The 112,096-nt window shown below is 37.9% G+C and overlaps 2 protein-coding genes across 2 annotated transcripts; one reads left to right on the forward strand and one right to left on the reverse strand.

The window, feature by feature from the left end:
• Positions 1–51,579: 51,579 nt before the first annotated feature.
• On the reverse strand, positions 51,580–59,166 carry steep1 (STING1 ER exit protein 1). The gene is made up of 7 exons (XM_079417271.1): positions 58,946–59,166; positions 55,281–55,398; positions 55,162–55,203; positions 54,098–54,242; positions 53,904–53,993; positions 53,709–53,801; positions 51,580–51,849 (listed from the first exon to the last, which is right to left on the reverse strand). Exons 1-7 carry the CDS (start codon positions 59,067–59,069, stop codon positions 51,787–51,789), a joined length of 675 nt encoding a protein of 224 aa, XP_079273397.1. The 5' UTR covers positions 59,070–59,166; the 3' UTR covers positions 51,580–51,786.
• A 1,780-nt stretch (positions 59,167–60,946) lies between these two features.
• Positions 60,947–107,644, forward strand: LOC306869284 (relaxin receptor 1-like; the record flags this gene model as incomplete). Its single annotated transcript, XM_079415975.1, has 18 exons — positions 60,947–61,001; positions 65,456–65,575; positions 66,612–66,683; positions 89,931–90,036; positions 90,258–90,329; positions 92,037–92,108; positions 92,744–92,815; positions 93,176–93,247; positions 93,404–93,478; positions 94,317–94,388; positions 95,972–96,043; positions 97,639–97,710; positions 97,995–98,066; positions 99,570–99,641; positions 101,108–101,337; positions 104,120–104,530; positions 106,275–106,487; positions 107,505–107,644. 18 exons carry the CDS (start codon positions 60,947–60,949, stop codon positions 107,642–107,644), a joined length of 2,070 nt encoding a protein of 689 aa, XP_079272101.1.
• Positions 107,645–112,096: the final 4,452 nt, after the last annotated feature.

Consider the following 112,096-nt stretch of genomic DNA (forward strand, 5'->3'; position numbering starts at 1 on the left):
ATTAAAAATCTAATTGTACTGTATTTGCTTAAGCAAGCAATTTACTCCAGGTTTGGCCTTCCATGCATGTGAATGTGACACTGAAGACTGGAGTAATAGCTGCTGAAAATTCAGATTTGCCATCACAGGAAAAAAATTACATTTTACAATAGATATCAATATAGTTATTTTAGTTTAGCTACTTATAATAATAATAATAATAATAATAGGACTTCATTCACAAACATTTTAAAAACTCGTAGCGACACTTTTGGATGGTTGTGTAGGTTAATGTTAATTATAAATATACCATTGTTCACTGAATTATGATTATTCTTAATACATTAATGTTCTACAGAATTATACAACTTGAAAGTGCCAAATTTAATTTGCGTATTTATAAATTACCATTACTGTAGATTAATACAGTAAATACTGTAAAAATATTGTTCATTGTTGATTAATAAAATACATTAACCAATGTTAAAGAATAAAAAAATCACATACTTCGAAACCTAAGAAACACAATTAATGTATGAATAGACTAAAAAACGAATTATGAATTCTGAACAAAGACATGTCCTCGGTGTCTCTTTCATTGAGAAACAAGGTCTCTGTCTGCGCAAGTGTTTTTGGAGGGACTGCAGCCTGTTGAAACCAGCTGGTGGTTAGGCTACCCTTGGCCCGTAGCCCATAGCCCGAAGCGCTTTGAATAACACATATACATACATTCACACACACATACACACTCTGCATTCCATCACTGATCATCTCTGCACATGCAAAATATCCTCCAGACACACTCACCAGAGCCTTAACCCAGCACCTGGCCTACTATGTGTGTGTGTCAGGTCTTGGCCATTTGCAGAGACCTTAAATGTGAACACTGCACATGTCTTCTATATTATAACAGTCTGTGCCTATGTCATGGTTTTGGTCTCTGTCGAGAAGTTCGAGTTAAAACAGAAAAGATCTGGTCTGGTCCAGGTACTCGAACACAAACCTACTGCATATTCATCTGCACATATTTTCGAATTGACCTTTGAGCAATCTGATGTATAGTAAATGATGCTTAAAAACGCTCAGCAGAAGTGTGCACGGTGGCTCTTGGTCCTCCTCCGTTCCCAGCTCCTCCAGCCCATCAGGATCACTCAATCAGCAAGCCACTTACAGCTCATTTTCCATCCATCCAAGCGTATTTTCCTTCTCCTCCCTCCATTTATGTCTTTCATCCCTCAAACCATCTCTCCCTCACTTGCTTACTATTATGCTCCTATCTTTTTCTGATAGTGCTCTATTCTTCCACTTTTTCCTTCGCTTTCTGTCTTTTACTCTCATTACATTGCCAGTAGCTGAAGATGATGTTTGCAGGCTTGTGATCTTGACCCTAATATGCTAAATGTCTGTGCCTGCGGGGTCTGTCTTGTATCTCCCTTTTGTTCGTGGAGAGAAGGCATAATCCAGATCTCAGCTAAAGCACATATCCAGATTACAAACACATAATGTTCCATTTAAGACAGAGAGGTTAGCACGTCAGAGAATCCTTGGAGATAAAAGATGTGGACTGAAACATTTCTGTAGACACAGAGCCATATTTGGTCACTTTATGCATGACTTCCGTTTTTTTGTTTGTTTTTTTTTTTAAACATGAGATTGCTTTTAAGAATAGGCTACAGCCTGAAATGACTATGCAAAAGCTCCTAACAGATGCCAGCATAAGTATAACATTGACTTCTGGAGGCTTTTCATGGGCATGGGTAAGTGTGACATTCATTTTAATTATTTTGCGTGATGTTCATGATGAATAAAAGTAGCAGTTTCTATAAAAATAAAAATAATACTGGCCCCAAACATTAAAATGGTAATGTGCATATACAATAAATTATTATTAAAATTAAATGGCAATTGATTAATATGTAAAAAAGTTAAGAATTATATGAACTGTAATTACAGGTGTTAATGCCAGGGCATTGAAAATGGGTCGTGGATTGGTATTCCAGCATGACAATGACCCAAAACACACGGCCAAGGCAACAAAGGAGTAGCTCAAGAAGAAGCACATTAAGGTCCTGGAGTGGCCTAGCCAGTCTCCAGACCTTAATCCCACAGAAAATCTGTGGAGGGAGCTGAAGGTTCGAGTTGCCAAATGTCAAACCTTAATGACTTGGAGAGGATCTGCAAAGAGGAGTGGGACAAAATCCCTCCTGAGATGTGTGTAAACCTGGTGGCCAACCACAAGAAACGTCTGACCTCTGTGATTGCCAACAAGGGTTTTGCCACCAAGTACGAAGTCATGTTTTGCGAAGGGGTCAAATACTTATTTCACTCATTAAAATGCAAATAAATGTATAACTTTTTTGAAATGCGTTATTTTTTTTTTGTTATTCTGTCTCTCACTGTTAAAATAAACCTACAATTAAAATTATAGACTGATCCATTTCTTTGTCAGTGGGCAAACGTACAAAATCAGCAGAGGATCAAATAATTTTTTTCCCCACTGTGTGTATACACACACACACACACACACACACACAAAATGGTGGTCAAAATGATTAGAATGCTGGTATTTCACTAGCTAAAAATGGTTTTAAGTCAATAATTTATATCAGGTAGGTGTCTAGAAGCATCTTGGAGACGTAGCCACAGTTCTTCTGGATTTAGTCTGTCTCAGTTTGTTCCATTTCTTCATGTCATTCCAGACAGACTGGATGATGATGAGATCAGATCTCTGTGTGGAGTACTGGCTGTTTGTGCAAACAAAAATCTCACTGGATTATTATAATAAATGGCAAAATGAATGTTTGGAAATGTACACTGATATTTCCTACTGACACACTACAGCAAAAGATAGAAATAACTGACTTAAAACAATTTCATTTTCTAGCTGTTTAAAATACTAGTGTTCCAATAATTTTGGCCACCATACAGAATATTAGTAATCTTGTGTTTAACAAAATTCTTTCCAGATGGCTCACATGAAATATAGTTCCTCAAAAATGCATACACATATAATAATGACTAAATATAATAAATAATCCTAAATAAATATAAACCACCTATAAGCATGAATTTAACTATATAAATAAAGCGCACACACACATACAATTACTTACATATTGCACATATTATTTAGCAATATACAATATTAATCTACAATATTTTTATCCTCAAATCACAAAACATTTTTTCTGTTTAATAGAGGTATCAGTATCTGCTTTATTGGACAGCACTTGTTGTCAGATTCAAAAGAAATCAGTATGGTCCATTTTTTGTAATCCAATTCATGTTTGTGCATCAAGAAAACAGACTCCAATAATCAGTTTGGTAACAAACACTAATTGAGCATTTCAAACGTTTTTGGCAGTTTGACTTGAAAACACCGTGATGAGCAGAAATACACAAGAGACTTGTAAATTCAGAGCTTTCCTACAGCATTACTTTAGAGAACTATATATGCTTTGAAACATTGACAACATGTCATTGTTAAGTTCTCTTTTTGATCAGAGCAAAACACTCCGAAATGCACTGATTTACAACGCTTCAGCTCTTAGATCCCCCCCATCGAATTCTACTCCAGAACCCCAGCGTGTTCTCACATTCTACCACACACCCCCACATCCCTAAAACCGTGAGCTTGTAAAAATCAATAACATGGAAAACACTGTCAAAAGAATCCAGACAACTCATAAAAGAATACATCTTACAAAATGAAAAACAAACACAAGCAGCTGTTCAGCTAGCATGTGCTCGTAAACATCACACGCCAGCCCCGGAAAAAAAGGGGGGTGACATCCACTTTTAGCCTTCCTTCGCCAAAAAAAAAGTGCTTGTTAAATACAAATCAGACATTCAATATCCCCGTATTTTCATTGCACTCTCTTTCTTTTATTTTGTCTCTACAACACTAAAACACACACACAAAGTTGGCTACGGTCCAGACACACTCTTACGGGAAATGCGAAGAGGAAACGGAGATCAATAGGCTAATCAATAAGACAGTGTGACAGAAAAAGGAGATGTGTGTGGGTGAGTGAAACACAAGAAGGGAGATTTAGAGGTGAATCCAACAAGCTCGTTAATGTTGTGTAGCTTTTAAAGGAACAAGCTGTTTTAGCCTAATAACAATCAAAATGAAGATAAACAGAGCACTTAATTAAACAGCCATATCTCCCTAGCGTCAATGAGAAAGAGATAGAATTAGCACTAGTTTGCTTGTTTATAAATTGATCTTCAGAAGACCAGAAATCTGAAGGGATACTGCTTAATTATCATCTTATTATAAAACTGCATACAAACCTAAAAATATGAACGTGAAGCTCTACTGCATAATGATCAGTGCACTGGAAAATTCACAGTACTGAAAGCATATTAATGAAGAGACCGCTTGTTTGGTTGTTAGCGGTGTATGAGATTTTAAATTGATACAATAAAATCAGATGTCTCAATAAACTGGTTATTAATGTGCAAATCCATCTAAATGATGGAGTAGACCGAGTAAGGGTGTATCAATCAGGTGTTCCCAGGTAACTACCGGGTTCTACTGTAGCTAGGAGAGACAATAACGCACAGGCTAAACATAGAACTCAGGTGTGCACACTGTCTGCCCTACCTGTCAGTGGTTACCATGGAAACACCTAGAGATAAATCACCTAACTTCCTGAGTTGAATGAGGTCACTGTTTAGCCACTTTTGAAAGGACGTTAATGGGACAACCTCTGGTCCCTCTGGTGTTGTATGTTCCCCAGTCAACCTCATACCTGATGACGCAGCATTTCTCGTTCAATATGGGCAAAGTGCGCCTTTCTACAGGAAATATAAGACACTGAGAAGTCAAAAATTCAAATCAGTGGTGTGTATGTGTATGTAACACACTGGATCTTCACTGAAGTCTCTCCCTTGTAGTAAACAGAAAAGAAGCAGCATCTATATTATATTATTTATATACATTAGTTTTAATTTTTATGTTTTTATATATATATATATATATATATACACCTGTGTGTATACACACACACACACACACATTTTCAAAAATGTATATTTTAATTATTTAAAGTTTAAAGTAACCATTCATTCATTTATTATTATTATTTATTAATTAAATAAATTGTGAACAAACAGGAAGAATCATTAAATGAATCACTAAACAAATCCGTGAACAAATCATAAGATCTTTTTGAGAAAGAACTGAACCAGGGTGTAATGGTACACGTATTCATGCTGAAAATGTTCGATACAGGTCTTTCGGTTTGATACGCATGTGTACCGAAAATAAATACACCATTGTTTTAACCACTGCATGAGTGGAACTTCATTGGAAACTTATAGTTTTATATATTGTTACTTTTGATAAGAAACAAAGTCTCATCTTTCAAATTATGTCCATTTTTTCAGGAAATTCAAACAATAAATGCCGTTTTGGCGCTCTTTGATGTGGCGCAACGCTGTATAAACGTTTTCAGTTCAAACGGCAGCGCAGAGCACGATCATCCCTTCTTTATTACTAGTTTTAACGTGAAATGAATGAATATCCTTCAAAACAGCTTGTATAAACAAAATGTCACGTAGCATTATATTTACCTCAGGCAAGTCATCAGTGTCCACAGTTCATTAGTTCGCAAGAGAAATGAAGTCAAGAGAAGAGCATTTCGTGAAATATTAAGACTATATACTCTTTAGATTTTACTTTACCTGTGATATCTTATTTAAATTATGTTTAAAGAAATATGATATGAAACAAGTTATGACAGCCACTGTGTAAATAAATATATTTAAAAAACAAATAGAAATTTTATAATTTAGAAATTAATTTAAAAGCTGCATTATGTGCAATTTACATGTTTGCATACAATTTCTTTTTAAAGATAAGTGTTGATTAATATACTTAAATATCAAGTAATTAAATTTAGGTTTGGGGTCTGTTGTTAATTGTAGCCCTATAAGTTTGGAGCATAAGCTGAGGTAGATTTTTATCCCTAAGAAAATTATAATTGAATTTGTTTAAAGAGAGTAATTTTTTTTAAGTAAACCACTGTTGAATAAAAAAAGAAGCAAATTTATGTTTAGTTTTTTTCCCTGATGTTCCAAAACCATACCGTAACGTTAAAACCGAGGTACGTACCGAATTGTCATGTTTGTATGTTACACCCATAAATTCTAAATATTTTGCTGACTGCAAAGTGTGTGTTTGTCTCTCCATATGTTTCTTTCAAAATGTGTCAGTCATTTCACTGGGTTTTTGTGTGCGTTCTCTAGTTTCAGCGTGTCTGTGTGCCACATGGAGACTGCTATTTGTGCTGATGTGTGTCTTAAGGGTATGTGGATCTGTTGGCACTGAAACTGCTAGCAGAGAATGAATGCCAGTGTGGACGTGTAGTCATTACCCTCTCCTGGCCTGGCAATGATGTGGTTAGTGTAGCGTAGCCTATAGCCTTGAGCTCTTACAGCACGGCTAAACCATCAGAGCACCTGCACAAGCCAGCATGTCTCGTTGCCTGTAACTCAAGCAGAACACTGAAGCTCTCATAATGCTCTTCTATCCATCAGCTGCTCTGCGCTCTCAAAGTGAATACAGCTTCGGTCATACCTTTACAAAAGAGTGTCTTGATACAAATCATAATACTGCATATTTATTATATTCATATATAATGTATGTTACATGGTATTTCAAAATAATTCAAAGAATACCCTATATTGAGTGCCATATATAACTATGGTATATGTTTAAAGAAAAATGGAAATAGCAGGATCAAAACCACACAAAAATACTCACAAATGTGCTTTACATTTTCTACCTTATGTGGCACAAATGCCATGTTAATATCAATTGAACTAGATGCTAAATATTTTTCATTGTATTGATATTCTAATAATTGTATTAAAAACTCTTATATTAATTAACACATTTTTCTTACCAAAATTATAATGTTTTGCTGGTTTACACATTATTGTAATGTAATTCGAAAACAGTCACACTTTATTTTAAGGTCCAATTCCTGATATTATCAAACCATGAACTATGACTTTTTCCTAAATAAACTCCTAATTTGATGCTTATTAATAGCTAGTAAGGTAGTTGTTAAGTTTAGGTACTGGGTAAGACTAGGATATAGAATGTGTTTATGCATATGCAAATAATTAATAGTGAGAATTAGTCTCCACGAAAACTATTTAAAAAAAGAGGGTAACACAAATTCTCAATAATAACTAATTGCTTATTAGCATGCCTATTATTAACATATTGGCTGTTTATTAGCACATATTCTGCATGACCATATTCTACATCTCTACCAAATACCTAAACTTAACAACTACCTTACTAACTTTTAATAAGCAGAATTAGAGAATTAATTTGAGGCAAAAGTCATAGTTAACGGTTTGCTAATAGCGAGAATTGGGGCTTAAATAAAGTGTGACCAAAAACAGATTAAAATTTAGATGAAAAATTGTTTTATTCAGTTAGTTGCCAAGGTAACATTTCTAATTTGTTTAATTAATATTAATATTAATTGTTTAATTAATTATTAAATTACTAAACCTGACATAAAAAAGGAATGATTAAAAATTATTTAAATGGCAAAAGCACATAAAATGACTAAAACATAAATTAGATTAAAATGCGAACTTAAAAGTTAATTAAAATATTAATAAATACTAAAATAATATATAAATAAGACTAAAACAGTAGCATGCAAACTTGTTAGCGCAAGATTTTCCCATCATAGACAATTTTACATTCTGTAAAAATTTATTTACAGAAGTAATTTTAAATTATTTAAGTTTATCGGTAACTTAATATTAATATTTGGTTCTAAACTAGCTAACCTCTCCTGAATGAAGGCTTAATTAACATTATTATGTTCTGCTACAGCAGATCCATGTTCATTAAGTATTATTATACTGCATGTATCTGTGTTGACTGAATGAACTTGAGTGGACATTTGTTGTCTGAACTCCTTACTTCTGACTATTACCTATGCCACCAAAGTCCTCAGCCTTTAATCTCAACCCTGCACCTTGCTAATACTGCCTACAGCTGTACACCTAATCACACACACACACACACATACATACATACATACAAACACACTGTCACTCTCACAAACACATGAAACAAACACTCTCTTTCTCAAGTGTCCGGCTTCATCTTCTTTCCACCTCGCTTTCCATCACACACACACACACACACACACACACACACACACACACACACACACACACACACACACACACGTCTGACCTGTAGAGATAAGCTATGTGGTAAAGGTAAAATATTCCCTCTGAATGTTAAACAGCGGAGAGTTCCCCGGGAACATCATTTCAGAGATGGCCAATCACACCGGCAGAGGAGTGGACAGAGTTATCAGAACAGACGTCAACTCAATTTTCTCTCGCATCTCCAACATAAAACACGACCCTTTTCAAGGTTAACTTGCTATGGTGTAATAAGTGTAACTGTGAACTCCATCTTACGGTAAGAATATTTAGCCTCTGTGTGAGATGGCAGACTGATTCAATAAAGTGTGTCAAATATTTGAAGCTCGCATTTGACTTGCTGATGTGTTTGACAGACTAATGTCTGGGGAACCGCTGCTGGATATAAACCTAAAGCAAAGGATTTAACAGATCCGAACTCGAATGAGTAAACCTGAAATGAAGCAAAGAAGTGCTGACTCTAGAGCAGTTCAAAAGTTTAAAGTGTTGCCTCTAAAACGGAGGTTAACCACGTTAACAGATCCTAGATCAGTGTCAGTGACTTTCTTAGACTTCCTTCAGTGTAAAACACTCGACACGATGGCAAATAATAACACTGTGGCTTCGACAGGAAATCTGAAATTGGGTTAGTTTACATGCTATCAATGCACTGCATTTGTGTCATAAACAGAGCGACCTGCCAAAAGTGCATTTTAGCTGGTGTGTTGACAGCATATACATATAATGCTTCCTCCAAACCAAATATTTACAGACAAGTCTGCTATTTGGAAGCACTGATGGACTTTGCTAGGGCATCGTGACGTCTTGAACCTCCCCAGACACGAAACACATAGAGGACAAACACGCACACGCATACTGACAGTACAACACCAGATGGTTTCAGATGCTGTTTGTCCTTCATTTGGCCTCTGCAAGAGTTTACTGACTCTAAAACTGTTCACAAATATTTAGAAAGGGTAGCTGGCTGAAAGGTCTTGGAAAGAAAAACGGCATATTTATAATTAAAAATGTTCTATTAGTTTGCATAAGATCTGACCCAGCCCTCCTCGAACCCCTCTATCAGGCGTTTGTTTAAATAAAGCATGACAAATTGTAGAACAACAGATGCGCAGCACTGATAGTATAATGGAATCAGCCTATGACACGAAGGTTAAGACGAGACGTTCTTATCTAGATGCCACATAAAGCCATTATTGATTTGATGTATGTACACGGAACTGCAGGGCTGTTGGATCAGTCGAGCAGGAGCAGGTGTAGTCTATGGAAGGGGGAAAAAAAACAAAAACACAATCAGCCAGACCAGGAGCTTTCATAATACATGAGAGTCCAGTCTGGTAGTGTAGATTTCAGATAGATTGAGAGACATAGATTTATAGATAGATCGAAATAGAGAGCCAGACAAATGGAGGCATATACCAAGCTGCTTAACAACTTCATGTCTCTGTCTGTTTCTGCGGGAATAGTGCCAGAAAAGACCCCCATTACATATATCACATTTCATATGTAGGCGCTGACCTTTAACTACTTACGGTTAGGATTGAACACATTCCACCCATTCGGCAACAAAAATCTATTTTTTTTTCTGGCCAGAATATATTAAAATATATGCTAAATATTTGTTGTAAACAGCATAGCTTATGTTTTTCAATTTGAAAATACAATTTGTTTAAACCTTCAAATGCTTAAATATATTACATTAAAATATATATTTTTTAATATATTTTAAACAATATAGTTATACATTTAGTGGGGAAAAATATAATATGGGCAAAAAATGTAAGTAAAACATATTTACAGTATGCAAACATTTTAGAATATGCATAAGCAATACATATTTTTTGTTTATTTTGAAATATATTTAGGTAACAGTTTATTTTAAGGTGTCCTTGTTCAGTGTTGCCAAATCCGCGGTTTTACTGTGAAAACCAGGATACTTTAACACTGTTGCCGCGGGTTGTTTTTCATGTCCGCGGGTCGAAGCAACCCAAATAACATGATATTTCACCCTGGGAATGCAAATTTTACCAGGGGAACCCCGACAAAACAAACATGTATTTTACCCCCCCGTAACACGATTTTTACCGGGGGGCCCCCCTCAAAACGCAATTGAGCTAGTTTTGTTGTGAAAACCTGGCAACCCTGTCCTTGTTACACGTTACATGTACTTACTATTATAATAACAATTATGCACAATTACATGCAAGTAACTCCAAGCCAAACCCTAACCCTCACCATATAGTAAGTACATGTAGTTAATTAATATTACTCAGTACTTAAATGTATAATTACACTGTAACAAGGACACCTTAAAATAAAGTGTAACCTATATTTACTTTTTTGCAGTTTGAATACATAAGCACTGCATTCTACACAATTGCATTCTCATTTGCATTCTAAATGTTTCAGACTGTAATTCGTTATGCACCGCCAAACACTGACCCATGGACATTCCTGTCCTTCACAGCACAGAGCCACACATTCATAGCCCAATGTTACCCATGACTCAGTTATTAATAATGACTTCTCAAAAATGAGTTTAACAATTCCACCTAATTCCTGTGCGTATGAATAACGTTTGAAGACTGCAGCCCACAGCGATTATTATTACGTATTTCTAGCTATTACAGCATGTCTAAGACAGATCAAACACGCGACCTGTCAAACACACACGGCATGAGAGACATAAAGTATGTGCGTGTCTGCACTGCTGCAACTTATCCTCCACAACCCTAGAACATTAGAGAACGTGCTTTGATATTGCTTTGAGCCTAATATAGTCAGCAAACTCTCTAACCACAATGAATTTATTATTTCTGAAGAGGAAAAAAAATCCTCAAATGCAGAAATATTAGCTTATATACCGAGGCCCACCGCCATGACATTAATGACTCTCAGCTGAAGTTCAGGCCAGCCCTGATCTATCGTTCCAACCCCAAATGAAGACAATGTTTTTGTCTGTCCAGGTTTCATTTCTAATAGAAAACTATTGATTTAGCAATAAAAGGCATTCTGCTGCCATACAGGTGGTCTATGTATGACAGCATGATTTACGGCAGAGCATTAAAACTTTATCAATATTTTACTGCTTTGGATTTTGATTCAGGACCATCATTTGGGCATTAATGTCTAAGAAGCTAAAACAGACAGAAAATAGCAGTCACAGTTTTGTTAGTTCTGTGTTCAAAGACAAAAACATTAAAGATTGAAGAAAAAAGAATCATATTTCAGATATACGCTTTGCCTTCTAAAAATCTCCTACACTCACACACAGAATAAACATGCCAGAAATGGAATACATAAATAAGCTAACATGAATATATACTTATGTACATACAGACACACACTGTTTAGCCCCAAAAAATGTCAAACTGAATCCCAGTTATTGACAAGTGTCACTTATACACACAAACATACTTTAGCCCCTGAAGGCAAGAGTGAGAATCAGGCACTGATGAGACTCTGACAGGGCTTGTGGCAACTTCTGCCGGTGGCAAATACTTAACATAGCAAACTGACATCAAGATTATTAGAGCAGATATTAAACAAACACATGCTCTTTCTTTGTCTACCTTGTGCTATATTTCACTCGAGCCAGGACAAACACAGAAGGCATTCATTTAAAGGCAAATACATTACATGCAAAGATCTACATACATACAAACAAAATATACTGACTTACATTAATACAACAATCACAAAGACGCTCTATCCCACATGCATAAATGTTTCAAAGACATTTGATACAAAAACAGATCAAGGTCATTGTGTGTGTGTGTGGTGAAGATGATGTAAGTGTTTAAATAGGCAATTTCCTTCTCAAACAGCGGCTGTCCCATTTATTCAATGAGCTGCAGTCTCTCTCTCTCTCTCTGTCCTCTCGCTCCTCTATTAGGTTACAGTGCTGTGGCTTGTTGCTCTGTGTGCCTGTAATAATTGGGCAAGTAAATGTGTGATCATGCTCTCTTTACGGTCATCGTCCATTTCTCCATCACCGGACCAATAAACAAGTAATAATATGCACACACACTGTTCCTGTGTTTAGTGGTGGCATGATCGATAGCTAGCCTTCAGCATCGTCTTCATCATGGCTTTTTGTTGAATGAAACTGACCACACATGCCCAAAACATACTCAAACAAAAGACACATTTGTTTTTCTATCATGGTGGGGAATTTCCACTGACTTCTATTGTTTTTACTGAGATAAACTTATTTGTATTTTCAGATGGTCATTATTTATCAAGTTTATCATAACAAAGACCATAAAGTAAAATAGATTTTAACGACTCCAAAATAGTTTACACTGAAATAAAAATGGCCAAAAAAGTAGTGTATAATACACCCTGTTTTTAATACGGAATGTATTATACACTATTATTCAAAGTTTGTTTGGAAATAAATTAATGCTTTATTCAGCAAGGATGCATTAAATTGATCAAACATGAATTCTGTTTCAAATAAATGTCGTCCTTTTAAACTTTTCTATTCAAATAAGCCTGAAAAAAAAAAATGAAATACAAAATTAAGCAGCATAACTGCTTTCAACATTCCTAATATGAAATTTTTCTTGAGCATCAAATTGGTATATTAAAAAAAATTAAGGATCAAGTGACACTGAAGTCTTAATTGCTGCTGAAATTCCGCTGTCAAAGGAATAAATTAGATTTTTAAATGTGAAATGTTTAATCAATGTTTAAAAATATTTCATATATTTCACAATATTACTGTTTATTTTTGAATAAATAAATGCAGCCTTGGCAAGCATTAAAAATCTTATCAACCCCAAATAGTAATGTAGAACTCGAAACCTTTATAATCAGCCACAATTTAATGCTATTACATTTTTACAAGGTACAGTTAAATGTATAAACTTTTTTTAAGTGCTAAAATACAACAACCTAAAATTAAAAAAACTTTAGTAATTTAATGATTTCAAACTATTTTATAAAACTTTTGGTCCCCACAATATTGGCAATGCCTGACCATACACACATTTGACTTGCTGAAGGTGATTGTATTTTCTGTAGCGTAACCAACTGTCAGGATTGTGGACTGTTTTTTTGTTGTGTTTTTTGTTTTATTGGCCAAGTGTGTTTACACATACAAGGAATTTGTTGTAGTGACAGAAGCTCCACAGTGCAACAGAAAGACAGCAACAGGACAGGACACAGATAATAAAAGAATAATATACAAATATCCAAATAGGCAATGTATGAAGCAAAAACACAATATATAATATAGACAACTATGTATGTGCAGGTCAAGTATGTGCAAATTAGAAATGAGAAAATAAAATAAGTGAGTGTGGTGAATGGATAATGTATTATAGTTGCGTGTTCCACGTTTATTGTTGAGTGTTCATGAGATGGATTGCCTGAGGGAAGAAACTGTTCATGTGTCTGGTTCTGGTGCTCAGAGCTCTGTAGCGTCGACCAGACAGTAACAGTTCAAAGAGGGAGTGTGCTGGATGTGAGGGGTCCAGAGTGATTTTACCAGCCCTTCTGCTCACTCTGGATAAGTACAGTTCTTGGAGAGTGGGGAGGGTTGTACTAATGATTCGCTCAGCAGTCCGGACTATTCTCCGAGGTCAGATTTGGTAGCTGAGCTGAACCAGACAGTTATTGAAGTGCAGAGGATAGATTCAATGATGGCAGAGTAGAACTGTTTCAGCAGCTCCTGTGGCAGATTGAACTTCCTCAGCTGGCAAAGAAAGTACAACCTCTGCTGGGCCTTTCTGACAATGGAGTCTATGTGAATATCCCACCTCAGGTCCTGAGAGATGATGGTGCCCAGGAATCTGAATGACTCCACTGCAGTCACAGTGCTGTTTATGATGGTGAGTGGGGGGAGAGCAGGGGGGTTTCTACTGAAGTCCATGATCATCTCCACAGTTTTGAGCGTATTAAGCTCCAGGTTGTTAAGACTGCACCAGACAGCCAGCTCCTTAACCTCCTGTCTGTAAGCAGACTCGTCACCGTCCTGGATGAGGCCGATCAGTGTGGTGTCGTCTGCAAACTTCAGGAGCTTGACAGAGGGGTCTTTAGAGGTGCAGTCGTTGGTGTAGAGGGAGAAGAGCAGTGGGGAGAGTACCCAGCCCTGAGGAGCTCCAGTGCTGATGGTACGAGTGCCGGATGTGAATTTACCAAGCTTTACTAACTGCTGTCTGTCTGTCAGGAAGCTGTTGATCCATTGACAGACAGAGGTGGGGACGGAGAGCTGGGTTAGTTTATTCTGAAGGGTTTCCGTGATGATGGTGTTAAAAGCGGAGCTGAAGTCCCTGGTTTGTCCAGATGCTTCAGGATGAAGTTCAGTCCCAAGTTGACTGTATCATCCACAGACCTGTTTGCTCTGTAGGCAAACTGCAGGGGGTCCAGTAAGGGACCAGTAATGTCCTTCAGATAAGCCAAAACCAGTCTTTCAAATGATTTCATGGCTACAGAAGTTAGAGCCACAGATCTGTAGTCATTAAGTCCAGTAATTTTGGGTTTCTTTGGGACGGGGATGATGGTGGAGCGTTTGAAGCATGAGGGGACTTCACACAGCTCCAGTGATCTGTTGAAGATCTGTGTGAAGATGGGGGTCAGCTGGTCAGCACAGGATTTCAGACAGGCTGGTGACACACCGTCTGGGCCTGGTGCTTTCCTTCTTTTGTTCTTTCTGAAGACCTGGCACACATCTTCTTCGCTGATTTGAATTGTAGGTGTGGGGGAGAGGAGGGTTGCTGGAGGCGTTAATGGTTTTGTGGAGAGGTGTTCAGGGCGGGTGTGGGGTGTTTTTTCAAAACGACAATAAAACTTGTTCAAGTCGTCTGCTAGTTTTTGCTCCCTATGTGCTCCCTGTGACCCAGTTTCTCCCTCATGTTGATTGTTAATTTGATTCCAGGTGTGTCTCGTCTTCTTCCCCAATTATCCTGTGTATATAAGCCTGTCCATTTAGTGTTTTGTCTGTCCTAAACGTCTATCCATATGTTCCTGTGTCTCCTACGTTCCCTGTGTACCCTGTCGGACATTAAAGACTCTCGTTTTTGTGAATTGCTCGTCTCCTCGTTCCGTGATTTCCTGACTACAAACAGTTACCTCTGTGTCTACCCTCCGTTTTGTTTTCTGTTTTCCCTCAGTGTTTTTCTTTCCGTTGTGCCCCATGGATCCCCTCGCCCCGGCCCGAATTCCTTCTCCTCCTGCTGGAGCAGGGAGACCGATCTCTCGAGGACCATACGCGACTGTTCCTGATGTAAGCTAACGCCACCAGCTACCTGGACGACACGCTCTGCGCATTCTAAGATGCAAGCCTGAACACCGCGTGCAGAGCACTGTCGTCTGAGGATGGTCCTCAAGAGGATTTCGCCGCCTTTGTGGAATGGACCTCTAAATATACGCCTTACTGAAACTTTTTTTTAGATGTATTTATTTTATAGTTAGTGACTAAGATTTCCTCGTGAAGACAGATGGCTGGTCCAAACAATGTAGGTGATGTCAGGTTTTACTGTCTTTGCTGGGACATTTGGTACCTAGCAGAACCTCAGTCACACGCACATACACACAATACCGGTTGTTAGTGTGTGGGATTATGGGTAATGTCAGCTCTACTTTTTTAATATTTATAAGCAGGAAGGAGAGGAAACGTCCTGGTGTGTCATAAAGCAGAGTGTCCAGACACCTCATAGCTGTCTGATAACCTGCCAACACCACAGCAAAAAGCCCTCACACGCCTCTCTCATTGCTTCTGCTTCTATTCTTCCCCCTCTCTCATACAATCTCACCTACAGCACACAATGCGTGCCTGTCATTTTCACTCGGACTAACTTTACCTTAAATCTTAAATAAAAACTTTTACTTGCAAGAACTCCTACTTCCAACTCTCCCTTACTGATGTTTAAAGAACTCTCAATGTTTAAATGATGTCTAATGAATGCAAAAGAACAAGAGTTATCTAGTAAAATTAAGTTGTTATTTTCTGTACTATAAAAGTGACTGATAACCATGACTGCCCCGGACCTCCTCCACTTTGACTGTATGACACAGAGCAGCACTCTGCTAATCTTTTGAGTTCAATTAATTGAAGTCATACAAGTTAGGAACATCATGAGGGCAAGTAAAAAATAAAAAAAGTCATTTTTGGTGGGTGAACTATCACTTCACTGAAATCATATAAAATGTAATAAATATCTAATGAGTTACATGAATATTAATAATGAATTCTTATTGAATCAAGATCAGGGAGACACAACACTGATTCTCTCAATCTTATGCTATCTTATTATTAATTACATCGTTATTAAGGGAATTTAATTTTTTTTTTTATTTTTTTTTTTCTCAAAAGTGAAATCATTTTCCAGTTGTAATCAAATCATATATATATCATATTAGTCTATGGAAGCTTATGGAGGCAGGTTCTTTCAATGTCCCAAAGGCCCTGAAGAAGACAACCTGACTCGTTACACTACTCTCCTTATGGTTAAATATTCATAAAGCAGCATTTATGAATCAATAGATTATTTACTATGACTCAGAAAATTCATGTAGTTAAAGTACAGAGTGGGTGTGTATGTGCGCGTTTATACAGTATGTCAGCATTATTTCCCTAAATATAACAAAGCTTCATTTTGGGTACATACTCATCTGGAAAAATAATTAATAAAATATATTATATATATTTTCTTTTTTTTTTTTCTTTTTTTTATTATTACTATAAAAATAATCAAAATTTTATAAAAACAGTTTGGGATATGGTTAGTATATAGTAATTAACTTTATATATGAAAAAAGCTGGTAACACTTTCGTATTGGGACCAATTCTCACTATTAACTAATTAGCATGCCTATTATTAACATATTAACATCTGTTTATTAGTAATAAAGCATTTATTCTGCATGACCATATTCTACATTCCTAATCCTACCCAATACCTAAACTTAACAACTACCTAACTATTAATAAGCAGCAAATTATGAGTTTATTCAGGCAACAATCATAGTCAATGCTTTGTCAATAGTGAGAATTGGGCCTTAAAATAAAGTGTGACCAAAAATGTATCTATGTCTACGGCATGTCTTCATTCAGTTGGCTAAGTAAGTTACCAATGCTGTGAGATAAAGTAGGACAAAACATGATTAAATGAAAAGAAAATTACATTTAGTATTTTGCAATAAAAAAAGTAAATGTATCTGGTGTTATAGTTTTTGGGGGTTTTTTACCTGGCAAAGAGACCAGGGTTAAAATCAGGAATCACTTTTTTTTTAAACAAACCAATCAAAATTCCATCAAGGTGGACAGTCAGTGATCAACATGCAATTCAGTTTTGACATTTATATAAAACATCCTTGTGTTAAAAAAGGTATTTTTAAAGCAACTCGACTGAGTGGTGCGGTGGTGAATGTTGAGCGCTCTTACGGAATTTTAGACCTGTAGCTTTTCTTTTTTCTTGAAAGTTGTTTTCAAAAACCACTTGGCACAAAAACCTGCATGACACATTTGCATGACACATTGTGGAGACCATCTAAATTAATTATTAGGCAAGAATGCCAAAAGGTTTATGTGAGGGTTAAGTTTAGGGGTTGGAGGCAAGAAAATATCATTAACTTAGTATAAGAACAACAGAAACCCCATCATGATAGAAAACAAATCTGAATATGTTTATGTGTTAGAGGCAGAGGAAGAAAGAGAGAGATACAGATTTGAAATGACAAACTGCTCAGTGTGAGAAGTGAACGCTGGTGCATCATGCTGCAAACCTCTCAGATATGACAAAGCGAGTGAATTTGCAGAATTAACAGTCCTGACAGAGAAGCTTGACTTCAGAGACACTGTCAGACTGACAGGACATCACCACAGCTCACCCTGCTGGCCACAGTAAAACCCTACAACCTCGATACACACAAAATCACACGACTTTCACTATAACAGCTGATATCTTAAGATCCAAAGTCATGCTAATGTCTGTAAAAATATTATTATTCAAATGACCATACTCTTTAATTGCAGTTCTACAGAGTTCATTCCTCTTCAGCCAGTTTAAAATACAACACATCAAACATATTTTAATGAGTGAATATAAATGAATCAGTTATATCAAACACAATTTCACTCACATATTCAACATGCTAGTATATTTAATATCATAATGTAATGTCCAGCGTTGGTTGAGTTTTTATTATTGCACAAACAAGTACTTTGATATTTACACATATAATTGAACTCAATACAAAAAGTCGAATATTCAGAACAAATAACCTTTCAAATTATTTCAAACACACACGTCTATTGATTTAGTAGCCCTAACAGAAAACTTATAAAAAAAATAAAAATGATAAGAACATCCCCAAAAGGAGGTCTTGTCAGATTTAGCTTACTTCTGGCTAATAATTTGATTTATTACTTCAAATACGTTTTGTCAGATTTAGATCGCTTCTAGGGACAAATTTGTCCTCAAAATATAGCTAAGTACATACATACACACGGCTCTGTGGTCTGGATATGATTTCCATGCTTTAGGAGTTTTGGAGGCCATGCCTGCTTAATTTCCTCTGAGGAAACACAAACCCTGACTCTAATCACCCACACAAATACGTATAGAGACACACACACACACACAAACACAAACACAAACACACGTAATCACTACCTCACTGCACACAATATTATACTGTTTATTGCAAACAAACTACTGGAGAGAGAGTGTAAGTCAGAGCTGTGCCATAGGAGAGAAGAAAGACAAACAGAAAGAGTGATTACAAGCGAGTGAACAAGAAAGACAAAAGCAAAGGAAAAAGTAATATCCTGTTTGGCTGAGAAAAAAAATAAAAATAAACACATTAAAAAAAGACGAAGACCGAAGAATATACACAGAGAGTTTCCACAGAAGAAAACAAACCTTGATGACAGGCTTTTGTGCATTTATGATCCTTAAGAATTTCTGTGTTTATATATTAATGTTTTTATTTTATAAATAAAGAAGGAGGTTGTATGTACGTGTATGTGGTAGTGTGGATGTATTTGTAGGGCAGCTAAAAGCAGGTACAAGGAGAAATTACCACATTCATTTATCACCTGTGTTGTCTGCCCTAAAGGCCAGCACCTAAACACACACACACACACACACACACACACATGTCCTCAACACAAACTAGTTACAGGAACATCCAAAAACTTTCACACCAAACTTCGAGCCATGAGAACTCTCCATAAATCCTTGAGAGGCTTATGAATCAAGATTAGCTAATTCTACAAATTCGGCATTTCCCTCTGGAAAACATTAACAGTGACAAAGTATTAAACGTTTGATATTAAGTATTAAGCTCAACTCATTTCTCTCTTACTTTCCTTCCTTGGCAAGTAATATCACACCAAATGTGATATTGCCTATTCATATTACTAACATGCTTGATTCAAATCTTAGAAACTCAGCAAAGTTTTAATTAAAAAAATATATATTATTCCATATTTTGAAATATTATACTATTGATTTTGTGCATCCTATTGATTTGAGTTCGCAGTCACAGTTCTCTGTAGTTTTTGAGCTATTTGCAAAAAAACATTCAATCAGGTTTAGTTAAGCCGTTTCTGTTCTCTAAAACCTAAATTAATCAGTAATATGTTTAATCCACTTTTGACATAAGGCTAGGACAAGTCTGTAATTAACTAGTTACACTGGTTAGGGAAGCTTGTGTGCATGTATAGTGGGATTACCTCAAAATAAAAAACACTGAATTATCTGGAGAACATCTAGAGACCCCCGCCGAACCGTATCTAATTTAATCCAAATGCACTGAATTTTAAGTCAGAGGTTGGAAAACACTATGTTCTCAGGCAAGGCCAAGTCTGGGTCTCCAAAGCATTTTCTCTATTTATATTAATTTCTTACCACCATGGCCTGCATAATTATACTGACCAGTATATACCGCGTTATAATATCCTAAATAATAACTCATTAACATGTTTCATAATACTAAACAGATCAGTAATAGATGCATTCAGAGAAGACCTAAAGTACGCAATATATCATTACTACATCAGTATTACAACATGTATAATTTACGAGATTAGACATGCTCATCTCCACTATTTTTACATTGTTGAAAAAAATGCTGTCATGTATTAAACAATTAATATTAAAAACACTAATATTTTAATAACACTGATAAAAGCAATAGCTAAATTCACCTTTAATAGCACAAAGAAAATGAATTCAATAGCAAACAGACTAAATACTGCAAAATTAAACAACTTGGCAGAACGTAACCATTAATACATGCTGTAAACTAAATGCAAGTACAGTCCCCCTGCAGCAACCCCACATGCTCAAGGGCAAAGTTTTGATCTCAGTAAGTCTGCATAATGACTTACCTGAAATTAAATCTCCTCCCTTTGTGTTAATACACCAGATCATTAACCATCCGGCCGTGATCTGAGCAGAGACATTGAGGAGGAAATATTTGGGCACTATGCTGGAAGACTAAAAACACGCTGGAGGAAATTTGATTTATCTAATCTTTTATGGTGATCAGTCAGTCTGAAGGGAAGCGGAGAGTCAAACAGTTTTGGTTGGTACAGTTTTGCGCACAAGATTTATTGATTCTTCACTTTCAGCTTACATTTAAGCCTCTGAGAAAATGTGTTCCTTCGAGTTATTTGAACCAAGTGAATTATAAAGCAAAACATGAAAACAAACTTGAGGTTGCCTTTCGTGAAAGCATGTGTTTTAATGTGTTCACTAGTCATGAAAGGTATGTTTATATATTACTATGGCTTTGATGTGTGCTCCAGATAATTTGCCAGCTATACTGTTGACACGATTAACACGCCGCACGCATCTTCAAATATTATTACGTATTATTAAAAATGTATCATGTGCCAGATGTTCGGATTAAGAACATAGCAACATTAAATACAAAGATTTCAGACTACAGACTCTATTCAGTAGTTACTCTCTGTGAATACAAATGACTATGCATGTTATTTTAAGGTGTTATCCAAGAGTATTATACACATATACACACACATTCAAATCCATGTTTCCCCAGCCCGTCCTTAATGCAGAGAGTCCATGAAGAGTAGGTCCCAGCAGACCCAACATCATCTGGGTCAAAGATTGAGTGGAAAACATGTGTTCCAAAGAGAAACACAGAGAGAGAGAGAAATTATGTTCAGATGTGAGCATACAAGCCACTCACTGTGAGAGGACAGACAGATATGGATCAGATGAAACTCAATCTGAACTGCATGTATTGAATTACATAAGAGATCTAAGACGTCTTTTGTTACCCCCACAGCAAAATACTTTTTCTTTCTTACACACACAAAACAGTCAATACACTAGCACTGGGATCTTTAAGAGTCATGTTATAGATTGTCAGTCGTACTGTGATTCTAGAGCTTTTTTAAATGATAATAACTGTATAATTCAAAGAAAATACACTCACTCACTCACTTCGGATTGACATCTGATTCACACTTTAACTCTATATTAAACACACACGCACACACACAGTCATCAATATTCTCTGTCAGACTACAATAACATGAAATGAAACATTTACAGTCTAAACAGTGCCACCTCCTCGGTTCCAATGAGAAAACTAAAATTCACACTTAATATGCAGTGCAGGTAATACGTGTGATGCATTCCTCTGAGGACTACGCTCTGGTCTTTGTGCTTTCTGAGAACGTGTGGATCTGATGGAGGGAGAGAATGGGTCTTGAAGAAATTAAGCAGCAAAAAGCTGCAAGCCGAAATATGTCAGATGGCATCCTAGTATGGCAAACATGTTGTAAACACTGACACACACATAGGCGCACCTCCTAAGCTTTGGTAAAGTTTGAGCATTTGAACGTCTCTGAAAACACAAGTATGCACCGTTGCTGGTTTCCTCATCTATTTTTTATATCGACAAAAAAAAAAAGAGCACAAAGGGAGGAAGGGAGGTGTGAAAAAAGCTGTAATAGTGGCGGTGGGTTGAACTCTCCTGTGTACGCTCTAATATGGCACCATTTTCACATATATTTTAATGCTGAAAATTGATCACTGGGGACCACAATGTGCTGAAAAACAGGCCTACTGACCACACGCACAACATAAAAATATGTTCAGTAGCTACTGAATATTTTTTTTTAAATGTAGTTGGTCTAAAGTTAACTCACTCATATTCATAGTGATCAACAGAGACCATATGAATACTCAAAATGCAGTTCATGTTAATTTTTTTTTTTTTTTTTTGGTAGAACTTTAGTATAGGGACCAATTCTCACTATTAACTAGTTGTTTATTTACATTCCTATTATTAACATATTGGCTGTTAACTAGTACTTATACAGCACCTCCTGTGCATGGCTATATTCTTCATCATTAATCCTATCCAATACCTATACTACTTAACAGCTACCTTACTAACTATTAACAAGCAGCAAATTAGGTGTTTATTGAGGCTAAAGTAGTAGGTAATGGTTTGTTAATAGTGAGAATTAAAATAAAGTAAAAATAAAGTGTGACCATTTTTTTATTAAAATGTTCAAATTGATTACTATGATTTTTATTTTATACTAAATGTTTTTTTACAGCTGAAGAATTAAAAAGACATGATGGACTGATTTGATATGGAATGATCTTGATATGGAATGATTCTCACAACAATTATGGAAATTGGATTCTGAAATAATGTGTTTTGAGTTTGGAGGCCTAATTATTTTGGAAATGAAATTAGTTTTAAATTGAAAATATGAATTCTTTTGTGTGAAATACGATCAAACAATCAACAAATGAAAAGTACATCATTCACAGATGAAGGACTCACTAAACAGCTCTCTGTGTTTATGGGTGCAGGGCTTTGTAGATGAGTGCGTATTGTCCCTTTAAGAGCACAACTAGGTCGGCGGTCGCTGTGGCGTCGGCTGTGTCTGCGAGGCTAGTGATCTGATTGGTTGTGATTTGTGGGAGAGCTGATCTGATTGGTGGTGATGAGGTCTGTTTCACAGGGCCTGGCTCATGTGGGCCAGGTGTCAGAAAGCATCGTTTCCACGCCAACGCATTACAATGAGACTGGAACAAAAGGGCTGACGGCGCAACCTAGAGAGAGAGAAAGGGGGGGGGGGGGGGGGGGGGGCAAAAGAATGGAGTTTAACTCCAGACTTGCCTGACATAATACTGAAAATGCAGATTAACCCCTACTTTCAAAAGTGGAGCAGAACCACTATAGGTTAAACTTGCCTCACCTTGAAACCAGATGAAACAACCAGAAATCATCTACTACACGCTTCCTATCGAAAACAGAGCAAATGTACGTTTAAGCTCTTTTACACTAGCAATTCTTTTACACACAGTCACAAACAAACAGCTAGGCCCAAACCCCAAAGAAAAAGTAAGAAAACATCATACTTCTATCAACATTGATGCCCTAATAAAAACACTGACACTCCTTAGCTCATTATCCACGCTAAAACGCACAAGTATTTGGCTGTGTGTCTACACTTCCCGTGAAGTACGAAGATGTCATAAGTCTTAACCATGAGGACCATTTCAGCCCACTATCACACTGAAATATTCTTGCACTGCCCCCTAATGGTTCACTCCCACACTGCAAGGCACATGTCACCGCTCCACAACAGATGGGAGAGCGTTCTTTGAAATATTCTTTAGATATCACACATCCCATCTATACGAACCGGGATAGTCAGCTAATGCATGAAGTGACAGTGTAGAGGTAGGTGTCAGTGTCATTATCACTTAAGTGATGTCATTGACTGGGTGAAGTTTATTTACTGTACAGTGATCAAGCAGAAGATCAATATGTGAGTGCGGGTGTGCACATTCACACAGTGAGAGGATGGTCTAATTATCTAATCGTTTCTGTTGAACGATCGCTCATCCCCAGCGTGGCATTTGTAAGACAGGCATCAGAAACTCATTTTAATGCCTATTATTAGTGCACACAATACTGAGAGTAGGAGTGCAGAAGTGAGGAAGGGAGAAGGGTGGGCGGCTCTCTGAATGTCAGATTCTCTTTTATTAACGCTGGAATTTTGTAAATCTAATTGAATGTTTTCTCAGGTTGGGCTGTGGCACTTAACTAAGTCAGCACAAACACACACACACATACAATGCCGTTCAAAAGTTTGGGATGAGTAAGATTTTTAATGTTTTTTAAAGAAGTTTCTAATGCTCATCAAGGCTGCATTTATATGATCAAAAATACAGTAAAAATGTAATTTCATGAAATATTATTGCAATTTGAAATAAGTTTTCTATTTTAATATACTTTAAAATATAATTTATTCCTATGAAGCAAAGCTGAAATTTCAGCATCATTACTCCAGCCTTCAGTGTCAAATGATCCTTCAGGAATCATTCCAATATGCTGATTAATCAATGTTGGAAACAGTTATGCTGCTTATATATATATATATGTGTGTGTTTATACATAGAACAATAAATATGCTAAATAGAAATTTTGTGTTAAAATATACACTACTATTCAAAAGTCTGGGGTCAGTATTTTTTTTAAAGAAATTAATACTTTTATTCAGGAAGGATATGTTAAATGGATAAAAAGTTTTAAGACTTATATTGTTAGAAAATACTTTTATTTTGAATAAATGCTGTTCTTTTGAAAAGAATCAAAGAAAATGTATCACAGGCTCCAAAAAATGTTAAGCAGCACAACAGTTTCAACACTGATAATAAATGATTTCTGAAAGATCATGTGACAATGAAGACTGGAGTGACGGCTGATGACAATTCAGTGCTGCATCACAGAAATATATTTTATGTATATTAAAAAAGGAAACCAATATTAAAATTTTCAATAATATTTCTCAATATTACTGTTTTTCTGTACATTTGATAAAGCATCAGAGACTCCATTAGAAATCTTACTGATCCCAAGCTTTTGAACAGCAGTGTATATATAAATTTACTTAATTACTTGATTAACGTTATTTTTATACAGTTTTTACGAATGAGGACATCCTCAAAAGGAGGTTTTGACAGCTTTAGCTCACTTCTGGGTAAATATTATCTTAATATCTTAATATCTTTTTAATTATTGGTATTGGTCGGCATTGATGATTACCATTGATGTATAACAGTTAAAGTTATTTAAAAGACAGTAATAATTAAATGTTTTAAAAAGCGATGCAACGTATCCATTTTTTCAGAACAGATCCGATCCCGAAAATTCTGAGTATCTGCCGATACCGTTTCAATCCAATACCGGCACAGTCTTTTTTTTTAAACGGTCTTTACCTTGGCATAGTTAAATAATAAACAGTTCTGTACATGGAAATGACATACCGTGAGCCTCAAACACCATAGTTTCTTATGTAAATCTTGAAAAATGAAAATTTGTGAATAAAAAAGACCACTGAAAAACAAGTGAATCAGAACATAACACCGACTGTGACGCAACAGTCGGGATCACTACGCTCCCAATATTTGCATAAACCCGCCTTTGTTCTAGGCTAGCCACCAGCTGAACCATCAGAAGTTCTGCAGGTATTATAAATAAACAAGCACGGACAACAGCGAAAATAGCAGACCATGGAAATAAATGTTATGTTCCAGGCTGTGCAAGGATGGGTTGGTGTCTGTATTCAGAAAGGCATGGAAAGCAAATAACGCGTTCTAATAAAATAATGCAAGACACTAAAGGGACAAGGTTAGCTCCTTGCTAGCAGTGGCCTGTTACACTGCAGTACATAAGATTTCACTTACCACATAAACAGAGTAAGGAGAGATGAGGATGATGGAGAATGATGTACAGATCCTGAGCACCACTGACAAGCATCTGATCCTGTAAAATGTGTGGTAAGTACTGCCGCTCCATAATATAGAGTTTGTGCGATCGCGTATCTTGAAAGTGAAACTATAACGCGATCGACCCCGATCGTTCAAAAGCAGTTTCAATGCCTCGCATATTAATAACGGCTACCTGATGCCCGCATTTTATATACAGTATAATTACCCGAGATATAACTGCAAGAGAAAGTATTTAAGTATATATTATTATTAAGTATTTAAATATATATGTTTCCTTCTTGCTGCCAGTTACTGAAATGAGCCGCACTGTGAAACAGCCAATCAAAGCAGAGCTCATTATTATTCATGACCCTGCCAAATAAGCCAATAACAGACCGTTGTAAATGGACATGTAAAACCGTTTCTGGAGATTTTTTGCCCTTACCTAAGCCACATACCTTCTATGTAGATATCAGAGAACAATTTAAAATACTGTTTCAATGCATTCTATGGCACCTTTAAATCAATGAAGAATTTCTTTACTTCCCTTTGTTGACCTGATCGTCACTTTTTTGTGTGTTAAACACAATCTACTACATATAGATAACTTCATTTTAATGAAAAATAACAAATATAAAACATATATAATCACAATCTATGACAAAAATACTATTATAAACTAGCTTAGTGGATACTTCAGCAGCAAGAGATATTCTTGAAAAATCACGGGTGCACAATTTTATAAAATCTAGTGAAACATTTTTGTTTACAAATAAAAGTGAACGACCAAATCTGGTAAAATGTTAAACATTGCTCTTTGTATTGTTGTAAAATACATTCATGAAGTAAATAGTGTACATTTATATATATAAATATATACTATAAAATTAAAACACATTTATTTTAAATGTATAGCACATTAATGAAGGCAGCAACATATGATAGATAGGACAGAACAAGAAAGACTATTAATAATCTTTCATTGCAGCAGAAAAGTATTATAATACGCAAGGCTCCAATAGAGTGGCGGAACCATGACGTCACTTTGTATGCAGATCGGCTCTTAGCATGAAACTGGTTCCCTCGCACTGATCAGTGTTCCCTCGACAAAAAGCCAAAAGGATTTTTCCACAGGCTTTTGGATTATCGCAAAAAAAATAAGCTCTGTGTTCAATCATAGTTCATGAAACTTGCACATTTTGTCCATCAAGATAATCTTCACAAAATAATATAACTGATGAATTTTGAAACCTAAATAAAAGCGCCAGAACTAAAAAGCTAAACTTAGGCTATAAACGAACTACTGCACCACGGTCGCTCACCTTCAACGTCACGACCACCGCACTTCCGACAACTTTCTCAAACTTATTTTTAACGTTCAGTGAAAAGGATTTACACTGTATATGAATTTGAATCCATGAACCTTTTAATATTAACTGGAATAAATACAAAACTAGAGCCAAACTAAAAATTAAATGAGACATTAGTAATAAATAGTATAGTGAATGAATGAAATAATCTTAACTAAAGGACATTTGAAAGCACATATTTCTGTACATTTCGAAATAAGGTGCATTAAAAGTCAATAAATCCTTGATTAATATGATTATTTTAATTAAAAACGTGTCTCTACATACTATTCAATAAAATTCTAGTGCATTTAATCTAAATAACAGTGAGCGAGTTTTAGGATATGGTAAGATTAAACTTATTTTAGTGAACAAAGTATCACATTTCAGCTCTCAGTTTGTTAGGGTAACGTTACACAAAATGTTATTTTAGCCTTGCTTCTAGGAAATCCTCAATCTATATGCTTTCTAATCTATATGCCGTAAACATCTAATTTTAACGTGGCTTTAAGCACTATGCATCATTATAGTTTCACTTTCACCACGTAAAGCTGGCAAATGAGGTGTTTACATGTAATAATCGTAATACGAGTTTACCTTATGGTACAAACCCAGAGTCTCCGCATCAGTGGGAAAGCTATAAAACGAGCATCTTCCCTCCAAAGACGTGTCGCATTTCAGGGGAAAGCAAAAAAACATTGTCGAACAACAATATAAAATGCAGGAAACTATTCATTGGTTATTCTACAATTAATTGAATTACAAATTATACTAAAACTGGAAAATACTGTAAATTGATAAACTGTTCGACGTGATGACGTTGAATGTCTCTGACAGCGCCTGTAGTCCCATTTAGCAACTTATTAGCAAACGTCTTTTTTAAGAAACATAACAGTTTAAAAAAATCATGAGTGGGGTGTAACTGGTGTGTTTTATGGCATAGAATAAAACGTGAAAGTATCTTGAGCTTGTGTGAACCACGGACCATATTTAAGGGATTTAATCAAAATCCCATTCAAAAAACCCATTGACTCTGGGACACAGGAACCGGAAGTGCTAAAATGCTAACTCGCTTCCGGGTTTTCGCCTACAAAGTGACATCATATTTCCACCACTCTATCCACCTTTTTCTTCAACGCGGAAGTAAGCCTATGGGTGAGACTTCCGGTTCATTAGCCGCTATAGGTAAATAATGAGAAAAATAATAACGTGCAGTAAATGGTAAAACTGTTTGCACTACAAACCAGTGTGTTCATAATTAATATAATCCATTAACATAATATGGTAAGACACACCAATTTTCAATATCAAGCAGCAAAACATTTTACGGCAAGAAAAAGGTGGATACAGAGCGGCACAAAGCACTTATGCGCATTCCGTGCACAGGATGATGCGCTTGAAACAACACGGAGTCAGCATGCAGGCTGCGTCGGCCCTCCAAGTCCGCATAGAAAAGTTCAAAGTACAAAGGGAAGAGATATTGATGCGTAGTGTATTAAATCTGTGCATTAGTTTATTGATCCTTTTCTTTTAACAGTTTTAAACCTCAGTTACTGTGCGCTCTTGAAGAGAGTTTCATCGGTAGTTTGAATGCTGAATAGAGGATGACAGACCGCCTCATCGAGAGTTTACGTGAACTTGAATTTAATGACTTAATATTCATCTGTACCTCACATTTAACTGTGGAACAGCTTCAGAACACTTGAAATATAGAACACGAAAACTTGATGGTGCTTTATAATGTTTTTGTGCCTTTCGTGGGGCTCAACAATAACACAGAATAGTATACGCATAATATCGGATTTGGATCGGTCTCGACTGACCGATATCCGATCCGGCAGAAAAATACCAGTATCGGAGCCGATACCGGTACTGAGTATCGGCTCGATGCATCCCTAGTTTTAAATGTATGTTTTTCATACTGTACATTATAAGGATGTGATGCTTAAATTAATTTGTTACATTTAAAACAACTGATTTTAGTTTTTAGGTTCGCATTTTTAATTTATTTAGACTAAATAATCTACATTTCAGTATCAGCCATAACATGAAAATATTGATCAGATTATCAGTATCGGATATAATTTTTATTATCAGTGCATAATAACAGTAGCAAATACTGATTCAAAATTAACACTACTATTAACAGAAACTGTAACATGAACACTCACTTTCTCCGCTTAGTAATATCAATGCAATATGTTCAGATCAGTTACAGCTTATTTGACACCCCATCCTGCATTGATTTGCTCATATATGCATTGATTTTCTCCTCTATTCAACTCAATACCCATGTCAGGAACAGAAGCTCCAAGCATCTGATCATCATTTAGCACGCTAGGACGATTCCCATCTCCCAGAGCAGTGAAAGATCCAGTACTCATATTGAACTGAAACACTCAAAGCACTTGAGTTCCCTCTTTTAATTGGTTCAAAAGGGTTTTGGTTCAGGAAAAACGTCTCTCAGCAGTAGTTCTCCAGTTTCAAATACAAAACTAACAGCCTACTAACATAAATCAACACACACAAAAACACACACACACACACACAGAGAGAGACTAACTGACATACACTAGGGACCACTGATCTCAACTACAACCGTTTAGTACTCATTCAGGGAGAATCTGAAAAATATTAAACCTTAATATAACCCTAATATTAATCTTGATGAAAACAGTTTCATTTCTCAGCAATAATGAAAGATCTCTAGTAGAATAAACAAATAAACCAACCCGCATATTATGCCAGCGGCTGTTTTTCTTCATAAGCAAGAGCATGAAAACAGTCCTCAACAGTAAGCTCTTTCATCTTGAAGAGAATGAAGAGTTTCTTATCCACGGATGCTGAAGCACCAAGTATAAACTGAGACCGACACTGCGACAACATTATTGTGCTGCCTTCGTGACTGCTCTTTCTTTTTATAATAATAAAAGAGCTTTTTTGCTTGAGATTTCAATATTCAGGTTTTATCTTTCGGCCGTCAGATTAATCAATGCATATCCACACAAGTTTAAAAATAATGAAGAATCTGTAACGACCTCTCGGTGCAACCCAGATCATCAGATCAATTCACAAAAATCTGTGTGTGTTGATTTGTACAGCAGCCTGATTGTTGAATCTGGGGAGTGGAAAACCGATGATCATTCAATTAAACGTGCTGGTTACCATGTGCGTGTGTATTAAATGGGAATCAGAGGGAGTATGTGTATGTGTGTGTGAATAATTATATCATGGTTGGATGCCTGTTCACTCACTGTGCAGCCAATGATGAGCTGATTAACAAGGATTTTAATTATTCACCAAAACAAGGTGCCCTTTCACACACACACACTCAAACTCAACAGAAGCAGACAGACGGTGGCATCCTGTGGCGCCATGGTTCTCTGCAGGCACTGAGATGTTCATTGTGCCCACCATTTTCTGTCTGAATTTATCAAATCACCGCAAGAAAATATGATGTATGCATACGCATGTCACACAGAACTGAACACATATACACGCACACAGACTAAAGTGCAAGGGAACGCAGCTGGCGAATCCTCTGGTGTAACATCTGATGTAATTCGATTTTAGATGGGCTGCTGTAGGATAAAAAAAATTATATCTGTATATCTAAATGAACAATTCACTCACTTGATTCCCATCTGGGAAGTGTTGAGTAGAGATGGACTGGAGCAAATTTGTTTGTGAGAGACAACCAAATGAAATGAGCTTTGCTGAACGCTCGACTGCACATCATGACACTACAGAGGCTGAAATCATGATCCGGTGAAGACGTCAGCAGACAAATTTTTTGAGTGCAATAGTGCAGCGAGAGCAAATGTTTAGGCGGTATTCTGGTAGCGGTGAGTTTTATTAAATGAGGTCTCGCTGAGCTCATCTGTTAGAAAAGATGTGCAAGTCTAAATGTGACTGAAGAGCTTCCTAAAGAGTTGAGTGAAGTTTTGGGGTGTCCAGTTCTATGACTGTGGTTTTTGCTTTAAAGCAATGTGAATGACTGGAATATAGATTTGCTAGAGCTTACTGTTCAGTGAAACTGCTTTCAACAGCTTTTGTAACCCATGTCTAAAACTGGATGGATGACAGTTCAGTTCATGAATATATTATCTAAGGCAGATGTGATGTGAATGAAATGAAAAATAAAAACATAAAATGGTCAATCAAAAATATACTTAAATTTGATTTGTCTGTTTCCCAAGGAAATTTGGATCAAACTAGAATGCCAATTAATGGAGAATTGTAGGAATTCATTAAATCAAAGCAGAAGAGTGAGACACTGCAGGCATGCCACTTTAACTGCCCTTCAACAAAGACATGGTATTACAGGTGTTTTGCAAGTTTCAATGTCTTAATGAATTAATCTAATTACATTTATTTTTAGATCAAGTTAAAATAGTGACTCATAAATATACTTACATTTGATTTGTGACCTAGAAATAGTATTCATTTTTTCATTGTTTAAAACATTAAAAAGACTAATTACATTTATGTGGTCTCAAAATGTCTATGGAAATTTGGATCAAACTGAAATGGAGTAATTCTGTGATTAGTTGAGGTGAACCCTGAGTGAACCAAACTCATAATTAGTTGGGACCACCCTGCCCCAGATTTAAGTGTAATGGATGGTATTGTTGTCTGAAATGTGGAGGTCAGAATAGGTGGGCTGAAGCAGAGCAACCAGGCATAACAGCTGGCATGCGTATAGTCACTCAATGAAAGAAAACAACAGGAACGCAGAATGTAGCTGGTTCTTCTAAATATATGCTACTAACTCCCTGAGTCCCTGATCTTAATGTCAGAAAGAGCTCAGGGCTGTAAGTCTGAAGACAGCAGACTCGCAGATTGGTCAAGACGTTCAGTCAAACACTAAAACAGATGTTACAGTGCAGGGTTTCCCAAAAAGTGGCCCATGGCGTTCATCAAGACAAAGTCAAACTGCTGGCTATGTTGTTGACTACAACTAAAACTAATCAGAGCAGGCTACGGTGCATCAACCGTAAACACAACTATATAGTAGTTTTACTGTAGGTTTGTTGACTGCAGTACAGTTTAAATTTGTTGAACTTACTTTCAAATGAGCGAGAAGCCATGAGGTGTATGTATGTTTATATATATATATATATATATATATATATATATATATATATGTATATATATACATATACACACACACACACACACAGTATACACACACACACAATCTTTGTGTTCTATATATAGAAGTAAATTCTGGAGGTTTGTATGACATTACTGTGAGCAAATAAAAGATAGAATTTTTTAAAAAAAATCACTAGGCCTTGGAAAAGGCATAACTGTTATTGATGGAGCTCTGTGGGTGGACAACACAAGGGTCTGTTAAGCAGACTAACTGCTGCACTCCCAGCACTAATAGCATTTCACTGCATTATTGATAAAGCAGTGTAGTGTGCCAAACTGTGAAAGAAAATAAAAGACACCATGCATACCGTGACATGGCTCATAAAATTTCCAGCCCATAACATCACTTCTCAACTTCTCTTCAGAGTCTTGCTGCAGGAAATGCAAAAGATTACAACCTTATGCTGCATAACAATGCTTGCTGGCTTATGGGCCGAATGTCGGAGGAGGAGTGTGAACTCAGAGACCTTTGTTCTTTTTAGGCAGCCTACTGAGCAAAAATCCATAATTCTTTCACAGTGATTCACTGCTCTCATCTCAGTGTATCTGAATGTGAATGTCTCACCTCAATCATCTTAATTTGCAATTGGAATGCAAGAACCACAAAGTATGAAGTCGACTAAGCTTTCCAATTCCAGCTCGCCTTTCCTGTAGTTCAAACAATAGAGCACTCTGCTACAGTACATTGGTTCAATTCCCAGGGAACGCATAAACTGATAAATTGTGTAACTTGAATGCAATTTAAGTCTATTTGGATAAGAGGATCTGCCAAATGCATAAAAGTAAAGCTGGAGTGTTAGAATCAGATCCAGACAGAATCTGAAGCTGTCATGTGAGCACTGAAAAAAAAAGAACAAAACACGGGACACACACTAATGCATATGTTCATGACAAGACTGACAGAGGATTTCAAGGAGCATCAATCTCTTAAGTGAAATCCTCTGGTCTATGCAAACAGACGTTTTCCATTTCCATGGCCTGTAGACTGCTGAGGCCAAAAGGCCTGGAGGAAACTTCTTCTGGTGAATTCTTGGAATTCATTAAATCAAAGCAGAAGAGAGAGACTGGGTGCAACTTTCACTGCCTTTCAACAAAGAGGGGGTTTTTAATGGACAGCTAGGGCTAAGAGGGTCTTTTAGGCCTGCCCTCCTCCATTTGTCAAAGATTATAAAGCTTTATGCTGGTACCTGAACTGATGCTTCAGGTACCAGTTGCGCTGTCCTGATCTCAACCGTGCCAAAAACAGGACGAAATAAAAATAAATTGCACGGTCATGGAGACCCTTGTTATAAAACTTGCACACTACAAGCTATAGAATTACCTACTGGGTCACTGTTTATACATTAATAACAATCTCCTCGAAGGCAAGAAATGAAATGCAAGGTAACCCACAGCTTCTTTGAGATTCAGTAGATTTTATCACAGTCTGACAAACCTGAACAAAGGCAAAAGGGAATGCAAATGGCCTTTAGCCTCATGACTGTGAGGAGAGAGGGCTTATTCTGGTATAACCCATAAGCCATTATTTTGTTATTGACAATAACCATTAAATGACAGATTTTGTTCTGACTGTATTGTCTAAAACACTAAAAGGCTTATTCATTCTTAGAAGAGCTAAAAAATTGCATTTGCCGGTGTTACATTATTAGTGTTTAACAGATTTTAAGAACTTTAAGTGAGCATTAAATAATGGCAAAGGTAATATAAATGTACAAATAAGGGTTTAATGAGTATGCACAATTAAATATCCAACAATTTAATAAAAAAAAAACTCTAATATTGACCATTATGGTACAGACCGATATAATGTTCATCATACAGTTGAGAACAAATCCTAAAAACCAGTAAGTTCTGCTCTTATCTTAATCATTTATGGGTTCTCATACTGCAAAGATGATGCTATATTATTTTCATGATTCACAAAAACACGCACACAGATCCAGCTTCCATCATCCATTTTTAGCATCTCTCCTTCATTGTATTTCAGGAGGATTGATCTGCAGTGTCAGCAGTGACTCACATTTCATTCTCTCCAATGGGTAAAATATGATCAAAGGGAGAGAGAATATAATGCGGCCAATAGAAGATACTCTACTGAGTAGACAATGAAATCAATTGCAGTGCGATCGAAGCTAAAATTAAGTTCTAAAGAAGACAAAAACTGACAAGATTGAAAAGAGGAGTCGATTACTTTTCATTTAATACCTGCTTTCTTTCTAAAGTGCCTTACAATGCCTCAATTGTCAGGCAGGCTTCAGGAGAAACGCTGGGTTAAATGAGTTGCTAAAATGCACAATGGTGTCATCCATACCTGGGACCAAACTTTGACCTTTGTGTTTCCAGCTCAGATCCTTGATTGCTAGGCAAAAACCATAAAAAGCCTTTGAAAAGAGCCTGAAACAAGGAGAAGCATTTATATATTGACTGGTTAATTCATGTTTTTACATTTACATATAAGGATTAATTTAGAAAATGTTATAATGTGTAAATGTATAAGCTCACACAAGCAGTCTCAGTCTGTACTGTTGATCCTCTTAAAAGTATGAGCTGCAAAGAAGCTGAAAATGTCATTCCCCCTTAGGTGAAGGTTACAGAGATAAAGATGGTGTCCTTCTTTTTAGGAGTCAGAATGATCCCATACAAAGGAGCATAAATCAGCTGTATTGACTTATAACACATGGGACTTCTAATAGACTTAACATGAATTCCTGATCATTACACCCGAGTGTGAGAGAGACAGAGAGAGATGAAGGTGAACAGAAGGACTGAGAGATGGAATGCGATCTTAATAACATGAGAGACAATGAGAAATATGATCTAAAGGGCCTTCAAAAACTGTTCGGAAGTGTCATACAATAACCCGTAATAATGTTTTTGGATTTTTTTCTTTTTTCAGAATAAATTATCAAGTACGTTTTTATTTAATCATATTCTTGATATCTTTTTTTGTAATCCACATATGGCAAATTTACTAAATTAAACATGAATAACAGATACATACTATCTATATGATGTCCCACAGATCCAATGATAAAAAAAGCAAATACAAAGAGTCCTTCATTTTCTCTCACCCTCATGTCATTTCTAACCTGTAAAAATGTTTAAATAATGTGCTAGTCCCTGCTTTCCATGCAATTGCTATGAATTGAGAATGGAGTCAGGCTTGTAAAATGTCCAATCAATTATCATCAGTTATCATTTCATAAAAGTAGTTCATACAGCTTAAGCACTAGTCTTCTGAATCTGTAGTCATTTTTTGGTGAACTAATCCCTTTAGATAAAACTTAAACTACTGCATAGTGTAATCTGAGTTGAAGAGAAACAATTTTGTTAAAATAGCTTACGAAGCTCAGCCAAAAGCACAAAACGAATCAAAAAATGAAAAGCCTGTAAACTACTGCACATACAGTAGATGCCCTCAATTAAAAAAAACTGAAATAGTAGAAATGTTAAAAAAATTAATAAAATCTTTTAATATGTTCTCAACCTAAGAAGAGGAAAAATGTGCCAATGGATGGCAAAAACATAAATTCAATCCAAGTATGTGTGTGTTTGTGTATTTATTTGTGAAAGAAAGAACAAGGCCAAAAACACAGATGATGAAGATGAGAATGGATGGGTTTCCTGAAAATGGGAAAGAGAAGGGTAGTCTGAGAGATGAGTGTGCTGAGATGAAAGGTCAACACCACTGCAAATGTCAGACAAACAAGGAATATTTTTAGCGGAGCTATTCAGACAGACAGACACTGAAACAGACTGTGATGCATCCACTCTGTATATTTTGATGCCACCAGTTTCAGCTATGATGTTCAGTGATTTGATGGCGAACACCACTGTAAAAGTCATTTAGCGTAATCTGAATACAGTGGTGTTTATCTGAACATCCATTTGAATACAAGATCTAGTCTTTCCTGTTTTTGAATGAAGGCAGTAGCAATCAGAGGATGTTTTTTCTCTCGTTTGGCTCATGTAATCAAGTCCAGTTATGAGAGAGAATGAATCTGAGAAATGAAAGCAGTAATGTTATGCCTTTCATCTTTCTCACACACACACAAGCTCTGAGGGATGCAGACCGGCTAATCTTAGCAGCTTTCCTTCCAAAAAAAAGACACAGAAACATAATCATGATTGCTGCCACAATTGTGCCTTTCAGACAGATTGTCTCTCCTCTCATCATTTGAATAACATTTTCTGTCATTTACTCTTTCTGTGTCCTCTCAAGTTATTATCTACTTAGGCCTATCTTGTGGTAAGACTAGAAATCTCAGTTTCACACGCACAAATAAAGCAAGAACAGAGCCTTTCCTTTCAGACAATTAAAAGAAATAAAACTCTGAAAAGACCTGTAAAGGTTCCTTCAGTTCCTCGGTATCCAGATACAGTTTACAGATTTTGTTTTGTTTGCGCTCAGCATGAGGTTCTGTCAATCTACCTGTTGCAAGCGAACTGTCACAGATGAAATAGCACTGCCACCTAGTGATCAGCCAAATAAACTACACCTCTGAGATCCAATGCATAATATTAATGTAGACGGCTTCTCACACTAACTTAATATATGTCTTAAATATTTATTTAAATATTATTTACGAGCTACGCTTCTGGAGAAACTGTCATCATGGAGTCAATACTCAAAAGAATCAAAATTGCTTGGTTGTCGCAGATTTTTCCCTATTAATTATTGTTTATAAATCAAAATGCATTTGATCAATAATAAGAGGTAAAAATACACATTATATAGTTAGATACAGTACACAGTAGATATAATGTTATGCCTCAGCACACACTGATAAATAAAATATTGAGAAATTTGGCAATGTTATATTATATAATTATTGTCAGAAATAGTTTACCCTGGCATATATGTTCAAAATAAAATTGTACTGACAATAGACTTTTAAATGGAAAGAAAGTCATCTGATTTTCTGATGTTTTTAGAACTACACTGTTTGATTTTAAAAGAACTTTCATGCAGTTCTTTGCCATACAAGAGTTCATAGTGACCACTACTGTCAAACAGTACAAAAATTAACTTGTGTACTATAATCTTCTGAAGCCATAAACTAACTGTGAGCAGAACAGATAGAAATTTGGGTAGTTTTTCATGGAAAATCTTACCCTACATTTTAAATTGGCCAGGGCTCACTGAACCCAGAGGTGGAGCTGCACGATAAGGCCCAGAGGTGGAGCTGTACATCAGGACCCACTGAACCCAGAGGTGGAGCTGCACGATAAGGCCCAGAGGTGGAGCTGTACATCAGGACCCACTGAACCCAGAGGTAAAACTACACCATGGGGCCTACAGAGCCCAGAGGTTGAAAAAGCACCAAACTCACAATGCCCAGAAGCAAAAGTTGCACCATTGGGCATACTGGGTCCAGATGTGGCACTGTAGCAATGGACCCACAGAGCCCTGAGGTGGAGCTGCACCATGCCATGGGGCCCATTAAACCTGGAGGTGGAGCTGCACACAAAGCCCAGTGTGTCTGTATAATCATAACTAACTTCCTTACCAGACTGTGCTCCAGAAGGCTTTGTGGAAGAGCGTCCCAAAAATTTCTGCAGTTTCATAGGATTCAAGTACAGAGCCTGTCCATTTTCACTAGATTAACTTTTTCACCAAGTATATTCAAAATACCATATATAATATAATTAATCATGACTCTGTTCTCAAAAAAACAGATATTTATGTGATACTATCATGTAAAATAAATATTTATATGATTATATTTTAGAATTGGAAGAACCCAAAAAACTAAATCTTGTGTAAATAATCTTGTGTTTATATTTGATGAAACTGATGCAAGCTGACTGCCTTGGAAAGCAGACGATAGTGTTGAGGAAAGATCCTCTCTAGATGCGTTTACATATCTGGTCAAAGTGAATCTGCTTCCATCAACTTTCATCTGGAAAACCTCCCAAACATTAGCAGCCAACCAAATTCCTCCCGAGTATGTAGGTTTGTTTACTTATTGAGCAAGGATTCAATAACTGACAGATCGACAAGTTGAGAATTTCTAGTGAAAATCGGACTCACATAATGATCCCATGCATTAAGACACCTTGTCACTACTCACTGAGAACAATACAGAGAACATTCACATCCTTCTATTACAAGAATAAACAAGAATCAAAGCTTTTATGAGTTTAAATTAATTTAAAGTTTTTTTTTATATCACTGAAAACTCTGAGAACACACAACTGTTCAGTAAAATACCCTGGACTTAAAATAAACCAATTGTACTGCTTACCTTAACTAAACCATTCATTGTGGAAGGAAATCCAGAGATACACAATTCAGAAGCACGTACAGGGCAGAAAGTCTCATCATCAACATTGTTTACTCTGATGCTGATCTTGCTGATGTCCTAAAGAGGTCTTGGATGAGTTCAGCCTAAAGATTTGAAAACATTACCAGCAGATTACATTAGAGTAGGGCCAACACAATGACTGTTTTAGATTTAGTAAAAAAAAAATAATAATAATAATAATTTGTTTCTTACTTGTTTATTCAAACTTTTAAAAAGGGTATTGAAATGTACACAGGGGCGCAGCTGCACATTTTCTGAGGGGTATGCAAGATTATTGTTGATGCCCCCTGTGTATTGTATCCCCTAACACTAGCCCTCACAGAAAACTTGAGGTGATTTACTCACACATCCAGTTGTTTCTGATAACATGTTTGACTGCAAACCGCAAGACATAACCTGCTTGTCTACATTAACATTAACCTCATCAAGGGAGGGAAGTGCGATTACTGTTGACCTCCGGCAGCAAAACACAGTTTAAAATGTTTTTTTAAACCACACAAATAATATTCCTTACTTTTAGTTTAGCGGTTTTAAAAAAAAAAATTTATGTTTTGTTTTTGGATTTATATTTAAACATTATAAAATCACTGTTATAACATTTAAAAATATTTTCCCCCCAAAGTTCAGCACTGTTTTATACACATTATTACATAGAAAGAGTTTTCAAAAACTCATCTCATCTGCATGAATCCCATAAATGACCAATGACTAGTTTTCATCCCCGTTAACAATCTCCTCAGTTTCTCTCAAATGGAAATCGAAAGGTCATTAAGACACCAAGACTTTTTTATTTTTTGAGAGATAGAGATACTCGGAAATGAACTGATATTGACCTGAATAACTTAACCCTATATTACCCCCTTTCCACCAGCAGGAACCAGGTGCTAGTTCAGAGTCAGTGCTATTGCCGGTTCTTAGTTGGTTCGACAGGCGAGCCCTTTAAGAACCGGTTGCTTTTCCACAGGCTAGAGAGCCAATACAGAGCCAGGGCTTACATCACTGAATACGTTTCATGTTTCATTACACTAGCGCGGCCGCGGCATTGCCAAACATAACAGACTTGTTCGAGGTGCATCGGTGCCATGCAGACCAATTGATCGATCGATACACAAGTGAAGTGAAAAGTGAGTGAAGTGACATTCGGCCAAGTATGGTGACCCATACTCGGAATTCATGCTCTGCATTTAACCCATCCAACGTGCACACACACAGCAGTGAACACACACACACACCGTGAACATACACCCAGAGCAGTGGGCAGCCATTTTATGCTGCAGCGCCCGGGGAGCAGTTGGGGGTTCGGTGCCTTGCTCAAGGGCACCTCAGTCGTGGTATTGAGGGTGGAGAGAGCGCTGGACATTCACTCCCCCCACCTACAATTCCTGCCGGCCGGAGACTCGAACCCGCAACCTTTGGATTACAAGTCCGACTCTAACCATTAGGCCACGACTTCCCCCCCACAACACACTAAAGCACCGCGAGAGCAATCCAAAAGCATAAAGTCTGCTTTCCAGTCGCTCCCGCAGCACCCCGATGCCTCGCACCGACCGGTCCGAGAATTGCCGATCCATCCTGAACAATCCTAAACAAACTATCAACAATGTCGGACGTTGTGTTGCTATTGATGTTCATGACTTTGCGAACCTACATCGACATCCAAACACGGCGAATCCAACGTGTTCGTGTTTAGCTGCTATTTCAAATATGGCGGTCCAAAGTTTCTGTCGTCTTGTTGGTAACGGAAACCCTCTGTTCATTTTGGTCATGTGACTGTGCCTCGAAAGGTGAGCGGCTAATATGTGCTCATTTGATTTTAAAATACATATTTGAACTCATGCTGTACCCACATTAGACAAGTTGTTTTGGAAAATGGATGGATGGATGGATAGATTAGTTGCAGGCGCCACCTTTTGGCGAGCTGATATTCCAGAAAATAACACTCCTGCTTGTGTGAAATTTGTTTAATTATGTTCTAAACAAGAACTCATACAGGGGCAATTCATATCTTGAATATTGACGTTAGATTCTTGAACAAATCGTTCTTTTGAGTCGGTTCTCAGGAAGTAACCGGTTAGTATCAAGCCGGTGTGGTGGCAAATCAAGTCCCCCCTTGAAATCCGGTCTCCATTAGGACCCCAAGCGATCCCATTGGCTCACCGGTTCACAAAATCTAATTGAATCAAACTTTAGTTCCAGGTTGATGATGCAAGACGCAAAGCCGAAGTAGCATGTCCAACACAAAAAGAACCAAATGAGCAGTTTTAACCAACTCTCAAAGTTTGCAGAGGATTACCGATGATTCTGATGAGTGAGTTGAAGATACAGTGCAAGCCTGAGGCAAGTAAGCTACTGGAAATATGCTAATTATTAATTAATTAATTAGTAAAACCCGCAAAAACCTTTCTGTCGAGAGATGTATATAAATGTTAGGCTACTTTAATTTAATGTGCATGCAGATTATATTTTAAGTTGTTTAAGCGAAATCAAGGAGTTTATAGGTTTACTCTTGCTGTATACATGTAGGTCATTTCCACATTTGTGTATCAATGTCTGTAATGTGTGCTGTAGGTGCAAAACTTTGAGTTATCTTATCCAAGTTGTAGGCTAGCTTAGTCGATATTGGTCAGTCGTATCTGAAATAAAGGACCAGCAAATGAAACTGTGACCACAAACACCATTAACTTAAGTGAATGAAAGGCAATAATTAGCAATACACAAATATATTTTTTATTTGAATTTTCAATGTGTTGACGCAAATGACATTGTTTGAATGTTTCATCTATATGGCACTTGTTGTTAAAAAAAAGAGAAGGGTAGTGACATTACTTGATGACGTCAGGAACCTATGAATCGGCTTTTTGAAAAGAACTGTTTTGGGGAAATGAATCAGACTTTGCGTTGCTAATCTTGAAATTTAGGGGCCATTTTTATTCCTTTTGGTGGCATTTTCGAGTTTGAGCTTGCATGACACTATTGAGCCTAGACTAGCTTGCAGCTCAAGTAAACCTGGTTGAATTTAGATATTTTAGTAATACCCTTAAATTAACCATGGTTTTACTATAGTAAAAGTGTAGTAAACATGTTTTTTGGCGTATTCATTACCATTTGTATAACCATAGTTTTATTACAAAATACCATGGTTAAACTGATTAGTCTAGTAAAACCATGGTTAATTTGTGCCTACCGCGGTTTAACTATAGTAACTATGGTTAATTTACATAAGGGTAGTCGTTTAATTTCACATCAGTGACAAACAGATGTTTAATAGGGTAAACACGATAGTTACCTGTCAGGGAGGGAGATGTGGATACTTGATTGCGTGCGCGCCTGCGCGGTCTTTTGTTAATTGTTTATAACGGTCTTCACGAGATCTCGCGATAACTGTTGTGGAGAACGTGATATCTTTATTGGATTTAATGATTCAGTACTTCTTTTTTTAAGTTTAGGGGGCAAATACTCTAGGTCAGTCCACAAGTTGACACAGTGAAAACATAAAATGTTAAGTTGAATGAACAAATTCAGAAACTGCTCAGAAAACCGTCTATGAAAATCGTCGAAAGAAGGGGAGGCTCGTGCAGAATTAGGACTTAAATGTACAGGGTAACCTCGGACCACAAAACCAAGGCAAGGCAAGTTTATTTATATAGCACATTTCATACACAGTGGTAATTCAAAGTGCTTTACATAAAAGAAAGTGAAATAGGATTAGACATTAAAAATCAATAAAAACGTGGGAATAAAGATAATAAAAACAAGGAATTTTAAAATGATATAGAAATTGATTTAAAATAAATTTAAAGAAAATGATTATACATAAAATTCATTGCAGTCAGTTCGGATCAATTTCAGATCAACCAGTCATAAGGGTCAATTTCATCTGAAGCTGAAGCTTTCCATTGATGGTTTCCATTTCCAAAACTCGTCTGTTTAACTGTGCATTTGTTGAATGAGCACTGTGCTATATGTCCGAACTGACTGCAACAAATTTTATGTATAATAATTTTCTTTAAATTTATTTTAAATCATTTTCTATATCATTTTAAAATTCCTTGTTTTTATTATTTTTATTTCCATGTTTTAATTGATTTTAATGTCTATTTCACTTTATTTTATGTGAAGCACTTTGAATTACCACCGTGTATGAAATGTGCTATATAAATAAACTTGCCTTGCCTTGCCTTGATGTATGGTTTGTTAGGATAGGACAATATTTGGCTGAGATACAACTATTTGAAAATCTGGAATCTGAGGGTGCAAAAAAAATCAAGATATTGAGAAAATCACCTTTAAAGTTGTGCAAATGAAGTTCTTAGCAATGCATATTACTAATCAAAAATGAAGTTTTGATATATTTACTGTAAGAAATTTACAAAATATCTTCATGGAACATGATCTTAATATCCTAATGATTTTTGGCATAAAAGAAAAATCAGTTTTGACCCACAATGTATTTTTGGCTATTGCTACAAATATACCCCAGCGACTTAAGACTGGTTTTGTGGTCCAGGGTCACAAATGTAGTTGTCGGGCACACGCTTAATTGAGAATAAATGCCATGGGCCAAACTTAAATAAAAACTAAAATAAAATTTAAAATTTTTGAAAAAAGGGACACTTATCTAGTCATAGACTAAAGGGGCAGGTGCTTGAGCACCAGTTGGGGTCTATCTTTGTGCGTTCTTAATGATTTGAAACATGCCCTTTTAATGATAATGAAAAACACTTGCTCACACAAGACACATTCTTGCTCGCTGATTTATAAATGACATTACAGCTAGTAAAAACAAATGAACAAATGAAAAAAAAAATTTAAATCAAAGAGAATAATTTATTTAACTGATCATATAAAGCAATTAAAACCCTGCAGCTATGCAATCTCATTAGGTACAAAGAGGAATTTAAAGGCTTTTTCAGTTCAAATATCACTGTTAATGTCATAGTCTTTCTTTGCTGATGTCTGTCTGGCTGTAGTGACAAAGATAGGCTCTCCCCAGTCTATGATCAAACAGGAGACTCCCATAACAGTCATTGAGAAGAATGTGAATGCTAACAGATACATTTCTACAGCTATTGTTGACTGGAACATGCAACTTTTTCCTCTCGCTTTTTGTGTTAATTTCTTAATTCTGATTCGCTTTAAAGCACTCTTCATTATACATTGCTAGACACAGACATTATGATCTCCCTTAGGCTTTCTCCAAATGTTAAACCCATTAAAATGGAAGACTGAAAGTGAAATCGTTAGAATGTTTTACCTTTCTACTTTACGCAGAAATCCGGCTTCAGTAAGTAGCCTGCTAATCACTGGAGCACAGCTAATCCCTTAATTGTGATCATGTGTTTTTCATTATGATGGCCACTAGAGGGCATGTTGAGATCATCATTTTTAATGTCTTCCCTGATGGCTCAGACATCAAAGGATACAGCTGCTAAATGTCATACAATCTGATAAAATGGAATTAAATTAACTGCCACTGACTTTTCCCTTTCAAATGAAAGCTTAACATTCAGTTACAGAGCTTTTCCTGAGCTCTGAATTTCCTAAGGCCGTTGGAAATTTCTGAATGTCCTGAAGCCGCTGGAGCAAATATCAGAGAGTTTGTTGTTTTTGCGTGAATGGCCATGGTCAAGGGCCTCATGCACTCATTATTTTTGAGGGCGCATGACTTGGGGGGGTCGTCATGTGACACACAGCAGCCACAACAGAACTTAGGCTAGGTTTTATTTATTGTTTCCTTTTTATTCAAAACATTCCCAAACACAAGCTATATCTTGATTCTCACCTTTTATAGATTATGTCGATCTAGTGGGCAACGGTCAAAGTAATCTAATAATGTAATCTATTAACTATGCATAAAAACCTGTCTGTTTACTTAACAGACATGGGTGTCATGCATATTTGACTGACTTTATATTTAATGTGAATTTAACATCAAAAGTTAATGTTAATAAAAACATTGTAAGTGGGGCTACGAATCATAACACTTTCATTGTAGCTATAGAAAGAGAGCAAAGAACATTTACATTATCAAAGAACATTTTTTCTGACAGTCTAGAGTTCAAGCACTCTCAAAAACTCCCATTAAAACCACTGAAGCTGTTTACGCTATGAAATGAATAGTTTACTTACAGTGGGGCAAATAAGTATTTGATACACAGCTGATTTTTCAAGTTTCCCACTTACAAAGAATGGAGAGATCTGTAATTTTCATCGTGTTAGAGACAGAATATAAAAAAAATCCAGAAAATCACATTGTATGATTTTTGAATAATTAATTTCTATTTTATTGCATGAAATAAGTATTTGATCACCTACCAACCAGCAAGAATTCTGGCTCTCACAGACCTGTTAGTTTGTCTTTAAGAAGCCCTCCTATCCTCCACTCGTTACCTGTATTAATTGCACCTGTTTGAACTTGTTACCTGTATAAAAGACACCTGTTCACACACTCAATCAATCAGACTCCAACCTCTCCACTATGGGCAAGACCGAAGAGGACACTAGGGACAGAATTGTAGACCTGCACAAGGCTGGGATGAGCTACAGGACAACAGGCAAACAGCTTGGTGAGAAGGCAACAACTGTTGGTGCAATTATTAGAAAATGGAAGAAATTCAAGATGACTGTCAATCTCCCTCGGACTGGGGCTCCATGCAAGATCTCGCCTCGTGGAGTATCAATGATCCTGAGAAAGGTGAGGGATCAGTCTAGAACTACACGGGAGGACCTGGTCAATGACCTGAAGAGAGCTGGGACCACAGTCTCAACGGTTACCATTAGTAACACACTACACCGTCATGGATTCAAATCCTGCAACGCGAGCAAGGTCCCCCTGCTCAAGCCAGCACATGTCCAGGCCCGTCTGAAGTTTGCTAAAGACCATCTGGATGATCCAGAGAAGGCATGGGAGAAGGTCATGTGGTCAGATGAGACCAAAATAGAACTTTTTGGTATAAATTCCACTCGCCGTGTTTTGAGGAAGAAGGATGAGAATCCCAAGAACACCATCCCAACCGTGAAGCATGGGGGTGGAAACATCGTGCTTTTCTGCAAAGGGGACAAGACGACTGTACCGTATTGAGGGGAGGATGGATGGGGGAAAATCTATAGAGGGAGCTGAAACTCCGTGTTGCCCAGCGACAGCCCCAAAACCTGAAAGATCTGGAGAAGACCTGTATGGAGGAGTGGGCCAAAATCCCTGCTGCAGTGTGTGCAAACCTGGTCAAGAACTACAGGAAACGTCTGACCTCTGTAATTGTAAACAAAACCAAGGTTTCTGTACCAAATATTAAGTTCTATTTTTCTATTGTATCAAATACTTATTTCATGCAATAAAATGGAAATTAATTATTCAAATATCATACAATGTGATTTTTCTGGACTTATATTCTGTCTCTCACAGTTTAGGTGTACCTACAATGAAAATTACAGATCTCTCCATTCTTTGTAAGTGGGAAAACTTGAAAAATCGGCAGTGGATCAAATACTTATTTGCCCCACTGTATATATACGTACACACATTTGCACTTTGTTGTTTCTAACGAGAGAATTAGCCAGAAAGAGGTATTCAGTCAGAAATGTTAAAATTGTTATTTTGGCCTGAATTTCTGAATTAATCAAATCTTTACAGGGATCTATCCTCCTCTCTTCTGTGTGTCTGTCATACACATCTGACTGTGCTCAGTCTCTACCCTGAGAATTTCATCTGTCTGCCATGAAGTAAACTTCTACCCACTGGCAGTCTCCACACACACATATACCAGGACACCGATTACTGCAGTAATGCTACTGCCTGAGGAAAAAAATCTGGTTAAATTCATATGTACAGTAAAGCAGGTAGACAGAAGTCACTGATCCTTAATCCAGCACACACCTCAATATTGACTGTAAAAATTAAACCTAAATGAACACTTTTGTTTGGCAAAGATGCATTATGATCAAAAGTAACTTGACACTAAAGAATTTACATTAATAATAAATGTTTCTTCAGCACCATATCAGTATATTAGAATGATTTCTTAAGGATCATGTAACACTGAAGACTGGAGTAATTGCAGCTGGAAATTCACCTTTGCATTATGGAAATTACATTTTAAAATGTTGAAATATAACATTTACAGTATTACTGTATTTTTATCAAATAAATGCAGCCTTGGTGAGTGTAGAAGACACCTTTCAAAAACATAAAAAATAATAATTATAAAATATTATTGTGAAATTAAAATTTTGAATTAAAGAAATGTACATTTGCTCAGAATTAAAGCAATATACTTATATATTGACCTACTAGCTCGCAGAAACACACATCTTTCCCTCAAACCAAAGAACAATTTCTCACCCTGTCAACACTCATACCGTCCCACATCAGCATGCTTACATCTACACTAACACCTACAACCCCCATCAATAACACACACACACACACACACACATCACTGTCAGCGTGAACTTGAGGACTTTCTTTAAACTTTAAAAAAATCTGTTGATATTCATGAAGATACTCATACTCCACCTCTTTAACACTAGAAGTCCCAGAGAGCAGCCATTTGGCTTTTCTACCTATAAAACCCGCAGGACAGCCGATGGGCTGGAAGGCTTTAGGCTAATATCCTTAATTGGCTGTGAACAGTTGCTTTTGTTATGTAAACAATGTGGGGCCATGCTGAGCCACTTCAAGGAAACTGGTGTTTCACTTTGCCATCTTAGGGAGAAATCAACACACATGTTTTTTTTTTCCTTTGTTGCTGAGATTTATTGATAAAAACAGTACAAAATAAAATAAAAAAGAAACCAACCATTTGTACACATTTACAAATGATATTAAAAAGTGAGTGAGTACACGCCGCACTTTGTGGTGTTGTAAAGGGTGACAGTGTTTGGCTTCCTTTTGGTGGTATTATCAGTCTGAATCACGCTGTGCATGCTGCTAAGAATGTAGACGGTCTTCTTCCGTTTGGGCGCATACGCCGTCAGCGTAGCAGCAGTGGTTGAAAACACCTAATAAATAAGATAAATTGTTATTTTCATAGCACTTTTACACACAATGACACACTTGGCGGTGTTGATTCTAAAAATTAGAAACACATAAACATAGAACCACAAAAGACCTGCAACATACCTGAGTGGTGAATTCATTGCGATCTGTGTGTCTAGCGGATTGAGGGATTTCCCGGCGAATCTTGTTGACTGTGCCGAGGATGGTGGTTTTCCGGCTAAGGAGTTTATGCGCAAGTGACAGCGATGTGAGACATGGTCAATCAAGTTCTCTGCTTTTAGCAGCCCTCCCTGCCCCCTTATCTTGAATTGTGTAATATAACACACACACGCGTATATGTAGCTATATATGTACGTGTATGTGCATATATTCCCATTCATATTTATATTTTTTAGCACACCAGGGTGACTAAGAGTATGATATTGTCCAGCCATGACTTCCTGTTCCACAGGATTATAAATATGAGGAACACAAAGGCCAAATTCCCTTAATCATCCATCACAAGGAGTAAAACCTAAGAATATAATTCTGATGTGCAGAATAAGAAATTAGTTAAAGCATTGAAAAATTCTTTCCAATCAACTAAAGATGTTAAAAATCTGCCTGGAAGAGGACACAGCTGTAAAATTGTAAAGATTAGTTGAGTCTTTGGGTCAGAAACCTAAAAACAACATTTAAACATCCCCTACATCACCTACATGTTCGGGAGGGTTTCAAGGAAAATTCTCCTCACTCATCCAAAAACAAACTCCAACAAATTCAGTTGTCAGACACGATTGGAACTTCAAATGGCACTGGCTTCTATGGTCAGAAGAAACTGAAAAAAGAGCTTTTTGGCAGCAAACCCACCAGATGAGTTTAGTACAAACCGGGATTAAAATATTACCACGGTTAAATATACAGGTGCATCTCAATAAATTAGAATGTTGTGAAAAAGTTCATTTTTTCTTGTAAGTTATTTCAAAAAGTTAAACTTTCATATGTTTTAGATTCATTGCATGTAAAGTAAAACATTTCAAAAGTTTTTTTTTTGTTTTTTGTTTGATTATAGCTTACAGCTGATGAAAGTCAAAAATCAGTATCTCAAAATATTAGAATATTTACATTTGAGTTTCAAATAATGACCATCCCTACAGTATAAATTCTGGGTATCTCTTCGCTGAAACAACAATAATGGAGAAGACTGCTGACTTGGCTATGCCAATGTGAGACATGGTCAATGAAGTTCTCTGCTTTTAGCAGCCCTCCCTCCCCCACACATACAAACAAGCCACCAGCAACCATTCACACACACACCCCCAACCCCCCTGCAGATTGCTCAGGTAATGACCACATTTACACATGAATTGATGCTAATGATAGCCAAAAGACTAGCCAGTTAGCATCCACTTGGCTAAAGGAGGGGTAAAAAACTCTGGGATTTCTAGTGTTAAACCCTCCCACACATATAGCCCGTACTTCAATGATTCATGTCACACGCTGTGATAAATACACATCTGCTTTCAACACAAGGCACTATAGAGAAACTTTTAGGGACTTAAATTACTAGCTGGTTTTTAATTAAAAGTTAACAGGGCAAAGACAATAAGACACACTCTGACTGAAGGAGCCGGGACAGCAGGAGCGAGTGTGTATTAATCTGACTCGCTGCAGCGTCCACTATTGAAAACATCCTTGTGGCCTCCTGCTGTCTTGTGTTGGCAGCTCTCCCGAGCTCATGAGGAGAGACAGGCTGGACCGATCCGTGCACTGCAGCGTGATGTGGAGCTCAGTGGAGTGTTTGAGCGCGAGATTGTCTTGAGGAGCCATGTGTCAGATTTATTAAACAAATCAAGGGAACAAATTGAAACGCAGGCCCACAGAAGCTGCTGCAGTCTGTTTAAAAAGTAGTTCATTCCAGTTTTATTGTGGGAACTTTGCAAGACACCCTTGAAACCCTTACCCACACGCAGGCCTGTAGAACCCTCCTACAGGGAGATTAGCCTACTATAATCATGTTGCATGTCCCACTGGGTTAATGCTTGGAAAAATGTGAATATAGGCCTGTGTATTGTTTACTAGCACAGAAAGTGTACACACGCTCTCTCATAAGTGATTCTTTTCTATTTGTGAACTGAATTCACACCTGACGACGAGACAAGTCAAAAGGTCTAAAGCAATTCCTCAAGATCTACTAAATGAAATATCACATCACATCACAATGCCATCATGGTTTAGCTGTCATTAACATAACTTGTCTCAAATTTCTACATTCTGTAGAAATTGCATTCTACAAGTCTAATTTTATAACTGACATTTTATGTGTCAAATACAATTAAAAAAATTCAATCTCTTTGCATAATTTGACAAAACTACAGTTTAACTGGAAATGATGTCGGAGAACATTGCTCACAAGTGACATTTAACTCAATTTCTCTTTGTTTTCGTCACACATCATGTCATATTTCATAGACATGTATGATATTTAATTTTATAATTAAATAATTTTTAATTATATAAGCACACTCTTTATGGACGCTGATGTTTCTGCAGTCAAGTACACTGAAATTGATATATGATTTATGATGAATATGAAATATGGTTTTGATATACAATAAATATAACACAAAAATAAAAAGAAATAATAGGTAAATATATAAATAATAGATAAATGATCAATTAATGTAAAATACTAAATCAACCATTCTATTTAAAATTTAATTTTAACAATTTTAATTCAATAACTGATGATAAAACAGACAAAGTAGAATTCCAGTGAAAGAGATTAATCTGAAACGTAAAATTAGTCATATGAATATTCAAATATTTAATTACCCATGTTTTAATTGAAGATGTCATAATAGCACCACTATGAATGCCAGTTAAACCTATAGGTTTTAATGAAAGCAAAGATGTCTGAAATGTACCCTTTCCCCAAGAGTCTAATTTTATCATTTTACTTTAAAAATAATGATATAGAATAAAAACTATAACTTTTACTTTACAATCTAAAAGCTTTTCTGTCCATAAATCCCTCAATAATAAATCAGGGGGCAGTCGTGGCCTAATGGTTAGAGAGACCTCAAAGGTCGCGGGTTCGAGTCTCAGTACTAGCAGGGATTGTAGGTGGGGGGAGTGAATGTACAGCGCTCTCTTCCACCCTCAAAACCATGACTGAGGTGAGACCATTGAGCAAAGCACCGAACCCCCAAAAATGGTGTGTGTGGGTGTGTGTTTTCACTACTCCCTGCTGTGTGTGGATGGGTTAAATGCAGAGCACAAATTCTTTTTATATATAGCGTCATTTCTTTTTATATATATCTAACAAAAAACAATCCCAATGTAGTCCTATGTCAGCAGCAGCCAAGCCCTCGATCTGTTTATTAAAGATGGTTTGGTATGATGCCTGTCTTGTGAGGAGGCGATTGACTGCACCTGTGCAGGTATACAATGTCTCGCTGGGGTCTGTGCAGGTGTGAAGTAATGCTCATCAGCGATCCAGAATCTGATCATTAATCACAGACCACACAGGACTGAGAAACACTGGCCCAGCCATACAGATACACACATCTTTCTTCCTGCAGGTGCACATCATCACTCTTCAGAGGTTCTCTAAGAGGTTCTGTCCATCTGGCACTTCCAGTGATTTGCTTGATCGATCTTGCTCATAAAACTGAACTGAACAACTGAACTGAACGTGTGAATGCGACAATGACACATGCTGGGTTGAAGGACAGTTACACAAAAACGCTATTGAAAACATTACACAAACACAGTAGCCTTGAAATTAAATGTATGAGAAGTTGAATTCCCACAAACTCTGTAAATCTTTGTATTCAATACAAGATAAAATAAAATAAAAAAGGACGGCAGCTGGCGTAATAAAATTCATTAGTTTTTATTGAATGAAAAATAGCATGAACATGATTTTTACCATTTAAACATTTAAATAAATCTGTAAAAAAAAAAAAAAAAACTTTTCCTCCCTTCATACACACAGCTGTGCAAAGACACACAGTCTCCAGTAGCTACATGTAGACAACTCATTCATTTGCTCAGCCTCTCTCATTTACACGCAATCTTCATTTGAACTGGTTGTCAATGAGAGTTCCCTTCATCTTGGCTTTCTTCGCCTCAAGCTCCGCCTGTGTGGAGAGAAGCAGCGTTCAGATTACAAATGAAATCTAAACCTGTTAAAATCAATACAACATTATCATTTAATTCAGTCACTGATACCACATCCTCTAACTGAATTTTTCTCTGTGGATTTCAAAAATGGTATATGGTAGCCTTACATTAACATTATTCACACATTATTATAAGCAACTGTCATTTATTTTCTCTCAAAAGGATCATTCATGCACAAATCACATTAAAAGAGCGTGTGTGAGTATGTGCAATAGCTAAAATTTACTGCAAAAAGAAACTCAGCATCTCCCGCTGTCTGAAGGCCATTGCACACCAAGTCCGAAATTTTCATGTGCGTTTTTCCGTATTCCTCAACCTTTCCTATTAAAATGCATGCTACAGATGCGAAAACACAGAAAATCGAACCTGATCCGAACTTTTTATGACGGACGAAAGTTTCGGAGGCAGTGTGTAAACGTGATTGACACAACATGAGGTTGTATTTATTTTTTAACGTGTGAAAATTTCGGACTCGGTGTGCAATGATCTTTACTCTCGCCTAGATCTGCAAAACTCGCTCTATTCCTCTCAGCTGTAGCTTTAATATCATGTCCAGAAATTCCCTGAGTGAAGTTCCACAGCTCAAATGGACTTGATTAATGGGTTTTGTGTGTCTGCACAGCAGTGTCTCAAACAAAATGGGAACAGGAAAGTCCCCTGCCCATCCCCATGCAGTCCATAAATATAAATACTGTATATATATATAAATACTGTATATATATATATATATATATATATATATGGAAAAAATATAACAACTACATAAAACAATTTTTCTATACTAAAATTTTCATCGTAAAATCTTTTTTCGGCAAATTTTTTGCAGCCATTACTCCAGTCTACAGTGTCATATGATCACAGTTCTTTTGAAATAAAAAAAAAAAAAGTTACGGCAAAAAAAATATAAGCTGGAAGCTGCTTTTGAATTGTAATCATTTTTCACAATTTCCGTTTTTTTACTTATCTTTCATCAAATAAATGCAGCATTGGTGAATATAGGAGATGGTCCTCACTGCAGAACACAAGATCCAGGGGGCGGGGTTGGATCTAGATCCAACTCCTCCCACCTTACTATACCTGAACCTACTCATCTTCACTCCCTGATACCTAAACCCACCCATCTCCCCCCCAAAACCTACAATTCTCCACCCCCTAGATGTGGATCCAACGCCGCCCCCTGGATATTTGTTCTGCAGTGAGGGACTACTGGAATATAGGGCACTTCTTTCGAAAACATAAAAAAATTAATTACACTGACATTTGACTAGTAGTATGTGTGTTTAGTCATAAGCCATATGTTGTGATTATCATATGAAGTTCATTTAGCAAACAATCTGTTGGACTGAATCACAATGATAACTTTTGAGTTTGTTGTTCATGAATCAAATCACACTAGTCAAGCTGTACGTTTGTTATTGAGTGCAGCTAAAAAGACAACACAATTTAAACAAGTTTTCTTGCTTTTTTACAGTACACATTTTGTAATAGCAGGTGAAAAAAGGGCCTCAATCTGTGTTCGTGACCTGGCTTCAGAATGGCCTAATGTGTGTTTACCGTGCGACTCAAGAACTTGTGTGTGCTTATCTCCACACTTTTTAAGATAATCAAATACAAGCTTTCAGCTGCTTAACCAACCCACTTTAAAGAGCTGCCAAGGTAAATATGATTAATAGAGTGTGTGTGTGTTTGTGTGTGAGGGGTCTCTGTCATCTTGAACTCTAAATTCATTAGCTGTGCAGACTATATTAAAGTGTTAATCTGCCTCAAGCATGAATGCGCATTGCCTTTTCTTTCATCTTCCTGTGTGTACTCTTACCAGCTCCTGAAGCCGTCTCTTGCTCATTCCTTTCCTCTCCAGCTGTTTCTCAATCACTTTGGCATTCTGGGCATAAGAATCCGCCACCTCCCGCTGTAGGATAAACCAATCACAATCAATCACAGCTCTTCAGCAAAGACAGCTGATGTAAAGGATGAGTCAGGCCAGATAGGCAGCTGATGAACTTAAACTCACCGCTTCAATCTCTTCCTCTTCTTCATCGATCGTTGAAACAGTAACAGAGCTGAACTTGCCCATGTCTTTGGTGCGTTTTGTCATCATAACCTACAATGCATACAAATTCATATTACACAAACTTGTTCACCTCATATTCTGCAATTCTCTCTCAATTCTCTCACATATTTTCGGATAAAAACGTGGTGCCTTACCCTGACTTTCTTCGGTGCCTCTTGTTTCTGGCTGTATACGCTTGTGTTGCCAAATCCCTGGCCGAACTTCACCAGCGCTCCATCCACGATGAACGTCGCTGGAGTGCTTTTCATCTGATGCTGATAGAACAACAGCAGGCCACACCTGCACAGAACACACAAAAACAGTTCAAACACATTAAAAAACAGCTCATTACGCAAACTTGAGACACTTTCAGTGTTGATTTATGAGAAAAGTCAGATTAGCTGACTCAGACAGTAATCAAACTTGCTAAAAATTCTGAGATCACACATAATTAGCACATTTCACAAGCAAACTGCCACTGCTGCAATCATTCTCAAAGCCTTGACGTCAGCCTCTCAGGCACAGCATGACAGAGTCGTCATGGTGACACAGGAAACTTGGGACTGACTGTTGTGCATGCTTATTTATGGACAGGAGATAATATGACTGGAAAAGACCACGGTTTTCATGACTGAGTCATAAATTGTGAGACTAAGGTTATGCATCATCCTGAAGGGGATTATTTATGACTACATTATAAAGTATATTACAAACCTGCTAACCAAATAAATAAATGGACAAGGAATATTTGATTCAACCATTTTATTACACTTCTGCTCAAAAGTTTGGGGTTGTGAGATTTCTGAATATTTTAAAAGATGCCTCCTATGCTCACCAAGCCTGCATTAACCAAACATACAGAAAAACAGTGGTTTTTGATCCATTTTATGTATCCTTGCTGAATAAAAACACTAATTAAAAAAATTTAAAATCTTAAATGAACCAAACGTTTGAATGGTAGTGTATAGTAAAGTTTGGCCATTAGCCAATCTGAAATATTTGATCACAGAATGGTGCGACTGACTAATCAAAATCAAGTATTCCAGAGAGCTGTGGCTTGTAATACGTTATTACTGAATAAACTGAATGCTATAACCCAGTGATGTATTATTGTGTTTGTATGTAACACACTTCATGCTGTAGACAGTTTAATGTCACACATTCTGTATGCCTGCTGTATCTTCTGTGCATTGTGAAATGAGTATGCGGGCTAACTTACTTCCCACATTTTTTGCGAAACTGTCTTTCGATGCCCTCTGACCTGCAGAGAGACATACAGCGGTTAGTGAAACTTAATGTCTCAATGAACAACTTCAACACAAACTTACAGACACACACCTTTTCAAGTACACCGTCTCATCTTCCTCCACATTGCAGAACTTGTGGGCGTGTTTTGCTGCATCAATCACTCTGGCTTTGTCCCGTGGTCTCATGGGTAATTTCTCTATCTGACAGTCTAAAAAGGAACACGTGGGCTTAATTATCTCTCTCTTTACTTCTCACACAAAGCACACACACTGCAGAGCCAACAGACAAAACCTACTCTTGTAAAGCAGAAAGGTGATGCCTTATTGACCAGTATGATCTCACTGACCTTTCCTCGTAGATATCATCCAGAACGTTCAGATGTCTGCAATATTAGTCTGTACTGATCGTACACAAAATTCTAATTTACATTTAGTTGAAATTCACAATAATGTAGCTAAGAATAGACATTTCACCAAACAATTCTGTCATCATTTATTCACATCATTGCAAAGCTGTATGACTTACTTTCTTTTACAGAACACAAAGAAGATATTTTTAAGAACGCTAAAAACTGTTTTGAGGACCACTGACTTCCACGGTTCGGACAAAAAGTTTCACAGAAGAAAGTCAGTCGTACAGGTTTGGACACTTTAAAAATGATTCAGCTTCATGACATTTATTTCCGACCAATTTAATGAACCTAAATAGCACAGAGAACAGGTTTAAACACACTCATTTCAGTTCTAGAAGGAAATCATATGAATAACACCATATGAATGAAAAGCAAATACACAGGATGATAATTATCCTTAGCTTCTCATTATATTTCAATTAAATGTGTTATTTCTCATTATCACACTCTTGCTGAGGTGAAGAAGTCTGGAAAAGGCAGTGATCACAACGAAAAACAAGTCATACATTTACCTCAGGAATGCAGTGAGATTACTATAATACATACAGTGGGGCAAATAAGTATTTGATACACAGCTGATTTTTCAAGTTTCCCACTTACAAAGAATGGACAAATCTGTAATTTGCATCGTAGGTACACCTCAACTGTGAGAGACAGAATATTAAAAAAATCCAGAAAATCACATTGTATGATTTTTGAATAATTAATTTCCATTTTATTGCATGAAATAAGTATTTGATCACCTACCAACCAGCAAGAATTCTGGCTCTCACAGACCTGTTAGTTTGTCTTTAAGAAGCCCTCCTATCCTCCACTCATTACCTGTATTAATTGCACCTGTTTGAACTCGTTACCTGTATAAAAGACACCTGTTCACACACTCAATCAATCAGACTCCAACCTCTCCACTATGGGCAAGACCAAAGAGGACACTAGGGACAGAATTGTAGACCTGCACAAGGCTGGGATGAGCTACAGGACAACAGGCAAACAGCTTGGTGAGAAGGCAACAACTGTTGGCGCAATTATTAGAAAATGGAAGAAATTCAAGATGACTGTCAATCTCCCTCGGACTGGGGCTCCATGCAAGATGTCGCCTCGTGGAGTATCAATGATCCTGAGAAAGGTGAGGGATGAGTCTAGAACTACACGGGAGGACCTGGTCAATGACCTGAAGAGAGCTGGGACCACAGTCTCAACGGTTACCATTAGTAACACACTACACCGTCATGGATTCAAATCCTGCAACGCGAGCAAGGTCCCCCTGCTCAAGCCAGCACATGTCCAGGCCCGTCTGAAGTTTGCCAAAGACCATCTGGATGATCCAGAGGAAGCATGGGAGAAGGTCATGTGGTCAGATGAGACCAAAATAGAACTTTTTGTTATAAACTCCACTCGCCGTGTTTGGAGGAAGAAGGATGAGTACAATCCCAAGAACACCATCCCAACCGTGAAGCATGGGGGTGGAAACATCATGCTTTGGGGGTGCTTTTCTGCAAAGGGGACAAGACGACTGTACCGTATTGAGGGGAGGATGGATGGGGCCATGTATCGCGAGATTTTGGGCAAACAACCTCCTTCCCTCAGTAAGAGCATTGAAGATGGGTCGTGGCTGGGTCTTCCAGCATGACAATGACCCCAAACACACAGCAAGGGCAACTAAGAAGTGGCTCCATAAGACGCATTTCAAGGTCCTGGAGTGGTCTCCAGACCTGAACCAAATAGAAAATCTATGGAGGGAGCTGAAACTCTGTGTTTCCCAGTGACATCCCCAAAACCTGAAAGATCTGGAGAAGACCTGTATGGAGGAGTGGGCCAAAATTCCTACTGCAGTGTGTGCAAACCTGGTCAAGAACTACAGGAAACGTCTGACCTCTGTAATTGTAAACACAGGTTTCGTACCAAATATTAAGTTCTATTTTATTTCTATTGTATCAAATACTTATTTCATGCAATAAAACGGAAGTTAATTATTCAGATATCATACAATGAGATTTTCTGGATTTTTTTTAATATTCTGTCTCTCACAGTTGAGGTGTACCTACAATGAAAATTAAAGATCTCTCCATTCTTTGTAAGTGGAAAAACTTAAAATCGGCAGTGTATCAAATACTTATTTGCCACACTGTAACTAATTTATATATTAATGCAATATATATTATCAATAAATGTAATAAGACATTTATTCTTATAATTCAATCTGTTCTGTGCCACATTATGTCACATGTAATACACACATACAGGACTCAGATGAACACCGATGCTCCTGAGCTTTGGGACACACAAAAAACCAGAGCATCTCCCATCACGTCCACAGGCCAGAGTAGAGGACAACACATTTTGAAGTGTCAGGCGTATAAAATGACACCTATCCTACAATATTCACAGCATATGTGAGGCTGAGTGGGACAAAGCCCTGTTGTGTGAAATATCAGTCCGCCTGCTCTAAAAGCATTTCCCTGTTCACATATGTGTGAGGAGAACACAGCGAGGTTAGAGGACAAATCTGAACAGTGTTAAGGATTTGATTCAAACCATTGATTGAAATCATCTGAATCAGTTAAAAAAGATTGTTTCAGTGACCCTTTCAACCGTCACTGTTACGTCAGTAGGTGGCAACAAGTGACCGTCTTTATGAATGAGTCATTGAATCATTTACTGAACCAAAAAGAGTCATTTAGATTTGAAAGCAGCAATATGATAACTGATTTATAATACAGCTGCACGATTAATCATTAAAAGGTCCCTATCATGATTCAAACATCCACGCGATCTTATTTCTAATAATGAATTAAAAAAATAGTGCAATGCAATGTATCGAGGCCCTACACCACTGAGTGATTTATAAAGAAGTTATAATATTAAATTCTAAATAAAACTGGAAGCCAAAGTAAAGACCAGAGGACAGGTCTGAATGTGATGTGTTCAGACTTTCTGGCTCTAGTCAGAATCCTGGAAGCTGTCTAATGGTCTTTTTGGGAAGACTGGTGAGGAGTCCATTGCAATAGTCCACCCTTCTGGTGATAAAGGTATGAACAAGTTTCTCCATTCTTGCAGTATTTTTGAGATGATTCGTTCAAAAGCCCTGATTCGTTTATACCCGAAACACCACCAAATCTGCACTCCGGGCCTAAATCTAGAATCTAGAAAGCTCTCGTTATAATCAGAGACGCTGTCCACAACGCAAGCGTTCAATTTTGTCGTATCGCTAAAAGTGAACATGGGGCGAGACCCTATTAAGCACTGGAAACACGATGATTTCTGAAACTTCAGTTAGTCTGATAGCTGGTGAGTGTTCGCTGAATGTAAACCGTGAATTACTGTTGAAACTCGGGCTACTCACCCAGAACAAGGACCATCTGGCCACACAGGCAGTAATACACGTGCAGGGGTTTCTCTCCGTCATCATACTCCTCCCTGTCACGGGTGTCCGAGCACACCACACTCCGAGACACCACTTTAGGCATATTTAATCTTCGTTTACTTTCTTTTTAAATTCAGAACGTGTTTTCGGGCTTGTTTACTCCCCTGTTGTCGCCCGGTGATGACGTCTCACGGTTCTGTGCCTGGTTTCCTCTAGATGGCGCTGTGGGTGTTAAAAACACTAGAATCGTGTGCGGAAAATCTTGTCTGTAAACTGGATACGAGCCATGACATGACAATAAAACACAGTTCTAACGATGAGAGAAGGCGTTTCCGCTGATACAGTGAATTAGTTATCATGTGTTATACTGCTACTAATGGCTATATATTTATATTTATATAATAAAGAGTCTTTCTCACACTCAATAATTCAAGAATTTCTTGAAACAATGTAAGGGTGAGTCATTCCTTAATCTAGGGCCATAATCATAGACTTTAAAAAACATACAGGGGTGTCCAAACTTGCTCCTGCAGAGTTTAGCTCCAACCAACACACCTGAAGCAGCTAATCAAGGTCTTACCAGGCAGACTAGACACTTCCAGGCAGCACACTGGCCCTCCAGGACCGAGTTTGGACTGCCCTGCCATATAAATATCCTCTGTGTGGACACATCTCTGTATTACATGGCTATGTTGTAGGCTGACCAAGTCCAGCTACTTGGAAGTTATGTTTACTTTATCCTTGTAACAAGTGACTTTTTAATTTGCATAACAACAATGTCAAACCCTCATCTTGAGAGAATCACTCAATTTAAACGTTCCTCATTACCCATCTAATGTTAATCTCGCTTAATTGCGTAATTAACGTTATATTACTTATTTGACACTTTCTCTTTTTTTACTTAACGCTCCTAATTGATGTTATTTTATTTTATTTTTCATTATTTGTAGTTGTTTTTGTAATTTTGCTTAAGTACGCTGCATGATTTCTCATTACACACACAGGTAACTTTGACGGTGCAGATTTTCTGGATTTCCAGTCAGTGATTCTTGCTAATTTAGAGAGATCTTCACTATATATTAGTTTTTACAATTTATAATAAATAAAAGACAACCTTAGGGGCCGTTCACATATCGCGTCTTTTGCGCGCTCAAGTTCGTTATTTCAAATGTAGACGCGCGGTATGCGCGCTCATAATGGAAGCGACGCGCATCTCAACTTTTCAGAATGCCGCAAGCGCGCCGCAGGTCATGTGACAAGAACCAACCAATCAGCTTCCTCAACTTTTCCGTTACTTTGAAACCTCAGCAGAAAAATAGAGGAGCAGCTCATCATGGCTTTGAACCTACCGTTGTCCAGGCGGAGCTCCTAAATCAGCTGGTTAATTTACCCATGGTTTTTGCATTTTTGAAGTATGGGGTGCACCCAAACACTGCGGCGTTTTTTACTTTTCTTAGTAAATAAATCTTGTAAGAGAGTTACAGCAAGGGGTTTTCCGTGGTGGAAATCCATTGCTGAAATTTCCTTGTTGTAACGGAGAGCGCAGCTGATTGGAAAAAAGGAGAAAGCGGCGCACCTAGCGTTTTCCACGCGTTTTTAGGCGCGATATAGTGTTTCTGCCTCTTACATAGACAAAATAATATACACATGCACATTTCTGTTGTTAACATTAAAAAGACTCCATACCTTTCAAAGACTTAAGAGCAAAGTAGCAACAGGACGCCTTAAATAATAGACAGAGCATGGTTTTCCTTACGCAAGCACACGCGTGTGAGTGTTAGGAATCATGCAGGTTTGGCAGAGAGTGTGTTTCCATGTTCAAGTGCTATCTGTGTGATAGACGTGAGTTTCTCTCTCTCCCTCTCTCTCTCTCTCTCTCTCTCTCTCTCTCTCTGTGTGTGTGTGTGTGTCCATTGCTCAGATCAGCAACTAGCAGCCTAGGAGATACACACTCACTTGTCTCTCAGAGCACCAGGCATCATGCTTCCTCCTCTCCTCCTTTCATCTCTCTCCTTTTCCCTTGCTTTTCTTTCAGGTAAGACCCACTTCAGTTTTTTTTTTACCCCGTCTCTTCATCTCTAACTGTATCTCACATGGCTTTCTCATTCTGAACACAGGTAACCGCATGGCTATCTGGTCTCAGGAGATACTCTCAAGCATTGCTTTCCTCTGCTTGCTATTTTCTCCCGTTTATTCCATATATCAGAATCAGAATGTGAATATAGTGTTTGTGGTGGGCTTAATACTGGTCAAAGAATGTGTAAATGATTACCTGTGCAGATGAATGAGAGAATAAATCATCTGTTGAATGAGCCGCTCTGTTAGTTAATGGGTTGCACTTTTCAAAGAAGCTTTATCAGTATGAGTCGAGAATGATTTTATAAATGTGATTGAATGAATATAAATGTGATAATGAGCTTTTCCAAATGTAAATGAGCTTCAGTCAGTTGGATCTGCCTTTCGGGATCAGAACTTTTAATTAATATTATTAGAGGTTTTATATTAATGCCTGTCAGTATTATGCTGGTAAGATCTTGTGAAATACTGAAAAGTTGGTTCTCCTTTTATTTGGCACTTTTGTGAAGGGATAGTCTGCAGAAATGGCTTGTACATATGCATTTTTTTATTTTAGTTTTAGTGTGTGTAAAGAAGTGTTTGATGATCTGGTACAGTGTGTACGTCCTGTGAGTGTGTGTTTTCCATGTAGCGTTTATAGATATGCTGTAATTGTTTGGTCTTTTTTCATTATGAGAAACTCAACCTGTTTTAGATCAGATGGTGGACATGAGAATATCTCCTTAGACAGGTGGAAATGTGTGTGTGTGAGAGAGAGAGAGAGAATGAGCATTTTTGTACGACACTCTCACCTCATGCATGGTTGTTGAAATCCTTCTGTTGGCTTGCAGTGTTTTGTTCTGTTTATGGGAGAATTTATGGGAGAAGATTGGTATGCATATCTACAGTACCATATGAGTTTATTTATTGAATCTATTGGCATCAGTCAGTATTGAATATTTCACTTTGCATTCTCATTTCCCCTATTTTGAAATGTAGTTTACCTCTGCTGTCGTCAACTAATCACTTAAAGTAAAATCTTCAAAAGTAATAATAATGTAATAACACATACATTACGTTGTGAAACCTAAATTCACTTTACTAAAACTTACTTTTTTTTTTTTTTGCTCATTTGTTGGTTATTAGTCATGACATGATAACAACTATCAGTGTTTATATTGGCCTGAATTTTATTATTGGTTTAGCCCTAAGTGTATACATAGTTAATTTTTCTTTCTGAAAGATTACACAGATGTTAATCAATGCGAAATACATCTGTAGATGTTTCATTTTTTCTTTAGGGTTTACATGACCTTCTAAAACCATTAATCAGTAGCTTATGTTCTTTGGTATTTAGAAATCTTATTTGATGAAGTCATTTCTTAAACCTGTCTCCAGAAGAGCACATAGAGTTTATGTTTGTATTTTGAAGAACATTTTTTTAATGGTAGCATCTTTAAATTACTTCATAACAGAGTTAATTAGCCTTGAGGGTAGGATGAATTCTTAATAGATGCCTGTACTAAAGGCAAAGAGGAATGAGTTATAGAGGAGCATGAAGTGTGTGTCCATGAGCAGAATGTGGTCATTTGAAAATAGTATCATGGATATAATTACATGGCAAAAGAAACTGATAAAGAGGTATTCTCAAATACGCTGAACTGAGCAATTAAAAAAAAAGAAAGCAAGAAAGAAACATTGATGATGAAAAAAGAGATGAATGGAAATATAAATCTGCTAAATAGCAGCAAAAGGAAAAACTACCATTCAGTCAAGGTGTTAAGAATTCAGACTTTAAAAAAGGACAGTGCCAGAAAAAAGATGACATCAATAGAAGTATTCCCAAGAAGAATGGATTTAGGATTCTCAATTTTTTAATGAACCCAAAATGCATGTGTGCTATTTATATAACAATTGTCCCAGCTCTGAGAAAGAATTTAATTTTATTTGTGTTTAACGATAGGTAGGCTAATTAAAATGAATGTGGCATCTGATCGATCAGCTTCAACGTCTATTTTTATTTATTTAACTAATACAATAGTCTTTTAGAGTCACCTTGGACCCAATAGTGGCTATATGGGCACTCTCAGGAAAATGTGCTAAAACTGTATGCAAGTACAACAGGAGTCCAACATAGCTTTACACTGGGGTGGTATCCTCAAAGGAACTTATTTTTACTTTATTTATTAACCCTTGAATAGTCCATACCAGTACCTTAAAGGTACATGATCACTACTCTAAGGTCATAATGTGAGCATTTTAAAGGTAGATATAGGTACAAAGTTGTTTCTTTAAGGATACTGCCCCCATGGCAAACTGTTTTTTCCACATTTTTTATGACTGTGGGTCAAAACAGTTGCACTGAATTAAATGTATCTCCCTTAAGGTGATAAACTAGAGATAGTAAGCCTCTGGACTGCGTGTGTGTGTGTGTGTGTGTGTGTGATACAGAGAGAGCAGCGCAAACACACCTTTCAGGTTCAGAGTCACACATCAAGTTGGATTTATTTTTCTTGTCTCACACGTCTGCTTTAGTTATGGTGAAAAGTCGATAATCAAGGTCATCTGTGCATGTGCACGCAGATGTGTTTTCATTTGTGCCTGCCTGTGTTTGAAAGATTTCAAGAAGGAAACAGAACAGTGCTGGAGAGGTGAGCTAATTGGGTAGTGCGCAGTTCAGGGCAGACGGACTTATCATGTACGTGACTGACTTACTGTCCGATAATGATGGCAGAGCTGTGAGTATATTGGCAATGTATTCAAGAGGATTATTCAAGTGTTTATGTGTTTGTGAATGATGGAGAGAGACTGATGATTGTGGCTGACCCTTAGATTTGATGGGGATGTGGAGAGGTTTCTGTGCTACATGACAGAAGCTCCCCGGGGCTTCACATAGACCAACCACTGCTTTATATTCATCCTGCAGACAGAAAGAGAGAGAGTCCATTGACTAGAACATAACACAGATGAAAAGCAGAATGAGGAATGCGGGATGGACAGTGACTAAAGGTTTCTGTCAAAGAGTCAAAGAATGAAAGCAAACGAAATGATGATATATATGATGTCATCAAGACTATTGTCAGGGGGAGACAACGTTGTCTTGTTCCAGGCCGTGATGAGAAGGACCCACTAAGACTCTATGGTGTATCATACTCACTTTGGGCTAAAGGAATCTTTCCCATAAATATTATCCCCGACTGTGTGAATTTTAACGGTGACCCAGCATCAGAAATGAGTTACAAAGCAGTGAATTAATAAATGAAGAGATCAATAGCACACACTATCTAAATGTTTTTGCAACATTGTAGTTTTCATATAGTTAATATTAATTAAATAAATACTGCATAAATAAATATAAAGAAAATGGCATATATTAGTGGTTCTTAACTATGGGGCTGTCAAAGGCTGAGAACCACCGCTTTAGAAGTTTTTCTTAGATAATAAGATGGTATATTATATTTATAATAATATTTCATAATTAAGTGCTCATAAGTTCATTTAAAAAAAACAGTAATTAAAAAAGAATTGCCTTACATCCTGATGTAAAATAATACAGACACGATCATGTTCTTTAGTCATGTAGGCAGATATTATCCTCCAGATCTCTCACACAGTTATTCAGTTGAAATATTATAAATAAACCTGTAGCACTCATCGCTGTTTAATCTCTCATTTCCATCAATGGAAACCTCTCAGTTCAAATGCAAAAAAAAAAACTGTCTGGGTACCCTGCAGAGCAGAGAAAGCTTTGAGAGCTTTTACTTTAAGAGCTTCATAGAAATACTACATTTATTTTCCTCGCATGATTCCAGTTCAATAACTGTTTTTATTTTATTTTCAATATACTGTAATCCTGGCTGGTGTTACTTTAATATGATATTTTATTGCAAGTAGCAGATACAACTGGTTTGAAGCCTCTTCATTGGTAGGGGTTGCATGTCTCAGGTTTGAATGTAAAGATTTATATATTGAATGAAAACTGATTATAAGGTAAGATTTCACGCTTGTTCAGAACCTTACATTTCAGCTGCAGTGTCCTGTAATTTCATCGGTTTGAGACATAAAATGTGATGCTGTCATGAGGCTGAGAGGTCACGCGAGTGGTGGCAGGGTTACCACTAACCAACCTAAGACTTCCATCAGTCACGTGACCTACCTGCATCATGAACTCTGACCTCCAGAAGTGCAACGAAAGGGACAACAACAACATTCACACATATTTCAGTTGGGCATCATTTCTAAGCATATGTTTTGCCAGGGATTTGGTCTTTTATACCATTTGAAGATTTATTTGTTATTTGAAGATGGGTATATTTATTTAGAAGATATTCTGGGGGTTTTTCCAGACAGGAATAAAAATGTACTGTCAAAATTTCGAGCCTTTGTTGGCATTACCAAGGTCAATGGATGTGTTTGTGTATGTAAATTCTTCAGGTTCTGATATGTGTCCGTTGGGTCAGTTTCCGTGTGGGAATCTGTCAGTGTGTTTGCCTCAACCACAGCACTGCAACGGGCACCAGGACTGTCCTAATGGAGCAGACGAAGAGAACTGCGGTAAGACTGTGGGCAAGACATACAGACAATAGATTGCACACTACAGACAAATGCATGCACACTAATGCACGTGTGCAGACATATCCACATTATATTGTCATAAACACACACACATGCAGAGCTGGGTAGATTACTTTGAAATTGTAGTCCTTTACTGATTCCAAATTACATGACAAAAATTGTAGTTAGTTACGTAATCCATTACATTATACATGTATAAGGTAATGCAATCAGAGTACTTTTTTGATTTAAATAGGATAATCTCATACAATATTGATATAAAAATACAGAGAGTAATACAATATATTCCATAAATAAATTTAAGTTCAATTTAAATTAACTGTAGGGGTTTCACGAGTTCACAAGGAAAAGCTAATAATTACTTAAATCATTAAAAGTGAAAATTAAAATAAGTCATTTTAGAATAATATCAATCAAAATAAAACACTTGTTTAAAAATAAAACAAAATGTTTAATTTTATAACCTGCATGTCATGTGACCATTAACCAACAGAGAACCATGAACATACAAATGTGATACTTAATTATTAAAATATTCATTTTAAAACTGTACTTCAAGTAAATATATTAGGTGAAAGATGTTCAGATGACGAAAAAGTTTGGTATTGCCCGCATTACATGTAAATAAGAAAAAACATGAATTTGAGTATTTTCAAAATGTGCGTTCTTTGTGTGAATGTCCACAAAACTGGAAGACTCTGAATTTATATAAGCGGTAGGCTATTTTAGAAAGGAACATTAAAAAAAATTAAAAAGAAGAATTACGGAGAATCAGTAAATTATGAATATTTATTGCTATTGTGTAAATAATATGTAATCATGTAATCCATTAAAAAGTAACTGTAGTCTGATTACGAGGAAATTAAAATGAAATTTATTCCAAGATACTCAATTTTTGAAACCTGATCCAGATAACATGTAATCAGTTACTACCCAGCTCTGCACACATGCACACAGAAATATGAACATTCAAAATACGTAAGTGGCAATATCAGAATCTGTGTGTGTGTTGTAGTGGATAACAGCGGTTGGCCGCATCTGTTTGATGCCTTCATGAAAACAAGGGTCCAGGAGTCGAAAGAGTGCAGTAAGTATTCTCATTTGTCCTCCCTCTTTTCCTCTTTGCTTGTTGTGTCTTTCTCTGTCTGTACTGCTGTCTGTATTAGTGAATTTTTTAAAAAGATTAACATGCCTAAAGATTGCAAACACAATCATTAAAATCTGATTATGTTGTGTTTAATCCCGCAGCACAATGTTTCTCTGTTATACAAAAATTACAGTGAGGTAAAAAAGTCGTGACGTATTGTCAAGTATGGTGACCATACTCGAAATTGGTGCTCTGCGTTTAACCCATCCAAGTGCACACACACAGCAGTGAGTAGTGAACAAATGCACACACACACACACACACCGTGAACACACACCCGCAGCAGTGGGCAGCCATTTATGCTGCGGCGCCCGGAGAGCAGTTGGGGGTTCGGTGCCTTGCTCAAGGGCACCTCAGTCGTGGTATTGAGGGTGGAGAGAGCGCTGTACATTCACTCCCCCCACCTACAATCCCTGCCGGCCGGGGACTCGAACCCGCCGGCAGGTGTGAGCGTGGCTTTCTATTCACAGTAATCATTTGTTTTCTAAACTTTATTTATTTTCCAGTGCAGGGCTTTCAATATAAATTGTATAATACTCCTCTTAACTCCTCGAAACAAAGGTGTGTAAACCCATGAATGTGAGATAGGTTTAATACTTAACAACTCTTGGTTAGATAGAACAGATCCTTTGAATGTTATCACTGGGCATTATCAATAGGTGTTATAAATTGATGCTAACACTAGATGTTATTGTGTGGCTTTATCATTGGGTGTTATTTGGTATTTGAATTAAGTTTATTTCTTATTTGCCTTTATTGAACAGGACCGTCAAAAATGAGTAAGAACATAATGTGCACTTTCTGTTATTTTAAATCATATTTCTCTGATATGTTTGAAAGGAAAAGGGGTCTTTTTTATTCCCTTGAGAACTGCTGTGAAATTCTAGCAAACACTCTGAATTTATGCTTTTATTCCCTTTGCTATTCTTTTAAATTTGTAGAAATTTCTTTCTAAAATAACCCCATTTGACACTTCTCAAATGATAGAACTATAGATATGCCTCTTACGGTGCAGCTTCAAGAACTCATTGAGTTGTTTGTCCTTCTTTCATCTTTGAATGCCAGAAATAAGGACACGGACAGGCAATGTGTTTACTTTGGTGAATTTATTGGACACGCTTCATTGTCTCACTTCTGAAGATCAATTTGTTTAAAAAAAAAATGCAAACAACGAACTGCAAACCAATCTGTCACACTTCTGATTTGATTATAAAAACTAAGCAAATTGGCCTAAATTAAAAACTCACCAAAAAGAGATACATTTGCCTGGATGAAAGGGAGGGAATGAAAGAAATTTAATCTCGACAACTTACAAAATATTATTTAATGAGTTTTGCTGGCTACAATAAACTGCAGAGAGAGAGAGAGTGAAAAAAATGAAAATGTGTTAAACAGAACTGCAATATAAACTTTAACTAAAGCTAATGTTAAAGAAGCTCAACTTTTCAACAAAAAAAAAAAAAAAAAAAAAAAAGAAGAAGCTCAGCTTCAAGTTCAGCTAAATCTTTCATTGTCCCTGTAACTGTGCAATTAAAATGTAGTGATGCATCAGTAATGGCTTAATTATCTATTTTATATATATATATATATATATGTAAATATAGACCAGGCTTAAAATGCACACCAGATCATGAAAAAAAAAAGATCATGGCTTTTTTGCCAGCCATGTGAGTGTGAGCAGAGGGCAAAAGTGATGACATGTATTCAGTGAAGACCTGCCACTATTCTCTGCGAAAAGCAAATACTCATCTTGAGTATCCATTCTTAATGCAAGAGGTGTTACTGCAGTGTAGCATATGGAAAAGGACAGGGCCCGAGGGTAGAAGAGCCAGGTTCAGGTTGTTTTATTATGGGAGCAATGCAGAAGTTTTGCTTGGGGACAGTTATCTTGAAGTCTGATGATCCGACACGCTCTCTCGACAGACTGCAAACAGATTGAGCTAAATGAAGTCACCAGGAAGGTCATACATACTGATTTGTGCTGTTGTGTTTACGCCAGCTCTATTATGGATGAGAATCAAAACATTTCAGCAAAACTTTCTTCCTTAAAACTCAATCTTTCTTTCTGTTGACCTAGTGAAGCCATTTAACTGAAAGGTTCTTGGCCCACATATAAGCTGTATGAAGTTAGCAAAGGGTTTGGTTTCCACCAATTACTTTTGGCTGGCAAGAGGGCTGGTGCAGTGTTAATAGACTGACCTTAGTGGCATGAACTCAAATTCAGATCATTTGAACATTATTAGCCGGCAGTACCAGGGTAGGAGTGAGAGAAAAACTAGAAGAAAGCTTTTAGAGATCGATAGGAGAAAAGGGTGATGGTAGTGAAGTCTAATTCCAAGGGAAATAGACTTACTATTAGCTTGGTGCTTGCACTCTACTATCACCTATCACTGAAGACACCAGCAGGGATCTTAAAGACAACACAGGCAACTAATTTAATTTTGTAGAACACATGTGTCAAACTCAGCTCCTGGAGGGCCACTGTCCTGCAGAGTTTAACTCCAGCCCTAATTATACACACCCGATCCAGCTAATCAAGTCTTTAGGAGTGCCAGAAACTTCCAGGCTGGTGTATTGGAGTTGGCTGGAGCTAAACTCAAGAGTCAAGTTTGACACGTGCTCCTAAATATGACAATTCCCCTGCAAGGACCTAGTATCTAATAAAAATGTATTTCTTTTAATTTCATTACATTAAAAATGACATTTAACTTTTGCATTTTCTTTGAACTTTTCCACACACACCCATTTGAAAATCCCTAGTTTATACAGTCATTCAGTAGTACAGCAAAACTGTCACATACTGTACTGTCAGTGGATAACAGATAGGAACTGTCAGAGACTGTCTTTCTAACTGCAGATGTTATGCAGCACTTAACAGGGTTTCCTTCTTGTTATGCATGTCTCTTCAGAGCTTTGGGCTTAATGGCAAGCGATAGACTGCTGTTGCTATCTGAAAGAAACTGTCCTATGTGGGCTGAGTGGTGATCCCAGGGGGTTGATATTTCTCACAACACTAAAACCTTAGTTGAAACAAGGCAGAGTTCTGTAGAGGTTGATTATGGTGGTACAGCTAATTTTAAGAGTACAGACCAAATGATCTTAAAAGAAGGGTCCAGTTTATTTATTTTTTGTTGCATCCTTTTTGCAGAATGATTTGTATTTTGAGGTATTCTGCAACATAACTGACAAATCCTCTGAAAAAAAACCATCCTCTGTACTTTAATTCTCAACCACAGATGGCGATAAAGAGACCCAAGTTCAAATCTCTGCTTGTCTCATGTGTTCTACATGCAGATTGATTTCCAATAGCTGATGGTGCATGTTTCTTTAAAACCAAATACACCGTTTAAACTGATCAATGATAAATACTGTGGTCCTATTCAATAATATAGCATTCCAGAGTTAAGGATGTTGTCTTCATTTACTTAGGGCCTACTCTCTTGGTATTCCAAACCCTTTCTTCTGCAGAACACAACATTTAAACATATTTAAAAGAATGTTTAAAACAACACTGGACTCCATTTACTTTCATTGTATGGACAGAGGAAAGTCATATAAGTTCCTCTTCAGTAACTCGAGCTGCGTCCGAAGACGCTAGGGAAACTCCTCTCGTTCCCTCGAGGAACTGGGATTGCATACGTAACCTAAGACGTTTTTGAGTACGTAAATCATGGCAGGTTTTTTTTTTTTTTTTTTGAGCAAAGTTATGTAATTATTGCCACGATATATTCACATTCAAGCAATCGTCCTCAATTCTTGCAAAAAATTTTATCATATCTGAACCTTAATACAGATGGGGCTGATAATAGAGAATGGTGGAAATGTTCAGGTTGTGGCCGCCAAAATATTCTCTGTCTAAAGTATGGTGACCATACGTCCTCTTTTCCCCGGACATGTCCTCTCTTACAAAAATGCGTCCGGCCGGGATTTCTTAATCGCCCAAAATGTCCGGGATTCGGCTGTTTTCTTAATCCTGCTCCAGCTAAATTTCTGACCATTGCCGCCTGCTCCCGCTACATGTGTTTCGCTCCCGATATTTTCATGTGCACTCCTTTAAACATTCTAATATTGTATATAATTTTGGCGCATCAGGGAGCCGCTGTATGCGGTGTATTTACATATTTTTGAATGAGCGTTTGCGCTGTTTACATTCACTTTTAGCGATCACACGCACTCTGTGTAAAGGGAGCACATTTTACAAGATAAAATATTTGTCAATGAGCTCAGGATCTGTTGAGCAGCAAATACTCAAGCATAGTCTTGTCAGTCATCTCTCCTTATTCTCGTCCTGTAATCAGTTAAATCTGACTCCTGCAGCTCTTGTTGGAGAGTTTTTTTCCACAGAATTGGGCTACTTTTAACCTGTTGCCATGGGTTGATTTACCCAAGTGGGTTAAAGGTTTGAAATATTGCATAAATTACATTTGACTGAAATGCTTGTATTGTATTGTATTGCATTCTACCTATGATAAAACTTTCATCATGAAAGTTTCATGGACTTTTACATTAACTGTTCCCTCCTGGTGGAATGACCTGCCCAACTCAATCCAAGCAGCTGAGTCCTTAATATTTTCAAGAAAAGGCTGAAAACACATCTCTTTCATCTTCATTTGACCCTCTAACTCTAGCACTCTCTATTCTAGTTCTATTCTAACTACTTGTTTTATTTATAAAGAAAAAAGAGCCCCTAACACTAGCATTCTCTATTCTTTCTACTTATTTTCTTCTTATTTATTATAAATAATGACCTTCTAACACTAGCATTATCTATTCTTTTTTTTTGTTTTATTGACTTGTTATATTTTTATTCAAAAATGACCCTCTAACGCTAGCATTCCCTATTCTTTTTTCTATTCTATCTACTTGTTTTCTTTGTATTTATTATAAAAACAAAATAAGCAAACAAACAAAAAAAACAACCTTGCTATGTATACTGGAAGGTGAAGCTCCTCCCATGTCCCCGCCCCCTACTGTCCTTTTTTTGGAAAACTAAAATATGGTCACCCTAGTCTAAAGCCCAATTTATACTTCTGCGTCGAACCTACGCCGTAGCTCTATGTAGGCCTACGCCGTAGCCTGACGTGAACCTCTCCAAAATTCTAAAAGCGCGTCAATTCTACGTGCTGTGATTGGTCGGCTAGAACCCCTCCCTCCGTATGTACTTGAGTTTTGTGTGTTTATGTGCACTTTAATATATTTTAATGCTACACCTTCTTATTTAAAATAAAACAAAGCAAAGAACAAATGTCTTATCATTTATTATACCACATAGCTTTATACATAACTAGTTGTCCGCGACAAACAATGTTTATCTGCAGTGGTACAAGTTCTTGTGTAGATTAAAATAAATATTAAAATCCAGATCCAACTCCTCCCACCTTACATATACCTAATCCTACCCATCTCCACCCCCTGATCCGTAAACCTACCCATCTCCACCCCTAAACCTAGATGTGCACTAAATCTGCAGCCCCTAGATGTGCATCCAACCACGCCCCCTGGATCTTGTGGGCTGCAGCGAGCCCTACTTCTTCATCTTTTGCCGTGGTACTGGGGGTTACATCAGCAACATGCCCGTGGACACTGTATGCTAGCGGTTTGCATGTGTACAGCACGTTGAAGCGGACAACGACGCAGAAGTATAAATGAAAACTGCCGCATAGCCTACGGCGTAGGTTCGATGCAGAAGTATAAATCAGCCTTAAGCCTTTTTTTTTATTCTTTTCCAGGGCAGAAAAGAAAAGTTATTTATAGTAGCACAACGTTGCAGACAATAAATACACACGGGACAATAATTGTAGACTGTATAGTGCACATTAGACAAAGCAGCTAAATGTAACATCCAGAGTTTCCGCTAGAAAAAAATGGTGCCGGTCAAAGTGACCGGCAGAGGTTTCGTTTTCCGGACATTTTTGTGATGTGCCGGTCAAATATCGCCTCTTAATTAGTCAAGTTGAGGAAAACTGGAGGCAGGCTATGTAACTTCAAAAATGACATAATCAGGCCGTATAGAATGCAACGTTTATTAGCCTAACTTTCAAATAGACGGAAAAAAAAAAACATGAACGTCCGATTGGCATCAATCAACGCCAATTGTTTTTACTATGGTTTCACATTCATAGTTTAACAAACCAATCCCCCTTCCCCACATAAAATATTGTTTTTACTCAAGCGAACTTAATTATACACTCTCAATATGTCTCATTTAACTGGTAACATTTAAATTGGCCACCATGAAATGACTCCTTGTCAAATTAACTGGAACAAACAAATGACTAGGCCTATAACACTGTCATTTTAGGCTACTTTTTACGCTGTTTTGCAGTGCTGAATTGTGCAGCTGCCGACTTAAAATCAAAACTTCCCAGAGTCTCTCCACAACTTGCAATGCGCATAAGGCGCGTAACCTTGTTCTCCGCAAGGCGACTTCGCTGCTTCGTTTTGATCCGATTCTGCAGCGAGAACCCCCTCTCTGCAGGAACACTCGAGACAGGGATTACACAGGCTATCTTGGCGAGCTTGGTCCACTCTGGATACATTTAGTTGAAATCACATATGAGGACTTTGCAGGCTGTGGAGAAATGCAATCCTCCATAGCCACGGAGCTCTGTCATGACAGCGAGGGCATCACGTCGCAGGCTTATGGCATCGATAAGAGGAGCGGTGTCCGCATACTCAATGCTTGTAAAATGGCAAATAATCCTTCTGATCGCTGGTTCTGCATATTATTGAAGAGCATAAGATAATATAATATAGGTGAGAACGATATTAGAATTATAGGCCTACAAAAGAATGCTGCGCTTATTATAAATAGACGTCTCAGGGGCCATTCACATATCGCGCCTAAAAACGCGTGGAAAACGCTAGGCGCGCCGCTTTCTCTTTTTTTTCCAAAGCGCTCGGGCGGTTGCGCTCCGGAGGCGTCTGTCGTTGCTAAACAACCATCAGCTGCGCTCTCCGTTACAACAAGGACATTTCAGCAATGGATTTTCAACACCGAAAAACACTTGCTGTAACTCTGTTACAATATTTATTTACTAAGAAAAGTAAAAAACGCCGCAGTATTTGGGTGCACCCCATACTTCAAAAACGCTGCTGAGGTTACAAAGTAACGGAAAAGGTGAGGAAGCTGATTGGTTGGTTCTTGTCACATGACCTGCGGTGCGCTTGCGGCATTCTGAAAAGTTGAGATGTTTTTATCTCAATGCGGCGCGGACGCGCCTGGAAAAAACGAGCGCGTCGCTTTCATTATGAGCGTCTCCATTTGAAATAACGAACTTGAGCGCGCAAAAGACGATATGTGAGCGGCCCCTAGGCGTGCGCTTTATTTTAAATGCAGCATTCGATGTTGTTTAATAACTTTCAAACAGTAGAGCCTGTTCCTTTATAACATAGCCAAAGGTCGGTGTATTTTTGCTTTATACATTTTAGGCTTATTCTCAAATTCAGATTGTGTTAGTGGGGCGGGATTATTAGACCATTTTAATCGGACAATTTGTCCGGAGAGATTTAATTTTGTCGGACATTTCTTTTTTTTCCGGCCAATGTCCGGCAATTACCGGACAACGGAAACCCAGGTAACATCCTGTAATGATGACAGAGCAAATAAGTACAGTAATGCCTCATTTCCACTGAGCGGTACGGTATAGTACAGTTCAGTACAGTACGATTCGGTACGGCTAACCCTGATCAGGCTTGCGTTTCCACTGCCAACAGTACCCTTTACTTGATAGGTGTATTACACAAAAGTATAAAATACGCTGTTATATTTGTTTTGTGTGTTTGCGCACTCTGATGTAATAAGCAGAACACAGCAGAGCGGTATGGTAGGTGTGTCAAAATTTTATGAGTGAGGAAGATCTTTGTGGTAGATAATTAATTATTAAATGGTTTGTGTTATAAATGATGCAATGTATGTGCAATATATGGAATCTATGCAGGCATGACATACAGGGCTGGTGAATTCTGACTGCCTGTGGAAAGAAAATGCTCATATAGATGTTCCTTAGCCTCAAGTCTGACAGATAAATGGGGTCCTTCCGTAGGGTGGAAAGCGGGTCACAGTGATATACTGGCCAGTAGGCTATTTACTATCCGTAACAAGGCTATCCTATCAGCACCAACACAACATCCATAGTCCAGAGAGTGAGTCTGTCAGAACAACTCTCTCTGTACAAGCCCCATGAAGCACCAGCGGGAAAAGTTTCTGCGTGGAGTTTGTTGATTAGGGTCTGAGGTAAGATCGCGTTGAAAGCGGAATTGAAATCAGTGCATCCTGACGACGGGGTCTTTATTTTCCAGGTGACCGAATGTGAGATAGATAGCAGTTGTTAAGGCTTTCTCGGTTGAGCGGTTATAGGCAGTCTAGTGAGGGTTCAGAAGAGCTGGGATGGAAGCTTTGATATATGCCCTGACCTGCCGCTCTATGCAGTTCATAGCAATGGAAGTGTACACCACAGGGGCATATTCATTCAGGAACCTTTCACTGGAATAATGATGGTAGATTTGAAGCAGTGGAGGATGAAGTACACAAATCCTGTATACACCAGTTAAAATGTCTGCTTACAATAAGTACATTCAAAAGTTTATTCAAGACTTTGTACATTGTACAAGTGATGCAGCTCAGTTCAACATTCTTATGAATTATTATGAGTCAGAACCACTGACCTACATGCATAGATCAATGATCAGCAGCACACTCTAAAAAAACATTTTAGTTCTGTATTGGACATTTTTTTCGCATCTTAGATCGGGTCATGATTTCTTCGGTTCTGAGTAACAGTGATGGTATGTTTTATTCCAACGTTACCAGAGCCGATCCTCCCTATACACAGATTACGCAAGCTGCGTAGGACCCCCGAAACACCAGGGGGCCCCCTTGCTCTCAAAGTTTTTGAATGTGGCCAGCGGTTATGAAAATATTAATGATAATTTATTTTAATGCAGCGCGCTGTCACATTCTCTACGTAAAAATCAGCCAAATCATGTAACGTGAACGTCGTACAGTCTCTTGCTCTTACTAAAAAAAAAAAAACGAGTTGAAAGCGTACAGTGCCCCGGAAGAGATACTGTTTCTCGAGCACTTTCCGTGAGCGCGATTCGAGACGGAGTGAAACACGGACAAATGCGTTTCATGGCTCGTGAAAAAATTGGCTTTGGCGGTTCATTCTGTAGAATGATTAATATATATATATTTACTAGGACTAGATGTTAGAATCCCTTGACATTCAGCAAGCACTATTGTTGGAGATGTCCTCTTGGATGGAGTTAAATTGGGGGATGACCGCCTGGTGCCTCCAACACGACACATCATCAGTTGTGCACCCCGGCCTCATTGGGTGTTTCGGCCTTTTATCACAATACACCCTCACCCGAGGCTGGCTCACCACAGGCTGATCAGACCTGGGTGTGTGTCGCACCAGAGGTTCCATGAGGTCACTTGGGAGCCCATACAGTCTCCTTCCGCTTCAGCCACAGCCAGTGACTGCTTCTTTCGGTAGCAGTTGCAAGGTCTTTGATGGTCTTCCGCTGAGCCTGTCCTCTGAGTCCAACCTCCTTTAACAGCTTTATGGTGGAACTAGCTACAAAACCCCTGCAGCCCACTTCCACTGGACGCACATTTACCTTCCATCCCCGGTCCTCTGCTTCGGCAGCCAAATCTGCATATTTCCATACCTTCCATACCTTTTCCTTTCAAACGCCTCATTGATAGCTTCCTCCCACGGCACTGTCAATTCCACTATAAAGACATGTCGACAGGATTTGGACCAAAGGATTAGGTCTGGGCGCAGGTTGGTCGCTGCAATTTCGGGTGGGAAGGTAAGCCTCTGACTTAAGTCTACTCGCATTTCCCAGTCCCGGGCTGCATTCAGTGGGCATGAGTCTGGAGGCGATCGATTGGTCGAACATTTCACCCCTTCCCGGACGAAGGATGTTGGTTGGTGGAAGGTAGTCTGGGCTTCCAGGGGCATGGCGTTAACGGTTACCCTCTTACTCTCCAGTGTACCAGCCAGGCACTTCAGCACTTGGTTGTGGCGCCAAGTGTATCTGCCTTGCATAAGGCTGGTCTTACATCCCACCAGGATGTGTTTTAGGGTTGCTGGGGCAGAACACTGGAGACAGGCTGGATCCTCTCCAAACCACAGATGTAGGTTGGTTGGAGAGGGCAGGACATCATATGTGGCTCTGATGGTAAAGCTCAACATATTGGACTCTGTGTTCCACAGTTCGCTCCAAGTGATCTACCTCCTCTCCACACCTTCCCACCTCATCCAGCGGCCTTGCTTGGCTTGGGACACTGCTCTGGCACACCTGTCCGCTTCTTCCTGCAATCTGGCTGCACTTGCTGCAGTTTGGAATTGAACTGCTGGTTTGTTTGGCCAGAGGAGAATTGGCCCCCCGACTGAGCCTGGTTTCTCCCAAGGTTTTTTCTCCATTCTGTCACCGATGGAGTTTTGGTTCCTTGCCGCTGTCGCCTCTGGCTTGCTTAGTTGGGGACGCTTCATTTCCAGCGATATCGTCGACCTGATTGCAAAGACACTATTTAAACTTATTGACACATTATTTTCCTTTTTTGATATTGTGCAGTGCTTTGACACAATTTGCATTGTAAAAAGCGCTATATAAATAAAGGTGACTTGACTTGACTTGACTTCCTGGTGTCGCACCTCCTCAACCACCAGGCGCCTTCTTGTCACCCCCAGTCCTAGGCCCCCTCTGCCTTGTTGGACTTGGCCCACTATGTCCCTATGTCTCAGAGCGGACTTTGCCTGTGCCACTGCTACACCTGGCCTCCACTTCCTCCCTGTGGCTAAGGCCCGCCTCTGAGCACCCCCTCTGACGAAGGGATCCCGGGACTCTGTGAGGGTCATTTCAAACCTTGCTTTAGAGCATTTGTACTCCTCCATCAGGCTTGAGATTGGTAGAGAGAGGGCTCCATTGCCATACAGTCCTATGCTGCTGAGGCATCTGGGTAGTCCAAGCCACTTTCTCACCTGCACATTCGCTCCAGTCGGTTGGCGTGGGATAGGGTGACCTCATAGATGGAAATTGGTCACATGAGGCGGGGCAGCAGTCCGAACTGAAGGCACCAGAGCTTCAGCTTTGTTGTGAGAGTAGTGCTGTTGATCTGCTTCAGGTCACTGATTGTATCCTGCGTTAGTTTGGGTCCACCTGTTTGGTGTCTTTGAGATCTGTGTTGTACCACCGACCAAGGCTTATGGGCTTCTCCAGGATAGTTGGTATCCGCTTGTTATTAATGAGGAACCTCTCATTTACAATCTGGCCCTTGACAATGGAGATACTGCGGGATTTGCTGGGTTTAATCTCCATTCATGCTCATCTGATGTTTCCCTGGAGTTTGTACAGCAGGTGTTTGGTGCATGCGTTAGTTGTTGTTATGGTCGTAATGTCATCCATATACGCCCTGATTGGAGGAAGCCGCAGCCCGCTCTTCAGACGTTCCCCTCCAACTACCCAATGAGATGCCCGAATTATTAACTCCATTGCCATGGTGAAGGCCAGTGGGGAGATGGTGCAGCCCGCCATTATGCCTATTTCCAAGTGCTGCCAGGCAGTTGTACTATCCTGAGTTGTAATGCAGAACTGGAGGTCCTGGAAATAGGCTTTGACCAGCCTTGTGATGCCCTCTGGGACTTGGAAGAAGTTGAAGGCTGCCCACAGCACCTCATGAGGCACTGACCCGAATGCATTGGCAAGGTCTAAGAAAACCACATGCAAGTCTTTCTTTTCCTTCTTGACCGTTTGTACCTGGTGCCAGATGACATTTGCGTGTTCCAAGCATCCTGAGAAACCACTTATCCCTGCCTTCTGCACTGAGATGTCAACATAATTGTTCTTTTGCAGAAATGCTGAAAATCTTTGGGCCACCACACTGAAGAACATTTTTCCTTCCACATTCAGTAAGGTGATCTGGCAGAATTGGTGGATGGTTGAGGAGTTCTTCTCTTTGGGAATCAGGATCCCTCCTGCCCTTCGCCATGCCTTAGGTATGATGCCTTTTTCCCATGTCACTTTCATTAGCTTCGAGAGGGCCTTCAAGACGCCCGGTGTGTTCTTATAGAGCCTATATGGAACACCGTTGGGCCCAGGGGCAGATGCTGTTCTTGCCCGCTTTACTGTGTTCTCAACTTTGTTGGGGGTCCTGTGTCCAACTGGTGCTCAGGTGGTTGGATTGGTGGCATGTCATCGGGGATGGTGGCTGGCACATGCCTCTGATTGTCGGAGTAGGTCTTTCTCAGGTACTCCTCCAGTTCTATTACAGGTACTTTGAGAGTCCCGGTTTTCTCCTTGACAAAGAGGTCTTTGGCGAACTTGTAGGGATCTCTATAGAAGGCAGTCCTTGTTCGCTCTTTCTCTGTCGAACTTGTAGGGATCTCTATAGAAGGCAGTCCTTGTTCGCTCTTTCTTCTTACGTTGCTTTCTCAGACCTTCTGCTCTTCGTAGCGTTGCAAGGCGCCACTTGCTGTCGGCCTGCAACACCTCAATTCCTTCCCTTTCCATTTCTGTGGCCTTCTTCCATTGTCTTCTCAGGCATCTTCTCTCTTTCACAAGTCGATTAATCTCTTGTTGTCTCCTGGATTTAAGCTGGACTGAGGGTTCCTTCTGAGTACTGTGGACCTTGCGTTTCACTCCAAAACTCTCTAAGCCATAGCTATAGATGATCTCTCCTATCTTTTCCAATTTTCTTTCGGCACCTCCTTTCAGACCTTCTAGGAGATGGACAAGGTCTGTGTCGATGGCTCCCCACTCCTTTTTCTGGCAGGATTTAGGCCACAGAATTTGAGGCTTTCGTCCAGTCATTTTCCTCTCTACCACTGGCTGTGTCTGGACAGGGTCTGGGCTCATGTCTGTTGGTGGAGCTGTGCTTGACAGAGCTTCTCCTGGGGTGCTGATACCCTGTGGGCTGTGGGCTGTGGTGAGTATCCTGCCATTGGGCTTCATCCGACTGATTTGCCCTACCTCTAAGGAAGTAGTGGTCAATGCGGGGTCCCTTGGTAAACTCTTTCAGGCACTTTTTTCTGCCCTGATGGATCTTGAGACCCTTCTCCGATGTAATCTTATTCCAGCCGCAGATACAGCTCTGTAGTTTGTGTTCTACCAATGCTGTTTGTCCGTCAACTGTCTTGCTGATCATCTGTGTCATCGTCGTTTCCATTCCAAGGTCTGTTACCGTGTAATCTACCAGTGAGTCATCTTGCGCCCCCGCTCTTGCAGACTCAGGGGGTATTCTTCCTTTTGAATTTTTCGTAGCAATGGTTGGGTGGATCCGAGTCATTGTGTTGTGACCGGCTCTTGCCGACATGGGTAGCTAACCCATGCCAGCCCCATTGGGGTCTATTCCCTCCTGTCAGCAGTCTCTTCAGGCTGTCACCAGGTCTTTCCCAGGTTGTCAACTACCCTTTCACAGTAGTCACTGGTTCCAAAACCAGAGTTCAATATAAAATTAAATTAAAATTAAAATGCTAAACATAAATGGAAACAGCTCAATTAAACTGAATAATGGTACGTCACCTAGATTCTTTTTAAATCGAGGAGTAAGACAAGGTTGTCCGGTTTACCCATATTTATTTTCAATTGCAACACAGCATGCATATTAATAGTAGCCATTTAAAGGGTATCACAATTGGAAACAAAACATTATAATAAGCCAATTAGCAGATGACACTGCTTTATTTTTGTATGATTCTTCACAAATCCCTGTAGCATTGAGTATTTACGACCTTTTTCTGAGGCTTCAGGATTACATTTAAATATTAATTAATTAATTTATTTATTTATTTAGTCATTTGGCAGACGCTTTTATCCAAAGCGACTTACAAATGAGGACATAAGAAGCAATCAAAACCAACAAAAGAGCAACAACGTGCAAGTGCTATTACAAGTCTTGGTTAGCCTAACGTAGTACAGATAATTATTTTTATTTTTATTTATTTTTATAAAAAGACATGTAGATAAAATAAAATTAGAATAGAGAGTGCTAGAGTTAGAGGGTCAAGTAAAGATGGAACAGATTAGTTTTTAGCCGTTTCTTGAAGATGGGTAAGGATTCGGCTGCTCGGATTGAGTTGGGCAGGTCATTCCACCAGATGGGAACAGTTAATGAAAAAGTCAGTGAAAGTGTTTTTGTGTGTCTTTGGGATGGCACAATAATGCGTCGTTCACTTGAAGGTTCTGTAGGCAAACATTAATGCCTTGAATTTAATGCGAGCAGCTATTGGTAGCCAGTAAAAATTGATGAACAGAGGCGTGACGTGCGTTCTTTTCGGCTCATTAAAGATTAATCTTGCAGCGGCATTTTGGATTAATTGTAGAGGTTTAATAGAATTGGCTGGAAGACCTGCCAAGAGAGAATTGCAATAGTCAAGTCTGGACAGAACAAGGAGTTGTGTTGCATGTTCCGAGAGAAAGGGCCTGATCTTCTTAATATTGTATAATGCAAATCTGCAGGACCGGGCAGTTTTAGCAATGTGGTCTGAGAAATTCATCTTATCATCAATCACAACTCCAAGGTTTCTGGCTGTTTTTGAAGGAGTAATGGTAGATGAGCCTAACTGGAAGGTGAGATTGTGATGAAGCGATGGGTTAGCTGAAACTACAAGCAGTTCTGTCTTAGCTAGGTTGAGTTGAAGGTGATGGGCCATCATCCAGCAAGAAATGTTTGTTAGACACGCTGAGATGCGAGCAGCTACCATCGGATCATCAGGATGGAATGAGAGGTAGAGTTGAGTGTCATCAGCATAGCAGTGATATGAAAAGCCATGTTTCAGAATGACAGAACCTAGTAATGCCATGTAGACAGAAAAGAGAAGTGGTCCAAGAACTGAGCCCTGAGGCACCCCAGTAGCTAGATGTTGCGACTTGGATACCTCACCTCTCCAAGATACTTTGAAGAACCTATCAGAGAGGTAAGACTCAAACCACTGGAGTGCGGTTCCTGAGATGCCCTTTCTCAATAGGGTTGACAAGAGGATCTGATGGTTGACCGTATCAAAAGCAGCAGACAGATCCAGCAAGATAAGTAATGAAGATTTGGAAGTCGCTCTTGCAAGTCTTAAGGCTTCAACAATAGAAAGCAAGGCAGTTTCGGTTGAATGTCCACTTCTGAAGCCAGATTGGTTACTGTCCAGGAGGTTGCTCTGTGTGAGTAAGACAGAGGCTTGGTTGAACACAACTCGTTCAAGTGTTTTTTCAATGAAAGGAAGAAGGGAAACCGGTCTATAGTTCACTAAAAGAGTTGGGTTAAGAGTGGGTTTTTTAAGAAGTGGAGTTATACGAGCCTGTTTAAATGCTGAGGGAAAAATTCCAGTGTGATGGGATGTGTTAACGATGTGAGTGAGTGCAGGTACAACTGCAGGAGAAATGGCTTGAAAGAGATGAGATGGAATAGGATCAAGCGGACAGGTAGTAGGATGACTGGAAAGGATGATTTTAGAGACTTCTGCCTGAGAGAGTGGAGAGAAGGATGTGAACGAGTGTATGTTTGCTGGTAAGATGTGTTTGATAGATTGTGGTGTGGAAAATTGTGCAGTGAGGTTTGTAATTTTATTAATGAAGAATGTGGCAAAGTCGTCAGCTGTTAGAGATGATGAAGGAGGGGGGGGAGGAGGACAAAGGAGGGAGGAAAATGTTTTAAAGAGCATGCGAGAGTTAGGCAAATTCTTAATTTTGTCATGATAGTATGTCTTTTTAGCAGTGGAAACATTAGCAGAGAAGTCAGAGAGGAGTGATCGATATAAATTAAGGTCAGTAGGATTTTGTGATTTGCGCCATACCCTTTCCGCAGCCCTGAGTTTAGAACAATGTTTTTGGAGAACATCAGATAGCCAAGGGGCAGAAGGGATGGTACGGGTTGGAAGTATCAGTAGCACTGTTAGCATCAAGAGAGGATAACTGTTTAGGGAGAGGAAGCGAAGATGAAACCATAGCAGATAGCGGGGCGGGTGAGAGTGAAAGCAAGATACGTCGAAAAGTGACATGTGGAGGTGTATGTGATTTGTCAGGAATCATGTTGAGGTTAAGAGTGAGGAGGAAGTGATCTGAGGTGTGCAGTGGAGTAACCAGCACATGATCAGTGGAGCAGTGTTGTGTGTAAATAAGGTCCAGTTGGTTGCCTGATTTGTGAGTAGCCGTAGTTAGCACTCCCTTGAGATCAAAAGAGGCAAGCAGAGTGTGGAAGTCTGCAGCCTGAGGTTTATCTAGGTGGATGCTGAAGTCTCCAAGTAAGACTAAGGGAGTACCATCCTCGGGAAAGGTTGAGAGCAATAAATCTAATTCTTCCACGAAGTTACCTAGTGATCCTGGAGGACGATAAACAACTTAATTAATTATTATTATTATTAATTAATATTAATAAATGTGAACTGCTGTCAATTAAAAATTGCTCTGTTGCCTCAATTGAGGGTATTGCTGTCAAAAATAGTTTAACATACCTTGGGATACAAATAACTAAAGATGAACATAGGTGCTCAGCCAACTTTAAACCTATTATCGCAAAAACACAAAGAAGATGCAATTGCTGGTTACAAAGAGATTTGTCTTTAAAAGGCAGAACACTGCTTACAAAGGCAGAAGGTCTGTCTCGTTTGGCATACGCAGTGCAATCTCTCTTTGTGGATAAGCCCACATGTAAAATAATTAATAATGTCTTAATAAAATTTTTATGGAAAAACAAAACTCATTATATAAGAAAATCAGTCATATTAAATGCCTATAATAATGGTGGTCTTAATTTACTTGATTTCGATTCCCTTAACAATACATTTACAATTAATTGGCTGAAGCAATACCTGTCTAAGCCAACTTCTATTTGGAATGCTTTTCCTCAACTTATTTTCTCACAGTTTGGTGGACTTCCTTTTCTTTTAATGTGTAATTAAGATATATCGAAACTCCCAATTAAACTCTCCAACTTTCATCGACATGTTCTTCTAGCATGGGCTTTAATTTATAAACATAACTTTTCGCCACAGAGGTGTTTTATTTGGAATAATAAGAACATTTTGTTTAATTACAAATCTCTGTATTATGAAAACTGGTTTAGTAATGGTTTGGTTTTGGTGCAGCAGTTGTTTAACAATCAAGGTCTTTTGCTCAGGTATTCAGAATTTCTTTCGAAATACCAAATACCTATAACTCCAAAAGAATTTGCTGTAGTTATGAGAGCCATTCCTTCTGGTTTGTGTATATTTCTTAAACTGTAGGTACTCTTCAACAGTTACTGCATCTTTTCCTAATCCCTGTGACACTCCTGTTCGTCAAATTTGCTTTTCTGCATCAAGAAACAAGAACTATAAAATAAGATCATTATTTCTTGAGAATTTAATTTCTGCTCCACATGTAACTTTTTTTTTGGAATAATTTATTTGGTAATCTCAACTGGAAAAAAGTATGGTCACTACAGCAAAAATTATTTCTCACAAATAAGGTGAAAGAAGAGTCTTTTAAACTGATCCACGGGTTTTATCCTGTAAAGAAATTTATACAAAAGTTTAGAGCTGATGTAGAGCTGTCATGCTCTTTTTGTTTGAATGCTGATGAAACAGTAGAACATTTATTTTGGTCATGTCAATATACTGGAGTTTTGGTATGATATTGGTGCTTTTGTTAAGGTGAAGCTTTTGCCAAAATTTTCTGTAAAAATTAGAAATATTATATTTGGGTATTTTGACTCAGACCTCACAAAAGAAAATATTTGTTTTATTATAAATTTAATCCTTTTTTAAAGCAAATTTTATGTCCATAAATGCAAATTCTCAAATTGTAAACCTGTCTGTGTGGTCTTTATAATGATAATAATGATAATAATAATGAGAAATAATGTGCCGCGCACACACAAAAATGAGTTGGGAAAGCCATTTAATTGTATTCTAATAAAAACGAAAGAATTGCAATGCTCGGGTAAACCACTACAGAGCTACTGCCGCTATAGAGTTAGAACCGGTGAATGCGAATGAGATGATGTGCGCCAAATGAGTTGCTGTAGAAACCAAATACTTCAATTGTTGCGGACGAAATAGTTCAAATCGAGAGCCAACGCAAATGCAATGACGTGAAATAAAACGTCCTCATGTATTAAAGAAGAGTGGCTTGATTAATTGCTGGAAATAGCAGATGATGGGTACAGAACGGTAACAAAACTCTGAGACATTTACAGTCACACAGGTGTATTGTGCAAGCTGTACTTCATTGATATTATATTATAAACCTAATAAATAATTGACCTTGTTTTTTAATGGAGTCACTTATGCTTATCAAGGCTGTATTTATTTGATCAAAATACAGAAAAAAAAAACAGTAATATTGTGAACTCTTAGGCTATTGCAATTGCTAATATTGGTTTTCTATTTTAATATATTTTACAATATAGTGTATTCCTGTAAAGCAAAGCTGAATTTTCAGCATCATTACTCCAGTCTTCAGTGTCACATAATCCTTCAGAAAGCATTCTAATATTCTGATTTATTGTCAATTTGAAACTGTTATGTTGCTTAATATTTTTTGGAAACTTTTTTCTTAGATTTTTTGATTATGTCACGGTCGGTGGTTGTAGTAATCGGCGCCCACACAAAAGGATAACAAAAAGGTATATTTAATAGCATCAACTCACTTCAAACCATTTACAACTTAATATCCGACAAACATAAAGGCAGAACTGAGGACTTATAAAGAAACAGGAAACAAAGGAGCAAACTAGATAATTAATCAAACACAGGTGATGCATATAACTAATTAACAGAACTGGGTCATGAACTAAAACAGGAAGAACCAAATATGGGCAGAAAGGAAACTAAACAGAAACAGATACGTTACAGTATCTCGCCCTCCCGGAAGGTGCGTCCCGCACCGTAACAGTAACATCGGGGAGGGGGGGCGGGCGTCCTGGAGGCTGGAGCAGGACCAGGATAGGACAGGGGAGCCTCCAGGACGGATCAGGAGCCTTGGGAGACCATGGCAGGACTGGAGATTCGGGAGGCCATGGCGGATCTGGAGCCTTGGGAGGCCATGGCAGGACTGGAGATTCGGGAGGCCATGGCGGATCTGGAGCCTTGAGAGGCCATGGCAGGACTGGAGATTCGGGAGGCCATGGCGGATCTGGAGCCTTGGGAGGCCATGGCGGATCTGGAGCCTTGGGAGGCCATGGCAGGACTGGAGATTCGGGAGGCCATGGCAGATCTGGAGCCTTGAGAGGCCATGGCAGGACTGGAGATTCGGGAGGCCATGGCGGATCTGGAGCCTTGGGAGGCCATGGTAGGGCTGGAGATTCGGGAGGCCATGGCGGATCTGGAGCCTTGGGAGGCCATGGCGGATCTGGAGCCTTGGGAGGCCATGGCAGGACTGGAGATTCGGGAGGCCATGGCAGATCTGGAGACTCAGGAGTCCATGGTGGATCAGAGTCCTTGGGTGGCCTTGGCGGATCGGGGTCCTTTGTGGCCTTGGCCTTTGGCCTGGCCACACAGACTGGGACTATATGGCCCCCCCCCAAAATTTCTTTGGGAAAGTTCCCCTCTGGGGGCCATATTGGAGGAGAGGGCTCTTGGGGGCGCTCGGGAGGAGCGGTAACCTGAGGGCGCTCTGGAGGAGCGGGCACCCGAGGGCGCTCTGGAGGAGCGGACACCAGAGGGCGCTCTGGAGGAGCGGGCACTAGAGGGCGCTCTGGAGGAGCGGGCACTAGAGGGCGCTCTGGAGGAGCGGGCACTTGAGGGCGCTCTGGAGGAGCGGGCACTTGAGGGCGCTCTGGAGGAGCGGGCACTTGAGGGCGCTCTGGAGGAGCGGGCACTTGAGGGCGCTCTGGAGGAGCGGGCACTGGGGGGCACACGGGAGGCGCGGAGCTGGACGGAACCAGCGGAGACGAAGGAGAGCTGGACGGGACCAGCGTAGATGCAGGAGGGCGCTCTTGCAGCGCGGACTCCTGAGGGCGCTCTTGCAGCGCCGACACTTGAGGGCGCTCTTGCAGCGCAGACACTTGAGGGCGCACGGGAGGCGCGAAGCTGGATAGAACCAGCGGAGACGAAGGAGAGCTGGACAGGACCAGCGCGGACACTTGAGGGCGCTCTTGCAGCGCGGACACTTGAGGGCGCTCTTGCAGCGCGGACACTTGAGGGCGCTCTTGCAGCACGGATTCAAAGGGGCGCTCTTGTAGCGCGGACATTAGAGGGCGCACGGGAGGCGCGGGGCTGGACGGGACCAGCGGGAACTCAGGACGGCTGGACGGGACCAGCGGGAACTCAGGACGGCTGGACGGGACCAGCGGGAACTCAGGACGGCTGGACGGGACCAGCGGGAACTCAGGACGGCTGGACGGGACCCTCTTGCGAGGTGCGGGGATAGGCGGACACAAACGAGGAGCAGGCACAGGATGGCACTGGCGAGGAGCAGGCACTGGATGGTACTGGTGAGGAGTAGTTTCTGGCGTGAGCATGGGAGCCGAGAATTCCGGGGGAAGAGCCTCATCCAATAGCCCCCTGTCCTTTACCTGAGGCGTAGGCGGCGGAACCCTCTTCATCGCAGCTGGCGCAACGTTCATCGCCCTTTTCGGCGGCTTCCTCCTCGCCGCGGGCGGAACATTCATCGCCGTCTCAGGCGGAGTGACTTTCTCTCGGGCGGTGGGTAGGGGCGAGCGGCGAATGGCAACCCGTTCTCCCCAAAACGGATGGCCTCGGTAAGCCGCGATAGGCAGCCCGACATCCCACGCAGCACGAGCAGGGGCGAGCCGCGAACGGCGGCGTGAACCCCCGCAAACTACGGGAACCAGCTCCAACATTCCGTTAATCTCGTCTTCGTTTGGGGTCGGTTCTTCTGTCACGGTCGGTGGTTGTAGTAATCGGCGCCCACACAAAAGGATAACAAAAAGGTATATTTAATAGCATCAACTCACTTCAAACCATTTACAACTTAATATCCGACAAACATAAAGGCAGAACTGAGGACTTATAAAGAAACAGGAAAAAAAGGAGCAAACTAGATAATTAATCAAACACAGGTGATGCATATAACTAATTAACAGAACTGGGTCATGAACTAAAACAGGAAGAACCAAATATGGGCAGAAAGGAAACTAAACAGAAACAGATACGTTACAGATTAGGCTAATAAAAAGTTAAAAAGAACAGCATTAATTAAAAATCTAAATATTTCCTAACAATATAAGGCTTTACTATCACTTTTTATCAATTTCACACATCCTTGCTGAATAAAAGTCTTCAAAAAAATCAATAAATAAATAAGAAAGAAAAAATGTACTGACCCAAACTTTTGAATAGTGTATATTGTAACACAAAATTTCTATTTTGAATAAACACTGTTCTTTTAAACTTTTTATTTTTCAAAGAATCCTGAAAAATATCACAGGTCCCAAAAAATATTATGCAGCACAACTTTTTCCAACATTAATTATAAATTAGCATATTAGAATGATTTCTGAATGATCATGTGACACTGAAAATTCAGCTTTGCTTCACAAGAATAACTTATATTTTAAAGTATATTAAAATAGAAAACTTTCATTTTAAATTGTAATAATATTTCACAATATTATTTAGTGAAATAGCATTCAGTATTTTTTATCAAATAGATACAGCCTTGATGAGCCTAAGAAACTTTTTTAAGAAATGTACTGATCCCAAACTTTTGAACGGCAGTGTATTGTGCAGTAAAAATGTTTTCATTTTTGTGTACATTTAGTTACATCAAGGGTCAAATCAAATATAAATAGCACATTAATGTTAAAAGTTACACACTTTTTTTGTGTGCACGCTGTACAGGTCTGGTATAAAGAATGTTTTTGCTCAGGTGGCCGAAATTTCTGCCCAATAGAGAAAAGTTTTGCTCAGCAAGAAAAAAAATTAGAGGGAACATTGTACCCAAGATATTAGTTTATCCTTTGGAATGCTTTTTTCAATCCCAATAAAACACTTACCAGTACTAAATAAAAAAAATCCCCACAGGAAATAATGCTTTTCCTGACTGTCGAGGTTAGGTGAGACGGACACAGCTGTCTCAAGTGCCTGAATGTGTCAGAAAATGATTGTTTCAGTCTCGCTGGGGGATTAAGCTGTGGATGTCTCAAATGTGTTGAGTGGGTCGAAAGAGCTGAAACTACCTTCTCTGTCAAACCTCTATGAGCCATAATGGACAAGCAATATGTGGGTAGACCAACTATAACAATGTTTTTGTAACGAATGCTTCAAAATTCTGAATCATATTTAATAGATTTTTCTGTTTCTTTTTTTTGACACATTGAAAAATTAGTTTGTTTGTTTTGATGAGATGTGTAGTTTTCTTTTTTTAAACTTTTGTTTTATTATTAAGGCTTAAGAATCAAAACTAGTTAATGTGATTTTTTTTTACAGAATAAACAAAACGTGACAGTTTAACAAGATTAAAATTTTAAATGAGTGTGATGCACTTTTTATTTTATGAACTGAACAAGAATACAACTGTATTAATGAGCAACGTGAAAGAGTTTGGGGGTGACAGGACACTTTCCACAGTAAATGGGGATTTACCATTTAAATCATCCTCTCTCTCTCTCTCTCTCTCTTTGTTTTATTTTCAGTCTCTCTGATTTCAGCTTAACATCAATACACATTGTTTATGCAATTTAACTGGTGCAAGCATGAAACATAGCAGTTTATTTAACTAGGAAACAAAAGCTTTCAGATGGTCATGGTTGTGATGCCCTGCTGTTTTTAAATGGATTGAGCAAGGCATAAAAAGATTTTATACACTAATGGGCAACACAAAAGGGGTTTGATAGAGTTTGAGACAAAAGCGTGTTTTGTCATGTTAATAGCAGGAGTTTATCTTTTCGGGAAGACATAAGGTAATCTGTCTGTGTTTCTTTCATGCATTCTGTCTTTATCAAATGATTTCTGAAGTATAATGTCAATACTCATTAGCGCAGAGCCTGTAGATGAAACATTATAGCCTGTCTCATAATAGCAGATAAATACACACACACTGTCAATGAATTCTAATTAAACACTTAGTACCTTTACAAGTACACTTTACCCTTCTTATCAAAAACGAAATGAAATTGCCTAGCCAACCATATTCATTATTTATATGGAAATTCTTGCTTGGCAAATAGTACCCTTCAGGATTTATTTTCAATGAGCAACATTCCTGTGGGAGTTTTAATGTCTGTTTGTGTCTGTTTGTTTTCAGTGATAGATGTCTATCCAGATGTATGTCATTGTGAGGGTCGGAAGGTGAACTGTAATAGCAAAAACCTCCTCCATGTACCTGTTGTATCCTCTAATGTAACTGCACTGTAAGTATAACAGAGAGCGAGAAACCTTCTCTTCCATTAAATATAAAAGCAAGACTTGTCAGGTTTACTGGTTTCAGAGGGGATTTAGGTACTAACTGACTGACCAGTGGAACCCATAGGACCAGCAGCTTTTTTTATTAATCAAAACTGAACAAGACACAAATCACTATATTTGTTTTCCAAATGTAATAGCTGCGATTTTCTTCCCACGCTGCCCTCAGAGAGCTGAACAGTAACAGGATCGAATCTCTCTCTCGTGATCTGTTCATCCGCTACAGACACCTGGAGAGACTGTGAGTGACACTTCATCCTTTCATCTCTTCTTCTCCTCCCCTAATCCTTCTCTCTGTTATCTCTTCTAAGCTTTTTAAATTTCTAAGTCTCCTTGCCTTGAGCTCAAGTCATGATTTGTAAATAATGATTAGCTTTGCAATGATTAGTTTTCCATTTTCTCTAAATTGCCAAACAGAGAGGTTTCAGAATATGTATGTATCAAAACAACACTCCAACTAGGAAATTGGCCAGTTGGATTATAACTTTAAAAGGAACTGCAAAATTGTAGTGGAAACTGAAAAATAATAGTCTCTCCCTGACGTTAGCAAATCAAGCAACTCAAATTGAAGATATTTAAATTATATATATAATTATATATACACTTGCCATTGTCAGATGTGGAAATAACATAATTTCAGACCCTCTCATGTGAATGATTATTAGGACATAATAGTACCTGATTTTTTCAGACTCCTCTTTCCCTTACATCTTTTCTTTCTGCTGACAAAAAATCTCTTATTCATTTGTCACTAAGTACAGTGGAGGTTTTAAAGATCAACTTCCTCTGTAGAGTTCAGACAGGTTGACATTTTTATTGCCCATCAAAGTTAAACTGTGTAGCTCTCAATATAGCCAGACAACATTTTACTCTTAGACAGATGAAGAAAGACAGAGAGAACCCTTCACAAGACATATAATCAATTAATCATAATAAATGACAGACACTGCATAGAAAACGTCATGATAAAGATAACCAGTATAGGTTCATAGTTTGGTCTAAACAAACAGACAAGCAAAATTTCTCTTTGAAAGGTTTAGATATGTACAGTCATAGCACAGTAACTACAGATTAATAACAGAAATGTTTTGCATTTGATCTGCATGCCAGCTCTGTTAGTTCATTGATTGTGTAAGCATAGTTGTATTTTATATCTGACATATGTTAAGGGAATTATTTGTTTCCAATAAAGCATTTATAAGTTTACTGATATGTACACTATACCATTCAAAAGTTTTAGGTTGGTTTTAATGTTTTTGAAAGATAATGCTCACTAAGGCATCATTCATTTGATCAAAAAGCAGAGTAAAAACGGTAATATTGTGAAATATTATTACAATTTAAAATAGCTGTTATCTATTTGAATATATTTTTAATATGTAATGGATTCCTATGATGGTAAAGCTGAATTTTCAGCAGTGTTTTTCAAATCATTCTAATATGCGGATTTAGTGCTCTTTTTAATTTGAACAAATAAAGTCTCTGATTAATGAAACTTTGATCAAATGAACAGCATTTACTTTAAACAAAAAATCTTTTGTAACATTATAAATATCTTTACTGTAAAAAAACATAAAACAAACAAATAAAACGCACTAACACCAAATGGGATAATTTGCAGGCTGACTGAATATTATACCAATTATTACATAATTACTTAGCAATTAAATAAACAAATGAAATATTGATTTAAGTAGAAATGATTTTATTATGTGAGAAGAACCATGAAATGCAATAGGAACCATGAAACTTTCATACTGTTGAATTAGATTCCAGGCACAAATAATGCATTATTCAAAACTTTTATACAACAATATTTGACCGCAGGATGTTGCGATTGACTATTTATTTCTTCAGGGGTAAAACTTTTTTAATGAGGCGGAAAATACAGAGCGTACCTAGAGCGACACCTCTCAAACTTCAGTGAATATTCTGTCTCTCTCCACAGACATTTGGAAAGTAACAGTATAGAAATGATCTCCAAGAGGACATTTTCAGGACTGATCTCTTTGCGTAAACTGTGAGTAATGTGCAACTGAATGCAATGACTGTGTGTGTGACTGTGCACAATTATATCAGTGACACATCATGTATAATGTGACATTGATCCTTCCCTGAGCTCCTGTTTAAATCATTGTGTAACTGTACATCGCTGACTATATGTCTATGTAATTATCAGCGTCGCATCTGTTTCTTCCTATCAGTCAGCCTGAGGCTTTCATCATCCACCCATTCATCCATGTAACAGAAAGAGAAGGGAAAGAAGGATGTAACAATGAGGATGGTGGATTAGGTTTGATTCAGGCAGAACAGATCCATGATCAAAGAATGAATTTTAATGCATTCTAATGCTGTTATGTGTTTATGTATGCTTCAATGTGTACCTGGGCTCTTACTTTCAGAGGTGTGCTTCAATACATACATAACTAATCAACATTAAACTTACACTAATCAGACAGCTAGCTAGGGGGAAGAGACCGAAAAGAAGTAAAAAGACAGTGGAGGAAGGAGGAACAGCAGTGATGGTCATACAGCAGATGGTTTTTGTAATGACTCATTTAACAAAACCCATTTAAACATCAGACCTCCATTAATGTGGCTTTCTCTTTCTCTTTGTCTCATTCTGTCTCTTTTGTTTTTGTTTGTTTTTCTCAGTTTTTTGAGTCAGAACAGAATTGCATCTCTGAAAGCAGGAATATTTAGTGACCTCAGCAGTCTGGAGTGGCTGTAAGTAGAAAAACACAGACACACACTCACACACACACTTACATAGTGGATAAAATAGGATGATAGGTGTGATTCAGACTTCGCTCTCTCTTTCTTTGTCTCATCCTAATTTTTTCCATTTGTTTCTTAAGCGCTATTACTCTCTTTTGCACATTTTTTCCCTATTTTTTTAGTCAGGCATAATTGATGGATTGTGTTCATTGTCTGTGAGAATGAATTTGCAGAATCATTCAAATGAATGTCTGCCCTTTCAGGGGTTTCTGAGGAGATGGTTATTTTCAGATGGTTCTCAGGGTCACTTTTTTTAATATATTGTAATCTGTCATTTTCATTATTTGATGTCTTTTTGTCTGTGTGTAGGATTCTGGATGAAAACAGAATATCATCCCTGCGTCAGAAGTCTTTTGAAGGCCTGAAATCATTATTTTTCCTGTAAGCATTTAATTTACGTTGACAGATATATCAAAAAGATTGAATTCGATATATGCAAAGCTATTGTGCAAAAGCCTATGAAAGAGTATGCCTGTTTTTCATATATTGTAAAGTGATTTCTTTATTGATTTTACTGTATATCTATGCATTTTGCAGGTCTTTATTAAATAACTCTGTCGAACAATTTCCTAAAACTTCGATTTGCCTTGAGATGCCCCGTCTCAACTGGCTGTGAGTTACAAACATAATACTTAATTGTCTTGATATCTTAAAACAGTGGGTCTATGAAGTACATAATAAGGAACACTTAAACATGTGAATTAGATAAGAAAATATCAAAGCTAATGGCTTTTATTTTAAAGAATGTAAGAGCACAAGTACACTTTTTAAAGCAAAACAACAGAAATATGTTTCTAACAATATGTACTATTAATGTAGATACCAATTAAGATTTTTTTTTTAATGGACACTTTCCAGTTGTCGAACATTAGTGGACCATGGTTCTAGTTATTGTGATGAACTACACCTGGTTACTCTGCTCAGGTCTCTATGTGAACTTGAGGGAATTGGCTTTATACATCCACTAAAAAATCCAGTTGGCTAAGAATAATATAAAAAATGGCAAGAAAATTTAAACAAGCTGAGAAATGGTTTGACGTCATTTGTTTGTGGACAGGCTGCCTGCATTAGCAGAATGTTACTCTTATCACTGGTTCCTCTGGTGTTAGAATTATTTCTATCTGGCTTTTTGACTTTCTGACTTTGTTGATGGTAAAATGTGGGCAGTAAGTGGGTCAGTTAATCCTCTTATGCAGCTTTGTTTCAGTAAATGTTTTTTTTTTCCACTGGAGAATAAGTTTTGAGTTCTGAGAGTTACTCTATTTTTGTATCGTAATGAGCAAAAATTTGATTCCTCATAGTATGACCCCCACTAAGTGTCCAAATATGTTTAGGGGCCATGTTTTTGTTTTTTTCTAAACCAAAATCTTTATATTTAATAAAGAGTAATGCATTTACATCACCCACTCTACACACTCTGGTGATCAACTGAAGGTGTTTGTTTCTGCAGGGAAATGGAGGGGAATAGAATTTCATCTCTCTGGGCATCTAGTTTTAAGAACTGCTCCTCTCTTACTGTCTTGTGAGTATCCACAAACCATTCACACAGATTAACATACAAAGTAAACTGCAGTGAGTGTTATGGGATCCAGGGTATTTATATTATAGACTGTTTATTTGTCACAGCTGAGTGTGGGAGAAAGGGACAGAAGTGGGACTCATCTACAGCTTCTTCTGAGTCTCTCAGCTCGGCTGGAAACACTTACAAATAAATACAGATTTAGGTTGAACTGAATAATTTAAGACCCGAGTAGATTAAAGACATCGGAAGTGAATAAATTACAATAATTAGTCATGTTTTAGATGTACATGTTGATATGCATCACGAATATCTGGTGCAGTGGTGTAAGGCCTTTGATTCGATCTGTCAGTGACATTTGAAGGGCACTCTGTCCTGAGGGACCGTGCCTGCAGCATCACGACCACATCTTCAACTACAGGCACTTTTATGTCCCAGAAGTTGTTTTTAATTAAAACTAATAGATTTTAATATTTCATTATTTATTTTTGCTGTTTTTAAAATGTCATTTTAATTATATATTTGGCTGTTTTACCCCAGGCACAGGAGTTTACATTTACATTCACATTTATTCATTTAGCTGACGCTTTTATCCAAAGCGACTTACAATTGCTATATATGTCAGAGGTCGCACGCCTCTGGAGCAACTAGGGGTTAAGTGTCTTGCTCAGGGACACATTGGTGTCTCACAGTGGATTCGAACCCGGGTCTCTCACACCAAAGGCATGTGTTTTATCCACTGCGCCATCATGATGAGTTCAATCCTAAACTATGATAATGTATTAAAACAAAGTAAGACCTGTGTGCAAACAGAATATGACTTGTATGTCCTATATCAAAATTATATAAAAAGTGTGAAAATGCTACTGTGTTCCTCAAAATAATTTAATTTCCACCACAGAATGCAGAATCTATTGTGTATATAGATTTCACATAATCTGAGACATATGCAGAAAATATGCCATAAATGACTTAATTTTACTTTAATGCATGCATGTTGAACTTTTATTAGTTGACAAATAAATTAATGTGAGTGTTTGCCACAAGCCCAAAAGTGCATATACAATTGTTAAACAAACACTCAGGATGAAAATATACATTTCACTGAAGTGTAAATTAAAATTCCAGAATCTGAGAGGCTGAATTCTCTCTTCTACTTGTACGGTATATTACCGCTTCTCACGTCGACTGAAGTGACAGTGTGTTTGTTGTCATATCTGATCCATTTCAGTCACTCTGTTTCTCAATTCAAAGCTATTTTAGTTATCAACACAGGTCAGATTTCTTCAGATATATAAATATTTCATGTCTTTTGATACGTCCAATGCTTTTCAGACCTAATCTGGGACTGTCAGTGTGTCCTTGTGTACTCAAGCATTATGGAAAATGTTTGCGATAGTTCCTGGAAGCATGAACCAGATGGATAGTTCCTAAGTGTGATCTTCAGACTCTCTTAAGACCCAGTAAAGAGGAAGAGCTGATTTACATATAGATGTATATGACTTCATTCTGCGGCACTGAAGGCCTTGGTGAATTGGGGTATATTTTTGAGGCAGTGCTACTATATATGTCTTTTTCTTGTTTAGAGCATTGAGGAGAAACCGCATCAGCACCATTGAGGAGGGAACATTTGCAGACATGCAAAGATTGATAGACCTGTGAGTATACACACAAACACATGCACACAAGTAAATGGAGGCATTCATTTTTACGGAGTCCCTAAATTGCATTTTTTGTCATCATTTTTTCAGTTCATTGCTTATATAAATTGTGTGCGCTGGAGAGAAAGAAAGAGATTGTATTTATGGGCCTTTTAAGAGTTAGTTCACCTTCAAATGAAAAGTCTGGCTCTTGTTCTCATTTACTCACCCTCATGTTGTTCCAAACCCATATTTCTTTCTTTCTTCTCCAGAACAGAAAAAAGGATGAAAAAAGGTTTACATGGCTTACTCCCATACTCAAAAGTGTATAGAAATGAAAAGCAGAAAAAGGCAGAAGTTTGTATATATTCACAGCTAATCAATCAGTTAAGTTTTGCTCTTTCTTACAAAGCAGTCATATGGCTTTTGGAAGACTTGGAATATAGTTCACATGTTTCGTCTGTGAAGCACTCTTCCCCCTTCATTTTCCCTGGTCATGTGTTTTTATTAAATTTATTATTTATTTATTACTACATTTTTCAGCACATCTTTTCCTGTCTTCTACGAAAGAAAGAAAGTCATACTATCAGACTTTGGTTCCCTGTGTCTTGTGTTTCCACGTGCTCCCTATGTTTCCATGCCCATATTTGGTCTTCCCGTCCTTGTCCTCGTTTCATGTTCTCATTAGTTAATTAGTCCCCAGCCCTGTGTTGTCAATTATCTAGTTTAGTCTCCCCTTTATAAGCCGTGTTTCCCTGCCTCTGTGTCCAGTCTGATTGTCTTCATGTCGTTTTCCATGTCTCCAGCGATTCCTAAGTTTGTTATAATAAAGTCTGAGTTATTTGAAGAAGCTCCTCGTTGCCGCGTTTCCCTGCTCCAGTGTGTGTTGTGACACAAGCAGGTTTGAAACAACATGGGTGATTAAATGTTCATTTCTAGGTGAACTATATGGTGGCCCAGTAGTGCACAACATAAAGAAATCTCCATGACACAACAAACACTTTAAAATTAGCATAACACAACAGAAACAAGATGCAACACAATGAAAACAAGTCGCAACACATTGAAAACAAGTCGCAACACAATGGAAGCAAGTGAAACACAACGGAAACAAGCATAACACAACGGAAACAAGCATAACACAACGGAAACAAGCGGCAAACAACGAAATTAGCACAACACAACGGAAACAAGCCGCAACACAATGCAAACAAGTCACAACACAACAGAAACATGAGCAACACAACGGAAACAAGTCGCAACACAATGAAAACAAGCGCAACACACAAAAACAAGTGCAACACAATGAAAACAAGTCGCAACACAATGAAATTAACACATCACAAAGGAAACAAGTCGCAACACAACGGAAACAAGTCACAAAACAATGGAAACAAGCCACAACACAGCGAAATTAACATAACACAACAAAACTTGTCGTATGTGTTGTGATTTCATTGTGTTGTGGAGATTTTGTTGTGTTATGCTCTACTGGGTCACCATAGATCTATACCCTTTAACAAATCTCTGCTGAGATCTTTTTAGTTTTATTTATTTCATGAATGATTAAGTTGAAAAATGAGCCGCTGAACTTGCTTTGAATTGATTTACAGAGACGTGTCTATGAACCAGATCAAAGACCTGCCTCCCTCTCTGTTCCAGAACCTCCAGAACCTCAAACAGCTGTGAGAGCCACATTCTGCACTTTTTTTTATTTATGTTGCAAATTGTGTTTTTTATAAATTCTTGTTCCATGATTAAATGTTAGATCATATTTTTATAGAGATTTCTCAGTGGTACAATACTTTAGTGCTGTTTGTTTTGTATTTGTGCTGATCTGCCCAGCGATTCATTGATTGGTTGAAAGCCTCTTCAGATGAAGTGACAGGCCTTATGAATCACAGAAGCAAAGGGTGGACTTCATCGATAACTATTTTACTATTTGTGTTTCTCTGTGTGTTTGTTTCAGAAATATTTCCAACAATCCCCTGACACACATATACGACAATCAATTTGACTGTCTGGTGAATCTGCAGTCACTGTGAGTAAACACAACATCACTTAAGTTATTATACTGATGCTGTGTAGTAGGAGAGGTCTTTTATTTATTCATATGCGCACAATGTACGTAGAAATCCACATCATATTTACATGCCCTTCACATTTGATACATGACTTCACGTTTCAGCATTTGATCAAGCTCAGACTGTTAATCAGAGAATAATTAACTATCTAAAGTCACAGTGAATGAGCTCTTTATACAGGCTCTGATTAGGCAGTCAATTATGGTTACAAAAACATATAAATTTTAATCTTAAATGGTGGGTTTCATAGGGTTTCGAAGAATGGGTAAAAGTTAGGTTACTTTGTGCCTGTTTTAATAAAGAACTTGCAGGTTTAACAAGCATTCAGGTGCTGTCAATGATCCTTGCATTTTCCACACAGTGTCTTGGAGTGAAGCAGCTCAGTTTTGTCTTCTGCTGTTTGAGCTCTGTAGACCTGCACCACGTGATTTACAGAAGTAGGACATATTCCTGGATCGGCATCATATGTTGTTTCTGGAAATTCTTTTCTTTCAGCTAATTATATCCTCAGGCATATCTAGTGCTTAGAGGACCAGGAGACACCTAAAATACTTAAGTGAAATAAAAAGAACCAAATTAAACAACTGTTGACATAAAGTAAGATTAGAGCTGTAATGTAAATGGGATCTCTTCTGAAACTTTGGAAGAGTGACATATCAGATTATGAGGATCTCAGCAGAAAAATCTGAGTAGCAGAACATTAAACAAAAGCAAAAGTTATCATTTGCTTTTTATTCATTCTCATTACTTTCTAGGTGCGACAACCAAGAGTGAGTTCAGCCAACCCCAGTGAGTTCTGCTGACCATGGTCAGAAATTAGCAAGGCTTTATCAGAAAAAGCAATAGAAAAAATCCACTGAATCCCTCAGTTTTTTTTTGTTTTTCATGCTGTATTCTATATTGATATTACACTATATTTAATTATATTGTAGTTTAGGACTGTCAAGTTTAGTATGTGTTTTAAGTATTTGATGTAAGTTAATGGCATGCTCTGTTTTAATATGGTTTCAAAAAAAACATTATAGAGATAAAACTGCCCCTGAAAATCAGTTTTGTGGTAAGTATTGCCCCTGGTCGAAAAAAAAAAAATCTTTCTGGTTGATTGTGTGTTATTAACAACCAGAGAGATAATTGGTCAGAGGTCAAATAAATAAGATATAACAGCTAATTATCCTGACTTAAGGCAAATCATAGAATCGCCGTGAATGTTGTTTTTCAGTCCACAGATGTAGATGAGCTGTTTAGTGAGAGTCATGTTCAGGACTGCAGTATTCACCAGCCTTTTTGTTTGTTCCTGTATCTGCATTCATTGATATTTTTCTGGGCATTATGCCAATAATGATTCAGCTGGCTTTACCGGCCTACCATTCTTTGTTTTATCTGCTTCGAAAATGCACTTTTATTCTGGATAAAAAACATCTGATGAAAGTAAAATGTGCATCTGTCTATTCTGTGTGCAGGAGTATGGAAGAGGTAGAGATTCCCAACATCAGCATCAGGATGTTCCGACCCCTAACTAACCTTACTCACATGTACGCATACTAAAATTTACAATGACATATATATTTTATAATATATATACATCTATAATTTGATCTTTTGTACTTTCTTTGTCTACCTTTGTCTATTCCATATTTGTATTTTTATATATGTTAATGCGCTTGTGTGCCCTCTATGGAGAGTTATCAGTATGTTCCAGACTTAAATTCCTTGTACTTCATAGTCTCTCATGAGTCAAGACAAACACAACAAAAACCTCCATTAAGTCAGTAAGTCACACAGCACGCCCTCTGAGCGAGATACAGAGAGAGGTTATTACTGCTGAAAGTTCGCTGGATGGTAGCTGTCCGTTTCAGGGTAAATGATTACTGCATTTGAAAAGTCAAACCCCCTGGTAAATACAGCTCAACTTCAACTCTTAATTTGTTCACAGGTGAAAGATTGCCATGCTTTCCTCAGCTTGAGAATTATCTTTAACTTTTCTTCAATCAAATGCAATATCTCCAGAACAGATGTGTTCCCCTCCGGGGAAATGAAAATTAAATAAAAACTTAGTAGAGTGTAGGCCCTCAGAAAGATTTTTAAATGCAATGCCATCATTTCTTTATGAGGAATCAGTCCCTTCCACACCAGCACTGAACAAAAGAGCCGCCGCGTGCCGAGGAGAGATGCTGCACTGAAGTCTTTAGAGCTCTGAACCTCACGCTGAACCTGTCTGCACTTTGATGTGGAGATGAGGTTTTCGGGATTGTTATTTTACAGATATCAGCTGCACTAGAAATTCACTTTTGATCTGAGAGAGGCCCACTCTAGCAGACTGTGACAGTAACAGAAGGTTATCTCTGTTGATGAGGGGTAAATGTGAACAGAATAGTTTGGGTGTGCTGTAATGACGCACATGTGTTTTAAGAACAGACAGAGGAACAGATACTCTGCTTGGGCTGAAGTGTTTGATTGTGCAGCAGGGTAAAGTGTTCATTCAGGTATAAGGATTAGGTATTAAGGTTTTTATTTAAAGAGTCAAACAAAATATCAGTGTTCACTGTTCAACAAACAAGTAGTCTTTTTTTAACTGGGCATTTCCAAAGAAATATGTGTTCAATTGTTTATGAATCAGACTAATCTGTTTTTTTGAATATTGTCTCAATGTTCACTGGTTAACAGCTAAATGAGTGGATGATTTTCAAACGAGTCCTACTTAAAATCCATTTCTCAAAACTTCAGAAGTTGCATTGACTATTTTTTATCATACTTTTATGACATATTTTTTTTTTATGACAACTTATTTTACTGAAAAAATAAAATAAAATAGAAGTCAGGATACCTACGGAAGTCATACAGGTTTGGAAAAAACATGAGACATGAGTAAATGATGACAAATTTTTTATTTTTGAGTGAAAAATTCCATTAACCATTTTTCAACCACACATATGCAATAACGTGTAAAATAACTTAGCTTTTTCTCTTTTTATGTCATTTATGTGTTGGACCATTTCAGTTATTTTAAGCGTTTTGAATTCTGTGGATATTCTCCCAACGTGCGGAGCTGCAAACCAAACACAGACGGAATCTCATCCTTCGAGAATCTGCTGGCAAACATCATTCTGCGCGTGTTTGTCTGGGTTGTTGCCTTCATCATTTGCTTCGGAAACATCTTCGTCATCTGTCTGCGTTCCTGTATTGCTTCAGAGAATCAACATCACACAATGGCCATCAAATCCCTTTGCTGTGAGTCCATTATACATCAAACATGAGCGTGACAACCAATATGCAGCTTCTGCTCAACCCCAGTGAAGCTAAAATGATCAATCAGTCAAAATTCATTTCATGCATTACAAAGTGAGACAGTCTGACTACAGCAAATAAGAGTGACATTTCTACACCTCCACAATACAATAACAAACAGCTAAAGTCAACATAAAGCAGCATTCACATGCCATTTTATTTCCCTTATACTTCAAAGTGTTCAACTAGAAAATAGATGTAGACTATGTTTTATCCATTAGGAATTGATTGGATTATGGAAGACTTTCTATACCAGATTAAAGATTGAAGATTTTTCTATATTTTTGAAAGAAATTTTTAATGCTCACCTGGACTGTAGTTATTTGATTAAAAACAACAGTCAAAACAATAAAATTGGGAAATATCATTACAATTTTTGTTTATTCATGCAATATTTTTAATTTCATTTATTCCTCAAGCTGAATTTTCAGCAGCCATTAGTCCAGTCTTCACAGTCAATGATGCTTCAGAAATAATTCTAATACTTATTTACTACATTATTAAATATTTTTTATGTTGCAAACAGTTGTGCTGCCTTTTCAGGATTCTTTGATAAATAGAAAGCTCATTATTTAAATTAAAATTGTAACAAACAAAAAGTCTTTATGGTCCCTTAATAAATTAAATGCATCCTTTCAGTGTAATGGTGGCGTCCCACAAAATAATTATTTAATTTGGGGAGAAGACAGGATTAAGCCTGATAAACATAAATAAAATAAAAACCCCAAGATGACTCAAAAGAAAAAAAAACTTTGTGTTTTTTCCCACAAAAGTGATTTGATTGAATACAAAAGTTTTCTTCTAATTAAGAGTCACAGCAACAGAGTTCAGATTCAATAGCATATTCACAAAAATAGTGGGGAAAGGTTATTTTCACACATCAAAAGTGGCCAATAGATCTTACTGACCAAAAACTTTACAATGTTTTAGGCTAACATCGATGAATAATCAGGTCAGGTATGTGTATTACTATAGTAAATGAAAAAGTCGTTTGTTTGCTTTTTGAAAAGGCAGCGTGTCAATGCAGGGACTAATTTGGGTAGTTCACAGGAGTCAGACAAACAGGCTTAAAGGGTCGTAGTTCCCTCTAATTGCAGCATTTACACACACACGTGCCATTATACACATTCAGCTAATTATACACATCAACACATTGCTCGGAAACTCACTAAATTATACATCTATGCAGTATCACAAGCTTTTAATAAACATCAAAACACACACACTCACTCTTTCCCGCCCACTGGGCAGATAAATAATTACAACAGTTGGTATCTTTAGACACACACACACACACACACACACACAGAGAGAGAGAGAGAGAGAGCTTGCTGACTTATGTATGACCTCACACTTTCATTCAACAACAGAAATGGAAAGTGTTATTAGAAAAGGTTGGATCATCTTGCGATATCTAGAGCTGTTCAGCTGAGGATCAGAGTCTGAGGACTAATCTGTGTCTCAGTGATGGAGAGAGATAGCAGACAGGGGCCTGAAAAGAGATGGATAGATGAACAGATGGCTGGAGAGGTGCAGTTTGTTTTAACCCACATAGAGTTGAAAGGATATGTCTCTATCTTAAATTTTCAACACCTGCCACCCCCTTAGATTAGAGACATGCAGGTAAGAGTTTTGCACTGTGGCTCTCCAGCTCTGGAGTTCCCCACTGGGTGACATTGGCAGGAATATGTTTAGCGGTGGTGGTGGAAGTTGGAGGGGGAGGGTTTAGCTGTCTCTGTAGGCCTACTCATTCAGCTAGGACTAGAATAACACAGTATCATTGCTTACTTGCAAAAACCCATTCACAGTGTGTGAAACGTCTCACCTTGGAGGCTCTGATTTTGATGAATGAAAACCGAAGTGGGGAGAGACATCTGTGAGAGAAAGAAAATGATTTGGAGGCAGTGCAGTGAATGAAAGTGTGGGTGATTTGGTGTTTGTTAATTATTAGCTGAATTAACTGCTCAGCAGGTTTCTGGGACACACAAATAGAGAGAACTGCAAAAAAAAAAAAAAAAAAGAGACAAACTGGCCTGACCACACACTGCCAGAAGTAAATATAATACAAGAAATACAACATGACTGACGGATGGATTATGAATAAGCAGACGGATCAACATTATTTTTGTACTATTTATTTATTATTATAATATTTTGTAATATTTTGCCTTAGCATATATTTATTTTACTTTTCATTTCAAGTTTAGTTTACATTTTAGTGATTTTTATGTGCTTTTGTCATTTTTTTTTTTTTTTAATATATTTTTCTCTTTATTTTATTTCAGACATATACATTTTAGTACATTTTCGTCAATATTTAGATTTTATTTTATTATAAATACCAAAAAAAATGTTTTATTTTGTTTTAGTTAACAATAACAATATCTAAATGTATGTGCTGAATGTAGGGCCCTATGAAATCTGTTTTTTTTCTTTCTCAAATTCAGTTGAATTAATTAATTAATTAATTACCAAATTCTGTGTTAGTCATTTAATTTTCAGGATTCCATTTTAATGGTTTAATTACATTTTAATAATCAAAAGCATCTTGAATTAATTGATTTAATTAAACTTATTTAATTAAACGTCATTTATCGTTATTATTTATTCTTAATGTGATTATTCCTTAAAATGTTTTATTATTGGTAGTAGTAGCTTTGGTAGTAGGGAATTGATATATAGGTTGATGGACAGGTGTTAAGATGTATTTGTTTATCTTTAATAGGTGCAGACTGTCTCATGGGCGTGTATCTGCTTTTCATCGGTGCTTTTGACATCAAGTACTGCGGCGAGTACAACCGTCATGCTCAGGTATGGATGGAGAGCCTGTCTTGCCAGTTGATCGGCTCTCTGGCCATGTTGTCCACAGAGGTATCCGTCATGATGTTGACCTACATGACACTAGAGAAGTACCTGTGCATCGTCTTCCCATTCCAGCATTACCGTGCCGGACGAAAACAGACCCTGTGCTCACTGACCTTCATCTGGTTGTTAGGATTTATCATTGCCGTTATTCCCTTCTGGGATAAACAGACCTTTGGGAATTTTTATGGGCGGAACGGAGTATGCTTCCCTCTTCACTCAGACCAGACAGAGAAACCTGGTGCCAGATGCTATTCTACAGCTATTTTTCTCGGTGAGGGCAGAGAGCATCGGAGTGTGTAAATTTTGTATTGTGTATGTTTGAGACCTGGATAAGCCAGTGTGTGTATTTGTGTCATTCTCTGGAGGTGACTCAGCTTTGAATTGGGCTTTGAATTGAGTTGAGTTGAGATCTAATAATTTTACCGCATTTCCCCAGAGATTCAACCATGCTCTTTTTTAATAAAGTAAACTCAGAAAAAGATCCTCCCTGGTAGCAACTTCACTATTTTTCTAGTTTTCCAACAATAGTATCTAAACAAACATACTTAAGACACGACAAATCTCTTTGGAAAAACTGTATAAAATATGAGGATTTGTCTTCAGAGAATACATAAGTTGAATTAGCCTAAATATTTTTAATTTCCCCATCGTCATTTATTTATTTTTAAATGAAGTAAGAAAACTTAATTCAAAAACTTAATTAAATTTTTATCTGTTGTTATTTGATAGAATCCATGATGCCATGCATCTGAACAAGATGTTCAGGACCTCTGGTAGAAAAACTGGCCCACAACATTAAAGATCCAGCAGTATATTTAACTGTGGACATGGGGTACTTTTTTTTTTATCCCTGTTTGTACTAAACTCATCTGGTGGGTTTGCTGCCAAAAAGCTCTTTTTTCAGTTTCATCTGACCATAGAGGCCAGTGCCATTTGAAGCTTCAGTTGTGTCTGACAACTGAATTCCCTGGAGTTTGTTTTTGGATGAGTGAGGAGAATTGTCCTTGAAACCCTCCCGAACCGTGATGTAGGGGATGTTTGATTTTTGATTTTTTTTAGGTTTCTGACCCCAAGACTCAACTAATCTCTACAATTCTACAGCTTTGGCCACTCAAACTCTCCTCCTCACCGTGCATTAGGATGATATAGACACGTCCTCTTCCAGGCAGATTTGTAACATCTTTAGTTGATTGGAACCTCTTAATTATTACCCTGATGGTGGAAATGGGGATTTTTAATGCTTTAACTCTTTTCTTACAGCCACTTTCTATTTTGTGATTCTCAACAATCTTGTTCTGCACATCAGAACTATATTCTTAGGGTTTACTCCTTGTGATGGATGATTAAGGGAATTTGGCCTTTGTGTTCTTCATATTTAAAATCCTGCGGAACAGGAAGTCATGGCTGGACAATTTCATGCTCCTAATCACCCTGGTGTGCTAAAAAATATAAATTAATGGGAATATACTTCAGAGATAATTTACTCATAAGAATTTCTAGGGGTGCCAATAATTGTGGCCAACATTCATTGGAGAAAAACATTTATTTCATCATGAGATTTTCTCCCCACTTTCAATTGTTTTACTTCAGTGATGGATTAGAATTTTGTGAATTGTTTGAGTGAAAGATCAAAAGGATAAACAATGCAGATTTATTTATTTTATTTATAAAATCAAAATATTGAGAAAATCTTTAAAGTTTAAAGTTTTGAAATGAGGGGCTTAGCAATGCATATTACTAATCAAAAATTAAGTTGTAATATATTTACAGTAGGACATTTACTAAATATCTTCATGGAACATGATCCCTAATGATTTTTGGCTTAAAAGAAAAATCAATAATTGTGACCCATACAATGTATTTTTGGCTATTGCTACAAATATACCCCAGCGACTTAAGACTGGTTTTGTGGTCCAGGGTCACATTTATCAAGAGTGCCAATATTAGTGGAGGGCACTGTAATTCAACACTTTTAACGATGTTACTAAAGATTTATGTGTGTGTTTCTCTGTCAGGTCTGAATCTGCTGGCTTTCGTGGTGATTGTATTCTCCTACTCCAGTATGTTTTACTCCGTCCAGAAGACAGCGAAGACAGCACGTCAAACAGTATTTGATCGAGAAGTCACTATCGCAAAGCGGTTTTTCTTCATTGTGTTCACTGATGCCATGTGCTGGATCCCCATCTTCCTCTTGAAGATACTATCACTACTAAGAGTACAGATCGCTGGTAAGCAAACACGCGTGGTCACATATTACAAGCAGAAGCTAATATGTGTGAAAGAACACGCCGAACACGAAGATATTATAAGTGTGTCACTTAACTCATGACTGCAGTTTGGCTGCACGTTAGCTAATGATCTTAATGAGGCAGCTCATTAATATGATACCATGGTGAAATAAGACCTGTGTATATTGCAAATCCTAGCCTGCTTTCCTGATAATAAAACTGCAATTCCCCTGGTTTATTCTTGTGGATGTTTGATGGATAAAGAAGGATTTTTCAGAGCTTTACATTCTCTGATCTGGCCTCTCCACGAAATATTGATTTTATATTCTGCTTTGTGAACCTCAACACATTGCACAAGCACATTTACCCAATTACTAGAAATAAAAATAAACTGCATCATATGGACTGACATCTAAACACATCCACACAAATTAAATATGAAACAATAATATTAAATATTAGAGTAGGTACACTATGAATTTTTAGGGGTGAATATAAGACACAAAGATGTCCCTTTAAGTGACAAGCTATTGTACCTTTAGATATATTTATTTATATATTTATTTATTTAAAATCAATAAAAGTTGCACAATTTGAAATGTTTTGTTTTTAACTAGTATGCTATCTTTTCTTTTAATATCCACATTACGTTTGATCAATGGTTATTGATTGTTAAACAGTTGACTTTATCAAGACCCAATGAGCCAATTTCATTGTTTTCCTTTATCCTGAATTTCAAGCCTGAATGAATCCAGATATAACTGTTTACTCGTAAAAAATCTGTTGACAATTGCCATTTACGAAACATGCGAGTTATGCAAGTAGCTGGTCTGAGCCGAGAGGTGCATTTTGATTAGTAGATGGCTGAGGAGCCGAAGCCCTGGGCGCAGAGAGGATTACATTCAACCACCATGAGCACCCATGAACACTTATCAGCTAGAATGGCTTTGCAGTTCTTCCCTTGGACAATACGGTTTAATCTGCACTTTCTTTTCTCTCTCTCTCTGTCTCCTCCAGGTACCCTCATTTTGTGGGTGGTGATTTTCATCCTTCCCATAAACAGCGCCCTGAACCCCATCCTGTACACTATCACAACCAGCGCCTTTCAGCAGAGACTCAAACAGTGTTTGAAATATCGCTGCCAGCAGACTAACTGACACAAATGCACACATACACACACTACGCACATGCTCTGAGATTAATATTCCATGTGGAATAAAAAGTTAATAGATGACAGGATAATGACCACACACAAGATGCTCTCATCCTCAGCACAAGCTAATAAGGCTTATAAGAGCCTGTAGGGTTGAAGTAATGGGAGCACACATTAACCAGCAGACCATCATAAACGATATATGCTTATGCAAGTAAAACCAAGCCTTATTTGAAAAACAAAGAAACGACATACATGCAAATCCAAGAGACTTCAACTGCCATATAGACCTAGAGCAGTGCGTGTACATGCAGGGTAAGCCAAACTCTGTGGCTGTCAGAGAATGCAGGGAGGAAACGGTTCGGGACGGACCCCGGCGGGCAGAGGATTGGAACCCTTCCGACTGATTTAATTGTGTTTTTGTGTGCTTGTGTGGATGTGTTTGGAAAACAAAGAGACAGTTGCATTCAATCAGGATAGAAAATGACCAAAAACTATATGGTGGATGGGAAAAAATTAAAATCACACTAAAAACCAATCCTAGCACTTCATCTGTGAAAACATGCAAAGAAATACATATCATTATGGTGTTCATATTGGCATCAAAGGACAAATTTGTTCCAGATTGCTGTTATTAAGATTACATGAAGTTATTGTACAAGTCTATTATTTATGGAACTCACGACTTTCCTTTGTCTGCTGTAATTTGTCAGTTGTCTACAAAATGTAAAATGAATGTAACATCCAAATAATTGCAATGAATAAATTATAATTATTTCATTATATTTCATTGCTCCGGTTTGGCAGCACTATCCTCTGCTCCTTTGCGCTGACGTAAATATATTTACACTAAATCAGCTTTTAAGAAAGATTTAGGAAAGACTTCATTACCAGAGAGCAGCTTTACTAAATGAAGACATTCATTGATCTCCCTGGACTGCACAGTCCTAAACAGCATCCCAGGACCATCATCTGTCTACCGAGCTGGATGAAGGTTTGGGGTTAGATTTTGTTTAGGCTCACAAAGTCAGACAGCATAAAGCCTGATCCAGATTTCAGTGTATTCTGTTTAAAACCTGTTTACACAGGACATAGTCTTAATTTGAAAAATTGATTATTAGTTTGCCTACATTAGACAAGGGTTCTTCTTCTGGTTCTTCAACACTGTCCTGCAAAGTTTAGCTCCAATTTTTCAGTATTCTTTGAAAATTATGAGCAAGTGTGTTTGATCAGGGTTGGATTATTTCACAGTCATCATGACTCAAAAACAAAGTGGAATATACAGATCCATCCATCCATTTCACCACACCACAGGGATGCTAAAGCCCATTCCAGAGTCACCCTGGATGAATGGCCAGTCTATTGCAGGTCTAATATACATTCACACTCACATCTACAGGCAACTGAGTGTTTCCAGTTCACCTGTCATACATGTCTTCAGATTGTGGGGAAATCTCTTATCTTGCCTTTAAACAAGAATTTGAATATGGAAATATGGAAAATCCATTGGCTACTTCATGCTCTTTGCTTCAACCCAGTACCTTGTAAGCATATATTTGTTTCCATGCACTGAAATTACCTAAATACCAACCTATCATATTTGTCTGCTATATGGATCAGACTATGGGCATGCCATGTGAGGCTGAGACTAGGCTTTGTTTTGATCTTCCAATCGGCATTGGAGGCTCATTTTAATAATGCATCTGTATAATGACCTTAGACTGGTTTTAATGCTTATAATGTTGTATCAGTAACAGCTAATGCTACATTTGATCCTGTTACAAAAATCGATTCAGGTATATTCTGACATAACAAACAGAATGTTACAAGAAATCCTTTCTAACACGCCTGAAATGTGGCTTCAATGATTTTTTTCTATCACCTGACAGTATCAGCCAAGCTATCAGACAATCTGTTTATCTAATTGACACAACAGATGAGACACAATCAAGACAGAAGAGAGAAAAGGAGAGGGTGCAAGAGCAAGAAAGAGAGCGAGAGAGAGTGAAAACATCACAGTAAATCAAAAACCAACCTCATCTGTGACCCTGTGAATAAAACTTGCAGAATGCATTTATGCGACCTGCCACATCTAAGTGCTACAGGGAATTTTTTAAAGGGAGTGAAATGAATCTATATTCTTTCTATGATTTATGCTGTAATCTGCAGAAGGAGATAACACAAGGAGGAAGCACAAAAGAACAAGGAAATGAATTACTCTTCAAAAGACCACTGGCCTGTGAATAGCTTTGAGCCAAGCTGCTTGAAAGAACAGGAAACCACTTCAGTTTCTAGGTAGATGAGCAACAGGAAGTTACGTTGCATTATTCCTAATTTAGGACATGCTTCATTATCCAAAGCCACTTTGAAATGGGAAACCTTCATATGAGGTATCCTGGGTTTAGTGGGTAAGTGCCTTGCTTAAACAGACATTAAGTCCTCATGAATTTAGCTTCTCGTGTATATACCTCGTTTAAATGATTTTTTAAATATTTTTTACTGTAAAACAAGATAAAAAAAAATCATTTAGGTTATTTATAAAATTATCCTGGTTAAAGCAGAGCCGCTGGAAAAATGAGTTGCAACAAGCACACTTGCTGGTAAATTGAGGAAATTACATTTTTTGGGGGACATTTAGCACATCAGATGATCTCTGTATTTTATGTAGCTAAAATCTAGGTACATTCTATTTGCACGCAATTTTTTTTTTTTGTAATAATAATACTTTCAAATCCAATGTGTTGAAGGACATTTTTTTTAGTTTGATGAACAAATAATGCTCTCATACTAAAGCTGAAAGTCTGATTTAGTATGAGGGCATTATTTGTTCATCAAACTCAAAAAATCTGCAACCAAACCTAAATATGATTATGTTTTGTAGATGCACAAGAACTTGTACAATGAATGTTGGGTCTCTGAAAATGACAGTCTGTCAAATGGCTATTTAGGTTCGCTTGATACATCTGGAAATACTCACAAATTTAAGAAAAATTAAGCTCTCACTTTTCTAATCTTTACCTCAACAAGCTCGACTAAACTCAAAACCTGTTTCTACACTGGGGCCCATGACATATACTGTACTAATCTGAGGTACTTGTAATTGAGCATTTTGAGGTTTGAAGGTTTTTGCTACTATTGTATGGATCAGATTTTTATTCTGTGCTTCATGTATGAGTGTCTGAGGATGTTTTGAGCATCCAGTCGTCATCCAGTGAAGTTTATCAAGCCCTCCTTTTCTGGCTACTGTTGTGTTGAAATAATAATGCAAAGCCTATTTTTGAACCCATTTATGCCTTTCTTGGCCTGCTTCTTTCTTTCTCAGTTGGAGGTCAAATGAGTTTCTATGAAGACTGCCCATTGAAGGACTAACTCATCTATCCTTTCCCTGAACTATTGACCAAATTTAATTTCTTGGGTTAAACTGAGCAGTTGTTTGCGCTCATTGGTATTTGCTTGTGCATGTTATGTAAATGTTTTAACACAAGGTAAACATTAGAATGTGAGCAGTTATGACCACAGAATCAAGCAAAATCTATTAATACATACATACATACTGTAAGTGCATTCTGCATCATTACCTCCAAAACCAACAAAGGAAAACTGATTAGCTCTCATAATCCCCCAAAACGCTACTATAAATGTAGTCAACAATCAATGCACATTGTGCATTCACATTAACAGAAAATTAATCGTGGATTTGTTGAACCACATGATGTTCAACAAATTCTAAATGCATTCTACATCTTTACCTGTGTTGGTTTTGGAGGTAATGACGTAGAATGCACTAACAGTATGTATGTACGTATGTATTAATTCAGCATTTACATAAGCATGTGCAAGTGAATATCAATGAGCACAAACAACTGCTCAATTTAACCCAAGAAACAAGTTTGGTTATTCTGGGTAGAGGTGGTAGTTAAGTGATGCCTTTTTACAACTGCCAATGAGTGTTGACACGCTCTACTCTAAAACCTTGCCGCTTTGCTGCTTAACACTATTTAAGCAGACGCAAAACTCGCCATAATTTTTCAAGCGGGTTGAAACTCCTAACTCCCTCTAGCAATGAAATTCTTATTTTTGTTGGAACTGGCGCTTTTCGACTCTTTATTGATCATCCTATTATTTTAGGACCTTTAAGCTGTGCATGTCGTTCTTAACTGTTGAAATTGTGAGTCGTAGAAAAATGCTCCGAGTTCACCAAGCTTCCGATGGCCCATATATGGGCTGCATGCTGCAAACGCACCAAAGAGTTAACAGAGAATGAAACAAAACATTCTGATCGGCTAAACAAAGAATCCAAAAGCAACAGACGGGCACTTTATTTTTCTATATTTACAGAAACGAGAGGTGTCACAGTTTGGCGTGATAGTTATTTCAGTGATATCTTTCAGGGAATAAAATTTAAAAAAAAAATCACTAACAGCACCTGTAATGATAAAATGGTCTGCTAATTCCA

Source organism: Barbus barbus (genome assembly GCF_936440315.1).
Source record: "Barbus barbus genome assembly, chromosome: 5".
Lineage (NCBI taxonomy): Eukaryota > Metazoa > Chordata > Actinopteri > Cypriniformes > Cyprinidae > Barbus > Barbus barbus.

Coding starts and splice junctions, on each gene's coding strand:
- steep1 (XM_079417271.1), bottom strand. CDS start 59,069: ATGCCTAAAGTGGTGTCTCGGAGTGTGGTGTGCTCGGACACCCGTGAC. Junction 55,204..55,280: donor GAGACGGTGTACTTGAAAAG/GTGTGTGTCTGT, acceptor GTCTCTCTGCAG/GTCAGAGGGCATCGAAAGAC. Junction 53,802..53,903: donor AAGAGGAAGAGATTGAAGCG/GTGAGTTTAAGT, acceptor TTTATCCTACAG/CGGGAGGTGGCGGATTCTTA.